At 36.6% G+C, this 121,896-nt stretch overlaps 9 protein-coding genes and 1 long non-coding RNA gene across 23 annotated transcripts in view; 5 read left to right on the top strand and 5 right to left on the bottom strand.

The window, feature by feature from the left end:
• Nucleotides 1–1,218: 1,218 nt before the first annotated feature.
• Nucleotides 1,219–13,942, bottom strand: tgo (Aryl hydrocarbon receptor nuclear translocator homolog tgo). 11 transcript variants are annotated; one of them, XM_028180812.2, is made up of 14 exons: nt 13,701–13,942; nt 13,049–13,097; nt 11,023–11,103; nt 9,556–9,716; nt 9,280–9,452; nt 9,058–9,205; nt 7,982–8,164; nt 7,799–7,887; nt 7,513–7,723; nt 7,258–7,408; nt 6,637–6,797; nt 5,383–5,519; nt 4,111–4,264; nt 1,219–3,798 (listed from the first exon to the last, which is right to left on the bottom strand). In XM_028180812.2, the coding sequence occupies exons 1-14, from the start codon at nt 13,726–13,728 to the stop codon at nt 3,635–3,637; spliced, it is 1,890 nt and encodes a 629-aa protein (XP_028036613.1). In that variant the 5' UTR covers nt 13,729–13,942; the 3' UTR covers nt 1,219–3,634. The 11 variants fall into 11 exon arrangements, with proteins under 11 accessions (XP_028036613.1, XP_089583522.1, XP_028036588.1 ...); XM_089727396.1 differs by having other exon boundaries at nt 5,383–5,546; nt 9,556–9,683; nt 11,023–11,098; XM_028180787.2 differs by having other exon boundaries at nt 5,383–5,546; nt 13,701–13,938.
• A 1,340-nt stretch (nt 13,943–15,282) lies between these two features.
• Parp16 (Poly(ADP-ribose) polymerase 16) lies at nt 15,283–22,448 on the top strand. Its single transcript, XM_028183126.2, has 7 exons — nt 15,283–16,186; nt 16,857–17,001; nt 18,430–18,585; nt 18,716–18,925; nt 19,876–20,056; nt 21,694–21,864; nt 22,285–22,448. The coding sequence occupies exons 1-7, from the start codon at nt 16,059–16,061 to the stop codon at nt 22,446–22,448; spliced, it is 1,155 nt and encodes a 384-aa protein (XP_028038927.2). The 5' UTR covers nt 15,283–16,058.
• Nucleotides 22,449–22,885: 437 nt separating this feature from the next.
• LOC114248261 (carboxylesterase 1C) lies at nt 22,886–33,433 on the top strand. 2 transcript variants are annotated; one of them, XM_028181451.2, is made up of 11 exons: nt 22,886–23,023; nt 23,711–23,803; nt 24,088–24,222; nt 24,343–24,670; nt 26,681–26,874; nt 27,766–27,934; nt 28,039–28,160; nt 29,554–29,779; nt 30,481–30,619; nt 31,837–32,021; nt 33,247–33,433. In XM_028181451.2, exons 1-11 carry the CDS (start codon nt 22,931–22,933, stop codon nt 33,387–33,389), a joined length of 1,827 nt encoding a protein of 608 aa, XP_028037252.2. In that variant the 5' UTR covers nt 22,886–22,930; the 3' UTR covers nt 33,390–33,433. The 2 variants fall into 2 exon arrangements, with proteins under 2 accessions (XP_028037252.2, XP_089583514.1); XM_089727388.1 differs by lacking the exons at nt 22,886–23,023; nt 23,711–23,803 and adding an exon at nt 23,866–23,946.
• Nucleotides 33,434–36,831: 3,398 nt separating this feature from the next.
• On the top strand, nt 36,832–38,943 carry Sf3b6 (splicing factor 3b subunit 6). Its single transcript, XM_028181878.2, is given in 4 exon segments — nt 36,832–36,980; nt 37,079–37,133; nt 37,136–37,196; nt 38,504–38,943. Coding segments are annotated over 4 exon segments (378 nt in total). The 5' UTR covers nt 36,832–36,950; the 3' UTR covers nt 38,736–38,943.
• Nucleotides 38,944–40,687: 1,744 nt separating this feature from the next.
• Nucleotides 40,688–42,031, bottom strand: LOC149502949 (uncharacterized). Its single transcript, XR_016323138.1, has 3 exons — nt 41,533–42,031; nt 41,202–41,449; nt 40,688–41,097 (listed from the first exon to the last, which is right to left on the bottom strand). It is a non-coding gene; the product is annotated as an uncharacterized LOC149502949 (long non-coding RNA).
• Nucleotides 42,032–45,576: 3,545 nt separating this feature from the next.
• tapas (tudor domain-containing protein 7 tapas) lies at nt 45,577–71,143 on the bottom strand. The gene is made up of 20 exons (XM_089727385.1): nt 70,958–71,143; nt 70,251–70,373; nt 68,435–68,652; nt 67,503–67,643; nt 65,857–66,021; nt 64,841–64,990; nt 64,106–64,291; nt 61,835–62,052; nt 61,328–61,442; nt 60,495–60,656; nt 57,763–57,854; nt 56,702–56,864; nt 55,450–55,686; nt 53,933–54,132; nt 52,835–52,982; nt 52,217–52,437; nt 51,631–51,829; nt 50,853–51,004; nt 50,579–50,739; nt 45,577–48,327 (listed from the first exon to the last, which is right to left on the bottom strand). Exons 2-20 carry the CDS (start codon nt 70,333–70,335, stop codon nt 48,098–48,100), a joined length of 3,243 nt encoding a protein of 1,080 aa, XP_089583511.1. The 5' UTR covers nt 70,336–70,373; nt 70,958–71,143; the 3' UTR covers nt 45,577–48,097.
• A 237-nt stretch (nt 71,144–71,380) lies between these two features.
• On the top strand, nt 71,381–73,432 carry Nmt (N-myristoyl transferase). Its single transcript, XM_089727386.1, has one exon. It carries the CDS (start codon nt 71,908–71,910, stop codon nt 73,318–73,320), a length of 1,413 nt encoding a protein of 470 aa, XP_089583512.1. The 5' UTR covers nt 71,381–71,907; the 3' UTR covers nt 73,321–73,432.
• Nucleotides 73,433–81,751: 8,319 nt separating this feature from the next.
• Nucleotides 81,752–86,892, bottom strand: Pabp (poly A binding protein). Its single transcript, XM_028183697.2, has 3 exons — nt 86,423–86,892; nt 84,280–85,064; nt 81,752–83,089 (listed from the first exon to the last, which is right to left on the bottom strand). The coding sequence occupies exons 1-3, from the start codon at nt 86,613–86,615 to the stop codon at nt 82,229–82,231; spliced, it is 1,839 nt and encodes a 612-aa protein (XP_028039498.1). The 5' UTR covers nt 86,616–86,892; the 3' UTR covers nt 81,752–82,228.
• Nucleotides 86,893–95,866: 8,974 nt separating this feature from the next.
• On the top strand, nt 95,867–99,831 carry RpL13 (ribosomal protein L13). The gene is made up of 5 exons (XM_028183727.2): nt 95,867–96,005; nt 96,130–96,391; nt 96,473–96,622; nt 97,844–97,996; nt 99,692–99,831. Exons 2-5 carry the CDS (start codon nt 96,149–96,151, stop codon nt 99,806–99,808), a joined length of 663 nt encoding a protein of 220 aa, XP_028039528.2. The 5' UTR covers nt 95,867–96,005; nt 96,130–96,148; the 3' UTR covers nt 99,809–99,831.
• Nucleotides 99,832–110,877: 11,046 nt separating this feature from the next.
• The window catches only part of LOC114247689 (uncharacterized), an 11,781-nt gene continuing 762 nt past the window's right edge, over nt 110,878–121,896 (bottom strand). For 2 of the 3 annotated variants that reach the window (XM_028180708.2, XM_089727384.1), the window contains exons 2-13: nt 121,149–121,388; nt 121,001–121,078; nt 119,936–120,270; nt 119,340–119,448; nt 114,870–115,025; nt 113,926–114,255; nt 113,728–113,845; nt 113,456–113,559; nt 112,837–113,023; nt 112,487–112,603; nt 112,252–112,360; nt 110,878–111,171 (exon numbers count right to left, since the gene is read on the bottom strand). In XM_028180708.2, coding sequence (XP_028036509.2) covers nt 111,048–111,171; nt 112,252–112,360; nt 112,487–112,603; nt 112,837–113,023; nt 113,456–113,559; nt 113,728–113,845; nt 113,926–114,255; nt 114,870–115,025; nt 119,340–119,448; nt 119,936–120,270; nt 121,001–121,078; nt 121,149–121,388 — 2,007 coding nt within the window. In that variant the 3' untranslated portion in view covers nt 110,878–111,047. Of the gene's footprint in view, nt 111,172–112,251; nt 112,361–112,486; nt 112,604–112,836; nt 113,024–113,455; nt 113,560–113,727; nt 113,846–113,925; nt 114,256–114,869; nt 115,026–119,339; nt 119,449–119,935; nt 120,271–121,000; nt 121,079–121,148; nt 121,389–121,764 lie in introns of all 3 variants that reach the window. The other variant, XM_089727383.1, reaches the window with a different exon arrangement.

Here is a 121,896-nt window from a genome sequence, read left to right as displayed (position 1 = left end):
TTCTTCCCCTGTTTTATAATGAAGCAATATACATCGTACACAATTTTTCTACCCTTTCTTTTAAGTACTACACCAGTTTGTCACGGCATAGTGTATGTTTTATAAAAAATCAACAAACACTCATCAAATAGCAATGGCAACAAAGTCCACAAGCAATTATAACAAATAACTTAACGATTAATAACGATAGACTTTTCACTGTACGCAAGCGTACTTTTGGGAGCAAGCGGAATGAGGGCGCGGTGCGGGACGCAAGGCTCGACTGATCTACCAATAACGCGCTCGATACGATTTCCCCTGCCGTTGCGCCTCACCCTCACCACCAAAATGATCTAAAATTCGGTTCTGCGCAGTCAAGGTCATTTGCTCAAGAAGTTTGCCGATTACTATACCCTTTGTTTATATTGAGTTTTTGTTAAGAGTTGAAATAATTATTTAAATTTAGTTTTGTTAAGTGTTGTTTTAAATTTGTTTGCAATGCCAGGACCAAATACCAATGACCATATGGTCGATTCAGTCACTGAGCGTTTTATTATTTACGCCAGTGATGACGGCGACTCTTCCAGCGACGAGAGTTACGTCGAGGATGAGGAGCCAACTCCTTCCAGCAGCTCAGGTGCTACCATAAATTTAATGCAAGGGGTAGCACTATTAGAAAATTATAGTGACGACGGCGACACATAATTTTTAATATTAAGTAATTTTTTTTAAATACACTTCACGAATTCCTGTCTATTCTTTAACTTTCTTCTAAAGGCACATGTTAAAAATAAATTATGGCAAATAAAAAATTAAATTAAATTAAATTGTATGCGGGCAATAAAAGTGACCATTTTTTTGTTGCAATGTGCACTATGCGCGACATTACCCCCACTACGCCAAAACCTTTCCAACTTACGTGCCGCTTAATATAACATTGTCTATGGGTAAAGGTGTTATGCATACCATTCAAATTCACTGCCACAATCGGAATAGGAAAAAAAAATTATTTCCGTATTTATTATCCTAAATATTGAAACACAGTGTAAATCATATATTAAAAACACAGTATGCCTAGTCCTTTCAAACAGGGTTTTGATTATATATTTTGTAACTAATAAATACGTATTATATATATACACACGTATATAATATTGTAGTTTACAAAATATACAATAAAAACATACATCATACTAAAATATACAAGCAGCCTGAAGCAAAAATTTAAATCAAACAAGGTTAAGGTCAAATTTTATGTTTAATGAAAAATTCATTTTACAAAATTCATTTAATAAAATATCTAACCAACCAATTTCATTAAAATAAAATACAAGTATTATTTGTAACTTATCTCCTAATCGTAAAACATTGATCATTCAATTTTTTACTGTTTTGTAAAATAATATGAACTAAAATTAAATTCTTAACAACTTCAACTGAGTACACTATTTATAAGGACAGTTATGTATATTAAGAAATTAAAAACAGAAACGAAAGTTTCAATTAAATAAAAATCGCAAATTATATTCACACCAACAGGTTCGTTCCAGATATATTCATGTTTCTAGTGCAAAATAATAAATAAGTTATTTCCTGTATGTACTGTTTAGACACATTTTCATTAATATCCCGACCAGAATCATCACCGTGCCAAATATTCTTAAGAAGGTACAACCTTAATCTAACTCAGTAACAGCTATCACTTTTAATACTTACATCTAAAAGGAAGCTCAGGCTCTAGCACAAAAAACAGTAATGTTAGATTATTAGGAAGCAAAGTATTTTTTCTTTCATGTAGGCTAAACAATAGACACAAGAGCAATTTTTTTATGGATTAAATGTCGTCATTGTTTATTATGTCTATTAACTTTGCTTCCTGTCCGAAAACAACTTGATGTGGTCAACTGTAGCAGGTGTTTTAATAATTTATCAATTCAGATGCGGTCTAATCGCGATTGGAAATAAATTTAACACTTGCTTAACGGTCCGTATTATTGAAAATCGCATAATAATATATTTGACAGTGCACCTGGAATGGTATCGATTTTAATTTATTTATTTTATTACTAAATTTAAGTACAAATAAATTCAAAAATATGGTTAAGTCTTGTTGGGGGTATGAACGTCATTCTTAAAAAAGTTATAGTTCTGAAATTAATAAAATATTTGGACTCTGATGCCTCTATTTATTGTAGTGTAACATTTGCTTTTTAAATTATCAAAAACTTCGAAATTTTATTTGGTTCATATTATCAATTCTCTTCCTAACTACACTTTTCTAGCTAAAGTATTTGTTTGCACTTAGATATGTTTGATTCGTAAAGTAGATCTCAGAAATCTGAAATACGCTTTTCTCATTTTTTATTAGACAAAGCCTTAAACAGCAACAAAAAAAATAATAACTAGATTACTTTCAGTCTACATAATATACTTGAATTTATTAGTGTCTTCTTCCAAGACTTATGTTTCACCTCTACACCACCATCTCTATAGAAACCATTGATAAAATTTTATAGGGTAAGCGATACGATAACTGGCACAAGCATACGTTAAATCTTGGTTGAATATAATAGAAAATTTCACAACAAACAATAATTTCCTACTTTTATAATTTCGATGGACTACATCGCAATACATTCGTACATTGGGAAAACACTTACCAAACCATATGCTTGGCCAATAATTAGTATGGTTTACCCTATTCAAATTTATTAGTATTCTACTAAGACAAAAAATTTGATCGGCATCGTAATCTGCATCAAAATCATTAATAAACTGACATATTGGAGAAAAATATATGGCCCCATAATATTCAATAAAAAAAACTCGCACAGCGCGGCTTAACTACTTTGCACTGCAATGAAGCCAAATGTTAATTGGTACACATTCATTAAAAACTATTTTTAGAGATAATACTTTTTTCTTTTGTTTCCTTCAAACCTATAGTTTTAATCAGGATTAAGTCCTTGTTTTTTTTTCCATTATAAGGACACTTATTAAGGCTCTGGCCAGGATATCCTATGTGTACCTAGGAAAAATTGTAAAAGTAAAGGACAGAATACTTAAAATAGTTGCATTAAAATTTTCATAAAGGTGAGCATTCATTGCACAAATTATTATTAAGTTTTATACATTCATCATTTAAGAATCTATACTATAAAGAATTTAACGCATTTGGTAAAAAATAAACTAAGTTTTAATATGAGGTGTTCAATACATATGAAAAGTTGCAGTTAATCTAGAAGAAAAAAAAGCCATTCGTTAACAAAAATATTTTTCCAAGCATATTTGTCATTGAATAAAAATTAATGCTCATTTTCGTGATCAACGCTCTTCTTGTCATTATTGAGGAACACTCAAGCCATATTGGAATGTTACATTTTATTTCAGTAGAACATAACCAAATTAAATCTCAAAATAACTGGCATGCAAGAGTCAGTGTTGCAAAACGCCCGTGTACGTGTAGATTGCAGTCTAGTGCAACCAGTCTCATAGGACTAATATGCTAATGCAATTGAAAATAAATTTTAATATTAATTTCTCTCCGTCTTTTAGATCTCCTGGCTTCCTCGGCCTATTGCGGTTCAACTGACGGCATGGCCGAACAATTCTTCGAAATGTCGTTTGAAATTACCACAACGCATTGGAGAGCAAATTACTCAAAGTTCGAATTAAACATGTTTATGTTGAGGTCTTCAAAGGTTGCAGTCCCGCTTTGGTCGAGGATCTGTAACATGTCCGAGAGTTCGTGCGGCGCGTGCGTACCTTCGGGTGCCGCTGCCCCGCCCCCCGCCGCTCCGCCTTGCCATGTCCACATGCCTATAGAATAAGATTCATTTTATAATTAAACACGTCCTAATTTTCTTGATCGTACAACATTCCAATAGTACTTAATATTGGGGGAAGGAAAACAAAAAAAACCAACAGAAAACAATATAAGTAGTTTGGGATATATTTATTTATTGCATTAGGCACTTCTGAAAAGAGTCGAACTCATAAACTTTATTTTAAGTAGATTATATTGATACCATAATCCACACATATAGTTGTTTCTTATTATCTTCAGAGTCATTGTAGAAGAGTCGTCTTCTTATTAATTTTCATTGCTTAAAAATATATTATAATACTTACCATGCGTGGGATGAGGATGATGGTTGTGGTGGTAATGTGCGGGTGGTAAATAGGGAGGTGCAGGAGGCGAACGTCCTGGACTGGTGTCGGGTGGCGCACCGGCAGTGGTCTCGCCGCTGTAGGCGTAGCTCTCACCGCCGCCGCCACCGCCGCTCTGACCGACACAACAACAAAAATTAAATCAGGATGCTCGCATCCTGCCGTTTCAGGTGAGAAATATTATTACTATAATACGCTCTTTATATTTTAATATTTAAATTATTTGCGAAACGTGTGTATATTGATATTTGTGCTCTGATTATGACAGAAAAGCTACCAGAACTATTAAGCTATTAAAACGTTAATGATAGTTAAAGCTTCAATGTCATATTTTCACAAAAATGAATTACTAATATTATTATATGTAATAATAATAGAAGTTTTTTTTTGAAGTGAAAACTTCTTTAGAATCGTTGTGATCTCAAACCGGATGCAACGGAAAAAACGACAGGTAAGAGACACAAATACAAAGAATGAGACAGAAATATACATACTATTTAATACAGCGCCATCTGTGAGATTTTTTAATACTAACGTGTGTATGAAAGCTCTTGTAGTGAATTTTAATTTAGGATTATACGTGAAATTAAAATATAAATTCACAGAGGGCGCTACCTTACAATTATTTACTAATGACAAAATTTTACATATACTTAAGACGTTTAGGATAATTGTATTTTAATTTTGGAAGGTTTCACTTCTACCACGTGTGAATTGCACACATTTTGTTTTTTTTTCATATATTTTACCATAGAAGGTGATCTTTATAAGATAATTATGAATAAAATAGTAACAATTATATCTTGTTCTAACGCTATTTTATAATCAATTAATGAGAATGTGTGTGGTAAGTAGTAGTTAACCCACACAAGTTTATTCTGGCTTTAATTACAGTGTGAATACACACTAATGAATGCGCAAAAATATTTCCAAACTAATGTATACTTTACTTTATTTTAAAACAAAGTAAATAATTAAGTAGTCAAGGTAGCGGAAATATTATTGTTTCAGCATATTTTATTAGGAGTTCATCAACTATAATATCGCGGCGTGCCTCTACCTCAGACTATAGAGTAACTTGGTGTCTACAGAGCTTCACTTTTAAATATGAAATAATTATTTTGAGTACAGTACGGTGAAGAATTAGCCTCATAATTGTATTATCACAAAAAATAGAAGAAAAGTGGCATCGATCACCATTAGCAATTGAGTGAATATAAACAGTAGACTGACCGGTCGGAGTGTGGTCCAAGTGGTGTGCGGGGGCGTGTTGGCGGGTCGGTGCGGCGAGTAGTTGGGCGCGTAGTGTGCCGGGTATGCGCCGGTGTCTGCGGGGGAGCGCGCGCCCGAGCCCCCACCCCCTCCCCCGCCTGACACATACACTCCACTTACTTCTGCTGAACATTACAATCGAACAATATTCTATACTTCATATTTTTGTTTTTACTAAATACACACACAATTATTATAAATATTTTTAAAAGACCTTACAAGATAATTAAATATTTTTAAGAGACCTTACAAGATAATTCATAATGAGTTTTTGATAGACAGTTTTATATGAAGCAGAAATAAATTTAATTTTAATGGACATTTAATTTTACAATTATTACTATTGCTTTTATTACGTTTTTTTCATGTGACTGATTCATCAATAACTCAATAACATCAAGAGTCTGCTTTCATTTTTTTTAAATCATACGTGGTTTATTATTAGTTTGATCAATGCTATTTTTAATAAGAATTTCTGTCATCTGTTAACTCTGAGGTATTTTTCCTTTTGAAAGTCGCCTATTAAAAGTAGTCCTCTTGCGTATTGAAACCAAATCGATTACCGATAGCGCGGTTATTTTTACAATCTCATAAACCATAAACAAAACCAATTAACGAAAGTAACATTAAAATCAGATAAAATATGGAAATAATAAACGATTTTTTAACATGGTTTTCTTTCAAATCCTACTTTGCAAAGCCTATGGGCATTATTGCAAAATGTGACATTAAGATATTTAAAAACTTTTTTTATGACAAAATTTTTGACAATTTTTTTTATGACAAAACAAAAAAAAAAAATGACGAAAAAGGGTCAAAATTGATGATTCCCAATCCGAGAGAAGGTGAAAAAAATACTATTTAAATGTATATTTTAGTTTTTTATATTGCACATAATTTTTCAGAATTAAATCAGTTGTCAAATGGTGGCCTGTCTGGAGAAACCGTGAGAAAGAGCTCATCCTTGGTGGTGCCTTTGTCTTAGCTTCTTGATTGGCATAATATTAAGTTACTAAAAGGAAGTATTAGCTTAGTCCTGGTGATAAAAATAATTTTATCGATTCGGATATCGTTTTGGCTTCGGGAAAGGTCCCATTGCAACGTCTATGTAGTGATTAAATCATTGTAATGATTGCCTATTTTGTTAAAAATCATCATTATATAGTTACAAGATAGACAGAGCTGGCAGACTTCAAGAATCTGTGTGATAGTTACCGGCGGGCGCGTGGTGATGCTGGTGCAGCGCGGATGGCGCAGCGGGCGCGTGGGGTGCAGGGGGAGCGGGTGGCGCGGCGGGGTACACGTCACGGTGCCGCAGGTGATAGTCATACCCCTCCTCCGGGGTTGCCTCACCGCCTGAACTCGCCAGCGACCGACTAACAAAATAGTATTATGTACAATTGGTCTCATCACATTATATATTATAGTAAAGCTTCTTGGTGGGAATGCAAAGTGAGAAATGATTTAAATTGTTTTTAATTTAGTGTTTCTTCAGGTTTAACCATGTAATTGTGGGTTTATGAAAGTGCACACAAGTGTGGGAGAATAAAATAAAATATCTAGACATGGCATCTTGGGTTCTTTGAAAAATCTATTGAAATTTCAATAGTTTCCAACCATTTTCCTTGATTTCGGATATTTATTCAAAGTGTTTGAAATTCTTATTAACAGGATCTCCATTGGTGTCTTATTTTATAGAAAATAGTTTTAAACAAAAATAACTTCAAATAGTAATGAGAACAGATAGAATACAGTCATAGACCCTATTTATTACTAACATTAACCATATGATATATTCATTTACTAAGTGATGTGATGTTTCAAAAAATTACTAACTTTGCTAAAGTATTGGTGCATACTATATATTCGACATCGTCGTTGTACGGATTTAAGAAAGCGAACGCTGATGTCCTCAGCCAAACCCATTCTCTGCTCTTCGTTCGAAACCGGTACATCAACGATATTATTTGGCCTTTTAGTTTCAATACTGTAATAAAATGAAACATGTGATTATTTTAAATCAAATTAAAAATAATATTTCATATTTTTTTAAGTATTTTATGTTTGTTACTAATTTTCTTTGATCTATACCTTGATCGAAGTTGTCTCTCATGTGTTGTTGGTCCTCGGGATGATAGAATTCGTAACACAATTTTCCTAAGAGATCGGCAGGGGCATATCCTATTACTTGAGTTGCGCGCTGATCGGCGAATGTAAAGCGGCCGTCAACAGAATGACGGGAAACGAATTCAACTCCACCATTGCATAAACTGTTTTCTGAATTATTTGGGGTCGAAGTTACCTACATAGAATAACCAAGATTAAGAAAAATTTATGTGGTTAAGATAGGTGATTGACATAAAAATATTATGGTAACCTGTAATCGTCCAATAGCTACAAGACAACAATGTGACGAATGGAGTTCATCTTCAACTGGCCTGTCCATTTGCATACCTGGAAACAGATCTATGTCCCAAAAAACATAAAATTGTATCTACACAATATTAAGTACATGACACAAAATAAGTGCGATATACTTATGCGTGTTACCATATATTACCTGTCGGAGGCCAGTTTTTAATATATCCTGTACAATGCACGACAGCATAGTTGTGACCGTCGTGCGATGCGCCGAGCGAGTTGCGCGCTCGCAGCCGGCCGAGGTGCGCCCCCTCCGCGGTGCCGCCGACTCGCATCCGACAGATGAATCCACGACGTGAGCCCATTACTTGCCGCATTGAAGCTATAACGATAACATTTTATAATGAAATCATGCAGTTAGGTACAAATTTTTGAAGTGAAACTTCTAATGGGACTCCCAACAAGGTTGCGTTAAACGTTTAACGCTACCATGGAATAGAAAGAGACAGCGAGAGTGAATGCGTGGCACTCGAACGCATGCGCGTAGTATACCTATTACAGGCCAGCGCGAGCGTTAGCATTGAGTAGCGTCCAATATTATAATGAAGTATTTAAAACAATATATATATTTATTTTTCTATCCATAATTTAAAAGATGTATAATATAAATGTTGAGGATGTCGCATTTCTTATACACAGCATTCCCTATTACAAGAGCAATCTGATTTAAGGATGAAAAATGAAGAAAACCACAATACTACAAATCGAAAAAGAAGTTTCACTTCTCACGTGCACCAAGTTGCAGGCGGTCCGTTTTTTTTTAGTAGACTTGTACGAACACAAGTATTCAAGTGAACAAGTTCACGTACGATTCTACAATGAACGAATAACATGGTGTGATGAAAACGGATTCGAAAAATGTATATATTAACGTGTGTTTGAACGAATTGCGAGCCCAGGGTAGACACCACCGTCTGAATATTTTTGTCGCAAATAAATCATGCGTTCTGGTTTGATGTCTGGGATAAGCAGTTTATGGGATATCACTAAAGGCTTAGATCCCATTTATCAGGTTGAGCGCCAACATTCATGTTGATTTTTATGGAGTCCAGTAATCTCTTAACAAACACCAGCCTCATTTGTGCTCGCTTGCATACCCAGGGCAGTAAAAAGCTAAAATATCTATTTTGTAATAATTCGTTATCTCCTTAGTAGCACTAAACTTTTTTTAGTGTTTTTAGTTTCTAGGAAAAAATATCAAAGCTGTGTAGTTACATTGGTGACCTTCCTTTTTCACAGTTCCAGTCTTCAAGTCTAGTATACGACCCGTATTCTGAGGTTCTTGGGTACTTAGCTGCTCTCGTACTTTTTCGACGTCATCCGGATGCACTTGGTCGTATAAACACGACGAGTACCATTCACCCTAAGACAATCAGAAATAATGTAACAAATGAAATAAATTTACTTTCAAATATTGTATAAGTTTATTCATCATACCTGTGAATAATTTAGAACTGGTGCTATACTGTCGCTAACGTAAATAATGCGACCAGTATCGCAGCTTACTACAAACAAGAAACCATCTGCGGCTTCTAAAATTAAATGTTTCAATTCTTGATCAGTTAAAAACGATGGTTTATATGTTCCATCTGTAGAAGTATTGCCAGTGCCTGTAACAATGGTGTTAGAGCAAATTATGTTTGTGCAGTTGAAGACTTATGTTAGATAGTTTTGATGAAGTTTAAATTCAAATATTTTAAGTGATTATAATACCTCTTAATGCTTTCATGTGAGCTACTGCCATACGCAGTATGGTTAGCTTGTCTGGCTTCCGGGCGAGTGCGGAGCATGTTGGAACCATATCAGATAGTTCCGTGATATACGCCGTCATCTTGTTCCTCCTGCGACGTTCAATCTCGCAATGATTTTCACGACTAAAATTAAAAAATATATATATTTATGTCGATGATGTTCGGGAAGCGATCCACGTCGACTGATTTACCATTACTTAGATGCTGTATATATTACTTGTGTTGATATAATTTTGTATGGATTAACGGAACTTTTCTTTGTAATTATAGTAGTACTAGCGACCCGCCTTCGCTTCGCTTCGGAGAGTGTAATTTATTATTGATTGCTCCACTGTTTAATGGATGTTATTATACATATAAACCTTCCTCTTCAATCACTCTATATATTAAAAAAACCGCATCGAAATCCGTTGCGTAGTTTTAAAGATTTAAGCATACATAGGGACAGAGAAAGCGACTTTGTTTTATACTATGTAGTGATAGTGTATTATAGTAGGGCTATATAATTATAGTGACATTGAGACTACACAAAAAAGGACCATAGGACGTGATAGCGTGAATCGTGGTAACGTAGGACGGTGGTACGCTAGTCGGAAATTTTATATATTTTATAGTGTTGAAGATGTTACTGGTGGAGATTTATGATCGTTGATCTCGAAACGTTGCGAGTTTAATGTTTGCTGGGCGTACGGTGAACTTCACATATTCGTACAGTTCTAAGTTTATATTATAGTTACATTAACATGTCAAAATATTATTTTTTACCAAAATTGTAATGAATATTTATATAGTTCCCATATTTATTACGAGTATTTCCACGAGGAAACTAGTAATGGAATTAAGAAGTGACTATTTTTATTTGCACAAAAGGCCTTCGAAATTGCCGAAATTAAAGTATTACAAAAATTCTCAGCCAAAGATTGCATTTGTGGAAGTTGTTTTAAATAAAAATCATCGCTGATAAGACACGTTTTCAATCACCTCTCGGTATAAGTTCGACAATGAATGGCGTGATTACACAAATCGTTTTATATAATGGATATGTTGTGCTGTGATCACGGTAAATCGCACTTATTGTTAATTTCGTATAAGTTAAACACTGCCATGTTCCACTGTACATTTTGGCTAAATGACAACAGTGGCAATTGATAGTTAACGCGTTTAAAATAATTTTACGTAAATGCAAACATCTACAGTTTTAAATCATTCGAATGAATAATACACGAACCCTCAAACAAACATTCTTTATATGTCTATAGATGTATGATTGGAGGGTTCTTGGGTGAAGTATTGAGTTTTGATTAGGTAATGATTTCTATGTATAATAAAAACGCGCATATATGTACAAAGTAGTAAATAAATATATATGTATAAATATGTAGTAAATAAATTTATTATTATTATTAAAAGATACATGACAATATGTCACCTTGCAAAACGCTCCTTGTCTTGAATATTGTCCTCCTCCATCCTTGTGTATTTTCCACCACTTCCGTCGTCTTCATCTGATCTAAAGATAAAGCGTGGGTTAAAATAATGAACATGATAGGTTAAAATAAAATAAGTATTTATCGAGTGCGAGTATATCACGATTTTATTCGTGCTCACTCTGAACTACCAGAATGTACGCCTTCGTTTCCAAGTCAGAAGCCAGAATTATATACAAGCTGTGTCACTGTGACGAGCCCATCACAAAAATGTTAGAAAGTCTATACTGAAGAATTAATCAAAATAAAGTAGGTACATATTTTTCCTACGTTTGTGAGCAGCAATTCCGCTCTTAATAGTCAAATTTCTTATAAATTATTTTACGAATTATTAATGATTTAGAAACGTATAATTAGGACGTTTTTTGTAAACCATCACTCAGTTGGCGAAATTTACTGTTAAGATGATTTAACTGGGCGTTTATTATTTTCATTTCACTATTCATTCCGACATTTCGACTTAATAGGTTTCGTGGTCACGGACGTCTAATGTGTTGTTCGTCGTAATTCGTTGGTAAGATCCTCTTAGTGTAGATCAGAACCAAAGTAAAAAAAATTGTAAGAGCATAAGATAATAAGATACTGGGAAAAAACTCTTTTATAAAAGGCGTGAGGTTAGCAGAGTTTTCGTTTTCTTATAGTCGTCGTTGAGAACACGCAAGAAAAGTTCGAAATCCCGAACTCCGATAAGATCATTAACTTTACCCTCATCTAAACTTTAGTGTAGGGTTAGAGAAGTTCTCGAAAATACTAGTTCCTGTTTAATAAATTATTGTGTGGTAATAGGAAAATTGGCAAGCAAAACTATTCGGACTGGAAAATCACCTAGTTCAATTTACTCTATCATCAGCAATACATTTTCTAATTATATTTAGTTAATTCAAACACACTTTTATTTTTTATTTTATGGCAATCTTCAATTACTTCTGATTGATGAGACTAGAATTGTAGCTTGAATCAATATATTTATCAAGATAACTAAGAATTCACTTCTTGTTTTATTTTATTTTTAAACATTGATTGTTAAATTTTTATGGTTCTTTTTTGTAAGAACTGAACTTATATTACCATAGTAATAAATTGGACTACTAAATATCTCACATATATAACAGCAGTTTAAATTTACACATTTTTTTAATGTATAGAATATAGTGAACCAGCTTTTGATCTGGTTACCAAAACCCATATTAATGCCTCATCTACTTTGAGACATGAGGGTCAGTCTGTACTGTTAATGGCTGTCCCAGTCTCGAAACTGGGAAGCATCACTGTTTTGCATCAGAAATAGATGGGAGTGGTGGTAGGTACCTAGACAGTGCACACTCACAGAGTATCACTTACTCAAGAGACAATTGTCAACAAAAAAGATGCAAATTATTTTTTATGCTTATTATAATAATATGTTATTACATGCTCGTGGAAGACATTTGTGAACATGCCTTAGGAATTCATGCTTGGTGATGGAAAGTACAAAATACAAGCACCAATAACTTATCTGTAAATCCAGGGGCTTTTAAACTATCCAGGTATTAAAAATCTGAACTGCCCTCTTTTATGAACAGATAAATGAAAATAGGCAGTACTAGGGAGCCCAGAACAGATGTGATTTTTTGTCCTAACTAGGTATTTTTATTTTTCATTATCTATTTTCTGTGGATGATTTCAGTATTTTGGTAATGTCATGTCTGTAGCATAGATATCATTAATCTATTGGAATACTTACGCCTTGTGATAAAATTAAATATATGCGAAAAGATATATTTAATTAACTAACAAATTTCATAAGTTTTGAAGTCATTAATAAGTATTGAAAAGTAGTAACCATAAAAAATAAGACAGCCATATATGGTTTCAAATATTTAAATCTTTATTCAATGGCCACAGATGCACATTTAATTTTGTCAATCTAATATTGTTTGCAGTGAAGATACAATAAAAGTAATTATATATAATATATTTGTAACTCACCCAACACTGCCAGCACGGCGTTTTTGTAAATCCTTTGCTGGGTCAGCCCCTATAATAACAACATCTATTAAGCATGTATTTAAATACATTTTTTGTTGTATGTATAGCCTCAACCCTACTTTTTCTTTACTTTTATGGAATAGTATTGTGCTTAATCTAATCACATAACATCAAGTGAATGTTGAACAACACTGTAATATGTAAGAAATAACAATATGATTACTAAAATCAAGGTCAAGAGAGTAAAAGCATTTGAGCACAAATAGTGAATGAACTGAAGTGTGTATAATAAAGTTTTATTTGCTTATTTTTATATGAATTCCCTAGAATATTTTGGGTTTTCATTTTATTAATAATACTAATTTATATACGAAAGCCTTTGAACTGAATTAAAACCTAAAAGAAATCTGTATTTTATTTCAACCTCATTTTTTGCTCACGAAGAAATACTACGTATACGGTTGTGAGAATTTGCTAAGTTTCTCAAACAACGCGTCACGCGGACTTGTCAAATTGAAAAATAGGTCGATCACATACTGTTTAATTTAACGCGTTATTACAACGGAAATTAATAAACAAAATATAAGAAGTCAATAAGAATATTTCCGTATGCATAACAATGGCTAAAAATATGTTTAATTTCAGTACAAACCGGGGATAGTTGGAGCCACGGCAGACATCGGTCAACAGACTCATTACCATTAGTTCAAGTTTTAATTTCTTTAAGGTTAATTGTAATAAAATATTTCATTCACAATTCTTAGATGTTTCCAACAATTACATAAAACAAATATTTACAATACTTCACGCGACACAAACGCCATTTTCCATTACAACAACCAACAACTTTTAAAATCCGTCAAACAGGTAGTGTTGCTATAAATTTTCTGAAGTAACCACTAACTTTGGCGTTTGATCCTTAGACCATGTGCTGCACATTTCAATCTAGAAAAGCTGCTTAATAGTAAAAATAAAAAAAAGGATAAATTAGCATAAAATGAACCTATCTGAGGAGTTCCTCTATTATATATTATTATGAGTCACATTTTAGATATGGATAAAGTATATTTCAATGCACTTGTTTATCACAATTATGTACGAGCGCAAACGATGAACACATTGTCATATATTTTTAACTACATTCCCCTAAATCAACCGAAATTGAAAAAATAAGCTTAAAAATGATACAGTACTGGTACCAGCCCTGGTAACAGGAAACCTACATTGTTGTCGTAAATAGTCGTAATAACAAGTTTAAACGTAAACGACAAAAAATTATGATTATAGAATAATGCTTCTAAATACTAACTACTTCCGTTTCACTCCCTACACAACAAGGCCATTCGGAAGATTGATAATCCCGTTTTAACGGGTTATTTGACTTGGAACATCGGGACTAATGGAGAGGCTTAGGTTATATCTGTGTTTTATACCCTATATTCCATATAAAAGTTCAGAAAATTGCTTGAGATGCATAGCATAGTTCATTCAAGTTTTTAAGTATTACGTTGACTATATTCCTATAGAATTATATTTATATTTTAACTAGACTATTGTATATTTTAACTAGATTAAAGTGATTATTTATTTCTAAAGTTAAAAACCAGCCGACTAAGTTTTGTATTTTAAAATTTAATTACCTCAAAACCATCAATTTCCTTGGAAAACATTTACGATGACAACACTACCACAGAGCTTTCAATCACACAAACTAAAATGATATTCTTCGCATGGAACTTTTACCTAAAAAGTAATGCATGCAATTTTTTTTTAGTAATATCAAGTACAGGTATCAACTTTATTTCACTTTTGAAGTCTCAAAGTAATAAATTGAGATTTTATTAAACTCAACGCTGTTAGTAATGCCATTCCGAGAAAATGATTGCCATACTGAAAAAAGCGAACAAAAAACAAATAGAAGCAAAAATCTGATGGTGATTAGGCATTGAGCAATAAATTTGTTTGCAGAGGAATATACTTTTGCCAGTATTCCAACTTTTTTACAAACAAAAACTCAATTTGAATTACTATAGTTACTACTATTAAGTGTAGGTATTAATTATGGTACTTTATAATTTGTAAATAGTAGTGTAAAGTTGGCGAAATGTTACTAGGTACTTATTTATTATATTAATCTGTGGCGAAATGTACTATGGCTGTGACTACGGCCCATAGAGTTAGTATTTTAACTGGAGTGCTTACTTCGTTTGACATAAAAACTAAAAATATACTTTATTCCTGTGGATTAAAGTTTATTTTTAAATATCAAAAGATGTAAGGAAAAACGGTCTGAAAAGAGAATGATTATTAAGTGGTGGTGTCCCTCTCGCACATATTACAAACAAAAAGCAGTGTTGCTAGCTTAGTGGATCTTCCACAAAATCTTGTGATTTGGACCCCTGTCTTAGTTATCAAAATTTAGTGGTTAGTGGATTTTCTAGTAGTTTGGAAGTTGATTCTGATACATAATTCTTATTTGTTTAGTTTTACAGGATTTCAAACATTTTATGACAATAATATATCTAAATACATAATATTTTAACGGCTATCTTATGAATACGATGTGACTTAAACTTAACTAGAAAATGTTGCGACAATTTAGAATTTCCATCAACGTCAAAAATCTCATCCTCATGCAAAGTGCAAGCAAGGGTCATTTGCTCAAGAAGTTTGCCGGTTACTATATTAAATTAATATAGCACAGACAAACTCGAATTGGGTCTTATTTTAAGTATTTTTGTAAAATAATCAAAGGTTCCAGCTATCAGAATTTTAGGTTTCACTAGACTTTTTAACAAGCGTTCAACATTAAAACTTTTTATTAAATTAAAAACTGGCAGGTAGTGGTTGAGCTACCGTGTCAAAGTAATTTAAGAGGCAATGAAATGTCTTAAATTTTTTATTATATAATTACACTAATCTATTTTTTTTTTATTATTCAAAATTGTCAATTATAAATCCATACAAATTTAAAACTACAAACTGAAGGCAATGTTTGTTTATTCATAAAATGGAGAGAGAGCACGAAGTGTTATCAGAAACGGGTACCAATTGTAATATAGCCTCGGTATCAGAGACAATGTCGGATATCAATCAAACTAAATTGGACACTTTGGAAAAAAAGGCTGTTCATCTGAGGTTCTGTAGCAATAATTGACTTTATTTTATTCAAGCATTTAAGTAGTTTAATGAAAAGTTGTTTAAACAGAACATAAGACAATTATTTAATAGTAAAATTCAACATCAAAAACGAATTGTTAAAACCATCTGGATTTTGGACACCATTTAAAATTCAAGGACCCAGACCTATAATCTGTAAACTGATTAAACTGAAAAAAATTATCGAAAAACCGGCTTCACGTGTAATATTTTTGATAAAAATATGTTTAAAATATGTTTAAGATATGTTTAAAAAAAACAAATCATAAAAACAACACTAAAGCTTTATTCTGATTTATATTATTACTCTCGAAGGAATGTCGAGATATCAAACTGTTGATGATTGATTATCGGAGCCCAAAAAAGAGAAAGGGTCACTCATTACGAGACGTATGGGTTCGAAGCCTCGTTTTTATTGTTCACTAATTTGCGAATAACGCTAGCTAAATACTTATAGATATTTGATGAAACAACATCCATTTGTTGAAACGACTCATATCTACTCATAACTAAGTACTGATTTAATTTAATATTAGAACGAATACAACACACTTCGTGCCCTTCAAACTTAAATGCTGCTTGATTTGCGGTAGAAACATTCACAGATTTAGGCCTTGTAATGATTTTACAAGTTTTAACCATTTTTCAGACTTGTTTTGGAAAAAGACTTCAAAGCCGCTGATTTGAAATGGAGTTTATTCGTAGCAGCCGCTTTTAGTTTTCGTTATGAAAGTTGTCTACGACCTTTTCCTCCGGCTTTTATGAAAAGTGGCATCAAAGACATGGACGAATTGGTATCTAGATTTCTAAAATATTATTTATTTTTCGTTTAAACGTGAAATCCGTCCAGCACCGAAATCCATCCAGCACAGAATATTACCGAAAGGTTACCGTCGGTCATTTAGGCATTGTTTTTATTTGTATGGCGGGGTAAAGAGCTTTCCATCCGATTGTTTACCTTTTATGTTTTAGTTCCTCCTCCTTGCGTCGATAATCCTCAGTGCTGAGGGTCGTGGCCTCCTCTAATTAACTTTCTCCTGTATTATTTTGCGCCATCCCTGCCTGTCCTCGGCTATGTGGATAGCACCCTTTTTTTAGTTATATCACCCTTAAATACCACAAAACGTACCTACCGGCCTTGAGACATGTTCGCATTGTTTTAAAATTTTCAAGATAAATAAAACAAAATACGCGATATATTTTTTTTGAAAATTAAATCTTAGTTAAAATATAGTTTTCGAGCAAAAAAAACTTCGTACCCGTTCTTGACCGCATTTGATAGGATTTGATCATTATAGTCGTAGTCGTAGTCGTCGTGGCCTAAAGGATAAGACGTCCGGTGCATTCGTGTTGAAGCGATGCACCGGTGTTCGAATCCCGCAGGCGGGTACCAATTTTTCTAATGAAATATGTACTCAACAAATGTTCACGATTGACTTCCACGGTGAAGGAATAACATCGTGTAATAAAAATCAAACCCGCAAAATTATAATTTGCGTAATTACTGGTGGTAGGACCTCTTGTGAGTCCGCGCGGATAGGTACCACCGCCCTGCTTATTTCTGCCGTGAAGCAGTAATGCGTTTCGGTTTGAAGGGTGGGGTAGCCGTTGTAACTATACTGAGACTTTAGAACTTGTATCTCAAGGTGGGTGGCGCGTCTACGTTGTAGATGTCTATGGGCTCCAGTAACCACTTAACATCAGGTGGGCTGTGAGCTCGTCCACCCATCTAAGCAATAAAAAAAAAAAAAAAAATTATGGCGTCCAAGGCTTTTACCATCTTGTAATGAAGCCTTAATGCAAAACTTCATTTCTATGATAGATAGCGGTTCAATTTTTTTGTGATTGTATGAAGCGATGTTTCTGATTACTCAGTTTCGAATTTAACCTTTTTTTTCTTTTTTTTATTGCTTAGATGGGTGGACGAGCTCACAGCCCACCTGGTGTTAAGTGGTTACTGGAGCCCATAGACATCAACAACGTAATTGTGCCACCCACCTTGAGATATAAGTTCCAAGGTCTCAAGTATAGTTACAACGGCTGTCCCACCCTTCAAACCGAAACGCATTACTGCTTCACGGCAGAAATAGGCAGGGTGGTGGTACCTACCCGCGCGGACTCACAAGAGGTCCTACCACCAGTAACTTTTAAGTTACGATCGAATACACTTTAAATAAATGTTATGTAAAATTTCACAAGATTTCTCTAAACGCTTGTTTCAGCTTAGTGTAATCACTGACGTGCCAGCTTTGGATTTGGTGCTACAACAATTGGATAATCTGGAAGCGTTGCCAAATATCAGTGATATCATCGACTTATTGTTTTACGTCCTTGTGCGACTTAAAGAACCAACATTAAAAACAGTACCAACGGATGTGGTAATGTATCCCTCCCCCTACCTATTAATGTAGCATAAAATTACAGAATTTTATTAAACACTAAGTTTCCACTTGGTTATAATTAACTAATTTATGTGTATTATCTATGGTTATAATATTATACTTTCAGCACGAACAAATCTTAGCGATGGCAAATACTATGACGACACCATCGAAGCCGCAACACATTTTTCAAGTTATCAGTTCTAACAAATCTACTGTCGAACTAAAGTGGAAAGAACTGTCCAAAAATCATAATGTATTTTATGCGTATCACGGAAATCGTTTGGAGAACTTTTATACGATTCTCAATTTTGGTTTACAACAGCATTTGAACAAGGTTGATATATGAAATAGCCTATTGTTGTGATTAGCCCACTGAGTTTCTCGCCGGATCTTCTCAGTGGGTCGCGCTTCCGATCCGGTGGTAGATTCTGCGAAGCACTGCTCTTGCTAGGGCGGTGTTAGCAATTCTCCGGTTTGAGCCCCGCGAGCTCACCTACACAAGCTAGGGTACGCTGAAATAGCCTCTCAAGGCTATCAGAATAGGTAGGAAAAAAAAAAAAAAAAAAAAATTTGATTAAATAATTACTTAATTATTTATTAGTTGAATTGGAAGTTGGCGTGACGTATAAACTAAACAACTACGTACAAAGTAACAACTTATAAACTAATTTTTTTTTTATTGCTTAGATGGGTGGACGTACTCACAGCCCACCTGGTGTTAAGTGGTTACTGGAACCCATAGACATCTACAACGTAAATGCGCCACCCATCTTGAGATATAAGTTTTAAGGTCTCAAGTATAGTTAAAACGGCTGCCCCACCCTCCAAACCGAAACGCATTACTGCTTCACGGCAGAAATAGGCAGGGTGGTGGTACCTGCCCGCGCGGACTCACAAGAGATCCTACCACCAGTATTGAGCGTTTATTTAAATCATAAAAGTCGTTACATTTTTTCTAAGGAAATACGTTTGTATGTAACACTTGTTCATGAAAGACTTTCACGGTAAATAACATCGTAAAACAAAAAAACAATCCCATTAATTTTCCATTTATTTGGTTTAAAGAAATAAAACACACCTTTACACAGCGAAAACAGCCTTTACACAATAAAATTGAATCTTAGAACTTGTCTCAAGGTGGATGGCAGTGTTCACGTTATGATATCTATGAACTCCGATAACCACTTAACACCAGATAGGTTCTGATCTTATCTACCCCACTAGTGCAATTAAAAAAGTATAGCATGTAAAAATAATTAATGGGCCCGTCAAATGAATTCGTAGAATACTTCGCTGGGTAATGGAGTATACCTGTCGCCAGAACTAAGTGCGACAATACCTCACAGTCATGGAGGCTTCGGATGGGGGGCGAGTTGTATCGGAGGTCACTTATCTTGTGTAGCCTTGTGCGAAGTGGTTGATGCACCCGAAGGGATCAATTACCAAAAGCCAGTCTCCAATGAAGGTTAGTTTAGAACAGAGAATAGTCAGTAAGTTAGTTTTTTAAGTATTTTTTCTGTGGATACTTGCGAAGCACTTGTTTTTATGGCCTTCTATATAAGATGTGCATGTGGGCCATCACTTGATATTTGGTTATTTGCGGTCAAGGATATCTGCAATTTCAAAGGCACATTCCAGAGGTACAGACAAGACCTTACGATGTGTCGTCTCTGGGCTTCGCTCACTACTTAATACCAGTTGTAAATCTACAAATCCCCACCTCTATTAAAAAGAAGCCAAACAATTCGTCTATCGGACGGAAAGCGAACATCCGTCCGTTCACGGTCAAATCTGCAATTTATTGATGACTAGCGACCCGCCCTCGCTTCGCTTCGGAAACATTAAAACACACATGAAACCAAAAAAATAAAAAAATTTTTTTTTAAAAAAAGTAGCCTATGTTCGTCAGGGACAATGTCGGCTTCTAATGGAAAAATAATTTTTCAAATCGGTCCAGTAGTTTCGGAGCCTATTCGAAAACAAACAAACAAATCTTTCCTCTTTATAATATTAGTATAGACTTCGCTCGTTTGATCACGTGACACTTAAATTACGTTAGCGGAGACCCATGCTCACTAATGAGACGAAGGGTAGCCTATGTTCTGTCTCAAAATTCAAACTACATATTATCATATTTAATTTCGTCAAAATCGTTTCATAGCGTGAAAACGTAATAGACAGATATAGTTACTTTCGAATTAATAATATGAATGGAAAATTACAAAAATCTTTATTTTTTAATAAAATAAAATTAAAGTTTTTTTTTGCACCATCCGATTTTCGAGTAGAGTAGCGTATAATATGCTTTTTGTTGTATTTCAATATACCTAGTCTTGCCATAAATACTGAGACAACGGAAAAAAAAATCTATTGCAAATAACATTTATTACTTTTACAGTGTGTTAGTTTAATACATAAATATAAAACAATTTAAAATATAAAAAGCTTATTCGAAGTGGTCTCCATTGGCTGCAATACAGTCCTTTAAACGTTGAGGCCAGTTATCAATAGAAGCACGCACTCTTTCCATTTGAAATTTTTTCACTGCCAATCGTACGGATTATTTTAGTTTAATATTTTGTTTATTTTTAATTGTAACAGTATTTATGGCCAGACTAAGTATAATAATCACAGGTACAAACCTTTTATAAATAAGTAGGTACAATGGGCGTTCTTATGGCTAAGAACGATTTCTTCTAGACAATCATCGGCCTGACAAGAATCATTTAAGCAAAGAAATTAACGATTTTTTTACTATGAACAATAATATTGAATAAAAGATTTATACTTAAAGATAATTACACACAATATGTTCGCGAATGTATTAATAAAACTTAAAGGGCGATAAATATGTACATCTAATTCTAACGCAACAGAACGTCCGATTTATGGCGTGTAAGTCCAAAATCTCAAAGATGGAGCATTTAAATGTAATAATTTTTTTAAATGTTTGACTCCTATATTTAAATGTCAAAGCTAGCTAACAATGACAACATTAAATCTAAGTCTACGTATGTACACTTTTACTATATTATATATTTATTGTATTCACGTGACAACAAAATCATGTATTTTGATTTAAAATGTCTATTAAAATTTAAGGTGATGGACTTTATAAAGATGGAAAGACTGATCATATGCGAGTAAATGGCGAAACACAAGTTACCCAATATATTGTAACTAATTGTGACTTAGTGAGAATCCGTTATCTGTTGGTTTACGCGAAACAACCCGCATCTTTGAGATTTCACGCAAGGAATTCGAATAGAAATGGTAGGTTCCGTAAGTTAAACATTTTTAACACGTTTTTATCATCCTGATATGTACCTACTGTGTGTTTGTATGTATCTTTGAATGTCATTTTCATTGATTTCAAGAAGTCGTAAACTGAAAATTTGCACGTACAGCATGGACCAGTGATAATACTACTTTATATATTCGCTATAATGTCCTCATAAGGTATCAACAGGATAAAATAAATTAAGTGTTTTTTGGTTTGATGTTTATGTGTTTTTTTTTTAATTTTTAAACTGTATTTATTATTACATCAAGTACGCACGTGTCCCTATTCTTGTTAGTAGGTACATTAAAATGTTCAACCTGGTTTTATATTAAAAAAGTTTAATTGGTTCCTGCGACTAAAATATCATTTGTTTTCCGATTATTATTTTTTCATTTTTGAATATATTTCAGGTGGTTTTCGTCATTGGCTAACACGTCACAAATTGCTATCGATTCTTCTAGGTTACGGGTTGTTATTGGCTACCATTGGCTTTGCCAACAATCAACCAATACAATATTACTACAAAATTTTGTTTAAAAAAATTGACATGGCTCTAGCTAGTACTAGGGTATAAAAGTACAATAGAATCATGGACTTGGAATTGGATGCCTTTGATTCATTAACTGGATTGGATTACCTCACGTGCTTAATTCATAGTTTTTACAATAATTATGTATTCACTTTCTAATCATTATTTTACAACTTTTCTGTGTTTAGTTGTTATTTTAAAATTTACCAATAAAATTGATTTTAAAATGTTTTATATCTACCGCAATTTCGTCACCGCAATGTAGCTAGATTTTGATATTTATATACAATAGTGTAAACAAAAGATTGAACTGATTTTGGAACAAAAGGTGGTCAGCCAACGTCACGGTGCCCTCGTCATGGACTGAGGACCAGCCATTGTGTGATCTGATTTCCATTTGTCGATAGACAGAATGGCAAAATATCAGTTTTGTAACACACTGCACACGTTATAACGTAAAATTAAATGTTAGTTAATTATTAACGTGAGTAAATTATATTTAGAAGTACATAGTTTAAGGATTTAAAATGTTTTACATTTTACTTTTCTACTATTTAATGTTATCGTTTTCGTGTGCACAAGATCCGGTGGCAAATTTACGTCAAGGTCGTATCATCGGGGTAAGTCCATAATAATTTTTTTAACTAATACGTTCAGACTCTCGGTTCATTAAAGTCGGGTAACGATTTTTAGTAACTTAAATTTTAGGGAACATTCCCATTTCCCTCGTATTGGTTCGCAGTAGAAAAAAAACTTTATTTTCATTCCTACCGGTTTATCCCATTGGTATTTCCCGTGTAAAAGAGTAACAGCAATCAGCCACGAACCTACTTCTAGTCTACCTACGAAGAAAATAAAACATTCGCTATTAACCGATCAAACATACACAGACTTACAGACAGACAAGTCTGTCAATCAGTTTACAGCGTTAGTTCCGAAACGACAATATAATAATTGTCGGCCAAAAATATAACACTCCGTACCTGAAAATCTTCACGATGAACTTAATAGATAATGCAGGCTCAGAACTTTTCGAAATGTGCCGGTAAGAGTAAGAGTTGCGCATTGAAACCCGATCCTATCGGATTAAGGTACAAACTTGATAAAATGAAAACATCTTGATGAAATACTAAATTTTTATTTAAAAAATCGGATAATTTCGAAATGGGCTAAATCGGAAAATAATATATTTGCACTATGTTTGTGGATGTTCCAAATGTCGTTAGAAATTAAAATAATAGTAATTTTTAACAAGTACTTAAAGATTGAATTGATCTGGAAAAATTCTTGTCTCTTTTTTATTACAGATTAAAGTTTTTACTGAAAGCACTCTTACACCTATCGAAGTTTATTATGGTATACCATACGCAATTCCACCTATTGGACGGCACAGATTTTTGGTAAGAAATGAGTTAAATGGTAAAAGCACTGGGTTTATTAGTTAAGGTACCTAAGTATTTATGATTTATTAAACAGTATGTCTTCGTCAATGTTATCGATGCGCACCACCGTGAAGAACAGAGCAACAACAAACAAACAAAAAGTCATTAAAATTTATAAAAGATAAATAGGAAATACATAAAATGCTTGCGTCCAGATGCTTTCACCATTTCTTCTAACTACTAATTTTTGTTTTATTTTGTGTAAGTAATGTGACGATTTAACATTGTACTTAATTTCAAAGGCACCGGTAAGACACACTGGATGGGAACGTACATTTTTTGCCCGTCGTATACCCCCACATTGCCCTTGTGAAGAAGATCCCGATAATGACAATGCAAGTGAAGATTGTCTATTTTTAAACGTGTGGACTCCGCGGGTACGTACTCAATCCTCCAGAACTTAAAATAACGTGTACCTACTTAGTCTGGGTGAAGAAATTATAAATAATAATATATTATTATGCCCAGATGTCTATGAATAATATTCTTTCAGATAGCCCACCGAAGGTGTCGCGTTACCAGTCGTTGTTTTGCTGTACAGTGAATCATGGACTCGCGGTGGGACAACGTTGCCTTGCCAAGAATTAGCTGGCGAAGGTGTCGTAGTGGTCACAGTGTCCTATCGTTTACATCTTTTAGCATTTTTCACACTGAAATCTAAATCGGAACGTGGCAATCTTGCTCTACTGGACCAATACCTCGCTCTTGTGTGGATACGTGATAACATAGCGGCGTTTGGGGGTAATCCCGCAACGATTACATTATTAGGACATTCTGCGGGTGCCGACAGCATATTGTACCATTTGGTGTCACCTCGATCAACAGGTACATCTACGTCTGTCATATACTATCATATCGTATATTTTTTTAGTAACTAACTATGTAAGTCAGAAATCTTAATCAAGGAAAAATGTTAAGCCACAGCAGCCGAAGGTATATCATGTTTGATGGTTGCCTTTAAGTTTTTACTCAAAATGTGCGCTTCAAAATGTAACAAAGATTAACATGAAAATCAGTATTCATTTGACTTCTATTTATTTATTGTGCATCAGTTTATGTGCACTCGGTGACTTCGCAGCGTAGGATAGCCGTTTTACCATAGCAATTCAGACCTCAATCTTGTTTTAAAATGGCTCCGATTACGTATATAATTACTAAGCTGCACTAAAAGTATCGGGAATGGAATATTTCCACTGTTCCTGTTATGTTAAAATCTTTTTAATTGAAAACTCCTTGGTTTTAAAAATCGAATACCATTTATTTATTTAAAAAAAGATTCTCGGTCTTGTCACGAGGTTTTGTCAAACTTGTTTAGTCGTTGAGAAAATGGAATTGACTCGAGAAAATTCAAGAGCGATGATTTATTATGACTTTCGAATTGGTTTAACACAAAAACAGCGTGTTGACCGGATGATTTCTGCATTTGGTGAGGAAGCCCCATCCAAAACCACAATTTATCGCTGGTTTGCTGAGTTTCAACGTGGACGTGTCAAGCTCAGTGATGATCCCCATCAAGGTCGTCCAAAAACTGCAGTCACCCAAGAAAACGTTGATGCTGTGCGTAAGCTGATTGAGGAAGATCGACATGTGACATACCGCGAAATTCAGGCAACTTTAGACATTGGCATGAGTCAAATACAAATAATCTTGCATGAACAATTAGGTGTAAAAAAGTTGTTTTCCCGATGGATACCGCATTCGCTCTGTGAAGAGCAAAAAGCGGCTCGCGTTACTTGGTGCGTCAGAACTCTCGAAAGATTCCACGCAGGATCCTCAAATGCTGTATACAACATTGTATCAGGTGACGAATCCTGGATATACGCGTACGAACCCGAAACAAAAAACCAGTCACGAGTTTGGGTGTTCGAAAATGAGTTAAAGCCAACAAAAATTGTTCGTTCACGGAGTGTTGCAAAAAAAATGGTGGCCACGTTTGTCTCCAAAACCGGCCATGTTACGACTATTCCTCTTGAGGGACAAAGAACGGTTAATGCAGAATGGTATGCTAGCACTTGTTTGCCACAGGTCGTTTCTGAACTCCGTAAAGAGAACTGCAACCGCCGCATCATCCTCCATCACGACAATGCGAGTTCTCACACCGCGCACAGAACAAAAGAGTTTTTAGAGCAAGAAAACATAGAATTATTAGACCATCCGCCGTACAGCCCCGACCTAAGCCCTAATGATTTCTATACTTTCCCTAAAATAAAGAATAAATTGCGTGGACAGAGATTTTCATCACCTGAAGAAGCTGTGGACGCCTACAAAACAGCCAATTTGGAGACCCCAACTTCCGAATGGAATGGTTGCTTCAATGATTAGTTCCATCGTATGGAAAAATGTGTCAAATTTCGCGGAGAATACTTCGAAAAGCAATAAATACATTTTTAAATAGTAATGTTGTGTCACTTCGTTAATTCCCGAAATTTTCAGTGCCGCCCTCGTATGTAGCTCTAGCTGGGCAATGAGGTCGTCTATGAAGATACAGCAATTAAAAAATTAAGCAATTAACACACACACACACCAGACATTCAACAAATATATTTTACGCCGGTAGAGAACTAGTGTCGTAGGGTGGCGTAGTGGGTTTATAAGGTGGAATAGAAATACACCTTGCGATGACTGAAAAGCTTCCAGTGTCTTTCAACATTTCTATATCTAGGCGGCAACTTAACTACTGTTTTCGTGTCAAATCCCCAAACCAAGTTTCGGTCACCGTAGCAACACTTTGTGATTTAAGAAGAGGAGTGCCTATCCCAGAAAGAACTTTGTGAACGAACACCCGAATTACAGGCTTATCCTGTAATAATAATTTAATAATACAAATTCTTTCAGGTTTATTTCATAGAGCGATTTTAATGTCTCCGCAGTATATTTGGCAAACAATCGATGAGAAATCGACCAATAATCAGACCTATAGAATTTCTCAGGAAATAGTAAGGGTACTCGGATGTAATGACAACGGGGAAAGTGATATTATTAACTGCCTGCAAACTCGCCCGCTCTCTGATATAATAGCACTCTATCCGGTAATGTTACATACATATTATTAGAATACCTAATATACATAACAGAGGTATTGTCTATTAGTGATTCGTTTTGATGTGATTATCGCTAAATATATGACATTTATCGCTGTTATAAATCGCGCACCATCGAAATAATAAACGAACTATTATTAATTTAAACTAATATTAAACGATATATTATTTGTTTGATATTATTTATTAAATATTAACACAAATACAACAGGAACAAGCGATTATGTTCGTTTATTATTTATTCGTCAGACAGCAACTTGACTGTGCATCTGGCATTAGTATGAGTAACAATGCTTTTTCATCATCAGATGGCCTGTAACCTCATATGTTAACAGGACAATAAATAATACGATTTTAGTAAATAAAAAAATGTAGATATTACATTGTTAATTAGTAGCATCATTGTAAATTCTTAACACATTGAGCGCCGTGTAGGTCACCGCTGCCCTACGTGGCGCACTCAAGTTATGATTTCTGTTACTAACCCCCCTAGATTGTCGTAACTTTTTCCTTCTATTGTATTCAATTTATGTTTTAGTGTTTTAAGGTCTCCTAGAAATTGTTTCATTCTCAGTATATTCGGATTCGTCTTTCTCAGAGTCTACTAGATATTTCGGCAACTTAGTCAACTATACTGAGACCTTAGAACTTATTCTCAAGGTGGATGGCGCATTTACGTTGTAGATGTCTATGGGCTCCGGTAACCACCTAACACCAGGTAGGCTGTGAACTCGTCCACCCATCTATGCAATAAAAAATATATACATAAGTCACAGAACAGGTATCCCTGAAGAGTGCGCCACGTAGGGCACCGGTGACCTACATGGCAGTCAAAGGGTTAATTACTAGTGTGTTGTAAACCAATATCGGTGCTTTTAGAACAAAAGCTGGAGTAAATATTTGCACCCGATCCCGGACGACTTCCTGCCAGATTCCGAACAGTTCTTGCCCGTTTCATTAGTAACAGCATTATCGCAGGCGAAAAGAAAACAGAAGCCGATTGATCTACTGTTGGGTACAAACGACATTGATGCCCTTAACTACAATGGTTTGTTTGAATCGCTTTGCTATACACACCTAATGCATTGTAATTCTAATTACATTTTTCTAATATTTAGGTACTAAAAGTCATGATGGTTTTTTTTTCTGCAGATGAAACATACGCGGAGTTAAACAATCTTAGTCCTCTACACATTTCTAAGATTGCGGATTCTCGAATCATACCTAAGCTACTTCAAATGCTGTCGTTGGGAGCGGCTGAAGATTTCCCGGTGGTAAATTTTTATTACTTCAAACATCAAACTAATTTTGGTATGAAATGTCCGTTTTAGTGAACTTGGATTTAGAGTATTGTTTTGATATTTATTCTGGGTTCGGTAATTACGTTTTTCGCTTGAATTAACGTAGAAAATGCACTATCACGATACACATTCGATCCAAAATCTCTTCGTGGAATACGGCCTTATACAATAGAATTGAGATTTTTTTTTATATTTTAAGGTGATGTTTTATTTCAAGTATTCACTAATGACTGTCAGCTCGTCTAGAACAATGAAATTATCATACCAACAAAACTACACTTCAAAGAATAAAGACAAAATTAAAAGGTCTTTGCAATTTAATTCTAATATTTTTAAATCATTATCAAATTTCTGCCATAATTACCGATGCCCTAAGATGTTTTTAATACGCTTTTATTAGCTTCAGACGTTGTATGTATGTTTGTAACGGAATCTTTGAACATGATTTGATTTTGACCCCCTTAAAAACGTCGGATTAACCCGAAATTTGACTTAAGGACCGATGACAAGTCAATACTAAAAAAAAATTGAAATAAATATATTGAAAAAATTGAAATTTTTAGTTGAATTTCAATTTTTTCAAATTTTTTTTAGTGTTGAATAGTGAAATGACAAATAAATAATAGTTTTAAAAAACCAACAAAATACGCTTTTATAGAAAATCCAAGTAAAAATAGAACGCTTTTTTTTACAATAAAATCATTTTTTCTTACACTATTTTTAATTCAAATTTATTAAAATTTATTTTCTATTTTTACTTGGATTTTCTATATAAGCGTATTTTGTTAGTTTTTTAAACTATTATTTATTTTATGTTTAACTGTTACGCTTTTGTTATTGACATTTTAAAGAGAAAGAAACACATTCCATGTTTTTACATTAATAAAACAATCATACATCAATAACTACCAAACAAATAAAAGATTGGCAAATAGACTAGAAATATAATACATAGTACGTAACTGTTTTTTTATTATTGCAGATTTATATCTAGATTTAATCAAGGTGCTGTAATTAAATAAAATACTGGTGGTAGGACCTCTTGTGTACTGGTGGTAGGACCTCTTGTGAGTGCGCACGGGTAGGTACCACCGCCCTGCCTATTTCAGCCGTGAAGCAGTAATGCGTTTCGGTTTGAAGGGTGGGGCAGCCGTTGTAACTATACTGAAACCTTAGAACTCATATCTCAAGGTGGGTGGCAGCATTTACGTTATAGATATCTATGGGATCCGGTAACCACATAACACCAGGTGGTCTGTGGGATCGTCCACACATCATACAAAAAAAAATATTTTTTTTGTATGTATTTAAGTTATAATATTTTATGTATTTAAGCGGTGACCGGTGACAATAAATTCAATTTTAGCTCGTAAAGGCCATCCGTTGGGAATACTGGAATGATGTACCTCAGAGGCTGACTAATACAAATGAAGCCATAGAAAAAGTTGCAAAACTGGAAACGTCGGCTAAATGGGACGCCGGCGGTGCACTCCTGGCCGCTAGAATAGCCCGCATCGCGGCTCGACTATATGTGTACAGGTATTCTCAGCCAGGAGGAGTCGATCTTTACGGGCGATACATGAATTTTAGCGGTAGGTATTTAAAGTTGTTATATATTATTTATTACTGGTGCTAGGACCTCTTGTGAAACCGCACCACCGCCCTGCCTATATCTGCCGTGAAGCAGTAATACGTTTCGGTTTGAAGGTGGGGCAGTCGTTGTAACTATACTGAGACCTTAAAAGTTATATCTCAAGGTGGGTGGCGCATTTACGTTGTAGATGTCTATGGGCTCCAGTAACCACTTAATACCAGGTGGGCTGTGAGCTCGTCCATCCATCTAAGCAATAAATAAGAAATATCCAGTAACATTGCTTTACTTTAAATAAAGAAGGGGCAGCAGCAGAAATATAAATTCTGCAGCCGTAACGGTATAGCTAGGTTCCGGTTGTACCAATCGTGTTGTGCTTTATAAAGTGAACTGTACCTTAAAATTTACACGTGGGTGAAAACAATGATTGAGAGACCGAATTCGTGAAAATAAACGTCCTGTCTGTTGTCGTTTGGATACTTTTATTGAGACAGTGATATGTTTGGTGAGTGAGTAGAGGAGTAAAATGACTTGAAATTGCACAGGACTAGGTAAAGAAGACAGGCGATCTTCATTTCGGAGGTCATGAATCGCTTAGGCGCGATATTCCAAACTTCGGAACTATTGTTTTTAAAAGTAGAAAATATAAATTTAGTTAAAATTAAATGAGGCCAAAATTTACTCGCATATCGTTAATTTCAGGGGCAACGCACGGAACGAATCTAGTATCATTACTAGGAAACCCTATGATAATGCAAATAGCCCGTCGACTCGCAACAGCAGATGAAAAACAGATTTCATCTCTATTTAGAAAAATAATCATCAATTTTATCAAACACGGGTTCGTATTGTCAATATAAATGTTGTTTTCTGTAAATAAATAATTTAAATTAAATACCACTCGAAAGTATGCGTATGTCCGTTAGGTTTTTCTCTACAAGCGATAGTACTAGTCGTTATTGTGTTGCAGCGAGAACCAGGTTTTATAAATTTTATAATGAGACACGCATTGGTCGTGGCAAAGTACTGAAATATAGAAAGACATTTGTATAAAGGATTTCAGGACCGGTACCAATTTTTCAAATGAATTATTGACTGACTACCTCGATTGGCTTCCACGCTGAAGGAATTTCATTGTGTAATAAAAATCAAACCTGCAGAACATATAATTTACGTAATCACTGGCGGTAGGGTGTCTAGTCAGCCCGCATGGGTAGGTACCACCACCCTGCCAATTTCTGTCGTGAAGCAGCAATGCGTTTCGGCTTGGAGGGTGACGCAGCCGATGTGCTGTAATAAACTGAGATTTAGAACTCATGTCTCAAGTTTAGTGGCGACATTAACTGCATGTCTATGGGCTACGGTAACCACTTGACACCACGTGGGCCGTGAGGTCGTTCACCTATATAAGCAAAAAAAACAATTTGTATTTTTTTATATTGTTTAGATGAGTGGACGAGCTCATAGCCCACCTAGTGTTAAGTGGTTACTGGAGCCCATAGACATCCACAACGTAAATGCGCCACCCGCCTTGAGATATATAAGTTCTAAGGTCTCAAGTATAGTTACAATGGTTGCCCCACCCTTCAAACCGAAACGCATTACTGCTTCACGGCAGAAATAGGCAGGGCGGTGGTACCCACCCGCGCGGACTCACAAGAGGTCCTACCACCAGTAATTACGCAAATTATAATTTTGCGGGTTTCATTTTTATTACACGATGTTATTCCTTCTTCAAACGAGGCTTGCGGAGAGTACTTTATGGTAGGCAGCGGCTTGGCTCTGCCCCTGGCATTGCTGACGTCCATGAGCGACGGTGACCGCTTACCATCAGGTGGGCCGTACGCTCGTCTGCCTACAAAGGCAATAAAAAAAAATCCTTCACCGTGGAAGTCAGTCGTGAACATTTGTTGAGTACATATTTCATTAGAAAAATTGGTACCCGCCTGAGATTCGAACACCGGTGCATCGCTCAACACGAATGCACCGGACATCAGAATCTTATCCGTTAGGCCACGACGACTTCAAAATATGCTTGAAAAGCCATGTAAATTCCAGATACCCCGTCGAAGACGGTAAATGGCGACAATATATGGTGGGCGATGCTCATATTTATATTATATCTAATGGAAAGTACTACAAAAGCTATAACAACGATGTCGAATTTTGGTTGAAATATCTGCCGGAATTATCAAACTTAATTTCTAAACCTGATCAAACAGAACAGCTCGCCTTAGAACAAGGTAAACGGCTATTTGCTAAGATTTTAATTTTCAATTGCTGTTGTAAATAGAGAGAAATCGAATTCAATTTCTTTGAATGTCTCGTTAGTTGAGCGATGCTGATTTCTCTCACATGGGGTCCGGCCTTTATTTGATTTCATGTCTTAAACTAATATGTCAGCTTATAAATAACAACAAATAGGGACACTGAATTTGGAACCTTTGAAGAAAAGTATTTCAAAGATACCGATAAGGCTTAGTATTTTGACGGATTTCAACGTTTTGATGATTAGATTCATCTCAGTTATGGAATGGATATAAGTATTTATTATTACAAAATCAGACCCACAAAAAAAAATCGTAATTCTAAATGTTTGAAATAAAATAAATTATTGCTATATTGGAGCTATTTTATAAGAGTTAATTTTATTGTTGATTGTACTGCTTGCACGCGTTATCAATGGTGAGTTAAAATCGGAGCTGTTTCTATGACAAGAATTTAAAAATGTTTGTGGTACTTGTCATCTTGATGATGACTTAGATTATGGAGGGCAGAAGTAAGGAGCACCACCTTATATAGGGGACAAGTTGAAGAAGTATTGTATAAGCATTGTTCGAAAACTCTCCGAAATAGCGCTAGTGTAGGAAATGATATAAATATTTTAGCAGTTTTAATTTAATTAAGCAGTTTTAAACAGAGTGAAGTGTGCTGAATTGAAAAAAATAATATTTTGCGTGACTTACGTCGCTTAAAATTGAATAATACACTATTTAAAATCTCAACACTAATATTTACTTAGATTTTTTTTAATTCCTTCTTAATTTAGTATCCGATTCTAATAGTTCATGGCGTTGTTTTTAAAATCTTTCCACTGGCTACTATGGCGCCCCCTAATTGCATCCCTTTCACAGAACACTTTATAATACACTGCGATGGTCGTCCTTACTTCTACTCGCCATAGTTTAGACTTTTGATGAAATAAAATGTATGGTAAATGATCAACTCAATCGATTCCATGAATATTTCTTTCTTGATCTTGAAAAGTAATGTTTATTTCAGAGCCACAGGCACAACAATTTTCGCTATTGGATAAGTTAAGTTGTTAAAGGCAAATGAGCCGATTATGAGATGTCGATTATTATATAATAGAATAATTTCATTTTATATATTTTGACTTTAAGCTAAGTATTTTAACATGGAAAAATTACTGATGATATCTTACATTTTTCTTTTGTTTTGTTTTAGAAGAAAGCCGGTTACGGGGTGGTGTGCTTGCAATGTGCGGAGTTGCTGTGTTTCTACTTCTTTTACTAAGTGTAAGCGCTATACTTTTGCGCAGGCAACATTCCCGTCGTTATTCAGTTTCCGATGAAACACTTAATAATTAGTTTATCTAGATATTATAAAAATAAATTAATGCGATATGAGACTATTTTTATTGTTATTATTCGATGAGTACCTAGAAATATTTAATATGACTATCTATAGGTAAGGTCTCATAATATATATTATGCTGTTACCCGCAATGTCCGGTCGGTCGGTCGGTCGGAGGACTTCGGTCCGAATTTCGCCAAGCCTGGCGGTAGTTATTCGCACTGTACGGCTAAATTTGAAGCAGAAACATCTTTCTTCAATAAAAATGTTTTTAAATGTTCATTAATTCTTCAAATCTTAGTGAATCCGAAAATCTTATCTTCATTCTGTTTTAGTTCTTTGAAAAGTGTTTCGAAATGGTTGCCCGGATCTCGAGTTTGCAAATAAGGATGCGCCCAGTACCACTTCCTTTTTTCTTTTCGTAGCGTGTGTCAATGTAGTATAAAGCTACAACATTCCACGTCCGTCTATCAATATGACCGCAAATAGAATCGGCTTGGCTCTGCCCCTGGAATTACAGGTGGTATGCTCGTCTATCTACAAAGGCAATAAAAATAAAGGCAAAGAGTAACTGCTTAATTAAGTGTAGTGTACAGTATAATTTTTCAGTTTGCGGCATATAATACCTATACTATATACCGCGAACTGCGTATGAGTTCTTTAAAATTAAAGTAGCAGTTACTAGATTAATTTTTTGGAATATACTGCGACACTAAAATCGGATGGTTTTAAAAATTAAGGGAATAAACTAAATTATGAAAAAGGCAATGTTGACAAAACAAAATTGTTTGAGATGATCCCGTCATCTCCTTTTTATCATCGCACCTCCCGCCATCGGAGCAGAGTTCATCCATATTATCTAGAACCGCTGCGTTCATCGACAGTGCGTTTCCAGAGGTCTTTCTTGCCACGTACCATCCGGCTATGGAATGAGCTCCCCTTCACGGTGTTTCCCGAGCGCTATGACATGTCCTTCTTCAAACGAGGCTTGTGGAGAGTATTAATCGGTAGGCAGGGGCTTGGCTCTGCCCCTGGCATAGCTGAAGTCCATGGGCGATGGTAACCACTCACCGTGGGCCGTACGCTCGTCTACAAGGGCAATAAAAAAAAAAAGATAATACATAGATCAATTATATTGATAATTGATTTGCATATAGTAAAAACACTTGTCATAAATACCGCTTTTTCTAAATGGTGTAATACAAAATAAAATAGTTCGACTTAATCTAGTTTTAAAAATTATAAATTTTGGCGCATTAGAAGAGAAATACTTAGTCTGGCCATAAGTAAATACTGTTACAATTAAAAATTTAAAAAAATCTATTGCAAATAACATTTATTTACTACTTTTACAGTGTGTTAGTTTAATACATAAATATATAACAATTTAAAGTATAAAAAGCTTATTCGAAGTGGTCTCCATTGGCTGCAATACAGTTCTTTAAATGTTGAGGCCAGTTATCAATAGAAGCACGCACTCTTTCCATGGGAAAATTTTTCACTGCCAATCGTACGGATTGTTTTAGGGACTCCAAATTATCATGGCGTCTAGAGCAAGCCGTACTCTCTAAAACTGACTATAAATCATAATCCAGCAGATTAAGATCGGGACTTGACGACGGCCAGTCTTCAGCTCTGATGAAGTCCGAAACGTTCGTTTCCAACCAAGGCTGCATAGACCGAGTTTTATGACCTGGCGCCGAGTCTTGCTGGAAGGACCATTCTTGATTATTAAACATGATGTTGTTAAGGGGCTTCACTACCTTCTCAAGAATGGTATCTTGATATACTTGTGCCGATGTTTTGATACCTTTTTCACAAAAGTATGACTCAGTCACTCCTTCATAGCTAATACCTCACCAAACCATCACTGAAGTCGGATAGTGCCCACGTTGCACTCTGTCGACTAATTGTGAAGCTTCCTTAGAGCTTTAAGCATAAATACGGTCATTTTGTTTGTTAAAATGTTGCTCAATTGTAAAAAAATTCTCATCCGTAAACAAAATTTTTCTCTGACCTCCCTTTGCGTACCGCTTCAGTGGTTGTTTCGATTTTACCACCCTATTCTCTTTTAAATTATCAGTTAAGAAATGACCAGTACGTCTCTTATAGGCTGCAAGTCCTAAGTGATCCTTTAAAATACGCGACATGGTTCTAGGTGCTATCTTCATCTCCCGAGATAAAATCTTTTGCTTTCGGACAGGATTTCTTCGAATTCTTTCCCTTACTGCTTTGACCACCTTTTTCGTACGAACACTACGTGGACGGCCAGATCTTTTTCTGTCACAAACAGAGGAGGTCTCATTGCACCTAATAATAGCCCGGTACACAAACATTTTACTAATTCCAAGCGTATGCAGAGTTTTAAAAATTGCATTTAGCCCCATACCTACTTTGTGTAATGCACTCACAGCGATTCGGTTCTCTTTATCACCCCACTCCATTTTAATATCGCAAAATATTGTACAATGTATTGGCGCCAAAATGAAAAAACTCAATGAGCAATCATAATATTATAAAAATAACAGATTCTAAATTCAAATGTAATATTTGGTTTATTTTTAATTGTAACAGTATTTATGGCCAGACTAAGTATATGGGACAGCAACACAATGTTTAGTAGGATAAAAGTAAATAGTAATAACGAAGAGGTTTGAAAGGCAGGTTTTCAGAAACTTGCTAATCATCTATTTAGTATTCGTAAAAGTGTGTATTGTGAAAGTGTATATTCTTAAAACTTGTGTTATAAAGTGGAACAAGTCGATAGACTTGAATTCATGGGTTCCTCCAAAAAGTCCATTGAAATCTTAGTGAATTCCTATCTCAGTAAATGACCACCATTTTACTGAGATTATATTTCACCCCATATTATCTCATCTCATTTCATTTAATATCATTTCATTTCATTTCATTCCTTAATATCATTGTTCATAAAAATAAGAATATAAATTAAAATAAGACATGAATTAAAGGTCTTAGTTACCAGGTCATAAAATCTCTTAATAAAATATATTTGTTATATGCATGACTTATTGGCGGGAACGCGAGGAGTAAAGTTGCGTGATTTGTTTTATTTTTTCTATTAGTGTTTCTTCAGGCTTAAATGCGTAATAAGGGTGGTTTATTTACTGTTTAGTATCTGTGAAAGTGCACAAATGTGGAAAAATCAAATAAAGCCGCTGAACGTAACTTCTCGGGATCTTCCAAAAAGTCCACTAAAAAGTCTCCGTAAATGACCACCATTTTACTGAGATTATATTTCATACCTTATCATCTCATCTCATTTCAGTTCACTTCACTTCATGCCATGTTTCACATTAATCAACTTCATTTCATTTCACTTCATATTATCATTTTTCATAAAAATTATGGAATATGTATTAAAATAAGACTTGACCTAAAGGTCTATGTTACCAGGTCACAAAAACCTTTAAAAAAATTAGTAGGTATTCACATTTAAGATTGATAAACATATTAAGTGTTTCTATGATTGATAAACATAAACATACCTAAAATTCATACAACTACCTATTTTCATGTTTAACAAGCTGTAAAACTAATTCATCCACACCAAAATGGCATTAGCACTTCAAAGGAGAGCAAATGTAAGTATTGAAAGTTAATTGAAGACAACGCTTTGACAAATGTTTGGTTAGGTAGATCACAGTAAATATTGGAAAGTTACATGTTAAGTACATTTCAGGTACGATTACCTCCAGAAGTCAACAGAATCCTATACATCAGGAACTTGCCCTACAAATATCCGCTGAAGAAATGTATGATATCTTCGGCAAATATGGCGCAATAAGACAAATAAGAGTGTAAGTTTGTTTTTACTAATTGTTTAACGTAGATCCTACGTAGCTAAACAAGTCCACTGACGATAGGATATCAAGCGGTTAATGAAGCTCCTCTACTCACAGGGCATTCCTTTAACACCGCAAAGCCGCAGATATGTTAGGTCTTAGGTCAAGGTCCCTGTAGAACTGGAGTAATCTCCTGTAATACTTTTCTAAACATATTTATGAGTGATTTGATGCAGAAATGGACAGGAAATAGTCGTATATAACCATACAGATGCATAACACAACACACAATAGATTTACATTGATAGCACTAAAGAAAATTCCCCCATTTGTCGAAGTTTGTCGAGTCGAATACTCAATTCTATTGTATAAAATCAGAATGTATCTGATGTGTAATCTGATGTTTAAATTCAGATGCCATTGGTAGTTTCTACTTGTGAGAGCTCACAGCAATAAAGCATATTTATTTATTTTCTGATTTTCTTTTATCACAGTATGTTAATAGTGAATTGTGAAATTTGTTTGTGAGCATAGGCTCTATGTAATTATACTTAGACAAATTGCTAGAATTTTTTGTAAAGCTATGAAAAATCATTTTATGAAATACACTATTATTGAACCCTCTCTATTGATAAAGCACATGATGTACCTTCTATCAAGTGAAGCATTCAATTGGTCTTTGAATACTGCAGACACTTACTACTTTTGTAAGGAAATACATATTTCATACTTGTTAATGAAATAAATTCAATGATGAAAGAATAACATTGTATTTAAAAAGGAAACCTGCAAAATTTATAAATATTCATAATTACTGGTGGTATTGTAGCCTTAACAGGCAGAAAGCGTCCTGCATATTTTTCTGCAACAGATTGTACTTTGAATGGTAAAATTGCTAGTTTTAACAATACAACTAACTTTTCAAGCTTATGTCTGGTGTGTAGCAGCATTGTGAGATTGTTAACTTTGGGCTGTGTTAACCATTTTCCACCAGGTGGATTCCGAGCTCATTTTAAAATCCAAGCAATAGATAATGAGATTTAAAATATTTAGTTGTGAAAGACTGGAACTCTTTTATCAATAATTTTATATTAAATTACCAAAAATATAGTTAAATTTGTCTGGCTATTTAAATTAAGAATAAGTAAGTCATAGTAATGAAGTGTGATTATGTTAATTAATGATATGATTTCTTTCTACTTGTTTGGTGTAGTACTTGTGGTACTTTCTACTAAAAATTCATAAAATTGACATTTGATTTACTTTATATTAACCTAATAAGAAAAATATTTTTAAAGCAATCATTTGATTTTCAATTTCAGAGGGAACACTCCAGAAACAAGAGGCACAGCATTTGTTGTTTATGAAGATATATTTGATGCAAAAAATGCCTGTGACCATCTATCTGGTTTTAATGTTTGTAACAGGTATCTGGTTGTACTCTACTATAGATCCAACAAAGCCTTTAAAGGTATTGATATTGATAAGAAACAAGAAGAAATTGATACATTGAAAAAGAAATATGGAATATCTAGTGAAGATCTGCGTAAATGATAAACTATAAAATATAAGTTTTTTTAAGTACAATTGTTTTTAATTATTTGATTAGTATAGCTGTGTAGATTTTAAGCCAGAGAACCTATAAAAATCTTATCATTAAATAATAATGTACCAACGCGCTTTCGTAATGTCTTCCACGATAAAAACCATAATTTTTTTATTTAGTTTTTAATTCTAATCGAAATAAATCCTGTAGAATTTATTAACTTGCGTATTACTGGTTGGACAGGTTGAAAGACCAGGTACTGGTACCTGGTCTCAACCTGTCTTTTCAGCGCGAGAGTCACGTTCTTCCTTACACTAGGCATCATCCTCAGATGGATGATATTCGATCTCTACATTAACGGCCGTTTTCAATAACCTATCTATCCCTAGTTTCGGTTACTAAAGATAGACAAATCTATATTTTTGTCCTTACTTACGTTCCAATAACCTATCGACGGGCAGCAGTTCCTATCGGATTTATTTATCCATCGTCGGGAGGACGGATAGCCTGCTAAAGATAGAACGCTCATACAAATCGTGCTTACTTCCGTTTCAATATGAGTTTTAAGTAACTCTCCGGTAGGCGGCGCTATCTCTAGTATGGGCATTCGCTTATCTGTCAAAATCGGCCGGTTACATGTTTATCTCTCGAAAGTAAATCGCTATAATTTAATAATTGTTTCTCTTCATATTGGCATATTGTAGCAGTGATGATAGTGATATGGAATTATTTCAAATGATAATGGATTGTGATGCAGATAGTGATAGTGAGGCCGATATCATATGGTTAGGAAAATAAAGATCGTCTGAATTACATGGCGAAGATCAATAATTACGAATTTGACTATAGATTTCTGAGCAAAGGTGTTGTGAATGAATTGATTAATTTAATGAGACCATATTTGAGTGTAACGGCAAAAAGGTAAGATAAATTTTAACCATAAAAGTACTCGTTATTACAACTTATATTTGTTTATAGCAATAGCAAAATTATACCTAATTTTTGTTGTGTTACAAAATCACACTCAACAGGAATTCTATAATACTGCTGGATTCCCATGGTGCCCTAAATGACATTCATATACTAATACAATAACCTGGTAGGCTATTTACCTTCATTCTTATTACACACTGATACCTCTACATTTTATATTTGTGTTACAGATTCAAATATAGGAGAGGAATTTAGAAATAGAAAAAGAGTATTTTGAATGTGTAATTTGTGTGCAATGCATCATTGATGTTTCAAAATGTTGTTGCTTGATGGCCTGGGTCTGCTCATGATACAACTATAATTAACCATTCCGATTGAAAAGGTATTTCTTATTTATATTACCTTATTTATATTATTATTATATATTATTATTATATTTTTATTTATTTATATTATATATTTAGGTGTTTATATGAATTTAATATGACACTATTATAATAAATTATCTACATATCAAGAGAACATTGATAACAAGGTGGACTTGGAAATTGCTATTTGCTTGCCGATAGAGGCTATCCCCACAACCCTATCTTTTAACGTGATTAATTACCCACATACTCAATCGGAACGATTTAAAATGAATCACATATTAAAACAAGAAATACTATAGAGAGGTAATCTTTTTTTTAGTTAAGAGCTTGTTATACTGTATTGTAAAATAATTTAAGCGAATGTATAATTTATAATTTTCAGATGCATTGGTGTTTGTAAAAGAAGACTCCCTGTATATCATTGAAAAGTAGATTAAAACTAGAAAATATGCAAGCTGTTATTATAGCTGCCATGCTGCATAATATCGTCAGAAGTATGAATTTAGAAGAATTAGAATCAGAAATTTCAGTCGCAGATACATTACAGGAAAATAATATAATTGTTCGTAACAATTTTTCAAAACTTACATCTGAAATACAACTATGTACTTATAAATAATTGCTTCCAAAGATAATTTATAAAATAAACTCCAAAGATAATTTGACTATTTTTTATTTTCCAAATGATAATTACATGGTAGTTAGTACATGCAAGATATTTAATTTATAATTTGTACATATACTTAAAAACTATCTAACATAAAATTATTATTGCCTACTTAATTAATGAAATTTAATATTCCTTTTAAGTAATTTTTAATTTTTTAAATTATCTAAATCTAACTTAATTTTTGCTACAACAATCTCCTTTTCTTTATTTTCCAAGTCAAGTCTCTTTTTTGCTATTAGATATTCTGCTAATGCATTGTCCCTATGCTAGCCTTGCATTTCTTTTCTTCCATCTTGTTTCCGCTTGGCTGTAAAAGTGTTAAAAATATTATATGTGACCTACAACAATGTGCATGCTTTATCCAAAATTTCATCTGCAATCCTTACCACCTCCAGCCTGTAACAAAGAGCATAATTATTTCAAATACTACGGCAACCTGAAGAAAAAATCATGTTTATCAATGTGTTATTAGAGACAAACAATCAACTAATTATACTAACCTTACTAAGGTTGTTTCTTATGTTGCCGTAGCGTTCTTTAAGTTTTCCCATTTTAGTCGAAGCTGCGATGGAGTTCGTGGGAAACGACGAATCGACGAATTAAAATCATTTACAAGGGTTCGCCAAGCCTGCTGTTTCAATTTATTGTTTGTGGCATTTGTTGCCTTATTATTGAAATGTTTTTTCGCCGCCACAAGTTCTGCTAGAATCATCGTCTCATCTTTTGTCATGGTTGCTGCGTTTCTTGACTGAAAAAGATATATTTTCTAAACTTGAACTCAAAGTTTTCAAAGTAAAATTATTATTATCAATGTACTTCATAGATACTTACAGAATTCATTTTATTTCACTGTAGCTCTTTAATTATAAACACACTTAGAATTATAAACGAAAGTTTTAAAGCGTTTTGGAGGTAAGTCATCATCTAATATTAGGTAAACAATAGAAAAACAAACAAAAGAAACTGATCACTGCTTATTGGCAAACGGACTGTCAAAACGTTTCGTTTCATAATTTCGACTAGGATAAAAATAGCAATACGTCCAATTTAAAAAAATCTACATATGTTTTTATTACTTTTTGTTATAAACAAATGTGTTTATGATAGTCTACAATATGCTGGTTAAATTATAGTTATAATTTAGAATAAAATAAAATAAGTCTTGATCCTGATGTTGTTTCGTATTTGTAGTAGAACGAAACGTATCAAGAGGCTCGGATAAATCGGAGGGAAGAAGCTATCTACTGTTGGTTAAAGAGAGATAGCACTTATCCGTGATTGTGAAACGCAAACTAAGGATAGTTACGCTCTTGCTGATATTCGGAGATAGCTATCTATCCGAAAACTCAGATACGTTATTGAAAACGGCCGTTAGTCCGATTCTACCCCATGATCTGTAACGAAGTAAATTGTCCTACCGTAACAAGGATACATTAAACGACTTACACCACGCGACTTGCTTGTATATAAACCCTCCAGGTCATCCAATCCCATTTCTGCAGGATAGCTATCGCAGCGTCATGGTACGTGAGGAATCTCGACCTTCACGACGATCTAAATTTAGAATCGGTACGTAAGTAGTAAAGTAGCGTCAGAATGCTACTTTGACAAAGCGGCACGATACAATAACCCTATTATCGTGGCCGCCGCGCATTACATAAGTACCTACCCAGGTCGACGGAGCAAAGCAAATCCGTCGTCGTCAGAAACATTTCTTGTCGGATGCTTCGGATCTACTCTCGGTGCTTTTAGGCACTTCAAGCACCGGTCACCGTCCTCGTCCAAGTCGTCGATTACGAGTGAACTAACCAAAAGACAGCCCATCGAGTTTTTCGCCTGATCTTCTCAGTGAATAGATTCCACGAAGCACTGCTCTTGTTAGGGCTGTTGGCAAATTCTCTCAAGTTAGACCCGTAATCTCACCTACCCGTCCGCGCGAAGCTGGAATAGCCCCTTAGGCTATAAGGCCTTAGGTAGGAAAAAGAATAAAATTTTACAGGATTGGGCAGGCCTATTATTAGAAAAATGAAATTGCCGATTTGTACTGAAAAGTTGAATTTTTTTTTTTCATTGGTTTAATCAAATAAATATCATTATTATCTATACGTTGCTGCCATATAATAGGATAGGTCATTTATGCCTTTACAATAGAGCTCTGGTGATCTAGATTCTACAAACTGTGTGAAAGCATTTTGTACTGCCTCCTAGGAAAAAACTTTTTATCACGTAGAAAATTGTCCAAATCACGAAAAAAAAGGTGGTCCGTTGGAGCAAGGTCTGGCGAATACGGAGGATGACGAATGGTTTCTAATTGCAGTTCCTGTAGAGTCCAAACGGTTTCTCGTACTGTATGAGGTCTCGCGTTATCATGAAGCAATAATGGTGAATATCGATATATGAGTCGGGCCTGTTTCACTGCAAGTTTTGCTATCATTGTTCGGAGTTCGGCACAGAAGACATCTGCTGTTATTGCTTGACCAGATCGGAGAAAGCTATAGTGAATAACACCATGCTGAGACCACCAAACAGTTACCATTACCTTTTTATTGGTAAGCTGTGTTTTAGGGCACTGTTGCGGCGTTTGACCTAGGATCAGCCATTGCATTTTTTGCTTACGGTTATCGTAAAAATCCATTATCGATAAAAACAAATGAGTCATCGAAGGCAGGTATAGTAATCGGCAAACTTCTTGAGCAAATGACCTTGACTGCGCAGAACCGAATTTTAGATCACTTTGGTGGTGAGGGTGAGGCGCGACGGCAGGGGAAATCGTATCGAGCGCGTTATTGGTAGATCAGTCGAACCTTGCGTCCCGCACCGCGCCCTCATTCCGCTTGCTCCCAAAAATACGCTTGCGTACAATGGAAACTCTATCGTTATTAATCGTTAAGTTATTTGTTATAATTGCTTGTGGACTTTGTTGCCATTGCTATTTGATGAGTGTTTGTTGATTTTTTATAAGACATACACTATGCCGTGACAAACTGGTGTAGTACTTAAAAGAAAGGGTAGAAAATTTGTGTACGACGTTTATTGCTTCATTATAAAACAGGGGAAGAATGATATGGAAAAATTAAAACAGACTTCGGAAGCAACAAAAACATCAGTGAGTACTGTTAGGTGCATTACTAACGAAGCTAAAGGCTCTGGCTTGCTCGCCGTGTTTCGAACTCCGGGTAAGAAAAGATCAGGGAAGAAGAAAGTTACCGGAATGGATAGTTTCGTTCAATCTGTAATAAAAAGATGTAATCATAATAACTACGTAACAAGCAGCGAAACTCCGTATCGTAGAAAGGCTTCGAAAAATTTAAAGAAGATATAAATTTTAATGGCCCGGAATGAAGCTTACGACGAATTATGAAAGAGCTAGGCTTCAAATGGAAAAAAAGAACAGAAAATAATCGGAAGCTGGTAAATGAAAAAAGTAACATTCGATTACTCCGAATCGAATATCTTCAAAAAATAATTAATTATAGACAAAAAAGAAGACCGAATCGACCGAGTTGTAAACTACACCGATGATCCCTATGTCGACTCATCACGATGATAGCAACTCGGGTGATAAAAACAGTGATGATGATGGTCAAGATTATGATAACGAAAAAAAATTTACAAATACCAGCTTCGCTTCAACTGAACCAAGACCTGGCAACAGCTCTAGTTTTGACTTAATAGAAGGAATATCTATTTTACCCCAAGATTAAATTATTACAATTATTAACCTATATTTTTTGTTGATGTTCTCATAAATATATAAATAAATACATATGTTGATTTTAATAATTTAATAGCATTATGACGCAAAGTAAATAATGTTTTTGCACGTGAGTGTACCATGCGCAAACTTACCCCCACTACGTCAACAAATGCTCAAGAAGTTTGCCGGTTATTATACACGGCGGCGGGGTGGTATACGAAGGGTGGTGGGACATTGTTATGTTATGAATCATTTGTACTTTGCCGGTTATTATACACGGCGGCGGGGTGGTATACGAAGGGTGGTGGGACATTGTTATGTTATGAATCATTTGTACTTACCTGCAAATTATAGTACATTATGTCGAAGAGAAATGTGTTTTTATGCATTCGTTCTCTGAATTTCTTTAGTGACACAACGGCTACCCCTTTGTTTTGTATCAAAACGGTAGAATTTATTCAAAATAATATTTGCACGTGTTGTTATCAACAATATATTAAATTTTTTCACTGAAATAAGAATAGATAACGAAAAGTTACAAAGTGTTATTTTCTGCCGTTCTCGTTAACTTGCTGCGGCGATATGTGATATAAGTGTTCGATTAGTGATTTTTACTTCCATTTTTATCACTAACCCACAAAATGACAAAACTAAATACACTATCGATAACGCTTATCGACAACAATAATGCGCATCACTATGCCCATCCATAGGCTCGTGAGTCGAAGAGAGAGCGAAATACTCGCTTCACCATTCCGATTTTTTATGACCCAAACTGCACGCACAAAATAATTCTACTATAGCTGAATATATAAAAAAATCTGAAAGGCGACAGTCGAAGGTTGCATATTTAAAAAAAAAAAACCTCACAGGTTACACTTGAAAAAAGTTTCACTCAAAAATCTCAAACCATTAAGGTTCTATGTCAATTCGAAGTACCTATTATAATAAAACTGCAATTTCATACTTTAACCCCTATTATTATCCAATTGAGACTGACCTCATGTAATGAGGTAAGTAGCGATATACATATATGTTACCGTCTATAGGCTATGATGACCACTTAAAATGTATTAGGCCGGAAGGTATATAGTTTGTTCATTTATAGCAATAAAAGGGGGATCGTGAGCTTGTGTGTATTAGTTTTTCAATAGTAAAAATATTAAAACGTCTAAAAGTGCAGGAGTATACTTTATTTTTTAGCTTTTTATAAATAATCGATTGAAACAGCCTATTCAGATGTATGTATATATCCACTAACTTGAATAGCATCTTAATAGCTTAGAAGATCTAGCATATCAACACATATTTTGTTAAAGATAATGTGCATGTTGGAATGATTGAAATTTCAAATTAAACAATCTTTTTGCACAAAGGTAGAGGCCGTCAGCAGTTTTAAAAGAAAACGGGGTTTTGTTTAGTCTATACAAACGTATTCCCAGCTCCCTCCCTTATTATGACACAAAATCCAATATTATAAAATATAATATATCTTATTTTCTATATTTCTAACACTCATGGCCCATTACAGATATCCGCAAGTTTTTCCAGTTAAACTACACATAAGCAAAACATCCAGTAAAATAAATATTTTTTGAAAAAGTATCATTTTGTAACAATTTTAGAGGAGGGAACTGTAGAATAAATATCACACGTCGTGCATAGATATTTTCAGTCTGAGCTCACAGTTGCTCTATTCGCGGTCAATGAGTGGTAATATATCGTAACTGTCAAACCAAAATCTGCTACATGCAAAAACTCTATTTTGAATTAACGAGTAAACACATTTTCGTATAAAATTTTATATGAAAGTAAATTTTTAAGAACTATATCAAATGAAAGCTATAGATAAATATTAAAGCTACCTATACACAATACATACACATATAACAGTTTTTTTTTATACGGTAGATAGGGCTGTGAACTATACGAAAAGGTCAAAAAGTGCACATAGCAGATTTTCGTTTGACAACGACGATATGTAAATATTTAACCCTATTAAAATTTTTCGGCACCCGCGCTTCCTCTTAAAGAAATCTAATGGGGTTGGCAAGTGAAATCTGAACTGTTATGGCCCTTGTTTATAGCTCATCCTTTTAATCTTTAAATCAGTTATAATTATGGCATACGTTTTATATATTTTTTTAATATTTAAATCATAATGTTTTAGGGAACAAGATATGTGCCACATTATCAATTGTTAACCCCATTAAATATGCTCGGACTGAACACATATTTATAATGAACAGCACGGATCTTGAACGTCGACTTCATCCGCACAGAACCCATTTTTACATTTCTGTAACAATAAGGTATGACGCAAGGGTTAAGAAATTGCGCTTTGGATAAAGATGCTTGATTAGATCATCATTTAACTCGGCCGAAACCTATCCACTACATGTTACTCAATAATGAGTATCAATCAACCTTCTCGTACAATGATAACGAGTTTAGAGTTAATATTCATCAGGTTAATTTTAAGTAATTAACTTTATTTTAAACAAAATATGTTGAATGCTATCTGATTTAAAGTTTGAAATTCTAAGGTCGACGTTATTTTCGTCAAAAATTATTTACAAACAAAGTTAGTAAAACGATCTCCAAGAAAATAATAATTAAATCGATAGTTAACAATTTATTTCGATGGAGGCACGATGCGCCAATCGACCTTCACTTTCACCCAAGATCCGTGCCAGTACTTATAACAGTTTGTTTTCTACTTTAATAACTCGCTTATAATCTTTGACTTATGAAACTCATTAACAGACGTCATCTTTCAAAAAAAGTACCCGTTTACCTTTTTTGGAAGAAGTCCGACAAGATATTGTATATGATAAATATTTCCCTAACAAAAGACAAGTTATTAATGGTTATTATGGGCGAGTATGTTGCCTTATATGTAGCTATAATATTAAAAGTACTGAAAAATTATGTTTTGATTAAAATTTGACGATTAAGATAGATAATATTTTTAATCCCACTTTATCAGCAGTTTTTGGTAACATATAACAAAAATGCTCTCAATTGAAAATCCCTACAACTAAGTATTGCTTATATAAAAGGCAGTTAATACAATTCTCTAAACAGTTTTATCGTAGTTAAAAAATACCAACCGAGATGATACTTCATTATTAATGGCATTATCTTAATCACGGAATGTAATCAAACGAATGTAACAAATATATCTACATCTACGATAAAATCTGTTGAAAATATTGTATTCAATTTCGACATCAGATTCATCTGTATCCACATTTTATATTTGAGCAAAAACAATCTTGATATATCGCCTTTACGTCTGTTCTAGACTACGAGTACAATATTGAAATTTTGTGGTCGACAAAATTAAATTATTTATAATGTTCTTAACTCAGTACAGCATGAATGCAATTGTCTCGTTTTAAATAAAGATCAATGTCATGTACAAAATTATTAAAAAATATTAAATATCAGATTATATCACAAAGTCTTTCGTTTATATAAAACACAACAGCAATAAACAACACAACAACCATTTTTATAACAGAATGTAACAGGATTGATGAATTGTGCAAAACTATGGTTATTTTAATATAATTTTTGTGCAAAAGAAAGTTTGTTTTTAATACTTGTTAAGTACGTTCAAATCATGCAATTGACTGAAAGTTACATTCTGAAAATTTCGGTTAATAATGTTATTAGCACTAGGAACATTCACAACTAGGTTGCTGACGCCAGTCTAGCCCTTCCTTCGGACACTAATTGTTTGTTTAAATAAACATCCTCATCGGTGGACGTATCAATAAGTTCTAAAGTTAACAAGGGCTCGTTTGTGTTTAATGGATCTTTGCCTACATCTTTGCAGATACCTACGTATTGCTGATCTACGCACAGTTCCTGAAATCTAATGCAATCTTCTACTGCCCAGTCTTGGTGTAGTGGCAATACGTCTGAAAACATAATAATTAGTTGTTAACTAAAGTTGTGTGTTGTTGTAGAGACGCGCCTTGATGGCCTGCGGGGGCAGCGTGCGGGCTAGCGGCGCGGGACGTGCGGTGTGTAGTGTGGGCGTGTGTGCGACTCACCGTAGAGACGCGCCTTGATGGCCTGCGGGGGCAGCGTGCGGGCTAGCGGCGCGGGACGTGCGGTGTGTAGTGTGGGCGTGTGTGCGACTCACCGTAGAGACGCGCCTTGATGGCCTGCGGGGGCAGCGTGCGGGCTAGCGGCGCGGGACGTGCGGTGTGTAGTGTGGGCGTGTGTGCGACTCACCGTAGAGACGCGCCTTGATGGCCTGCGGGGGCAGCGTGCGGGCTAGCGGCGCGGGACGTGCGGTGTGTAGTGTGGGCGTGTGTGCGACTCACCGTAGAGACGCGCCTTGATGGCCTGCGGGGGCAGCGTGCGGGCTAGCGGCGCGGGACGTGCGGTGTGTAGTGTGGGCGTGTGTGCGACTCACCGTAGAGACGCGCCTTGATGGCCTGCGGGGGCAGCGTGCGGGCTAGCGGCGCGGGACGTGCGGTGTGTAGTGTGGGCGTGTGTGCGACTCACCGTAGAGACGCGCCTTGATGGCCTGCGGGGGCAGCGTGCGGGCTAGCGGCGCGGGACGTGCGGTGTGTAGTGTGGGCGTGTGTGCGACTCACCGTAGAGACGCGCCTTGATGGCCTGCGGGGGCAGCGTGCGGGCTAGCGGCGCGGGACGTGCGGTGTGTAGTGTGGGCGTGTGTGCGACTCACCGTAGAGACGCGCCTTGATGGCCTGCGGGGGCAGCGTGCGGGCTAGCGGCGCGGGACGTGCGGTGTGTAGTGTGGGCGTGTGTGCGACTCACCGTAGAGACGCGCCTTGATGGCCTGCGGGGGCAGCGTGCGGGCTAGCGGCGCGGGACGTGCGGTGTGTAGTGTGGGCGTGTGTGCGACTCACCGTAGAGACGCGCCTTGATGGCCTGCGGGGGCAGCGTGCGGGCTAGCGGCGCGGGACGTGCGGTGTGTAGTGTGGGCGTGTGTGCGACTCACCGTAGAGACGCGCCTTGATGGCCTGCGGGGGCAGCGTGCGGGCTAGCGGCGCGGGACGTGCGGTGTGTAGTGTGGGCGTGTGTGCGACTCACCGTAGAGACGCGCCTTGATGGCCTGCGGGGGCAGCGTGCGGGCTAGCGGCGCGGGACGTGCGGTGTGTAGTGTGGGCGTGTGTGCGACTCACCGTAGAGACGCGCCTTGATGGCCTGCGGGGGCAGCGTGCGGGCTAGCGGCACGGGACGTGCGGTGTGTAGTGTGGGCGTGTGTGCGACTCACCGTAGAGACGCGCCTTGATGGCCTGCGGGGGCAGCGTGCGGGCTAGCGGCGCGGGACGTGCGGTGTGTAGTGTGGGCGTGTGTGCGACTCACCGTAGAGACGCGCCTTGATGGCCTGCGGGGGCAGCGTGCGGGCTAGCGGCGCGGGACGTGCGGTGTGTAGTGTGGGCGTGTGTGCGACTCACCGTAGAGACGCGCCTTGATGGCCTGCGGGGGCAGCGTGCGGGCTAGCGGCGCGGGACGTGCGGTGTGTAGTGTGGGCGTGTGTGCGACTCACCGTAGAGACGCGCCTTGATGGCCTGCGGGGGCAGCGTGCGGGCTAGCGGCGCGGGACGTGCGGTGTGTAGTGTGGGCGTGTGTGCGACTCACCGTAGAGACGCGCCTTGATGGCCTGCGGGGGCAGCGTGCGGGCTAGCGGCGCGGGACGTGCGGTGTGTAGTGTGGGCGTGTGTGCGACTCACCGTAGAGACGCGCCTTGATGGCCTGCGGGGGCAGCGTGCGGGCTAGCGGCACGGGACGTGCGGTGTGTAGTGTGGGCGTGTGTGCGACTCACCGTAGAGACGCGCCTTGATGGCCTGCGGGGGCAGCGTGCGGGCTAGCGGCGCGGGACGTGCGGTGTGTAGTGTGGGCGTGTGTGCGACTCACCGTAGAGACGCGCCTTGATGGCCTGCGGGGGCAGCGTGCGGGCTAGCGGCGCGGGACGTGCGGTGTGTAGTGTGGGCGTGTGTGCGACTCACCGTAGAGACGCGCCTTGATGGCCTGCGGGGGCAGCGTGCGGGCTAGCGGCGCGGGACGTGCGGTGTGTAGTGTGGGCGTGTGTGCGACTCACCGTAGAGACGCGCCTTGATGGCCTGCGGGGGCAGCGTGCGGGCTAGCGGCGCGGGACGTGCGGTGTGTAGTGTGGGCGTGTGTGCGACTCACCGTAGAGACGCGCCTTGATGGCCTGCGGGGGCAGCGTGCGGGCTAGCGGCACGGTAGGAGGCACCGGACGCAGCGCTTGAATTTCGAATAGCGCCAGGTCACCGTAGTCGCAAAAATACACTGACACTATCTCCGACGACACAGATCCCGCCACTGTCACTCTGAATGTTGAAATAATTATGTTATATTACTAAAATAAAATACAAACAATTCAGTGCAAAGACAACAAATAAATGTTTTGTTAGTAATAAAAAGTTAAATGCCAAGTTATTACCTGTACCACGATAAATCTTTTGCATAATACACCGTGTACAGCTCCCCATTGGCCGGTTTAAGGGGCGCGTCTGTCTGCGATAGCTTCGGACATTCAATTTGCAATGAAGACATCATAGTTTGTAGCATGTGTCTCGTACTGTTCGGTTGAACCTGAACAAATCGTTCACAAATGAGCAAAAGATTATAATGCAATAAAGACCAGGCCTCTTGGCCGTTTGAAGAAAGCTGTTCGTGAACGCGACTCACGTTACGGTACGTAACAAAATACCTACAACAAAAATATTTCCTACTTTAATTAGTAAAAGCATTTTTTTATCACTGTTACTTGGCAAGGAATAATTAATGAAACATATATTTTATAGATGTACATATCGAGGAGTGAAAAGCTATTTGGTTTAATCGAAATTTTGATACATTTAATACATACTATTACTTAATATGAGACATTTATCTTTGTAATTAAAGGTGCGTTTTTTGGTATTAGCATCAACGGTTCGGTGTTTTTAATTGAACTTAAATTAAGCTTCTCCACTCCGTTCATAATCGTTATCTCGAACAGAAGCTAGCGCTTTCTATTGTCATTATGTTACTTCCGATATTTCGAATGCTTTATAGTTTTCGATGATCCGTCGTGGTCCTTCTGATTATATCTACGACCAACGATAATCGAACCGAAGAAATCGCTAAAATATGTAGAATAGTAGTATAGTTTTTAAAACCAAAAATACTGTAAATATCTGAATGGGTCAGAGCAAGGATTAAATAAAAATAGTTACCACAAAATTCCAGGGATTGGCGGCCATCGCCACGTAGACGTCGAAGCACTGTCCGGGGGAGGGCAGGGTGGGGGGCGGCAGGGCGGCGCGCTCCGGCCGCTCGTCCGCACCACTAGCGGTCCGGTATAAGCGCTCCTTCTTTTTATTTAACGCCTCTACGGGATTCGGGGTGTCCTTCTTCTGCTCTTTCACCTTGTCCCTGTTGGTCATTTCAATATTTAAAGCCAACAATGCCAAGAAGTCGAATCAAGCCGCCCGAGCAACTTTTTTTTTATTCAACATAAATGAAAGTACATACTTGTTGAACGTCAAAAAGAACTACCGCCAATTCACAAAAAGTAGCCTCCGTCCTGAGAAGAACTGGCAAGAAACTCAGCGGGCATGTCTTTTTTTTTATATTAGAGTTTTTTTAGCCCAATTGCCAAAACCGACAACCCAGGACAGATCAGCCTGGCGCCGAAGAGTGAGGAGACCCTACCCTCGATAACAGGAACAGGGACGGATAGTAGTAGTAGTAGTAGTAGTAGTATTAGAGTTTTTTTTTAAATATTAGTTTTTATTTATTTTAGAATTCGAGACCACTGACTGGTTTAGGTACTCGTGCTCCATAAATATGTCGTTGTTGACGGAGGCGAGCATATTCTGCGGCTCCGTGCGGACGAACAGTTCGACGTGCGGCGCGGACGACGCGGCGCCCGTGCCGGGGAGCGCTCGGCACAGCACGCGCTGGTCCAGCACCAGCTCGCGCAGCCGGCTCACCATGGCGGCCGCCGCGCGCTCGGCGTGGCCCAGGCGGACCAACATCGCCTGCCAACATCGCGCGCAAACTAACTAAACAGTCTAGGTTTTTCAGTACGATTCTTAGACAAGTAGCTGTTGTTAAAAACAATCCAATTATTCATTCGATATCACGATAAGAGTCGATCTTAGCCTATTTTTTAATGTTTTTTATAGTAAAGGGCAACACCATATGCAAGAGAAATAATAGCTTTGCGGACCGGCGCGTAACAGACTAGATGTTTCCATTGTTTTATTTTATCACCTATTAGTTTTATGTGCAATGCTCACTTTATGAAATGAACTTAAAAAGCACACACAGTAATGTGACATCTTTATTTTTAAACTGATGCTAAAAAAGAGCATTAAGGGGAGATATTGTGAGGGTGTTTATGTACATCAATATAATTGGCATCTTCGCTTCTACCTGAAATGGGTAGGCGTTGAGAGCCGGCGAAAAGGTCTGCAAGGGAACCAACGACGACAGGGGAGCCCGCAGGATAAGGCCGCTGTCGACGAGTTGCGTTCGCACTGTGCCCTCGCCGTCCAGGCCGCTTATAATAGTGCAGCGAACCCTGGTGGTATAACAACATGCATACGATTAATAAGTCGTTCAGTTGCACGTGTGGGTGACTCACATGTATTTATTTATTTTATTATAATTACACTACACAACAATACATACATACTTTATTTTATATCAACACATTCATTTATCACACTATCATACAAAACCTTACTTACCCTAAAAAAAATTAATTCACAAGCAAAGTCAGGCGATAACTGCAGTATAGCAGCGGCGATAATATTTCGCTAGTACATCGGTGCATAGACGAACCGGTCGTCGCATTTTTACCGATCCACCGCCACCAGTCGAAATATGACTTGCGAGCGTGCATCCCGTATTATACACCTACCTGTGCTACGCCTTTTCAAATTATTGCTTTTTGTTTTGTGTACCTGCTTGTGTTGCTTGGACTATCATATATTTCTTGTTACTTTCTCCTTCTTTCTATATTTTGTGTTCGTCTTAAATAAAAACTTTCTTTATGTCCTTTTGTGTTTGCAAAGACATTATATTACAACTAGAGATGAAACGGATATCCGTCAACTATAGTAATTCAGTATTTGTATTTGTTTTTCTTGATCGCGAAAGTCACTACTATTATCCTTTGCCACTTCATTGAAACAGTCCCAAAAAGTGTCATGAGCTTCACGTGTGAAGTTAGATCCAGTTTCATCTTCTTTCATTCAAAACCACAACGACACGCATAAACAAAAACAAACTGACACGCGCGAGCACTTGAACGCCCCCGAGTCGTCGCGATCTCCGCTCAGGTGCGACAACACCCGAACTCGCACGAATATTTCCGAAAGGGCCGAATATCCGGCGCTCCGGCCTCGCAGCTTGCCGAATATTCGGTATCCGGTATATGGCCAAACCACTATCCGTTTCATCTCTAATTACAACCCAAGACGACTAAACACGAAAATCAGAAGTATGAAAATGTAGAGGTCGACATACCAGTCGCCGGCGAGCGTGCGCACGATGTAGAGCGTGGCGGCGTTGGGCGAGGGCGCGAAGGGCGCGGCGGGCAGCTGGCGGCGGTACGGGCCCGCCGTGAGCAGCGCCAGCGCGGCCCGCACCGTGTCCGCGCCGCCCGCCGCCGACACCCACACGCGCCCCTCCTCCGTCACGCACTTCACCTCCACCTCGCACGGCTTCTGCGGGTAAAACGTCATCCGCGCGTCAGACTGAAGATCTTTCAACCTAGACTCAGGGGATTTGCCAGATGTGTGAGAGATATCCTATTTAACAATGGATAGTTATCAATATTTGTAATTTCAATTTGTGTAGAGCGTGGACTGTAATTTGTCCTGGTCGCTTCAATAATTAGATATCTTCAGAGAGAAGGTTATTTTTATTTTAGATATTTTAACGTAGTTACAACACGTGTACGTACGACCTGAACTTTTGATTGACTTACAATGACTGTGTTGCCAAAATTATTATTCTGTTTCAAAATTCGAAAAACAGTCATACAAACTTCATGTTTAGAATTGCTCTAAACACAATTGTGTTTTCAATAGCCAAAGCTATGCACATTAATATGGTTTTGCTGAGTGCACATACTATTTAGATTGCAATCCAGATTGGATCTAGGTACTACTTGTACGATTTAGCTAATATGTACTGTAATCACTGTAATTTGTTTTGTGCAACAATAAATAAAAAAGAATAAAAAAAGATGCGAGATGCGCACGCCGCGCAAAACGTGACGAGTCGTTTATATTTTACTAACAGCACACTTGCATTAGAGGGATATAAATAATATTTTTAATACAGACATATTCATCGAGTAGTACAAAGTAGTGTAACTATAAGACCAATCAATAAGATAGCAAATGTTGCATCAAAACAACAACATCTGTACCAAGCGTTTCAGTTCAACGAACTACTTTCTCCACATGACCACATAAACTTGTTGTTTTGTGACATATTCACTTGCGAAAGTTTTTCAGTTCTTGCAATTTTAAAATCCAGACAATCCATTTCGTTGGTAAGTTTTTTTCTTCCTATATTTTTTTTAAATTACTAATAAATTTGTCTTATGGAAAATTTATCTAATGCCATACAATAAATAATGTATATACAAAACGTACTTTACTGCTCTTTTATTATTTATATTGTGTGCATATTTGCGGTTGCTTGCTTATTTACCGGAAAAAAAGATTAAAATTTCCTTAGAAGTCTCACTCTACTGACACAAAACAATGAATGAATGAAATTTAAAGCATATGATGGGAAATTTTGTATTATTCTTCTCAGTCGTATGCACTCTTGGCAGAGTGGTAGTGATGATCACTTCGGGTGGTGGTGCGCTTCACCAAACGTCACGATTCCTCGCGTACCGCGGCCCTTCTTGTGCACTCTTTTGTATTATAATCCTAGAGAAAATTGGTCTTAACTATACAGTATTCAAATCGTGAGACCACCCAGACCTAATGTGAAAGCGAGTGTCGCGCGCCGCACAAGCTTACCTGCGTGATTGAAAAGGCGCCGGAAATGCAGAAGTCGTGCACGATCTCCTTGTTGAGGTTGAGGTCGCGCTGCGTGGAGGTGTCGTAGAGCACGAGCGCGATGGAGGGGTCGGTGGGGTCGGTGCGGGCGCCGGGCGCCGCCACGAGCACCTCCCCGGGCAGTCGCCGCCGCACCAGCTCCGCCGCCGCCGCGCTCGCCGCCAGCTCCTCCACGCCTTCCAGTCGGCAAAGGATCGCCTGCCCTCACGAAACTCTTACATATTACACTCTCGTAATTAACATTTCAGGTGATTATAAAGAACTACAAGGAGAACGGATACCATTAAAAAAATTGGGCTATCCTTCATTAGAAAACCTTTTTTTGGATGTGTCAGGTTTTAAAGTATCCCAAGTTAACGGGGAATGGTATGTAGATGCAATAGCTAGTCAAGAGACCCAACATATTGCTGCTATGATAGCTCTTCAAAAACCAAGCAAAAAGTCAGGCTCCAAAGTAAATTACTTGGTAAGTCTCACTAGGATTAATTTAGGATTTTTTTTAAACATTGGGTTTGAAATTTAGAAAACTAGGATAGAGGATGCTGCTACATATTTTGCAGGAACAGCTATCTTACATTAAACACTCGGTTTGGGAAATATTCTGGACAGTTGCATGAATATACATACATATACTAACCGACAAACCTCGAATGCACTGTGGTGTTATCTACGGTATACTGATTCTGAACGCATTATAATCCTACAAAAGTCAATGTTATTTTAAAACTAAAACAGTACATTTAAATAGCAAGCCAAAAATAAAATGATCAACATTACTATCCTGATGATATTGGGCAGGACATCAGACCAAAGTAATATAATTATACTATTATCATCAGCCCTTGGCCATGTTCAAAATTTCAACTTAATGGGATTTCTAAGGTTAGTGAAAAATACATTCAGAGATTCCGTTACACAGACACAGGTTACGCTAGTGACGTCGTCGTCTATAATACTGAATTCTTAAACAAATTTAAAATACAAATTGATTGTAAGACTCTGACGACGTCCACCGGCACGCGTACTATCTCAACGTGAACAATACAGCTCAAGTGTCTACAACTTTTCTGAATGATTTCTGTAGCCTATCATTATCTCATGCTTGTCGGTTGTAAATTCCGACTGCATTTTCAATGACTATTAGATCGTTTATATTTCCATTCGACAACAATTAACTAAATCATTATTTCTATCGTTATAATATATCAAATACCTGCGGAGGTAATTTCCTGAATTTAGAATCTAGAATTCTAATTTTATTTAAAGCCACGACGTCGTCGTCTCCGTGGTCTCCTAAAAATACGGAGGCTGTTTCTTCATCGAAGTCCATGATTTTGGCTCGTTGCCAGCCGCCGTCGTCCAAATTGACCGCATACCTGCAATGACATCAAAATTAACCATACATATTCTCATTTCGGTTGTCATCTTCATGGAAGGTACAAATTAAATATGGGCGTAGTAACTGAGCGTGCTGTGCTTCTCTCTATACTTACAAGTTTGAAATCATCTTAAGGAGTCGTGAACGCACAAATGACGGATCTATAGTAGAATTATTTTGTCCGTGCAGTTTGGGTCATAAATAATAGGAGCGGTGAAGAGAATATTTCGCTCTCTCTTCCACTCACGAGCCTTATAGACGGGCATAGTGATGCGCATTATTGTTTTCGATAATCGTTATCGATAGTGTATTTAGTTTTGTCATTTTGTAAGTTAGTGATAAAAATGAAAGTAAAAATCATTAATCGAACACTTACACCACATATCACCGCAGCAAGTTAACGAGAACGGCAGAAATTAACACTTTGTAACTTTTCGGGATCTATTTTCATTTCAGTGAAATTTTTTAACACATTGTTGATAACAACACGTGCAAATATTATTTTGAATAAATTCTGCCGTTTTGGTACAAAAAAAGGAGTAGCCATTGTGTCACTAAAGAAATACAGAGCGAATGCATAAAAACGAATTTCTCTTCGACGTATGTACTATAATTTGCAGGTAAGTACAACAAACTACTCATAACATAACAATGTCTCACCACCCTTCGTATACCGCCCCGCCGCCGTGTACCTGCCTTCGATGACTCATTTGTTTTTATCGATAATGACGTTGCGCCAGCGCAACATGCTCACCGCCTAAGCCGGGCTATGATTTATGACCCAAACTGCACCGACAAAATAATGCTACTATAGCTAATAATTTAATAACTTGTATTTATTATATTATGGAAATAAGAAATTTAACCAATTATAATTTAAATAGAATTATTCTTACCAAGCGTCTCTTATAATCATAGACTTGTCAACTGCAGTGCCAGAGCTATCGTAGTATTTTGCCATATCTGCTAGGAGTGTTTCAAAAGCATCCTATAAAGAAGAGATATTATTAGTTTTTCTTCCGTTCTCTGTGATTATGTTTGATCATTCTACAAATTCCTATTCATACCTAGTCAGGTCATAAATTCTGTCACATGTTTAATGTAAAATAATTGAAACAAGTTTATTCATTATGTAACCATTCATATACCAAAATGAACTTAACAAAACATAGATTCTTATGACACTAAAATTTATTCAAAATTACCTCCGTGATTTTGAATACAGGCCTTCAATCTGCGCGGCTATTCGCCTATCGCAGCACGAACGAGGTCCATGTCAATATCGGCGGCTGCCTTAATCAAGGATGTCTTGAGTGACTCCAAATTGGGATGAGGCTTTGAGCACGCCTTTTCCTCCAAGTGTTGCCATATCTTGTAATCTAACGGATTCAAATCTGGACTGGAGGAGGGCCAGTCTTCGTGCCGGATGAAGTCGATTTCACGCGCCGCCTACCAGTTTTGTGTGCTCTTCGCTCTATGAGCTGGCGCCGAATCTTGTTGGAATACGCAGTGCCTGTTATTGAACATGGTATGAGAAACAGGTTCCACAAGGTTCGCCAGGACTGTATTTTGATACACAACTGCGTTCGTTTTTACACCTTTCTCACAAAAATGTACCTCTGTTAAGCCCCAATAAGAAACTCCCAACCATACCATGAGCGAGGATGGAAAATGACCTCGTTGGACATGCGGAATACGGTTGCTCGCTTCTTCACTACTGTTTGCGTACACCTTATCATTTTGTTTGTTGTACCTCTCTTCTACGGTAAAAATTTTTTCATCCGAAAAAAGAATTTCCCGATATTTTTTTCCCGCGTACCGCTTCAACAAAGCGCGGCATCTCTTCAGTCTCAGGTCCATTAGACGAGCATTCAAACGATGTCCTGTTTTTCTTCGATATGCCCGAAGCCCTAAGTCTTCATTTAACACCCTTTTCACCGTGGTTCTGCTTAACCCCATCTGAAGGGCCAACAGTTTCTGCTTACATTTGGGATTTCTTTGAATTCGCGCCTTCACAGCTTTTATCACTGCTGGAGTCCTAACAGACCGAGGGCGACCACTTCTTGACCTGTCATCTACACTAGAGTCTTCATTGTATCGTTTGATGGTACGATAAACGAATCTTTTGGTTATATTCAAATTTTTCAGTGTGTTAAAAATTTGAATTGGCGCGTAACCGCAACGATGCAACGCAATAACTGCAACACGGTCTTCTTTAAGCGTCCACTCCATATTTAAAAATGAGTAAAATTCTAAAAGTATACATTTTTATTTTCATGAACAATTCGAAATTCGAATTCAATAAACTTTTTTGTAGCCAGCATTCTAAAAGAAAAGTTTTTACTGTGTGACAATACTTATGACCTGACTAGTTATATATGTCCCTCTAGTGCAGCGGTCGGGGAACCGGGGTAAATTACCCCAAATGGGGTATAATGAAATTTTGGGGGGTAAAAATGAAACTTCTGTGAGTAAAAAGTATATATTGTAGTGAAACTTCTTTAGAATCTTTGTGATTTCAAACTCGATGAAACGAAATGAAACCAAACGAAAAAATATTTCCATAGAGACAAACACATATATGTATAGGATTCAGCCGGCGAGAGAATGAGATAGAACACATTAATTAATAATTATTGAATAAATGATGTTTTAATAAAAATTTTAGTATTGTTTTCTTCTAAAAATTATCATTGGGGCTATAATATGAAAGATGCTAAAAAGAAGCGATTTCGTTTTTTTTTGTGCTTCGCCATGGGGTAATATCAACTAAAACAAAAATATTTTGGGGTAATAATTAAAAAAGATCCCCGACCGCTGCTCTAGTGCTTCAATGGAATGGAAATTATCGCTCTATCACGCACGCCTGCTGGGAAAGTATTGATTAATATCTTCTTCAATAATGGTTTACTGGGGGTAGGACCTCTTGTGAGTCCGCACGGGTAAGTACTACCACCCTGCCTATTTCTGCCGTGAAGCAGTAATGCGTTTCGGATGGAAGGGCGGGGCAGTCGTTGTAACTATACTGAGACCTTAGATCTCATGTCTCAAGGTGGGTGGCGCATTTAGGTTGTAGATGTCTATAGGCTCCAGTAACCAACCACTTAACACCAGGTGGACTGTGAGCTCGTCCACCCATGTACGCAATAAAAAAAAGACTTTTTGAAATCGATTCGCGCGACATTTCTATCAAAATTAGTGCCGTATTCGTTTTCCACTTTCCATTAAATAGTGGATACAACCATCTGTCAATTGTCAGCATTCATCTGTCAACATCTGTCAACATTCAAGCTCTATCGCATTGCCTATTTTTGATTGACATATTAATTGAATTGATGCAAATTATGGACAGTTATTGTGGCCCGACCGCTCGATATCCCGTTAAGAGAATGGTTCGTCGCTAATTTGTTTGTTAAATTGGAGCACGCGCTCTAAGATTTTATTTAGCCTGTGGCGGTAGCCATCACAGAACAGAAGATATTTGACAGATGCCTGAATCTCGCTTACAACATTTTCAAGATAATCTAAAATATGTATGTCTGATTTATGTATGATATGTCTAAAAGTTCCGAACAAACAACATTTGGACTCTCGGTCTTCCAAACAATTTTGTTTAAAGTCCACTTACACTATATTGAGGTCCTATTATTCGTAACCAAATTTCTAACGTAGAATTAGCGACCGTGATGAAAACGTTCCAAAAATCGTCCTCAGGAAATTGTAACGGAGGCAGGTCACTTTCAATGGCTTCATCGAACACACTCGTGTCCACGGGCAATGGTAATGATCCCTGTGTTTGAAAAACTATACTGAATAAAAAATACACATAAAAAGAGCATGTAATGGATTCGTCAAATAGGTTTAATGTCTTATTACCAGATAAAAATAGACAGACTTCAAATTATAAGAATACAGTCAATGTAAAATGTATGTATAAAATATTTAATATATGTAATAAATAATATAATAATATATGTTTACATCAGGTGAGTTCTCGGTTGTTGGTAATCCATGACACTAGTTTTACTGATGCTATAACCATCAGTATTATGAGCTCGCCTAAATAGGTAGCACCGTACTGCCTGTTTTATAAGGCATACTCATCACCAGGTGGGCCATGAGTTCGTTAAGCCACTAAAGCAATCAAAAATAAAACTATTGGAAAATCCATCTAAAAACTATTTGGTGTATATTGCCAATAAAATGGTTAATTGCAACAAGATATTTTCTAACAGCTTTCTCTCTCTCCGCTGGAGCCCATGGAAATCACAATGTGAATGTCTTTACCAACGTTTAGACATAAAGTATATTTGTTAGTCTGGTGAAAGATTAAATAGACATTGCTAAAATTAGCAACCTCTTCTCTCATTGCTTTTTATTGACATGAACTCTAGGCTAACTTAGTTTAAATCTTAAATTAAAACCATGAATATATATAAAACATTTTACATTTAAACATACCTCTTTGGCGAGAAGAAGAACTGAGAGTCCGTTAGCAACCCTATCTATAACGATGAAAGGACAATTTTCCACAAGATCTTGCCAGTCAGTAGGCAAATTTTCGCCATATTTTTTTCTGAAAAAATTGCTTTTATTAAATGTTCTGTTATTTTAACTCATTATAAATTGAGAATAAATAAAACGATTGTATTCGAGAAGCCACTCAGTTCTGAAACAAACTATATTGCTTTCAGGTCTGCGTATTTTCTCTTTCATTCGCTGTTGCAGCAAACTGTCCGTCCAAAGAACTCTAATAATAAGGCTTCTATTAAAGTTTCGTAGACATCGGTTCAGTGATATTTGGGTGATACCCAAACGAAAAAACGGATTAATAAATATGTAAAAATCGGTCATCAGTCGAACTAACATACTCGATACTTTTAGCAAAATGTAAGAGTTTAAAAGGCGTAAAGGTAATTAAAAAAAAACGTTTTTTAACGCTATATGTCAACCAACATTTTTTCTTACCTGTAAAGAAAAGGTACAGTACTAGCCCAAAGTCCAGCTTCATGTTCCGACACAAGGTCCACGAGGGATGACATAGCTTTGGTTGGTGACGAAGTGGGTACTCCTTCAGTTTCAGAGCTTTCCAATAGTTCAAGTAATTTTACGGCTGCCACTTCTTTTGCCAGTTCTTCGGAAGGCGAAGAATTCGGATAAGACATCGCGACGTATGACGCGCCGACCTTTCGAATGGTTTTATAAATGAATGCAACTAAACAAAATATCTATATATTAATATGTGAAGCTGAAACTTTGTACCCCTTGTTACGAAAATTGCGCGGACGGAGGAGTATGAAATTTCTCACACTTATAGAGAATATAGAAAAGGAGTGCAGAATGTTTTTTTTAATTTTAATTTTACTAGCATATTTATAAGTATTACTCTACTTACAACATATGGACTTAAGATGGTCTGAATTAAATATATTTTTTTTATTGTGCATAATACATTAAATCATTAAAAAAACATTACACACCCTACCATGTATTTGACACACACACACGCGTGGATACTATTTGTTTATTGTCCAACTTTTCTTATTGCTTATATTCTGTGGTCAAATTGAGAATAGGTTAATATTGTTTATCTTGTTTGTCTATAGTGTAGTCTTGGCGAAATCTGTGATTATCTAATATGTAAAATTCTCGTGTCACAATGTTCGTTCCCATACTCCTCCGAAACCGCTTGACCGATTCTCATGAAATTTTTTATGCATATTCAGTAAGCCTGAGAATCGGCTACTATCTATTTTTTATACCCCTAAGTGATTAGGGTTGTCCACCCCTAACATATATTTTTTTATTTGGACATATTTTTTTTTATAATGAGGTATTATGTGGTTGAATGAGGTTTTGTTATTTTTATTATATAATCCCTCATCGTTCACAGCACTACATACCTCTTTCACTCATTTACCACATCCTTACACACTTACAATAAGTTAGTTTTTTTTTCTACACTAGAAATTCCCTAGAAATCTTATATATGGCAAAACAATGTTTGCTGGGTCAGCTAGTAAAAGTATAATAGTCTTTGACAATAGAACCATAATAATGTCCAAACTAAAGGCTTTGTCAAACAGAACGCGTACTTAAGCCTTGTTCGGACTAGGCGAGTATTTTAGTCGAGTACCGAGTAATTTAGTAGCTAAATGTGTCTGAACACCAAAAATTTAGTCGAGTAGGTTAGTAAATAATTTAGTCAAGCCAATCCATTTTGTTCTATTTTGAACGGGCGAGTAGCGCCTCCCACCACGCGTCCTTGCTCACTGGTTCACTGACTAAACAAGTCCGAACCTGTTGATTAGTAGAGTTCATTAGTGCCACTTCTCAAATGGGTATCTTTGCGCTGAATTTCAGAGTGTATTTTTGTTAACAGAAAATTTACACAACTTTCGGACATTCTCAAATTATCGAAGTGTTCTTTGGGATCTCTTCCAATGCTAATTCCTTCAGAAGACATTTAGTAGCTCCTAGTTTATCTCTTCTATCGATCCATTTTCGTACCCATAACTTATTTTTCTTAATCTAAGAAATTTCCTCAACCACCTCTTCTAAAATAGCCATTACGATTAGCTTAATCAGTTTATTCACTCTATTGCGTTGCAGCCTGTTCATATTGCAAATCACCACTCACTTGTGTACTCTACTGGACCGTAATGCGAACGATTTCTGTGCAGTAGCGAGTAGTTTAGCCACTAAATTACTCGGTACTCGACTAAAATACTCGCCTAGCGCGAACAAGGCTTTAGCGCTTGTACTACTATGGTAATAAACTGACAAACAGAGCGCCAGGGCTATAAGTACGCAACGCCCTGTGGCGGCGTTAGGACGCTTTGACGTCAGGCATTGTAATTTTTTACAAATGTTATTTTAGCGTCCGAGTGAATCTGTATTAAAATACTGGATAATGCCCGAAAAATTGATATAATTAGTTACAAAATACCCATGCTTATGCAATGCCACAAATGAATCACGCGACATCTTAATACTTTTAAATTTTCAAACTGCTACAAAAAGGCACTATGATTTGGCGAATGTTACGTTGCGTCAAAGAGCGTTTGGCTCATCTAGTCAATTTGTGTGACATGAAAAGAGCGCAATGTTAGAACGCAGCGCTAAGTACGCGTTCTGTTTGACGAAGCCTTTATAATTTCAAATAATTATAGTCGAATTGCGACTACCGGGGGACCACTAGTTAAAATAAAAACAATCAATTCTAAAAGCAGTACTAACTTTCACCGTGCTGTCGTAGCTGGCAGGGCCCCGTTTCGGTCCAATATTCTGCACTTTGTACACGGGAGACGGGAGGCCTAGCTTTCTACATGTCCACTCAAGTTTCGCTACTGAGGACGTACAGTCTGGGGGAGCCTCCAATTTATGGGCCGGCACCACATTCGTTACCGGGTCACTGTTGTCCTGCTGCAGTAATAATCAATACATACAATACTTTCAATTACATGCACAAATTATTATAATTTTTTTTATTTCTTTTTTTTTTACTACCTAATCTGATGGTCTAGGGCAGCGGTCGGGGAACTTTTTTAATTATTACCCCAAAATATTTTTGTGTAAGTTGATATTACCCCATGGCGAAGAAAAAAAAAAACGAAATCGCTTCTTTTTAGTATCTTTCATATATTATAGCCCCCATGATAATAAAAAAAAAAGAAAACAATAACTAAAATTTTAACGATTCTAAAGAAGTTTCACTTCAATATATACTTTTTACTCACAAGTTTCATTTTTACCCCCCAAAATTTCATTTTACCCCATTTGGGGTAATTTATCCCGGTTCCCCGACCGCTGGTCTAGGGAGACCAGCGGTATCAGCGTCATCGGGCTAGATTCATTTGTGGAAATAACGACAAAGGGAAGATCGTCCACTAAGCGGGTGAGATTGCTCGAAAGACCGACGGTCCACAAATCATATTAAACTATACACAATATTGTTTTTACTGTTATACTCACAACAATTTCATTATTCGCTGCTGGCAATTGTAGAGGTATCAGATCAACAGTGCTAAGACGATCCCGTAAATTCGAGAGCCTCTGTGACGCAGAAACTTTTCCGCTACTTTTATTTTCAATGTCTTTGCCTGTTCGTGCAGATTGTTTATGCTGAAACATTACGATTCATCAAAAATCTGTTGAAACTAAACCCGTAAGTCTACAGTTTCACTATGTTGCAATCCGTATATGAATGAATTATTATTTCACACACCTCGTTCGACATCGCTTTTCATATAAGTAGTTACTAAAAAATTACTGTAATATTATAATTTATAATTCACAGTAACGGTCATTAATAGCGTTATCATTTGCACGAGAAGTCAAGTTAGTATTTCAATCAAAATGTCATCCACTGTGTTGCCTATCAAAATATACGAAATAAGCTAGCAGGTGCTATAGTACTACCAATGCATTTTGATCCGTACGAGTTGGCGTTTTATGAAATATTTATATTTAAGGCGTCTTGCGGCAATAATCTTGTTATCTACATATTATACATTAATTAATTAGATAACTTAGAGTATTATTCTTAGTTCAGAAAACAAATTATATAATGATAAAACCAATATAATCCTAAAAAGAAGGACAAACATAGGTAAGATAAATAGAATTACGAAACTGGGTATCTAAGTAATTAAATCATAATGTAATTAATGAATTATAATTTTTAGCCTATTGAAATGAAAAACGAGTTTAGAATGGGCTGTAATTTTTTTCTACACCAAATAGGGACCGTGGTTGCAACCACATTGAAATTTGAATTAAAAACGTTACCTATTTTACACATAAGCGCAGCCAAGCCAATGGCTACTTCAAACTAGAACTGTCAATCGCACGATATGATATGTGTAGGTTCCTGCTTGGGAACTAAAAATATAGAACCATACATATATTATGAGAAGTTGTAGACACAGTGGTGTGTAGTGGTGCACACACAATGTTCGTGCATATCATATTTGCGTCGGACAATATACCTCTTCAGAAACAGAGCTATGACTTCGTAATTGTGGAAGCTGAGCAGAACTTTTCGTTGCGGTATTTTCTGAGTATTCAGTCGTTGCTGTTTTCGTTGGCTGTTTCGGAATTGTACTATTATTTTTCGTTTCGATCGTTTTATGTGTGTTGTTAGGTTTGACATTCTGAAACAAATTAATAAAAAATAACGGTCCTAATTTACCTTAATGCTTGTGAAAATATTACACTAATGTAATAGAATCGTCGTGTCAAAATTATCACAAAGTTAAGACGATAATGGTATTAAGTATAATTTGTAAAGGGGAATGCCCACTCTCCATAGTGTGCTGGGCCCGAGATGGACACCAAATATTACTAAAAAATGGACTGTTTCAAATTCTTAAATGTATTGGATATCTAAAAAATATATTGAAATTGACGCCACTATTATAAAAAAATAATAAAAGTAAAAATTCGTTTTGAGGTAAATTTTCTATATAAAAATATGTATGTGTCGGATTGTGAGATACTTCAAGAACTTTTCTTAATGTTTAACTTATTAAATATGATAAGAGAGATGTACCTAATGTATTTTTATCCAATTGTAGTTATTAGGGTATAAAAAAACACACCTACTTCTTTAAATATCTATATTTTCTTTATCTTCATACACAATTAGTAAATCATCTAAAAATAGCATAGGAGGGCATATACACGGTTTTGAATCTCGGTCAGGTTAAAACCACAATTCACACAATGTTTTTCAGCCGCAGTGTGAAACGTTATTGATCGGTATCCATAGTCGAATGCAGCTGTGATCCTTAACTCCTGAGCCAAAGTCGTCGTTGAAGGGAGGTTAAAATCCATAAAACAAAGCCAGTAAAATAAATCGAAGAAAAATAAAAACACATCCATTTTGAATGTAAGCACAAGTTTTTACTGGTGGTTGGACCTCTTGTGAGTCCGTGCGGGTGGGTACCATTGCTTAGATAGGTGGACGAGCTCACAGCCAACCTGGTGATAAGTGGTTACCGGAGCCCACAGACATCCACAACGTAAATGCGCCACCCACATTGAGATATAAGTTCTAAGGTCTCAAGTATAGCTACAAGTTAAAGTCCAATGGGTATGTCTTTGATGTTATTTTATGTACTTATAATCGATTAAAATCGATTGATTAATGATAATACTTAAAATGTTTTATTTATATACTTAAAATGTTTACTTAATACGTAAAAGGTTTTGATGCTGGCAATATTATTCCCGCAAAAATCAAAAACCTTGTTTTTTCAATAGAGTTACTTTTTTTAAACTACTTATTGTAAACTGTAGTGGCGCTCATTTGGAAGAAAGTAAATGCATATTTATTTATGACAAAATTAATACACTAAGTATTTTTTCTCTGATCTATTGTCCGCTTTGGGCCTGAAATGGGCATTCCCCTCTCGTTTCTACTGGCGGCAAAGCAGTACAGTGGCCTGCACGGGTAGGCACTACCACCCAAATCCTACTGCGAAGTGGGTTTAAACGATAGGATAACCGTTATGAAATACAATTAAGACTTTCATTTCTGGTCATAGCGGCGGCTCCACACCAGATGAACCGTGATCTCGTCTTACTGTTTAATGCAATAAAAAACATAATTTTATGATTTAGTTGAACTTACCTTGTAGTTGTTGTAAGAATTGTTATTAAGTGGTGCTCCACTTTTTGCTCTATAGTACTGATTGGAATACTGACTTCCATAATTTAATGTATTATTTGAAGCTGGCTTCCTCCATATTCCTTGCTTTTTTGGTAATCGATTCTGAAAATATTTCAAATTTCAATTAAAGTTTTTTTAGTTGCAATATCAATTTCACATATTGTCAGGTTCTATAGAAAATCTCATTGATAAAGTTATGTAATGTGACAGGAAATAGAACACTTCCACAATGTAGAAGTTGTACCAATTTTATTTTATAATTATTGGTGTTCGGGTTTATTCTAAGGAATTAATTGAAAGGTCACAAGTTTGGCTCTCTGTTTTATCTCGATATTCCTCAGGTGCGCTCTGATATTGATATTTTTTTCTTAATGGATACATCATTTATTGTCTACCATTAAACAAACGGTAGTTGGGCGGGCGTTCAGAATCAACTAGAACCACTGTACTCATCAACAACAACTCAACAACAATAAAATATTTGGTATAGGATAGGTTTTCTTTCATTTCATTGGTCGATTAAGCAAGACCAAATCATTTTCTTACACAAACAGAAGAATTTCTTTGTACCTAACAATTTCTTTGAACAAAACCTTGTCATTGAAATGACAAAATAAAATGCAAATGAACGGGAAGATGTCCTTTGTTGTTCCAAAGTTAAAGTCCAAACAATTATTTTTTATGGCCTGATTGTGTGTACCTCGTTCTGAAGGTTTGTCGGGTAGTATATGTATGTATATTCATGCAACTGTCCTGAATATTTCCCAAACCGAGTGTTTAATGTAAGATAGCTTAAGTTCCTGGAAAATATGATGCAGCATTCTCTATCCTAGTTTTCAAAATTTCAAACCCAATGTTTAAAAAAAAATCAAATTAATCCTAGTAAGACTTACAAAGTAATTTACTTTAGAGCCTGACTTTTTGCTTGGTTTTTGACGAGCTACCATAGCAGCAATATGTTGGGTCTCTTGACTAGCTATTGCATCTACATACCATTCCCCGTTAACTTGGGATACTTTAAAACCTGACACATCCAAAAAAAGCTTTTCTAATGACGGATAGCCCAATTTTTTGAATGGTATCCATTCTCCTTGTAGTTCTTTATAATCACCTGAAATATAAATTAATTGGGTTTATTGCATTTAGGAAAAATACTGAATACGGAAAATTATTTTTATTGATGAACTTTTTCATATAAGGAAGAGATTTTCTTTAATTTATAGCGTGGTCGAACGAGCTTCAGGCCTACTTGGTATTAGGTGGCTATCATAGCTCATAGGTATCGCAACATGAGTACGACCAACCAAGACTCAATTATAAACAGCTTTCCAACTCTACCCACCGAAACGCATTACCGCTTATTTGAACACCAGCAAAGGCGTACCGCTTTTTTTTATTTATTTTTTTTGCTTAGATGGGTGGACGAGCTCACAGCCCACCTCGTGTTAAGTGGTTACTAGAGCCCATGGACATCCACAACGTAAATGCGCCACCCACCTTGATAAGTTAGAAGTTCTAAGGTCTCAAGTATAGTTACAACTGCTGCCCCACCCTTCAAACCAAAACGTATTACTGCTTCACGGCAGAAATAGGCAGGGTGGTGGGACCGACCCGCGCGGACTTACAAGACGTCCTACCATCAGTATTTACGCAAATTATAATTTTGTGGGTTTGATTTTTATTATACGATGTTATTCCTTCTGTGTGGCAGTCAATTGTGAACATTTGACAAGAACGTATTTCATTTAAAAAATTGGTATCTGCCTGCGGGATTTAAACACTGGTTCATCGGTAGATATGAACACACCAGAAGTCTTATCCTTTCCCCCACAATGATCATAACAAGTTCAAAATACAAATTTGAGTTCACTTTTATGCTATCAAGAACATTAAAAAACTCACACACCGATGATCTGCTTTACAGATACTATCTATGGGCAAATAAGCTTACAGTCCAACTTGTCATAATGGTTACTAGGGCTTATCAACATCACAATGTAATTTTCTTTAAACTGTCAACTTCAAACTTCAAAGAGATAACTGCTTCATCCAAAAAATAGTGGATAGGGCATCTGAGGCTCATAATATGCTGCTCTACTGTCACCAATATTTTACATTAAAAAAAAATGGACATTAAAAATACCAATAGCTACCTACCCTCTTGATTAGAAATTATTTCCAGCTAATGTGTTCTAGGGATTTTGAGACATTTCTGTCTATTTCAAGTCCTGCTAATTATTTGTAAAACAATGAAAGGAGGAAACATTTTAATGAAATTAAAATTAACAACTTACTAAACATATTAACGATCTTATTTTGTAATTTTTCTCTACCATTGGTTGGGTTGTAAGCTCATCTGCCTTCAGAAGTAATAGAGAAAAGCTACAATAAAAGCTTGATAGTTGTCCTTAACTTCAGTATTGTAAGTATATTCAGATTTCAGTAATCTGTTTTTATAAATAATTAAAAACTATAGCTTTATATAATCAGCATTCAGTGGATAGGAAAATAATTGCAGTTTCTGAAGCCAAATTTTGTAAGAAATAAACATAGTTTTTGTTTTTGCTATATATTATTCCCCTTTTAGCTTCACAAATGGTAACTGTAAACCCTATTTTCTCTGGAAAGTTTGAGATATTTCAAATTTATAAGTGGTAACTGCTTAAATGGTAAATTAATTTACTTTCAAAATAAAATCATGGTACTTACGATTACACTGTTTCAGAGTTAGTGCACCTTTGACTGATAGTAATGTTGCACGTAGGGCTTGAATTACTTGTTCTTTTTCCGCCATTTTGTCACTGCATTAATAATAAAAATATACAAACAACCCTGAAACAGAAAATTACACAATGTTATACATCTTTATATCATTTAAATAACTTTTTTTATTGCTTTGTAGCCAGATGAGTAACACAGCCTAACAGACGGTAAGTATTCACCATCGCTTATGGACATTAGTAATGCCAGAGGCACAGCCAAACTGCTGCCTACTGCTAAGAACCCTCCTAAAGCCTTGTTTGAAGAAATTTAATAGTTTACACACAACATTTTATTTTGATTTATTATTTTGTTCAATGTAATAAACAACGCTTAATAAATATAATACGTTTAATAAATGAAAATGTAAATATAGGTTTAATGATTTAATGATGATCAGATTTAATATAAAACCATAAAAGTAACTTTTATTAACATGAAACATTCCATGAAAGTACTGAAATCTGTGAAATGTTACATGAAACAGCTAGTGACGCGTAAGCGACGTGTACAATATCAGCAACAGAAACCAATTCACTAACATACATATAACTTGAGGACTTTCTATTTCTTTTTACAATATCGTTTTCTTCGATCTAATTCATTCCGATATTTGGTGATTATGATACTTAATGATTTATTACGATATTACTTACTAAAATTATTCCAATAAGCAGACACAAATACTCAGACAAATCAGTTTATTTCCCTTACATCAACAACTACAACATTTAAGTTTGTTGGGTACAAAATTTCAACAGGTTTGAAGCAGGTATCCCAATAAATTATTGTGATTCGAGCATAGATGGCTAAGTTCGGCTTTGTTCGTCCATTGGAAAGGCAAACGGATTACATCCCATACAGTATTTTTTAGCTTTCTTAGAAGTGGGTGAGCATGGGTTCAGCCGAGACGGTTGGGATATTACCCAGGATGCCTTATCCTTACAAAGAGTAAAAGGAAAACACAAATTACATTAGATACCTTCGTTTTAAAAAGGCAAAAAATACTGGAAATACTGAAGAGCCTGAATGATCTATAGTGTATACACATATTGATTTAAAATTTTATTTAGTTGTGTATGTAAATTCGTTTATTACAGTTTTGTATTTGTAAGAATATTGATATAATTTAAAGTTCTTGGGTAGCAAAGTCCAATCTTTAAGTCGCAGAGTGCGAAATAATATACTAACACACTTTTATAAATTAGAATAAATTACGTGGATGTTTTAGAATTTTTCATCGAAATTACAGTTTCGTTATTTTGTTTTACTTCACAAACCGACAGATATATTTTTTCTCACTTTTTTACACACTTAAAGTCACTGCTATCTACACGAAAAAATAATAAAATAATTCACATAGCTTCAAAATAATGCGATTGTTCTGTAACTGGTACAAATTGTGGCTGCAGTATATTCTTAGTATCTGTGAAAGAACGCTACACACATATTTTTTCTCAAGTTCTAATAAAAATCCATAGAATAATAGTCATTGAATATTACCATAAAATAACCATGATTGGCTAAAAGGTGAAATGGCCAGTAGCCGTATAAATATTAAAAACCTACCTAAAAAACTAACCTCAGGTTTTCTGAATCGTTCGAAATGGAAGAAACGAAAACGGGCGTATCTTGTGATTTTAGTAAAGAAAACGATGAGAAACCTCAGAAAAAGAAAAATAAAAACAAGAAAAAACGTGGTGGAGACGGAGATCATGGTATATCTACGGCAAATGAGAGTTCGTCATCAATGCCAGATCCAACTGAAGGTCATCAAAACATTTCATTAAAAGACTTAAAAATGGCAATGGAGGTACTAAATTTACAGCAAAAGCCTGCAAAAACTACAGAGGAGGCATTACATAAAGCATACCAATTCTGGTCAACCCAACCGGTGCCAAAAATGGATGAAAAAATTATTGCCAACGAGCCTATAGAACTACCAAAATCACCGGAAGAAATAAGGGCAGAACCCTATACTTTACCTGACGGATTCCAATGGGATACTTTGAATTTGAACGAACCTTTAGTATTGAAAGAACTGTACACTTTACTTAATGAAAATTATGTGGAAGATGATGATTGTATGTTTCGTTTTGATTACCAAACTGATTTTTTGAAATGGGCTCTACAACCACCTGGTTGGAAAATGGAATGGCATTGTGGTGTTCGTGTGGTGAAATCTGGACGGCTTGTTGGTTTCATTTCAGCAACTCCTGCTGATTTAAGAATATATAACCATGTTCAAACTGTTGTTGAAATAAATTTTCTTTGTGTGCACAAAAAATTGCGTTCTAAGCGAGTAGCTCCTGTCTTAATAAGGGAAATAACAAGAAGAGTTAACTTAACTGGTATATTCCAGGGTGTGTATACAGCTGGAATTGTGTTGCCTAAGCCTATTGCCACATGTCGCTATTGGCATAGGTCTCTTAATCCAAAGAAATTAATTGACATAAAATTCAGTCATTTGTCACGTAATATGACAATGCAAAGAACGCTTAAACTCTTTAAGTTACCAGACATGCCAAAAACACCAGGTTTCCGCAAAATGGAGATTCAAGACTGTGAAGCAGTAGTAAAATTACTCAATGATTACTTAAAAAAATTTGATTTGGCACCTATATTTTCTGATGAAGATTTTAAACATTGGTTTACACCACAAGTGGGAATAATTGATAGTTTTGTTGTGGAAGGTCCTAATTCTACAATAACTGATTTCGTCAGTTATTATACATTGCCCTCAACTGTTGTTTACCATCCAGTGCACAAAACACTAAAAGCAGCTTATTCATTCTATAATGTGTCAACAAAGACACCTTGGGTGGATTTGATGATGGATGCATTAATAACAGCAAAAAATTCAGGATTTGATGTGTTTAATGCACTAGATTTGATGGATAACAAAGAATTTCTTGAACCTCTGAAGTTTGGGATTGGTGATGGAAATTTGCAATATTATTTGTATAATTGGAGATGTCCTAGTATGGCCCCGAATAAAATTGGTCTGGTACTTCAATAACAGTAGTAATTTACTACTTGCTATATTTGTAACCAATGGTGTCTTTTGTTTTGTGGAATTTTGTGTAAAATATTGTCATTTATCAACAAATAAATAAATTTAGATCTATAAAGTGCCTTCTTTTTAGGTATCTTGGTGCCTTCTTTTTAGATATGTGTTTGGTTATACTTCATGTTTGACCTGCATTACATCCCAAAAAGCTATTTTCATTTTATAAGGTACACAAGTACGTAAAAACTATTAAAAAAATGAAAGATCAAAATAATAATAATATTAAAACAATAACGATATTGGTTTTAAAAAACAACAGAAGTTTGAATCAATAAATATTTTAATGAAATATAAATACTGAGTATTATAAATAGAAATTTGCTGCATCTGGAACATATAAGGCCTGTTGGATACATGAGGTGAGCTGACATTTTGATCAATTTAATCAACCCTTTACAGTCGAATTAGTTATAACCACGGAATAGATAAATAATGTTGGAAAGGCCTTTGCTCTAATTTTGTATTAGAACCAGTGTCGCCGCTTCATCCCCACTATTTTAATTTCTACACATACACATACTGTGATTACAAGTATTTCGCACACAACAAAAACACCCACACATAAATCTCAGGACAGATATTCGTTCGCAAACTAGCACAAAACACCCGTAGGCATACACACTCACACACGTAAAAAGGCAATAAAAATGTTCATACACGCTAGTGCTTGATAAAATCGATATTCTTTATCGATAAATTATCTAATGAATGAATGGAGAAAATGAAACATGAAATAAATATTGAAAAAAAAAAACTATTTTACTTTTATTAATTACAAATAGTCACTGTCCCTGGAATAAAACGTATTTGTTAAGCAGTTGGCGCTTGCTATTAATTGCGAATGAATTTTTCAAAACTAAGTGTATTCTGATTTTTTTATGGTAAAATCATTTTCAGTATAATGTTTAGAGCAAATAGTACTCGTCTTTGTCTCCAGTTTCCTCTACCTGTCACGTCAATTCATTGTTCCCTGGCGTTAGGTTCTTTATGAAACCTACAATTTTTAATTTACTGCATAAGTCAAATAGCATTTTACTTAGATTTTAATACGTCTTAGACAATATAGTAAATACCCGTAAATGAGAGGTCTACATGTCCCTTTATATTATACCTTCACATTAATTCAATGATAATAATTCAATAATAATAATACATATTTATTTTACTCAAAATACGTCTCACTAAGAATATACTAGGTATCATTAATTAAAAATAAAATAATGCAAAAATTATCCATGTCAAATGTAAATATTGTTGAGAATTCTGACGATTATTTTACATGACCACATGGTCACCTCACTATCGACAAACTGCACCACGGCCAATCAGGGCAAATTTCAAAGATTGAAGTGTAGAGAACGCAATGCATATAGTACATTGGAAGCTGACTTGGTCATTGCGTTCATTGGGCGAGTACACATCGCGCTATGTATGCTATTTATAACTTGCTGCAATAATATTGTTAATGTTTGGAATTTCATAATGCTCAGTATATTTTTATGTTTTAGACAAATAATATTGTAATTAAATGGTAATTTCGACTTACCGTTCGAAAGATATACCTCCTTGCTCTATACTTGAGGTCTGATTTTTTTGTTTTACAAGTTATAATTGCACAACACGGCACTATAAAGAGGAGATCTGTTCGCCAAAGTATTCCGAAACGCACTAAACGCGGTAAATGAAAGAATCGGTCGAGTTATGATTGTAGAAACATAACTGTGGCACGCTTGCCCCGCCTACATTACCATTCCAACCTTATTTATCTATTCCGTGGTTATAACCTTCGAAATGTGTGATATTGATGACACAATCCCTTTTGGATTTTATTTGATAATAGAGGTGGGGCGCCGGACGGGGTTATGTCATGGTTAGGTCATATTAAGTGTTTATGCTATGGTTTGTAATGCCGGCCACTGACATGCGTGCAAATATTCGTACATTGTACAAATGTTTATGCGCATGTGAAGGGCCGTCAGACATTCATTCGCAAACTTAGCGGCTGTGCAAATGGGTTCGGTTCTCAATTTGCGAACCCGTTTGCGCTTCCTCCCACACTTGTTTACGAATGTCTCCTCCTTTTTAATTCGTCAATAGAACATTGAAGAGAAAAAGAGTTTTGAATTATTTCCCAGACATCATTAACAGCCATGCTGTTTTTATGGGATTTCTTTTGATGAAGATACGCTACACAGTAGACGTCACGAACTATTTAAATGGCGATACGTCCGTTACCTTCGCAATCGTCGGCGCAACTGGGTAAACGAATGTGTGGGAGACTACGCGAAGGTTCGCGGTTCGCGCGCTTTGATGTCTGTTAAAAAACCGACACACCTTGGAAAACCACGAATGCAGCGAAAACTTTGCATAATCATTTGCAAATGTCGTCCCACACTTGCGGGTTTGCGTATTCGTGCGCATGTGAGTGACCCGTGTGAGAATGCGAATCCGATAGGTAAATGTGATCTAGACATGATCTAGATCACATTTTCTTTTCGTGTCCCCTATACGACCGCTCCTCATTCATGAATGATCTAATAGCTACTATGAAGCTATTACTTTGAAGTTGGTTTACAACGCCGCTACTAGAAGTATTTTAGATTTTGGTACTTTCTTTTTAGATCTTGGGAATGTGACAGGTTTTAAGAAATTGGACCTGATTCATTCTAAGGCATTAAGACTCATTGCAGGTGCAATGAAATTCATTCTCGTTAATGCACTACAATTAGAATGTTGCGACCCCCCCTTTAAGATTTAGGCGCCAGTATCTCCCTGACAGATTTATTTTCCGGCTTGCTCAATTTTCTAATCATCTTTTAGATTCCAAACTTGAATTATTGTCAGAGAAATTATCTCTCAGTAATAAGCCCTTTTCATGCCTAGTAAAAAGTTTACAGATATATAAATCGTTACTCCTACACCTTCCTTTAGACTCCGTTCTTTATTTAAAACTTCATATGATTCCCTTCTTTTCTCTCCTACTATTTGTTTTTCTCTCAACATAGATAAGTCCGATTGTAATGTAAAAACTACTTTTAACCATATTGTAAATACTAAGTGGCCAAATTGGCATCACATAATGATATATACTGATGCATCCAAACATCCCATAGGGTGTGTTGGAGTAGGTGTATTTCATAACCAATATAATATAGTCATCCACTTCTTGCCGGCCACCGTGCGGAGGTCATCGCACCATCTAGCCAGGGGGCGTCCCACGTTACGTCTTCCGCTGCGCGGACTCCACTCGAGAACCCGTCTGCTCCAGCGATCGTCAGTCCTACGGCATATATGGCCAGCTCACTGCCACTTCAGCTTGCTGACTTTGAGCTATGTCGATATGGATGAGGAGAGCCGCAGACCGGGCTCAGTGGTGTAGATTGGTAGAGGCCTATGTCCAGCAGTGGACGACTGTGGGCTGTTGATGATGATGATGATGATAATATAGTCCAAAAAATAAAATTACCACCAGAAACGGGAAAATGCTTCGGTCTTCTGAAAACAATAGAATATTTATATGTTTTAAGCTCAACAAAAGTGTTATATTTACAGATTCACTCAGTTCTTTACAAAGCTTAGAATTTTTTTCAAAACTGAATCCTTTTTTCCACATAGCATTTGAACGTAAGAGAATGTTGTTGCATTGCCAATTAAACAACTACACAGTCACTTTCTGCTGGATACCTAGCCATTGTGGCATCATAGGAAATGTGAGAGCTGACAGTTTGGTTAACGAGGCAACTGTGATTGGCGATTTATACCCATACACGATTTTCGGACACGACCTAAATGCTTTACCTAGCACATATCTCCGTGATACGTGGAATTTGAGCTGAAGAGAGAGCGATCAGGTCAAGGGTCGCTTACTCTACTCTGTACAGCCTTTAGTCCAAAGAAAACCATGATTTGCCAAACTGTGTTTTAATAAAACTGCCACTTCGTCTTTAATCCGCATGCGTCTTGGACTTATGCGGACTTAACTTGGTATAGTAGTCTAGTGCTGCCTGTGAACGTGGTGAGAGTTATTGCGATATGAACTATATTTTCTTTTCCTGTCCTTTATATGACTACTCTTCCCTATACGAATCTCTAATATCTCTCTGTATTCCTCTTTCTTCTAATATTTATTTACTTCTTAGAGATAATAGACCCTGTGTATATAGTGCATTAATAAATTTATTGTAAATAATAAAATTAAATTTTGTTTAATTCTCGGTACGGTTTAATTATTTTAATTCGCGTTATAGGTACTTTTCCCTCGCTTTGTTGACAGTAAAATACCTGACACTGGCCCAATGCACGTATGGTGCCGAGCCGAGTATTATGTTGTCCAGCTGGAGCACTGGGTATGAATACTCCAGAGGGTCCCACAAACAAGTTCGAAAAGGAATGGTAGCGAGCGAGGTGCGGACGTATTCTCGTGTGTATGCTTCGGTGGTTGGGGGTGAAGTGAACTGTCGGCGCCAGTAAAGGCGCACGCGCGGCTTGCCAAAAGGAAAGCCCCTCGGTCGCTACTCTTTGAATCGCGCCGGGAACCGACAACGAGAGTCCCTGATTGGTCGCGGCGCGCGATCAGACGCGGCTGCCGACGCGGCAGGCCTTAGGGTTGCTATAGAAGAAGAATATAACAGTGGCGTAACGAGGGGAAGAGGGTTCATTATGGACGGAGCAACATTAAAGGGGCACCAAATGGTCCACAAAACAAAGAATTTCTGGATAATTTACTTTTCTATATTTGATTTCAGAAAAACATTTTTTAATTTTATTGCCTGTGTAATATAATGTTAATTCGTAACTAAAAAGGAAAGAAGGGGGTGTCTAAAAAGGTATTGAGCCTTGTTAGCCCACCTACTAGTTAAGGTTACGCTGAATATGCCTCTCAAGGCTCTCAGCATAGGTAGGAAAAAAAAGGTGCGAATTTAGATTGTTACGCCACTGATACGAATCTTTCGTTTTCATGCCCAAACCACTAATACCATTCTGAGAAAATTCATTTGAAAATAATTAAGCCCTGCAAAAGGCTACTATTTTTCCACTGCCAAGCACGGGTCCCCGACCACGCGACATTGTGATACAGCAAACTTGTAACTAACAAATTACACATTATAAAATTATAAAAGGTTTTATTTAAAGCGTTCCTATACGAGTACTTGCTCGCTAGCGCCCAACTTAGGCTTTTAACAATAGTCCCAGACATTTTGTTTTACTCAATTAACAAGAAATGTAAAAACTGAAATTAAAACATTATTACTCAATAGGTTTTTTTTTTATTGCCCTTGTAGGCAGACGACCTTACGGCCCACCTGATGAATGCCAGGGGCAGAGCCGCTGCCTACCGCTTATTACTCTCCACAAGCCTCGTTTGAAGAAGGACATGTCATAGCGCTTGGGAAACACCGTGGAAGGGAGCTCATTCATAGCCGGATGGTACGTGGTAAAAAAGACCTCTGGAAACGCACTGTGGATGACCGCAGTGGCTCCAGGTAGTATGGATGAACTCTACTCCGGTGGCGGGCGGTGCGATGATAAAAACGAGATGCCGGTATCGTCTCGAACAATTCCTCAGAGCACTCCCCATGGAACATACGGTACAAAATACAGAGGGAACCGAAGTCCCTCCGCAGACCCAGAGGTTCCAAGCGATCCGTGAGAATGGGATTATCGACAATCCGAACAGCCCTCCTCTCTGTGGAGTCAAATGGAAGAAGCTGGTATTTGGGAGCCCCGGCCCAGAGATGGGAGCAGTACTCCACGCGAGGCCGGACTTGGGCTTTATAAAGCAAAAGCCTTTGTCCATGCGTGAAGTACCGCTTCGCTCTGTTGAGGACTCGCAGCATTTTGGACGCCAACTTGGCTTAGCCTTCCAAATTACTCCGAAGCTGGACATCGCTCGAAATGTCGACCCCAAGTATCCCGATACTCTCGGAAGGTTGTAGGGATACTCCTTGGAATTGCGGCGCCATGACAAAGGGGTCCTTTTTCGCAGTGAACGCGCAAACTTGTGTCTTCAACGGGTTGAATTGACCCAAGTTCAATTTACCCCATTCGGAGACTCGCCCCAGAGAGTTCTCCACTTCAGACACAAGTTTTGATCGTCTTTCTTGCACCACGCTCCGAGAGAAACTCTGATGGCCGATAAATCGCGCATACCCCGTGCTGTCATCCGCATAGCAATGCATGCCATCAATAGACAGCATGTCATTGATATACAGGATGAAAAGCGTGGGGGAGAGCACCGAACCTTGTGGAACGCCAGCGTTAATGGTCATGGTATCAGAACAGTCACCGTCTACAACGACCGTGATGCTCCGCCCATCCAAAAAGCTAGCGATCCACTTGCAGAGACCCTCGGGGATTCCGTAAGATGGTAGCTTCGACAGAAGTGCCCTATGCCAGACCCTGTCGAAGGCCTTCGCGATATCAAGGCTCACAGCAAGAGCCTCGCCCTTGCTCTCCAAGGCTTCAGCCCACCTGTGAGTAAGGTATACAAGAAGATCGCCAGCTGAGCGACCGTGACGGAAACCGTACTGTCGGTCACTGATCAGCTGGCGATCTTCAAGATACTTCAGATGTTGTATATTTATTATTCGCTCCATCACCTTGGAAAGCAAGGAAGTTATCGCGATATAGCTCGATGGGTCCGACCGGTCACCCTTCTTGGGGATAGGGTGGACGTGGGCGATCTTTCATGAAGACGGAACCCTGTTAGCGCAATAAGAGAGGTGATACAAACGCCTTAGCGCAGGCGCCAGCTCAGGGGCGCACGTTTTCAGAACCACTGCAGGAATGCCGTCTGGCCCACTCGACTTATGGACGTCCAGGAGTCGGAGTTCCCGCCTGACTGCACACTGTGTAAAGCAGATCTCCAGCAGGGAACTATCACACAGGGGGATGTTCGGTGGTGTGGCATCCCCGTCTTCCACAGTCAAGTTCGAGGCTAAGAGTTTGACCAGAAGGTCAGCCTTCTCTTTCGCACTATGGGCCAGACTGACATCGGACTTGCGTAGTGGTGGGAGACTAGACCTGCAAAAGTTTCCTTCTGCAGCTTTGGCGAGCGACCAAAAAGCACGGCTCCCAGAGGGATAGCTCTTCAGTCACTCGCCAATTCTAGCAACGTGCACCGATTTCACCCTGGTAATAACCTTCTTGTAGGACCTGGAAGCGGCGTCATATGAAACACATTATTCAAAAGAAATAAAACATTTTATTGGAAGGCGTCGGTCCTGATGACTAAACTTAAAAGTTCTACTAAATAAATCTGGCCGTAATTAAGGCCAAGGGACTCATAAATTGTGATTTTTTGTTCTAATGTGACGATAAATAATTCAAATATTTCCAAGACATTTTATCGCTGGCCTCGATACGCAGCTGCACCAAAAAGCAGTCACCTTGGGAATTCTACTGTGTTTTTTCTCATTGTTCTCCTTTTCAATATCTTAAGCCCTCCTACTTCGACAAAGCGACGCGACACGAAAACCCTTTTATCGTGGCCGCGCTAATTACCTATGCGACCGCGACGAGGCAACGCAAAGCCGCCGTTGCCCAAAATATGTTGATCTTCTTTTTTTTCTGTTTTTATTGCTTAGATGGGTGGACGAGCTCACAGCCCACCTGGTGTTAGTGGTTACTGGAGCCCATAGACATCCACAACGTAGACACGCCACCCACCTTGAGATACAAGTTCTAAAGCCTCAGTATAGTTACAACGGCTGCCCCACCCTTCAAACCGAAACGCATTACTGCTTCACGGCAGAAACAGGCAGGGCGGTGGTACCTATCCGCGCGGACTCACAAGTGTTCCTACCAGCAGTAATTACGTAAATTATAATTTTGTGGGTTTGATTTTTATTACACAATGTTATTCCTTCACCGTGGAAGTCAATCGTGAACATTTGTTGAGTACGTATTTCATTAGAAAAATTGGTACCCGCCTGCGGGATTCGAACACCGTTGCATCGCTTCAACACGAATGCACCGGACGTTTTATTCTTTAGGCCACGATCCCCTGGATTCACTCTCGGTGGGTTTAGAACTCTTATGTAGGTACCGGTCACTAGCGAGCGGAATAACTCATACACAACCGAGCTTCTCTTTTCAGTAGGTAGCGATTACGTAGTCACGGGTGTTGTAGATTCTGCGAAGAAGCACTGCTCTTGCAGTTTTAGCAAATTCTCTAAGGTTGAGTCCGTGAGCCCATCCGGGGATATTGCAACTACTACGCCCGGACGGGCGTAAATGGAATAGCCTCTAAGGCTACCAGTGTAGGTAGAAAAAAAAACAAGCCAAATACTATCTACTACCAACGTCTAACGGTAGCTTCTGTATTTATGACTAGTAATTTTAAGACATTTTGATCAGTATTTCAAATAAAACACCAGACTTATAAATATTCCAAAGAATATAATTTTAACCAAACATGTAGCATCAGTAAATTACTAGAGACCAAGTTTTCAATCCATGGTATCAGTCAAAAACTGATGTGAAAGTAATAATAAATGAAAGAACTAAAGCCAACTCCCATATCTTGAGATAATAAATCAAACTGAAATGAATGTATCTAAAGTTCTCAAACAACTTTAACTTAAAATAAACTTCTTAGTCAATGTAAAAGTCAAAGAGTTCATTAACTCGCAACGTAGAAATGTTGACAGTTACGTATTTTTGTTTGTGAACTTGCACTCTTTAAAGTTACATAAGAGTGCATAACCCACTTTTAATTTTTTTACGATTTTTATATGTATTTTTTTTTAATGAATTTGATTATATTTTATCAAAGAATATAAAGCAAATTGATAAAAGCGTTACAGAATTAAAGCAGCTGACCACTTCTTGATATGCCAGCTAGCTTTTCTGATATTTATTCTTTTTTAGTTGCTTGTTGTTTAGCTTGATGAGCCTGCAGTACAGCAACAGCTTCATCTACTTTAGCTTTCAGAGACTCTGCATGTTCTAACATATGAAGAAGTTCTGAATTATCAATTTCCAAAAGCATACCAGTTATTTTCCCAGCCAAATCAGGGTGCATTCTCTGAATAAGTGGAAACAGTCGTTCCCCAAGCATCTGTTTCTGTTCCTGGAGTGGTGCTGCTGCAAGCATAGTAGAGGTCAGAGGTTCTTGTCCTTGGATATGCACTGCTGGTTGTGGAGCTGGTGGGTTGCGCATGTTTGGTGTATATTTATAATTGGCTGGGCGACTGCTTTGAGATACTAAAGGTGGACGAATAGATGCAGCAGCAGCAGCAACTCCTTGCTGTCCAGTTATGGGTCTTGCACCTAGCGATGTTCTTATTGTAGATTGGGCCGGAGCTCTCGGTGCTGGTCTGTAAGTGGGTTGCATATTTGCATATGCAGATGCTGCTTGTGTGCTAGGCCTTACAGGGGGCTGTGCATTCCACCTTGGAGTTGTAGGTCTTATTTGAGTCATTTGAGCTGGTCCATAGTAACGTGGTGCTGGAGGGAGCGACGGTACAAAAAATCCACTTGCACCACTAGGCTGGAATATTTGACCCATTTGCTGCATGCGCATACTAGCCATTCTCTGCATGTACTGAGATGTTAAGTGCGCTTTACGGTCCTCCTTGCGTTGAGCTAGTGCAACATACAATGGTTTAGTTCCTACAATACGTCCATTCATCTCAGTAACTGCTTTGGTAGCTTCTTCAGGAGAAGAAAAACAGACAAACCCGAAGCCTTTACTACGTCCATCTTCTAGCATTACCTGTTGAAAGAGACAATTTTTTCAATTCCATTTCACTATTATTCGTACATTATGCAGGTAAAATGAGTGTGACATAGAAAAATAATTGACATAGCTTCAATAGTTATAATGACAACTAGAATTTAATTAAATTAAGATGTCTATTAGAAAATTAATTTCTTCTTCTTCTTTGTCGTTTCCTCTTTACTGAGGGTCGTGACCACCTTGGTCCAGTTTTTGCACCAGCTTCCTCCAATGTCATTTAATTTGTAGGATAATTACATACTAGAAAGTTAAAAAGTGGTCTGACATTGGTGATGTTGCTATATGCTGCATTGTATATGTATATGTTCCATTGATGATAGATAAATGCTCAGGCTTCTCTGATATCTTGTAACAGAGACATTACTCTATTTCTAAGCTATAATCACAGACAACAGGACCTTATGTATGATGGGTGAAGTGCTTTATGTTTCACAGATATTTTCAATACCAGAAGTATAATCAAGCTACTGTGCTACAATAATATATCATTTTGAGAAAGATAAAGAACATTCAAAATTCACTGTGAACATAATTTGGCTTTGACCTTCTGATCAATTTGAAGTTGTGACAATAATTGAGCCAATGGTATGTGTAACCACATTCATATTATGTAGGTGTCTGGTTAATAAGGTATGAAATAAAATTGATGTGAAATGTAATAATGTGATAAGAATATTAATATAATACCATATTGATGGATGTATTAATATGTTCTTATTAAGTTATATTTTAACACAATAAGGATTTTGCACATCCTTTGGAACCCTCACGTGGCTCACAGGTGAATCTCATGACCTAAATGGTTCAGTGAGAAAAGGGTCACTAGTTAGCGCAGTGGCCTGTATGCTTAGTGAGTTTTTTAACGTTCTCGATAGCGTAAAAGTTAAAAAACTCACACTAAGCACACTCAGATGAATGAATGAAAACACTCGATTTTTCATATGGAGTTCAACTTCTTAAGCTTCCAGTAATGCTTGTAAACCTTCGATTTTTACATATTTAAATCGTGTATATAACTAAAACTACAAATCTGAACTTAAAAAATTACTTACCTAATTTTTATGTAGGATATAATATAATTTTTGTAATTAAAATGAAGTTAAATTTTAATTTTGTAATAACCTAAAACATGCAATCCAAAAAATATAAAATCCAAAAACTCATACCTTCGCAGACGTAATAGTCCCAAATGGTGCAAATTCTTTGCGCAGACGTTCATCATCAATTGTATCATCCAAGTTCTTAACATACAAATTAACACCTTGATAACGAGTTAGGCGTTCAGATTTCAGTTGTTCAAACTTACGCTTCAACTCCTTTTGACGTTCAGCTTTCTTTTGTGCACGTCCAACATAGAGAGGCTTACCCTCAACTAGCTCTTTGCCATTCAATTCAATGCAAGCTCTTTCAGCAGCATCTGGGTCTTCAAAAGCAACAAAACCAAAGCCTCTAGAATTGCCATCATCTTTGTACATAACTTTGTGACTTGTAATGCGACCATATTTCTCAAACATATCTTTTAACATTTCATCAGAAAAGTCTTCTCCAAAGTTCTTTACATACACATTGGTAAACAGTTTAGCCTTCTCACCAAGTTCCTTTTCGCGCTCTTTGCGTGGAATGAATCTGCCTACATAAACCATTTTACCATTTAACAACATCCCATTTACCTTTTCAATAGATTTATTTGCAGCTTCTTCAGTTTCAAAATGAACAAAACCATACCCTTTTGAAGCACCAGTCTCATCTTGAGCTACTTTACAACTCAAAATATTCCCAAACGCTGAGAATGTATCAAATAAAGCCTTGTTGTCAATAGATTTATCAAGGTTTTTTATAAAAACATTCCCAACTCCGGATTTGCGCAGGGAAGGATCACGTTGGGACCACATGATTCTAATGGGTCTTCCTTTGATAATATCAAAGTTCATGGTGTCTAAAGCTCTTTCAGCTGAAATAAATAAACATTACTATTAATATTGTTTTCATTTCTGGTTCCATATTCTATATTTTTTATCATAATAGATTCACTGCTCATATCATGTTAATTACTGAAATCCTGCATAAATGAATGCAACAACCTACCCTGGCACATTATATTAGGAGTGTGTTTCTTTGTATTAATGGCTATTAGATCAAAACACAAGTTTGAGTGGTGACAAATATAGTTTGTGACTTATGGGAGATAGCATTCTACCAACATACAGAGCACTGGAGTCATCCAAATCTAGTTCAAAGCAAAATCATGTATTACTGTGCTGAGGCGAATTTTCAATGGTGGACTTTGATATACTCCTGACATTGCTGTATTTTTAAGTTTGAGGTCATTGCCTAAGGGTAAGATGGTTGTGTAATTGTATTAAACAATGAGACTATTCCGATTTATCAAATTGACTATGAACTGATTCATTTCTCTACACAGAAAAACATATTACACAATACAAAATCACAAAGTTTTTTATGGGCTCATGGCCTACTTTTAAGTAAGTGGTGACTGTTACTAATGGATATCAAGTAGAGCTGCCTACTACTGGATGACAAAAACAATTTAACATTAGGCAGGCTGAGCCATATGCTTTCATATGGAATAAGAAATAAAGCAAGGTGGTTTAAGCATTTTAAGAGACTTCAAAACTATTTACACTCATAAGAAAATGAATATTAAAATATACCTTAAACATAACCAGACTTTATTTAAGGTTTTTAAAGATAAATTAGAATTGTTAGGTGGATGGATAATTTAAAAGTGACTGCAAGAAGTTTCTAAGATTTCCTTAGGAAACCTATACAGGGTTTCATCATATTAAAGCAACTTTAAAACTTTTTGGAACTAATCTTGTCAATTGAAAGTTTTGTGCCTCCTGAAAGTCATATATTTTGAGACCAGTAAAATCAAGCAGTATACTTGCTAATTTCTGTAATATGATCTAATAACGAAATCTTACTAGAAGGTAAATATACATAAGAAACACTGAGGAAGTTTAGTTACGACAAAAATGATTACCGCTGCAATTAGTAATTTAATAGCAATTACACTAGAAACAGATTGCAAAACCACACAACAGCATTAGGCAACTGGGGCACCTGTAATGTGCGTGATTAAATTGAAAATTATAACGGATAATGAACAAAGTTTGTTTCAAGTTGAAATAAAACTAATTTTATGCAGTACATTACCTACTCAGAGCAACTACTATTTAAACAAAAATAATTTTTAGATTTGTATATTGGTTAGAAAAACACCACGCTTATTTGATAAAGACAATTGAAGGCACATATGAATACTATTTAACAAATTTATGAACTTACCATCCGTAGGTTGCTGAAAATTAACATAAGCGTAGCCTAAGGATCTACGGGTAATCATATCGCGACAAACACGTATAGATAGGACGGGCCCAGCAGTCGAAAATTTTTCAAACAACATGGCCTCGGTTATATCAGAGTGTAAATCTCCAACATACAGAGATGCCATCGGATAACTTGGTGGACCAGGATTCATTTTGATGCTATTTAATACAATTTCACAGGAACATTAACAGACTGCAAATGCAAAACTTCACTTTCTCTTTATATGACTATCGCATTCCAATGACCACGTTGCACGCTTATGTCCACTATCTTAAAATCAAATGATTCCCTTTTCGTTTTTGTTATTTTGCTATTTTTTTGGGTTTTTTTAAATTTTATGTTTTTTTTTTTGTTTTACAAGAATATTTTCACGAAATCCTGAGGATTGTGTGACCCACACGAGGAAACACAACCTCACGTGAACACACCTTGCTCACCAAAGGAAAAAGTGATGTGACGTTCGTGCGAAATGCGAATTATTCAAATTTCAAGATGGCGTAGTGTTGCTAGATTTAAATAAATAACAACGCTTGGCTAGTGTGATCCTTCTCCCTTTTCATCATATCTAGCGGCTTGTAATGCACTTTAGCTCTCTTAATATTCTCCGGCTGACATGGTTCATCGCGACAGTTGAAACCGCATACAAAATTAAATCCAATGAAATAAATTGAATTCTTCTATTTAGGTAAGCATCGATTCTTTAGTCGATTAACTTAACATTATATTTATAAACTGAGGACTATTTAAACTAAAATTAGGGATTCAATATCACATTTTGTGACTAGCTTTTGCCCGCGACTTCGTCCGCGTGGAATAGTTACTTTGGCATAACGCTAAATTTTACCCGCCACTTCATTTATGTAGAAAGTGAAAATATTTTGAATAATAAAATGTTAAGGAGGTATTTTAGGTACCAAAATCACGCTTTTAAGCCGTCTTCAAAAGTGAAGGCTATCGATTCGACCACCATTTTTTATCTATGTATGTTCGCCGATTTCTCGAGAATGCTTGAACCGATTCTGTTAATTATCTTTTCTAGCTTTTTTTCGAAAGAGTAGACTTCCCGAATTGTCCTGTAATTATCAAGACCTGATGATGTGATCCTGGAGAAATCCACAAAAATCTATAACTTTCAAAGCCTGTCTTGAAGTGATTTGGGTGTTTCTTGTTATTGTTCTTATTCGGTGCCACCGCGCACCGGCCGGCTGATGCCTTGTGTATCAATATTACGCGCTTGATCATTATTTTGCTGCGATGTTATTTTAAAACTGCGATATCTTCTCATACTCATTAAAATACTTAAAGCGAGATACTCATTAAAATCATGTGTGTGTTCTTTTAAATTAAATAATTGTAATGAACAACGTATTTATTTTGATAGGCATCTTTATAAAAACACCTTCACAAATAATGCTTTATTTTAGAACAAATTTGGTTGGCATAAAAAACGTTATAGACCTTACCATATAGACATACGCTGTCCCGGACTTTTCAAAGGGGTACAATACTGTCATACATTATTTTAGCGAAACTTTAACCGTTTGTGCAGCGCACACATCGGAAGCTCTCAAAAGGGAAAAAAACCCGATTTTGAAACATTATTTATTGGTGCTCTTATCTTGGCGTGATGATGTAGCCTATAACCTTCCTCAATAAATGGTCTATCTAAAACTGAAAGAATTTTTAAAATCGGATCAGTAGTTCCTGAGATTAGCGCGTTCAAACAAACAAACTCTTCAGCTTTGTAACATTAGTATAGATGTTCAGTACCTAATGTAAAGAGTACCTAGTATTTTTTATTGTTCTAAAAGTCCATAGACCTATGTAGTAAGGTCACGACATATTGTTCTATACGTACAATTGCTTATATAAATAGCACCCATTTTGAAGGCACACACATAAATATACCTAGTCAGGTCATAAGTATTGTCACACAGTAAAAACTTTTCTTTTAGAATGCTGGCCACAAAAAAGTTTATTGAATTCGAATTTCGAATCGTTCATGAAAATAAAAATGTATACTTTTAGAATTTTACTCATTTTTAAATATGGAGTGGACGCTTAAAGAAGACCGTGTTGCAGTTATTGCGTTGCATCGTTGCGGTTACGCGCCAATTCAAATTTTTAACATACTGAAAAATTTGAATATAGCCAAAAGATTCGTTTATCGTACCATCAAACGATACAATGAAGACTCTAGTGTAGATGACAGGTCAAGAAGTGGTCGCCCTCGGTCTGTTAGGACTCCAGCAGTGATAAAAGCTGTGAGGGCGCGAATTCAAAAAAATCCCAAACGTAAGCAGAAACTGTTGGCCCTTCAGATGGGGTTAAGCAGAACCACGGTGAAAGGGTGTTAAATGAAGACTTAGGGCTTCGGGCATATCGAAGAAAAACAGGGCATCGTTTGAATGTTCGTCTAATGGACCTGAGACTGAAGAGATGCCGCGCTTTGTTGAAGCGGTATGCGGGAAAAAAATATCGGGCAATTCTTTTTTCGGATGAAAAATTTTTTACCGTAGAAGAGAGCTACAACAAACAAAATGATAAGGTGTACGCACACAGTAGTGAAGAAGCGAGCATCCGTATTCCGCGTGTCCAACGAGGTCATTTTCCATCCTCGCTCATGGTATGGTTGGGAGTTTCTTATTGGGGCTTAACAGAGGTACATTTTTGTGAGAAAGGTGTAAAAACGAATGCAGTTGTGTATCAAAATACAGTCCTGACGAACCTTGTGGAACCTGTTTCTCATACCATGTTCAATAACAGGCACTGGGTATTCCAACAAGATTCAGCGCCAGCTCATAGAGCGAAGAGCACACAAGACTGGCTGGCGGCGCGTGAAATCGACTTCATCCGGCACGAAGACTGGCCCTCCTCCAGTGCAGATTTGAATCCGTTAGATTACAAGATATGGCAACACTTGGAGGAAAAGGCGTGCTCAGACTTTTTGGCGGGAACGCGAGGAGTGCAGTTGTGTGATTTGTTTTATTTTGTCTATTTAGTGTTTCTTCGGGTTTAAATGTATAATAATGGTGGTTTATTAACTGTTTAATATCTGTGAAAGTGCACAAATGTGGGAAAATGAAACAAAGCTGCTGGACGTAACTTCTCGGGTTCCTCCAAAAAGTCCACTGAAAAAATCTCAGTAAATGACCACCATTTTACTGCGATTATATTTCATCCCATATCATCTCATTTCATTAAATTTCATCCCAGTTGATTAATGTCTCAAATTAATCATCTTCATTTCATTTCACTCCATATTATCATTTTTCATAAAATTAAGAATATAAAGTAAAATAAGACATGACTTAAAGGTCTTAGTTACCAGGTCATAAAATCTCTTAAAAAAAAAAAAAAAGGCGTGCTCAAAGCCTCATCCCAATTTGGAGTCACTCAAGACATCCTTGATTAAGGCAGCCGCCGATATTGACATGGACCTCGTTCGTGCTGCGATAGACGACTGGCCGCGCAGATTGAAGGCCTGTATTCAAATCACGGAGGTCATTTTGAATAAAATTTAGTGTCATAAGAATCTATGTTTTGTTAAGTTCATTTTGGTATATGAATGGTTACATAATGAATAAACTTTTTTCAATTATTTTACATTAAACATGTGACAGAATTTATGACCTGACTAGGTATATCTATCTCGTTCTTACTCAGCACTTTAACTCGCAGGAAAACAATATAACAGTATTTCAGTGCGTACATAAAATGAAACATGAATATACGTAAATGTCTAATGAGGCCAAAAATCGTGTCGTAATAATTAGATTAAGTTTTAATAAGTATTTCAGTGAAGAGTATCCCCAAACGCTCAGACACAAACCAGTGAGTTTCTCGCCGGATCTTCTCAGAGGGTCGCATTTCAGATTCGGTGGTAGATTCTAGAAGGCAATGCTCTTCCGCAATGCTATGTTATTAGCGATGTCGTCAGGTTAGTCTCATGAGCTCACCTATTCACTCGGTTGCCGGCATAATTCCTAAAGGTTACCATTATAGCTAGGAAAAAAATTGTTGCCACCTTCTCACGATAACGTCGCTTTTCACAATAAATCTTGTAATTTTGATCTATAACGGAGCTTTTTAATATACTGAAACATGTAGCGATCACTAAACAACAAATTGTGCATTAACAAAAAACAAAATTTTAAATTATGTAATAATTTTTCATACAAATTGGGAATTTCATTGTTTTTATGATCGAACAATCACCAATAATCATCGAACAAACGATAATTGATCGTAATTAAGTAATCTGAGCGATAAAAATAAAGATATCTAGTAAAGAGGGGCAACTTAAGGGTGATCATTTGCTTATTAAGTAATTAATTTAAATAAATAAAAGAGGAACAAACTATTTTACATTCGAGCATTAACGAACAAACGACGAACAAATAATAAAAAATCAAAAATCCGAAAATCAAAAAAAAAGGGGGCCAAATTCATTGAGCCAGTCGGAGGTTGGAGCTGGGCATGTTCTTTAGGAAAGACTAGCCGACTCCATAGACTATAGACACATATGAGTAATCATTATAGAATATCGCTAAAATGGGGCGATTAGGAACAAATTCCAACTTCATGAACAATTTTAAGGTAGTTGTTGATGTTTAAAATGCTATATCAGGATCAAAATGATCGAGTCTTGGGGGTATCTTTGTTATCCAATTTAAAGCTATGCAATTAGCATTCCAGTTTAAGAAAAAAAGCAAAAATAGGTGCTATCCCTATTTACCCTGAAATTGTGGTTATTGGGGACGAAATTAGTGTTAATAGAGAAATTTGCTAGGGCTGGCACTCCTTGGTTTTAATTAATTTATTTATTTAGTTGCACCAACAAAACGATCATCAATAAAAAACATTGAAAAACTGACAAAAGTACATGGCAGATGTCACCTCAATTATAGGTGCAATCGACAGTGCATTTACAACAAAAATAAAAAATATATAACTAAAACTTGATTACATTTAATTACTTATGATTAATTTATATTTACTTGGGAATTTATCCGCGACAGATTTTTCCTGTAAGCTGTGAGACAATTAGAAAAAACATCTATTTCATCACTTAAAATTAGTTCAGCGCAATCGGACAACTCCGAATGAACATTGACGAAGACCGCGCTACCGTGGACATTATTGTAGGCCCAAAGGATTCTGTTTAAGGGAAAATAAGCATCTAAATTCAAACGAGGGGGCTTTCTTATAAGCGGTTTATATTTCTTCGTGCTTAGTAAGTACTTAGGGGCTGATAGTTTTATCTGGGTTAAGAGATTAGGTGTGTCCGTTATTCCATGGATTAATCACGTGGATACCCCTACTCTGAACAAATATTAATATGTTTTATTATGTATTACTTAGACATTTTTGTCCACCTTGAGATTTCATTGTTCTTGTTAAATGTCTGTGCAAAACCGACTTACTTATGTTAAATTGCTTAGATATTTCAACTAACGACTTATTCCTAATTTCATCATCTCTTATAAGGATTTGCACTCTTTGATACGTACACGCGAGGCATATCTAAAAATAGAAAACAATACGTAACTGATAATATAAATATTTGCCAAACAATAAAATATCACTGCATTGATAATTTTGAATAAAAGTTCTAGACAAAAACATCATGAATAAACCACTCTTACCAACAAATTTAAAAAATATTGTTATAACTACGTAGACAACCCTGCAAACCTATACTTATTTTGTATTTGTAGTCGTCGTGGCCTAACGGATAAGACGTCCGGTGCTTTCGTGTTGAAGCGATGCACCGGTGTTGAATCCCGCAGGCGGGTACCAATTTTTCAAATGAAATACGTACTCAACAAATGTTCACGATTGACTTCCACGATGAAGGAATAACATCGTGTAATAAAAATGAAACCCGCAAAATTATAATTTGCGTAATTATTGGTGGTAGGACCTCTTGTGAGTCTGCGCGGGTGGGTACCACCGCCCTGCCTATTTCTGCCGTGAAGCAGTAATGCGTTTCGGTTTGAAGGGTGGGGCAGCCGTCGTAACTATACTTGAGACCTTAGAACTTGTATCTCAAGGTGGGTGGCGCATTTACGTTGTGGATGTCTATGGGCTCCAGTAACTACTTAACATCAGGTGGGCTGTGAGCTCGCCCAACCATCTAAGCAATTCTTCTTCTTCTTCTCAGTCGTGTCACTCTTGACAAAGTGGTCGTGATCGTCATGTAGTGTTGGAAGGGGCAGACTTGATGCGTCTCACGATGTCGCGCCATCTCTCCCTGCTCGAGGCCATTCTACTGCACTCATTTAGGGAACCTCCCACTGCAGTTTTAATTTGGTCGGTCCACCGCATTGGTGGCCTCCCGCGCGGTCTTGTACCATCAACGCTTCCCTGTACAACGAGGCGTTCTATGGACCGGCCATCTCGTCGCGAAACGTGTCCGAAGAAATTCACCATTCGAGACTGTACTATACCAAATAGACGCTGCTTGATACCGAGTTCCTGAAGTATCGAGACATTTGTACGAAAGTCGGTCCACGAAACTCCAAGCATTCTTCTCCAGTACCACATTTCCAGAGCGTCTATTTTCTTCCTTTCCACGTCTAATCTAAGCAATAAAAAAAGAAAAAAAAAACATAAACTTAGGTCGTTTCCATTTCTGTAGGTAGCGGCCTCCCCCCGGTGAAGGTCAAGGGGCGACCTGAGGGGGTGAGGCCGCACGGCGCGCTACCAGCACTCTAGCGCGCTGCCGTGGAGTGAATAGAGCGACCGGTCGACGGTGTATCGCGTCCCGACCCGGCAGGCTGGTTCTGGTCCAGCGGGGTATTCCGGGACACCAGCGACACCGTCTGGGCGGCCCGTCGGGCTGCCATACCGAGACGGCCGACGTTTCAGAGCCTTCGATTCGCCTCGAAGGCTCCGTCGGCTGGGCGTCCTTGGGGTGAGCCGCGCCGTCTGGTTGTAAGTGTTGACCGTGGTAGCCTCCCTATCTCATCTGGGTTCTGACCTCGGAGGGGATCGGACGTTGGGTGTAAGAGTGCAGAGGAGTCGCTTAGTGGGTGGGTCCTAAAATCCTTGGGCCCGCGGTCTGCTCACAACACCATGCAGACCGTTGAGTCTCACATACCACGCGCGCCCCTTTTGCGCGGGGACCTCGTAGGAGGTACGGCCCTCTACACGAAAAAAAAAAAAAGGTCGTTTCCATTTAACTTATTCTCATTCCAATTGACCCCTTTTTCGTTGTTATTTGTTTTTTTTTATTTGTACCTGACACGTCCCCAATATCCCCAAAAACAACAGATTTTTACATATATTCTATATTATCAAATACATTAAAACAATAACAACTGATACTTACATTTGATAAATATGATAGTTCAAACACTAAATAACGTTTATAAATCACATTCATCTTCTATTATTATCAAATAAATAAAAGAGAGCAGAAGTTAATTTGAAATGCGTTTTTTCTAAGTTATCAGCTATTATCATGCATATTCAGAGTTGTTTTGTGTACTTTCAACATTCTACTATTAAACTAAAAAAAAATGGAAGATTTTGCAACGAATATAAAACTAATATTGAGCGTCGAAAGATTTTCCTGGTTTTTTTCCCCAATTACCTCTCAATCCCTAATCACCCCATTTTAGGTTTCTAATACCAAATACTCAGAATACAGAATAACCATAGAGTTAGTATTTTAAGTAGGTAGTTGTAGGTACTTATTAACTCCATGAGAATAACCTATTCGGTTTTCTGAGGCCAAATCACAGATTAACGTATTAGCTACGGCCATGGAGTTATTAAGTACTTTACTAATTCTATGGCTACGGCCATGAAGTTATTATGTACCCATGGAGTTAATAAGTACCTACAGTAACTCTATGTATGTACCTTAGTAACTCTATGGCTACGGCCAAATACAGAGAGCTAGATAAAACAAGTTCTGGTCAACGCCGTCTTTAAGCCCACTGAGTTTCTCGCCGGATCTTCTCAGTGGGTCGCGTTTCCGATCCGGTGGTAGATTCTGCGAAGCACTGCTCCTGCTAGGGTCAGTGTTAGCAACACTAGTTAGAAATAGCCTCTCGAGGCTATCAACATAGATAGGAAAAAAAACCGTCTTTATCAGCTTAGAGAGAAGAGAGACTATAAAAGCTAAAAAATTATACATGTTTTAAAATTGTTTTTAATTCATCAAAGGGGCTAACTTGGAATGTCTGGTATTTTTAAATTCGAAAATCCAAAGCACTGTTTTTTTTTCTTTTTGGACCCAAACCAAGAGTTGTTGCCACTTTCAAAATAATGGTTAGGAAGCAAAAAGCAAATCAGAAAATAAAGTTAGATAAAGGTTACGCAGGAAAGTTTGATTAGGATTTTAGGAAAAAAATAATATATACAATTATTATTTTAGGTTAATACTGTTGAGGAATAAGATAAGATAAAGATAAAAGATAATTTTCTAAATAACTGGGTCTACTGTATGTAATAAATAAAGTATACATATAGGTAAATGAATAATAAGTGATGATAAAGAAATAAATAGAAGTGAATGATCAAAAAGAGGACATGATAGAATAATGTGATTTAGTTCGCCAATGTCCGTGCCGCATTCACACTTACTGCTATCCAGCACTCCGATCGTCGCTAGATGTGCCGGTAAGGTTTTTATCCATACATTTAATAAACAGGTTTCTGCAGTCTAAGAGAATAAGATAAATTAGTTGATATTTAAAAGGAAATTTTGCTAGATCCTGTAAAGCACTCTTTGAATCGGTTAGTATTATGGTTTCTTTTAATTTAAATATCAAAATGTATTCAATGGCCTTGTATATTCCAAAACATTCACCAGTGAACACTGATGTTTCAGATGGTAATTTTATCTTTTTAACTATTTTTGATTGCGAATGATAGATTCCTATACCAATACAATATTTATAGTCATAATACAATGGTTATAGTCATTCCAATCTTGGTCTATTACAAAATTAAAGTTAGTATTTGGTTGGGGCTGATACTTAGAAACACCGATGTCAACATAAAGCACTGTTATGAGAGTGCAGGGACTGTTAAAAGGGCAGTGTTGCAATTCTAATCTAATTCAAAATTAAAAGATTATTTAATTCCTGCTTTGCTTAAGTATGTCATGCAATGACAATTAAAGATAGATATATAATTTAAAATTTTTTTTGTATTACAACTATTTGAAATCATCGAATTGAATCGCTGTGACGAGAGTAAAATCAATGATTTCGATACATCGAACAACTGTAAAAAGATCATAACACTACCACTAATACCATTGCTAGAGGCATACAAGAGCGTTTTCTTCTTTAAAAAATTAAAGAAGTGGTATTATTTTAAGGTTTTATTTTGAATGAAGTTTAAAAAAAATTCATTGTTCCCTATTTACATAATAAATAATAATAAAATTAATAATAATAATAAAAATTACATTATATTTTTTTATGTTTTATGCAGTAAATTTAGCAAAATTGTTTCTGTACAGCTGGTAACACTGTTTGTGTACTTCAATGAGTTCTTTTACGTTATTTTCTTTGCCGTGGTTAGTGATGAGATAATCTTTAAAATTCTTAGCCATCAATTATTGAAATAACAAGCTATTGTTTTCTAGGAATAAAGTGCACGGTGTAGTGAGAACATCTATTTCTATTTTTGTGCTGTTTTAGGTAAAACTCCGACGTCAAAATGGGCAAGGGGAATAATATGATACCTAATGGACATTTCCACAAGGATTGGCAAAGATTTGTTAAAACTTGGTTTAACCAGCCAGCTCGACGATACCGCAGAAAGCAAAATAGAATAAAGAAAGCTAAGGCCGTAGCTCCACGTCCTGCAGCTGGGCCGTTACGTCCTATAGTGCGATGCCCAACTGTTCGGTACCATACTAAAGTACGCGCCGGTAGAGGATTCACTCTTCGTGAAATTAGGGTAAAACATGGCTATTGCACCTTGTCAAAAGTCTAAATATGCCCATCGGTAATCATATTTCATAGTCCTTGTGTTTTATAGGCCGCAGGATTGAACCCAGCATTTGCCCGAACGATTGGAATTGCTGTAGATCCCCGTAGACGCAACAAGTCTGTTGAATCATTGCAAATCAATGTTCAAAGAATAAAGGAATACAGAGCGCGTCTTATACTGTTCCCGAAAGGCAAAAAGGTAGGTACAATTTAATAAACACTACTTGTTTATTAGTAACGTTTAACACAATATTTAATATTTGTTGCACATTATTTATTTTCGCACTAGTCTTATATAAAAAGTAAACAGATCTAGGCACAGAATGAAACAAAATTTAACAATATCTTATGGAAAAACAATAACTGCACCTGTGTAAGTTGCTGTATCTTCCCTGTAATAATGATAAAAGAATCAGTTTCCCATGTTATTATGTAACTATGTTAATGGAATATCTTTAAATAAAAACCATTTACTTGCAAGGAGACTTACATTTACAGTACATGATTTTTAAAGAAAAAAATCATACTTTTCAACCTTAACTTTTCTGTGGCAGCCAAACTGGAAGAAAATGATGATATAAATTTTCTGATAGTACAAACATTGTTGGCTCTGAACTGAGTGGTTTTACAACTAATTAAAGAATGGTTTCCATTTTATATAAATAATCTTTGGTCTACCCTTCTCTTCAAAGTATGTTATTTTCACTATGATTTTCATAACTTTTTGAATTTCCTTCATCGTTTCCTCCAAGGAAGGGTCCTTGGCTTAGTATCTTGCTTTAGTTGAGAATTTTACGATAGTCAGCATGCATGTCATTGTAATGAAGTGACATACATTCAATGAATACTAGAAATAAAAGATAAGCTTGCTATTAAGCTTATATAAATAGGCTGCAAATTTCTCGATTGGTGCCTGCATACTGGAAGACATAGTAGACCTCCCACAAGGTGGACAGACAACTTATTAAAATTTGTAGGTATGTGCTGGATGCTAGCAGCGTGGGACCAATCATTGTGGTGAGGCCTATGTCCAGCAGTGGACTTCTGTGAGCTGAAAGATAGATAGATAAATAGTTTATAGAAAAATTAAGTCTCATAATTTATGACAACAAAAGCAAAAAATCTTTAGGTCTTAGCTCTTACAACTTTAAAATGCCTTAACAGTGAAAACCCATATAGCTAGCAACTATGAGAATCACAAAACTGAATGTTTGAAACTGCACTCCACACAGAACAGCACTACACAGATCTATTATATAGACATAACCTCACTGAAAATTGTAAAAAAAATGTTTTAATCCATTCTAAAAAATTCAGACAGTGCCATTAGAGTCAAGCCCACTCTGTAATTTTTATGTTATGGTACAATAAATATGCAAAAGGTTACCATTTAATGACAGCCCGTTTCATGAATTCAAAGGTGCTGAAGGGTGAGGCCAATGAAGAAGAACGTAAGCTGGCTACACAGCTACGTGGTCCATTAATGCCAGTTCAACAGCCTGCTCCTAAATCAGTTGCAAGACCTATCACTGAAGATGAAAAGAACTTCAAAGCTTATCAATACCTGAGAGGAGTAAGTAGTTTTCAGCAAGTAATGTAATGTATTATGTCATCATTAACAACCAAATTAAAAATTCACAAGTCCTTAAAATACATAAGTAAAAAGGGCTAAGGGATTATGATAATAACAAATGTTTTTTTTTATTATGTTCAGAACTTGAAAACTTTAGACATCTCTTGTCTCATTAATAACATCTCAAAAAATTCAATTAATATTATAAATTGAATTTGGATGCTCTATATGATGAAAGTATATATATTTACATTCTTCATAGATGTATGTCTCAATATGAAGGTTCTCTCGCTATAAACTGCAAACCTGCATCCACATGTTTTTTTTACATTAAATAGTTGCAATTTTCATGTTATTGATACTGCCAGTATCCATAACAAGAATAAGAAAATTCCAACACAGCCAAACAGTAAACTCAGACTTCAAATACCACAAATATTTCCCAAAGATCCAGGGTATTTATATAATTTTGTGTTTGACATAAACAGGATTGGATTTTAATTTAACTGTAACAAGCTCATTCTTAATTGGTGTTGAGCACTAAACATACTTTCCCTCTTACCTCTTCTAGACATCACAACGTAAATGCAGGCAGTGATATTGAGATAGTTGACATTGATAAATATCTTTTACTGCTCATAAAATAGTACAATAATTTATCTCATAGCTTTTTTGTCAAAATATGTAGAAAATACAAGTAGCCCTCCTATAAGATGGTATTTTACAACACAGTTCCACTTTAACATGAAAAGAATAATTTCCTGAAACCCTCTTATTCATAACTTAAAATTGTTTAATATTATTTAGAAAATTACATTATGTATTATGTACACACAATACAAGCCCCGGTGCAAAATAGTTTGTCTAATATGGAAAGTAGTACAAAGAGTAAAATATAGAAAGTAAATATTGGTAAAATAATACTGAAGTTTTAATAAAAAGTAAACCACAATTTGAGGAACATTTTAAAGTTTATCTTAACTGAAAGTCTTTCATGACTTTGCCTAACATAAAAAATAAAAAAAATATTCTAAAAAACATAACGCAAAGGTATTTGTCAACCCTTGTCACTCACACAAAATTGTTCGTCTACTACTTAGTTCTGTCGCCTTTGCTCTCAATGACAGCTTTAATGCGAAGAAGCATGGTTGCAACCAACACTTCACACTCCTGAGGCGTAATTGACTCCCAGACAGCCAAGAGTTTAGCCTTTAAGTCGCTCTTCGATCTTGATGGATTTTTTATATATGGTTTTGATACCTCATAGCATTGATAGAATCATCCACAAACAGTATACCACCAATACCTTGTGCAGACATGCAGCCCCATATCATAAGAGACACGGAAACTTCACTTCGCGCTTGAGACAATCAGTATGAGATGCCTTATTTTTGTTCAGTCACTTTTTTCCTTTCATCGCCGACTGTCGTTTGAAATTTTGGACCCGTCACTCCAAATGATACTACGGCTACGGATACTGATCTGAAGTCCAATTTAAATGATCACGAGCAAACTTCAACCTCTTTTTCTTTTGTACAGCATTGAACAGTGGTTTCTCCTTAGCGTAAAAATAGGTGTAAAATCCGTAACCCATTCTTTTTAGGACTCTGCAAGTATCAACTGAGACATCTTTGTGAATCACATGAATTGTAAACAATTTAAATATCACATTAATAAACTAATATTATCAAACAGGCTCGCTCCATTGCCAAACTCGTCGGTATCCGGGCTAAGAGATTGAAGGATGCTGCTGAGAATCCGGATGATGTTACAAAAGCACCAACCGCTAAAGAAGTGAAGCCTAAAAAGTGAATGAATAAAAAAAATACATTTTATGCAATGTTTTATTTACCTTGATTAAATTATTACAACGATTTAAGTCGTCGTGGCCTAAAGGATGTCCGGTGCATTCTTATCTAGCGATGCACCGGTGTTCTAATCTCAGGCGGGTACCAATTTTTGTAATGAAATACGTACTCAACAAATGTTCACGATTGACTTCCACAGTGAAGGAATAACATAACATCGTGTAATAAAAATCAAACCCGCAAAATTATAATTTGCACAATTACTGGTGGTAGGACTTCTTTTCAGTCCGCGCGGCTAGGTACTATCGCCCTGCTTATTTCTACCGTGAAGCAGTAATGCGTTTCGGATTGAAGGGTGGGGCAGGCATTGACACTATACTTGAGACTAGAACTTATATCTAAGTTGGGTGGCGCATTTACGTTGTACATGTCTATGGGCTCCAGTAACCACTTAACACCAGGTGGGCTGTGAGCTCGTCCACCCATCTAAGCAATAAAAAAAATTGACTTTCATGACTGATTTTTTTGATTTTGAGTATTATTAAAATAAATGAGTGATTGACTTTATTATGATAACTTCACCTATAATCCATAATTAAAATTCACTTCAAGAGGTTTCATACACACGTTAGTATTAAAAAATATAGATGGCGCTGTATTAAAAAACACTAAACTGAGAACGCCTGTGTTCGATCTCATTCTTTCGCCGGCTGAATCCTATACATATAAGTGTTTGTCTCTATGGACTTATTTTTTCGTTTCATCGAGTTTGAAATCAACGATTCTAAAGAAGTTTCACTTCAAATGAAAATTAGAGAACGTTTAAATTCAGGAAATCGTTACTTTTTTGGCCGCAAAATTGACCCAATTCACTTCTGCGGCAACCGTCTTGCAATCATGTATTGACTTTTATGGACTCGTTCACATGAACTGGTGCATGTTATGTTTTTAAGTAAGTATTCACTTCAACTTCAGTGTGCCAATAAACGGTGAACGCAACGTACGTGTCTAATATTTACTAGTGGCGAACGCGGGAAAAAAAATCAATTTGTGGCTTGTTTGTCTTTGTTTGGACTAATTAAAATCATATGAACATAATGTCGGTGGGACAGTTGAAAGAATTCGCGGTAAACAGTGGAAACTGGTCCTCATAATATGTTGAGAGATTGGAAATGTACTTTTTGGTGAATAAAGTGACTGACGATTTAAAATTACCCACATTAATTTCCGTTATGGGTGAGGAAGCGTACGAATTTATTATCGACATTAGCCAGCCCTTCGAAGCCGTCATAGTTAACATATGCTAATGCCGTGGCGATGTTGGCAGCTCACCTGCAACCGAAGCCCCCAATCTTGGCGGAAAGGTACAAGTTTCGACAACGTCGGCAGCTGAATGAGTCAATAGCTGACTACGTCACAGAATAAAAAAAAATATCAAAAAATTGTGAGTTCGGCTCCTTGCTGGATGAAAATCTGCGCGATCAGTTCGGGACTTATATTTTTACGAATCGACGCAAAGGTATCAACTTTCTCTATATTTTTTGTAATCCTTAATTTTAGCTGATCGATGTGCCTATGATTCCTAGATCGTACACAGTAATCACGACTACCTAATTGCTTGAGGATCGTCCCAGGTACCCATTTATTCAGACCTCGATAATCCCGATACCACACCTTAGTACCCGGCTCGAGTTGTCGCTGCACACCCCCTGGTTTTGCTCGCTCCGCTCTTGTTGCGCGATAACTCAAGATTGCCTTACTGGTTTTAAATTATCTACTCTCATACGGAGACTTCGACCCTGTAATATATTGGCTGGACTATCGCCGGTAGTTGCATGTTCTGTATTTCTGTAGGCTAATAAAAATCTACACAAAGCTGTATCTACGTTTAAATTAATGCCTTTTTGATCGCACACGATGACCCCATATTATACATCCTAATTCAATGTAAAGTTCGTTTTTCCTTTTTTTTTCTTTTTTTTATTGCTTAGCTGTGTGGACGAGCTCACAGCCCACCTGGTGTTAAGCGGTTACTGGAGCCCATAGACATCTACAACGTAAATGCGCCACACACCTTGAGATATAGTTCTGGCTGCCCCACCCTTCAAACCGAAACGCATTACTGCTTCACGGCAGAAATAGGCGGGGCGGTGGTACCTACCCGTGCGGACTCACAAGAGGTCCTACCACCAGTAATTACGCAAATTATAATTTTGCGGGTTTCATTTTTATTACACGATGTTATTCCTTCACCGTGGAAGTCAATCGTGAACATTTGTTGAGTACGTATTTCATTAGAAAAATTGGTACCCGCCTGCGGGATTCGAACACCGGTGCATCGCTTCAACACGAATGCACCGGCCGTCTTATCCGTTAGGCCACGACGACGTTTGATAGCCCAGCTCTGCAAGCGGCTAGCTGCCGCGCTCGGGATACCTATGTTAGGCCCGAAAATGCTCACCAGAGGTTTGTGATCGGTCCGTGGTATGAACTTTCTCCCATATAAGTATTGATGGAATTTTTCCACCTCGAAAACAATCGCCAATGCTTCCGTATGAATCTGACTGTAATGTAATTCATGAGTGGTGAGTGCGCGTGAAGCGTATGCAACGACGCGCTCCTCACATCCTGGCCCGCGCTGCGCCAACACAGCACCCAGAGCACGCGCGCTCGCATCCACAGTCAACACCGACTCCAAAGACATATCAAAATATGCGAGTGCTTTTATACTACACAAAAACTTTTTAACATTCAGGAAAGCAGCATTCTGTTCATTTCCCCACATCCAGTGCTTACCTTTTTTTAAAAGGGCATATAAAAGTGATAAAATGTACACTCAAATCTTGTATGAACTTCGAATAGAAGTTTACCATACCGATGAAAGATTTTAATTCTGTCACATTATTTGGGTGTGGCATTGTTGCTATTGATTTGACTTTCTCTGGGTCTACACGAACCCCATTTTGATCTATTATGAACCCTAAGTACCTCACTTCTGTTACCATGAACTCGCACTTACTCCTTTTAATTTTTAAGCCATACCTTTCTAATATATCTAATACTTCTTTTATAGACTTTAAATGACTGTCTAGGTCCTGATTTGTCATCATAGAAAACTACTACATTCGGGACATTTTTAAACATATGTATTTACCATTAGTTTTTGAAAAATGCCTAGGCTCGAAGCTAACCCGTAGACGAGGCGGGAATATTTAAATAATCCTCTATGTGTATTGATAACCGTGTACTCGCTAGAACGTTCTGATAAGACTATATGATTATAAGCTTGAGATAAATCAAGCTTAGTAAAAAAATTATTTCCGCTGAGATTACTGAATAAGTCCTTCATTTTTGGAACCGGAAATCTGTCGATTGCTAATACTTTGTTAAGGGTTACAAAAAATATAGATAAAGTTGATACCTTTGCGTCGATTCGTAAAAATATAAGTCCCGAACGGATCGCGCAAAATTTAGACTTAAGAACACAATCACGTAAGTCGCTATCATTTCCCATGACAAGTGGGGAGGAACCAGTGGCGGTGGTCAACGATTCGGGGAAGAGTAGTTCACCACCAAAAAATAGCACACTGGCACAGGATGCTGTATCGCCTATTCGTGGCAGCCCTATGAGACCCGCTGTGCCGATAGACAAGGGAGCATGTAGTATTGTATGAGTATCAATGAAAATGTGACACCCAAACCTGAACGTCCTGTAAGAATACGCAAGCCACCAGTTAGATATGGATTCGAGGAAATAGATCAAGTATATACATAATTCAAATTCAAATTCAAATTCAAAATTATTTATTTCAACTTAGATGTCAGTATGACACACTTGTTGAATGTCAAAATACAAATAACAATGTTAACTCTACCACCGGTTCCAAACAAAGCCACAGTCCTGAGAAGAACCGGCGAAACAAACTCAGCGGGCTTTTTTTTCTTTTTGTTTTTTCTCAAATATATTCTTTTTTTTAAATAAATAGAAATATTCACAATAAAAGAAAAAACAAGTCTAAAAAAATAATAATAATAATGAAAAATGAAAAGGCCAGGAGCGAGCGCCTCATTCCCACGTAGTGCCATCTAGTAAATAATCCTTAACTTTATAATATGCCTTGTTGCACAAACGTTCCTTAACAGTTTTCTTAAATCTATGAACAGGTAGTAGTTGAACGTTTAGTGGGATCTTGTTGAAAAGCTGTACACCCAGCCCCCTAAAAGAGTTGCTTATTTTCTTAATTCGAGCCGCCGGCAACGCAAGCCTATGTTTGTTCCTAGTGTTCACATTGTGCCAATCGCAGACTCTGGGGAATTCTTCAATGTTTTTACGCACGTACAATAAATTTTCAAAAATGTATTGGGACGCTAAAGTTAGAATTTTGATTTCCTTAAACTTGTCCCTCAAGGATTCCCTCGGGTGCATATTATAAATAGCACGAATAGCCCTCTTCTGCAGGATGAAAATCGTTTCGACATCGGCAGCATTGCCCCATAGCAAAATGCCATAGGACATAACACTATGAAAATAACTAAAATAAACCAAGCGTGCCGTATCTTCATTAATATACATTCGTATTTTTTTTACCGCAAACGCTGCAGAACTAAGCCTACTCGCTAACTTGCATATGTGAGGACCCCACTGCAGCTTAGAATCAACTGTTATACCAAGAAAAACTGTCGAATCCACAAGCTCCAGTGTCTCTCCACTTACAGTAATATTAGTGTCAACTTGTCTAACATTAGGTGTAGTAAATTTTATACATTTTGTTTTTTTGTTATTTAATAACAGATTATTAACACTAAACCAATGTACCACGCGCGAGATAGCATCATTCACATCGTCATAATCTTCCAAATGTCGTTTAATTTTAAACAATAATGATGTATCATCAGCGAATAATACGACCTCGTGACGGGTTTCAATAAACTTAGGTAAATCATTGATATATACAAGAAATAGGAAGGGACCCAATATGGAACCCTGAGGAACACCCATATTAAGTAAGACACCGGAAGATCTCGTTCCTTTAACGTCTACCTTTTGGATTCTTCCGGATAAATAAGATTTAATAAGTTCTAATGAAACGCCCCTAATACCATAATGGTGTAATTTCCTCAACAATGTATTATGCTCAACACAATCAAAAGCTTTAGATAAGTCGCAGAAAACCCCAAGGGCATTATGCGACTCTTCCCAAGCCTGAAAAATATTTTTAATGAGATCTACACCTGCATCAATAGTTGACCGACCTCTAGTGAATCCATATTGTTTGTTATGAAGCAGGTTATTGGAATTGAAGTGGTTCAAAAGTTGTTCCAGAATAATTTTTTCAAAAATTTTACTCAATGTAGGTAGTACTGAAATGGGCCTAAAGTTAGAGGGGTCAAAAGTACTACCAGATTTAAATAACGGTATTATTTTACTATATTTCATTAGATCAGGAAACACACCACCATCAATACAGTCATTAAATATTGTAGCAAGGTAAGGTGCAATTATATCAATAATGGATTTTATAACATTAATTGAAATTCCCCATAAATCACCAGTTTTCTTAATATTAATGAGCTTGAAATTATCAATTATGTCCTTTATATCAATATTTGTGAACTTAAAGTTAACACTGCATTTATCAACATGATTTTGCAGTAATGATTCGGCGACGGTAGGAGATGAAATTAAAGATTTTGTGGTAGAAGCTGGGATATCAGCAAAGTAGTGCTCAAAGGCACTGGCCACTTCTTGATGAGAAGTTATTATTCGATTATTGATTTTTAAAGTTAATTCAGCATTGCTGTTTCTGACATTCCCAGTCTCCCTATTAATGATATTCCAAGTCATTTTAATTTTGTCAGGTGCATTTTTTATAAGATTGCCTAAGTGCAATGACTTGGTGCAATGAATTATAACCTCTCTTTGTTTTTTTTTACTTTAGTTTGTTAGGTACGCTTAGTTAAGATACATAATATATATATATATATATTAATTATGCTTATAATGTGTAGTAAATAAGGGTGGAGGTGTTATGTTTGTAAGTAAGTATTCACTTCAGTGTGCCAATAAACGGTGAACGCAACGTACGTGTCTATTATTTACTAGCGCAAAGAGGCACGGCGGCGAACGCAGAGGGTCATTCGTCCGCTAACATTAATATTACTCCTCGCCGCCACCGCCGAGCGAACGAGCGTAAACCGTGTACATGTGAAAGAGCTTGCACGACACGGCGCGGCGCCGTGTCGTTTAGACGGCAACCGTGTGTATGTGAAGGCTCCCATGGTGATCCGTACGTAGTCGGCATCATTCGAAGCAAATAAACACTAACGGTGCTTTTAGGTACCTCAAGCACCGGTCATCGTTCTCGTCGAACCCGTCACTTGCGAGGAGTAAATTAACCCTCAGGTACAGCCCACCAAGTTTCTCGCCGGATCTTCTCAGTGGGTCATGTTTCCGATCCGGTGGTAGATTCTGCGAAGCACGGCTCTTGCTATGGTTCGTGTTAGCAACGTCATCAAGTTTGAGCCCCGGGAGCTCACCTACTAGTTAAGGCGACGCTGATATAGCCTCTCAAGGCTATCAGCTTAGGTAGGAAAAAAAATTACCTTTGCAGTTCGAAGTTAAAAGGGCACTGATACAGTTTGTGGCTTGTTTTTTTCCGAAAATCGTGAAAGTTTCCGTGTAATCATGGTGAACACTTGTATGGTTGTAAGCGAGAATCCTATCCAGGTTGTGGAATATCCTTCCATATGTAAGATTCATTGATAAATGTTTACCAGTGTGAGCATATATTTTTGAAATATTTTTTCTCATTATAATATTTAATACCATTTGTCTTGTAAATTGTACTTAATCTATGTCATATACTAAATTTGAAAAATCAATTGTGAAAAACTAATTTTGCAATGTATTTTTCATATTTTAAGAGCCATCTCGTTTACTAACGACAACATTCAATAAGTTTGTAAATCTATTTCGTTCAGTATCTCATAATAACAAAAATCAATAAATTCTAAATCGATAAAAATCGATTGGTATATTTGATTGAATAAAGGGACGATTGTGTTTACACATAGTCAATCCCTAGTCTAGACCTCCGCCCTGCACACGTCGGTCATGCCACCATTTGGTTCCTAAAAAAGTTTGTGCGCAGCGTTCTGCGCGAAGTTCGGACTCGCCAAGATACATCGGTCGTATTGTAAGTTGAGGAAAAAATGCTGCCAACAAAACAGAAATGGAACCTCTGTTAGTGGCGCATGTTAGCACGCACGCCACGCCGCTTCTGTTCCCTGTGTTTTTTTTTTTTTTTTTTATTGCTTAGCTGTGTGGACGAGCTCACAGCCCACCTGATGTTAAGTGGTTACTGGAGCCCATAGACATCTACAACGTAAATGCGCCACACACCTTGAGATATAGTTCTAAGGTCTCAGTATAGTCACAACGGCTGCCCCACCCTTCAAACCGAAACGCATTACTGCTTCACGGCAGAAATAGGCGGGGCGGTGGTACCTACCCGTGCGGACTCACAAGAGGTCCTACCACCAGTAATTACGCAAATTATAATTTTGCGGGTTTCATTTTTATTACACGATGTTATTCCTTCACCGTGGAAGTCAATCATGAACAATTGTTGAGTACGTATTTCATTAGAAAAATTGGTACCCACCTGCGGGATTCGAACACCGGTGCATCGCTTCAACACGAATGCACCGGACGTCTTATCCGTTAGGCCACGACGACCACAAAATATTAGTATTTATATTTATAATATTTATCCATATGCTTTGAGTTTCTACATTTAAAACACGTGTTTTAATTTTTTTTTATTGCCCTTGTAGGCAGACGAGCATACGGCCCACCTGATGGTGAGTGGTTACCGTCGCCCATGGACTTCAGCAATGCTAGGGGCAGAGCCAAGCCGCTGCCTAAATACTTGCATGCCCTGTCATTGCCTTGTCTAGCATGACTTGTCATTTAAGAATTATCTAATTGTCTACATAATACCTAGTCAGGTCATAAATTCTGTCACATGTTTATTGTAAAATAATTGAAACAAGTTTATTCATTATGTAACCATTCATATACCAAAATGAACTTAACAAAACATAGATTCTTATGACACTAAAGTTTATTCAAAATGACCTCCGTGATTTTGAATACAGGCCTTCAATCCGCGCGGCCAGTCGTCTATCGCAGCACGAACGAGGTCCATGTCAATATCGGCGGCTGCCTTAATCAAGGATGTATTGAGTGACTCCAAATTGGGATGAGGCTTTGAGCACGCCTTTTCCTCCAAGTGTTGCCATATCTTGTAATCTAACGGATTCAAATCTGGACTGGAGGAGGGCCAGTCTTCGTGCCGGATGAAGTCGATTTCACGCGCCGCCAGCCAGTCTTGTGTGCTCTTCGCTCTATGAGCTGGCGCCGAATCTTGTTGGAATACCCAGTGCCTGTTATTGAACATGGTATGAGAAACAGGTTCCACAAGGTTCGTCAGGACTGTATTTTGATACACAACTGTATTCGTTTTTACACCTTTCTCACAAAAATGTACCTCTGTTAAGCCCCAATAAGAAACTCCCAACCATACCATGAGCGAGGATGGAAAATGACCTCGTTGGACACGCGGAATACGGTTGCTCGCTTCTTCACTACTGTGTGCGTACCTTATCATTTTGTTTGTTGTAGCTCTCTTCTACGGCAAAAATTTTTTCATCCGAAAAAAGAATTTCCCGATATTTTTTTCCCGCGTACCGCTTCAACAAAGCGCGGCATCTCTTCAGTCTCAGGTCCATTAGACGAGCATTCAAACGATGTCCTGTTTTTCTTCGATATACCCGAAGCCCTAAGTCTTCATTTAACACCCTGTTCACCGTGATTCTGCTTAACCCCATCTGAAGGGCCAACAGTTTCTGCTTACGTTTGGGATTTCTTTGAATTCGCGCCTTCACAGCTTTTATCACTGCTGGAGTCCTAACAGACCGAGGGCGACCACTTCTTGACCTGTCATCTACACTAGAGTCTTCATTGTATCGTTTGATGGTACGATAAACGAATCTTTTGGTTATATTCTAATTTTTCAATATGTTAAAAATTTGAATTGGCGCGTAACCGCAACGATGCAACGCAATAATTGCAACACGGTCTTCTTTAAGCGTCCACTCCATATTTAAAAATGAGTAAAATTCTAAAAGTATACATTTTTATTTTCATGAACAATTCCAAATTCGAATTCAATAAACTTTTTTGTGGCCAGCATTCTAAAAGAAAAGTTTTTACTGTGTGACAAATTGACAATACTTATGACCTGACTAGGTATAACAAATAAACGAATTTCAGTTCATTTCATTACCCATTGTTTTATTTCCTAAAATGTAACTAGTAGACCTAATCTGCACATGTCATGAAAATAGCACAGAAGTAAAAACACAAGCAATTTTAAATCAATTGAACATGTGAATGCAGGAAAAGAGCACCCGATACGCACATACCATGTGTGCTGCAGTGTCTCACTCAGTGTGCCAGATATTAATTTGCTTTTAACTGTGCACGGCCCACTTAGCCAGTACATTTAAGGAGGAATTGCGTAGTTAAGCGCAACATAATATTGAAGTCGCGGTTGAGTATTCGGACGTTAAGCATGAGTTTGAGGGAGTTTAAGAAATAGAACTGTGGTAAGGATGTTTGTAATAAAACTCAGATCTAGATTTTCGACGATGCAATTCCCAAAAAAAACCGTCGAAAAAAGTCACCATGACGACGAAGCAATGTTTGGAATTGAATTTACATAAATAAACTTTTGCAAGCACGTGTTTTGTATTTACATAGGGCTACACAGAATTACTTGAGGTAAACACTGATGCTTCTGTATAATTTTGTCCTTTAAATAAATTTTATATGGTCACCACATTAGACAAGGACACCACGACCAAAAACACCAAAAAGCTTTCTCTTTCAAGACCGGTTTCTCGGCATTAGACAGCACTCTAGTTGTAGGTACGTATTAACTCCATGGGGATAACCATCGGAGCACAGAGTTAAGTAAGGAATGTAGATCTGCCAAAGAGCAAAGAATGAATCTTTGATTTCTCCTTTTACATAATGCCACCAAGACGCTGCAATTAATTACCTATAATATGTTAATAACGAACTCATCATTTAATACCAAGATTATTAGAGCGCATTGTTTTTCTATTTAATGATTAATTACATGTAAATTCTCTATTATCAAATCGCCAACTTGGGTCAAGAGTAGGAAAATCTGCCGAAGCTGTTACTGAACTCACTACACACTTAAATTGGTTGTGGATAAGGTCGGCAGATAGTTCGTATTCCTATGGTTTTTAATTATATTTAGAGGTCCTTGGTTTACAAATGTATTCAATCATTAATAATCTTGTATGCTGATAATACTGCGTGTCATATGTAGGTATAAAGCTGATTTTTTTTTTAATGATTGAAGGATTACTGAGAAGGACGTGTCTAGGGCGTCGACGGTGACTGGCTCCTGCATGATCAGGATTCGGGGAGTAGTTAGCGGCGGCAACGATAAGGCGATTATCATGACGCATAGCCTTATTGAAGTACCGTTCCGACGCTGACTTCATGTATTTCTGGATAGATTCGAGGCCCAAGTCGTCGTGTAGTTCAACGTGGTTCTCTGTGGCTCCGTGGTTCTCACGAACCACGGAGCTCCGACGGCTAACCTGCAAAAGCGGGATTGTAGAGATTGGAGGGTGTCTATGTGTGTGCGGGCCGCGTGATAATAATACGTAGCGTTGATGCAGCTCATGAAAAATATAGGTGTGTTAAAACTGATTTATATGTGAATAAGGCGTTATTTTTCACCATCCAAATCACACGCATACACTTTCAGCATAATACTCAAAAGAGGAAAAAGAAACATTTTAGATTTTTTTATGTATTTTATACCATAATTTAATTATTTTGTTTAGACTGACGATCTTGTAGATTGTTTTGTATGTAGCACACAATTACATTCTTATAAGTAATAGTGAATTATTATTTTTCACAAATATGCTGTGAAGTGTGTGTAGGAAGTTAAAAAACCTGAATATTCATAGTATTTTATAACGTGACTAAAACGTGACAAATTATGGTTTGCAATATTATAAGCGGAGACATTTTTTGTATTAACCTGAGTTTATTTCTTTCTCAGGTGATTTGAAGACACATTGCACTCTTATGTTATTTTAGTATTAGTTTTATAGTGACCCCTCCCTTATTAAGCAGAAGTATTAACTTCAACAGATTTCTTTTCACCCGATGAATTCAAGACAATGGATTCATTATTTTCACTCTCAATATTCTTAGCTTTTTTGGTATCGGTTTTTCGGAACTTTTCATATCTGTGAACATAAATAAGAGATAAGAATAAAATTAGCTATATTTTTACTACATTGTGAGCTTTCTATGATTCATATCTTATTGTTTGTATTTGTCGCTAATAATAAACATTATAATTATAGTCGGATTTTTAATTAGACGAAGCCAGCTGACAGTAGCTAATGTCACTTTGTGAAATAATGTTGCTATATTTAAAGTAATAGTGATGCGTTCAGTTCTCGTTCAATCACATAAATGAACAATGAGTGTGAAGAGTTAATCATTAATTTCAAACTATAAAAGAATATTATTTATATTTTACAATAAAATTGTATTAAAGTGATCCAATATAATAATATGTTACTAGTAGTATGTAACTACAATCAGTTTTTTTTATTTTCATTACCTATGTACCTATAATTGTTATATTTTATACATCTATAGTTTCAACTATATGATGCATTGGAAATAGGACAGTCTTACAAACTTCCTCGCAATGTTTTTCTTAATGTTTAAAACACTCGGTATTTAGTACAGGTAGATACCATAGGAACATAATGTTTCGTCGAAAACTCGTTGGTATGTACAAAACACGGCTAAAATTCGAACCCCGTGCCCGATATCGGCAGTTCGGCACACTAACTATTCACTAGACAATCGAGGCAATTTCATTAATTCAGGAGTTTTTTCAATCGTTCACTTTGTCACAACACTATTTTTATTTCATCAAAAACTGACAACACAGTAAACGTCAGTTTACTTCGTCTAATAAAAAATCCGACTATAGATTATTGTGACCGGTGTTGTGGGATACAATTATTATTATTATTATTTTAATTGATACAAATATATACACCATTATAACACCAATGGACAGGAATGGGCAACTGTCACCAATTTACTATCCTGTGGGTTAATATAATTATATGTTAATATATTTATGAATAAAAAAGTGACCTGTTTTAGTTTATGCCATCAACTGCTAATAATTTATGTTTATATGTTTACAATCACACTAAGAACATGGTTTATTATAGAAGCTTAAGAGAGGTTCATCTGTTAACATTCATTTCTTTTTTCTAAGATTTTTTAACTTGCATTACCTGTCTAGGTCCTCTTCATCATCAGTTCCTTCATTTCCTTGTGGGTCCACTTCTCGAAGAAGTTCTCCAATGTCTTTATCAACATCAGCCCATAATTTGTCTTCATTTGCTGAAACCGCAATATTATTAAAGTCAAATAATTTTATATTCATCTTTACAAATTTAGTATTTGCATTCTCATCTTTACAAAATCAGATTATTTTAGTTATGTATTCGTAAAGCAATAAGACCTCACCCGACATATTTGAAGTTTCAGTAGTATTGTCCGGTTTTTTCTTAACTTCATCAATAGTTTCCTCCTTTTCTTCTTTACCTTTAGCAACAACATCATTTGCAGATTCTTCCACATCTTCTATTTTTGAAAAATCAACATATGGTTATTATATTTCAAAACTTTATAGCTTTATACATATTATTAATAAATCATATATAAAATGTACAGCATTAACACCCTGAGACTAATAGAGGTTTTTATGAAAAATTTTAATGTTGAAATCTGTAATTGCGAGGAACTACTTTGTGCTACTTTTTATTGTATGTATATATTTTATTGTAACAAATTAAAATTGAACATTCTCAACATACGTTTCTGCTGATGAAGCTGTCGATGAATGCGCTCAGCATGCTTCCGAAGCGTGCGAGTGTCACGGTACTGCACGTATCGCCCGAGATGGAGACGAAGTCGACAGTGGCGCCGTACAACCTCTGTCAGTTCGGCACCACCGGTCTCGGCGCGCGTTAGATATGTGCGGCAAAGCTCACACCACCACACCTAAATAATGTAACAGAACACAATATTTGAATATTTTAAAACTCATTTTATTTGAAAACTTAATCTGCATTATAATATTGACAAATTCATGTAGAGTTAATACTAGGAGCGAAATTGACATTCTGATGGCTCGAAATAAGGAAATATGTAAGATATGTGCGCGTTTTCAACAATATACTACCTGTTCATAGATTTAAAAAAGTAAGTATTATATACGTTTACTGTATATTCGTTCTTATTTAAAAGGAGTAATATTATTTTTTAGGACTTAATTACATTATAATTATTTGGAACTCAAACATAAAAGTTAAACTCAAAATATAAGCTCTTAAGCATTCTAAAAACTTGCAATAAGAACATTCTGAATTTCGAATCAAGGATTATTGTCTGGCCATATTTCGAAATAAATAATAACAGAAACAAAAATCTTACCTCCAACTTCTTAATGTGTTCACTTCCAATGTTAATTTCTGCTTTTGTTTTTTTTGGACTACCTTCATCTTTTTTTTCTGTTCCTGAGTCATCATCCTCGACTTCTACAAATAAAGTATGTTTCACAAAAATAAAATAAGACAACTTTAATGAAGTTGAAAATTAAGACTAAGACGTTAATTAATTTTATTTCGCTAAAATGAGTCATACTTGTTACGAAATTTTTTGTTTTATTTTCCAAATATACCCAACATAACATTAAATGAACTCACCATCAACATCACCAACAGAATCAAGTGTCATGAAATTATCCAAATCAACATTCATGCCCTCATCACCACTACCCTCAGCTTTTGGACTCGCACGGCGTAAAGACTTGTTTGCTTTTTTCTTTAAAAATTAATTCTAAGATTAAAAAAAACACAAATCAGCTCAAATAGTTTGTTAATAAAGCGAAAATTCAAGCATACCTTAAGATGTTCTAGCGAACATATATGATGTTCATAGATCATAGGCGAACGATATGTAGTGCGACAAATTCGACAGAAGGGCATAAGGAAGCGCTTCATAGCTCGATGAGTATCGGTGAGGTTGTGAGCCTCGCGCGTGGTGCGATGGTTGAGGCGACATACGGGACAGAATGTCGTGCGCTCGGCGAGATCAGCGCCTGCTGCTGCTTCCAGTTCACGTTGAGCCACGCGTTGGGCCACGCGCATGCGGAGTAGCTGAGTCTTGTGGCGCCGTGCCACCACACCCATCGCTGCGCGGTGTCTCACTGACACCAAATGTTTTGTGTACCTCTGTAATAATTGCAGATTTTAGATATAAGAGGTGTCTTAATAAGAGTGTACCGTTTTATCTAAAATTTAACGACTCGTTTTTGAGCAAGATGTGATTTTTATTGCATTGTAAAGTAGAAGTGTTCCCATTAAGTAGATATGAAATAAAATATTGCAAATGACCACCATGGCTCTGATAACAGCTTGACATAAAATTGACATTGCTTTGGACATAAAATTTTCGGATCCCTACAAATCGTTCGATTTATAATGGAAGTGAAGTGAATGCCTATTATTGAAGAAAGTCGTTTTCGCCTATGAGGTGCATTTCCATCCGAATAGCTTCGTGAACAAAATTATCAGATAGAGAAACATGCGTCCAAAGCGGGAAACGGTTTTATATGAATTTTTTTCCAGCGGCGTGAAGCCCTCTTATTTGAGTTCAGTTTGTATTGGGTGCGAACGACATTATTTATGGGAAAATGCTAACAGTTATTGTGGCCTGTGGGAAAGTCTATCATAAAGATCTTGTTTTTTTTTTTAAATAGTAACTGATATATTGCATAATAATTAAGACAACTGTTATGAATAATTCAAAACTATAATAACTCACTGCAACTTCGACGAATACCTACCGCAAAAGTGGGGCATTTTTCTTTGCAGTGAACACACATAAGATTAACAAAGGGCCGCGTCGCAGTATCGGAGGCGGCATCGGGCTCCTTATCTGTGTCATCACCAGCAACTCCACCGACAACAGCAGCTTCAGCATCAGAATCTTCTGCCTCTACCTGTATATAATTAAAAAGTTGCACTCATACAAAGCATCAGTTATTGATGCTGTTTAATGAAGGGGTTCCTTGAATGATCAATGCATAAATAAAGCTTTAATAATTATTATACTGAATCTGTTTTTACACATATGAGTGTAGGATGAGGTGTGAATATATAAGTAATGTTTTAAATTAATAAATGCTTTCAAGAAATCCTCACAAGTCCCACCATAAGCTTTATAATTTTTAACAATTCCCGTATGCAGTAAATTTAGATTAGTTTACATTATTTTGTTTTGAATACAATTGAATCATACTCAGTTTTGTAATTTTGTGTTTATGAAATTATATTTTTTATTATTATTCTGACTGACTCGATGGTCCTGTAGTTAGCGCCCCTGACTGTTGCCCCACATCATCCATGTAATGAACAGCTTTATTAGGACTATATACATATCGCTCATTTGGAGCGACTGTGACACAACTGTAAATTTGTAAATTTTACACTATGCCAGTTTTCGTAATACTAATGAAGTTTCTAAATATTTCTCACAGTTAATGACTATCTCTATTATTTTACTCTTGTAGTTTGAAGTCTAGGCTTGAAAGGAGACGAATTTTTTAATAAAATAATAAAACCATATCTAAGTGGAAAAAAAATATCATTGTGGTATAATTAAATCAATTTTACATTTTTTTAGTAATTAGGTCACTGTCGCTCCAAATGAGCGATATATATATATATATATATTTAATCGTATACGAGTATGTATCTAGGTTAGTCTCTGGTATGCATAACACAAGGAATCGTAATTTAAGGCCGGATGACCATGCCTTTTGTTCCTAGTTTTATTATTATTATTATTTCTGTACTTAATATTGATATAGATTTAAACAAATTATAATATCTTACAATAATCAAAATATTATTTATACTATTACTATTTATACTATATACTAATATTTTTTTATCCTAACCCCTTGTGGTCATAAGACTAATGGAAGACTAAATAAACTATATGTTCAATACACATTGACCCTAGATCTCAGGGTTAACAATTTTATAAGTTGAACTTTTAAAATTGGATTAAAAAAAATTTATAACCTTTAATGTTACTATTCTTTTAAAGAGGCCCCAGTAGAACAATTCCATGGGTAACTACAAAATTTAACGTTTACATAAGAGTGAACGGTAATCTCATTGTGGCGACGATCGAAATGTCGTTAGTATTTAAAGTCAAAGGTACGACTATTCATCATCTCGGACTTGTGAGCTTCCAACAATCAACTCTCGATGCAAGTTCCCTTACTCACACCCCAAAAACGCAACGATTGCCAGCAATTTGCATAACCTACCACTTTTAGTGGAAAGAATGATACTATGACACTACAACAAGATAGAAATTTGAGAGCGAGAGCAAGGCATAATTGCTTTAGATGGGCAGACAACATTACAATCTTTTAAAAGATTACAAAGTGAGTGTTACATAATATTGAGATATAATCTAGAAGTCACAATTGTAATATATAATACGCTTTTGACTAGAACGCACTATTTCGCAACAGAAATTAATAAAATTGTGGTATCCACCCTTACAGATTTTTACGCATACTTTACTGTTATCCCTTGAAGAAATGGCTACTGTCACGAATATAATAATATATATGAAGATAGTTTGTACTACTACCAGAAAGAGATGATGTGGACAAAAGTAGCAGTAACTTGATATGGTTGATGACAGTCTTCTAATGGATATCCACAAACCACGAAAGACTTGGCTGACAAGTATGATAGATTTGATACATCCCTATTGTCTACAAATAATAAAACTATAGAAAAGTAATTACGCTTCAAAAATGGTTCCACGTAAATAGCCACCGCGGAGGGCGGGGCTTAAAATAGCTACAGAACGGTGCGCCAGTTCGCTGTGGCACTCGTGTCGTGCGGTCGTGTTGCATCAGTTTTCGGTTAACCAGATAATTATTATTTTGCGCTTTTTAATTTTGCAAGTATGCAATCGTGTGTCGTGCAATGGTTTTAAAGCCATACAGATATGAAAAATAGTGGAATTATCTTTCATTAGTAAGTATACAAACACCGAAAAATTTTATACTATTTATGATGGATAGTGTTATGCGATATTGTTACGTACGATTACGTTTTCTATGCAGTAGTAGTTCTTTATACTGCTCAGATAAAACATAGGTTTTATTTAAGTAACAATTATGATATTATGCAGCGATAACAAATGATTTTATTACTGCAGATTACCGACAAATGAAATTCGACTTAAAAAAAAAGAAAATTGTGTGTGCAAGTCACACACGGTAGAAGTGAAAAAATAAGAATAATCGCAAGGGTCAACCACCAACCACTCCGCAGCGCAATGGAGTAGCCTCACCCTGGGGGAACCGCCTGCATGACCACGGTATCATGGGTAAGCATGATTTAGCAAGAGAAATACGAGAACCTCTATCAAATGTGTAACATCTCGTCATCGCGATTCAGGAATTGTTGAATTTACGTGCAGCGACATTTGTTGATAGCAAACTAAATAGAAATAATTGTAAATCATCTTTTATAGTATGAGGTAGCGCCCTCTGTGAATTGATATTTTAACTTCACGTTTAATTTTTTCGTTTCATCGAGTTTGAAATCACTACAACGATTCTACAGAAGTTTCACTTCAAAAATGCCGCTTGTGATAGAAAGCTAGCTTGGAAAGAAATGAAATAAATTGGACACATTGCAAAAATAGCACAATGTAAAGCATACTTTCAAAAAGAAGCCATGTACATACTTGAAAGTGGAAGTCGTGTGCCTTACACCTTATATACTAGTAGTAGTAGTCGTATTGATTTTAAGTTTATCATATTTTCATCTTATGTACTAACTCATAAACTGCATTTATTTTTATTGCAGTAATAAAGTCATTTAATAAAAAAACGAGAAAATATTTCATGAATTCATTACTACTGCATAACGTCATCGTCATAAGGGTGCGCTGGGTGGCGCTTGCGAACCGTGACCTTGGCGTGACTAATCGCGTGCAAGCGTTTTTTCATGAAAGAGTGTGAGTGTTCGTTGTATTTGCTTTTATTTGTGTGCGTAAATGGCACCATAATTTAAAGTGCAATTGAAAGCGATTTACTGTTCTATAGTTTTATTATTCGTAGCCTATTGTAATCGCCAGTTTTTTTCCCTGTAAATAATGAAGGAAGAAAGTTGTGTAATAAATTGTCTGCCGAATTTACAGTAAATTTGGGTAAATCTTAACTCAATGTGGGCTATAAACATTCTACATCTACCCGTCAACATAAATAAAAAGGAAACATGCTCACTATATTAATTTTTAGCAAACCATTGATGTGTCAACTAGACAATTTGTTGATTGTTTGAGAAATGATATGGCGATACAAGTAACGCAATGTCGTCAGATAACCGAAAGGGATATTCAAACAACTAAAAACACCCCTCGATTACCCTAAAAAATCTCGAGAGGGAGCGCGTTCCATAGCAGAACAGACTGCACGACGAAAGAGCTATGAACCATAAGTAGAGCTATGTATGGGACAACAAATTAATAGGCTATGGAGGGAACGTAGGGCTCGCTCACGGGTGGAGTAAAGACATTGAAAATAGGGAATTATATAGGAATGAGGTTAGGGAGACATAAGGAAGGAATGTAAAGTCATCAGTGCAAGTAAATTACGACGCTGGCGTAAGATACTTGAGCTCTCCAGTCGAGTCGAGTCCTATGTAAAGGTGTAGGTTCTTAACCACCGAACTTAGGAGAATCGCTGTACCATTATAGATTACTGATGAGAGTAGTAGTTAAGCGGTGGACAATACGAAGACTACCCAAAATAATGGCTTGGCATTTATTGATCTTTAATGATGATAAAGTCAATCAAAATAATAAAAAGAACATTATTTTAAGTTTTTTAGCATTGTGCAACCTCCTACATTAGCTTAGCTTAATGAATCGGTAATTTCAATAAAAATTCATAACTTTTTGTTATTACGGTAGTTAGTAAAGGGCTGCGCGAGTTTGGCGCTTAAGCGACATTTGACCCGAGCGTTGGCCTTTTTTTATTTTGTTGCAAATTTATTGTGACAAATTTTTTAGGAAATTATTGTTTCATACAGCTATATTAACAAGGTGGAGCATGAATTGTGTCTAATAAATCTAACTTTTTTCCATCATGTACCTATGGTATTTTTTTACCTATCATTAAATGTGTTATAAGTATACTATCATCTGTCTGTCCATCTGTGTATAAATATCATGATAATTATCATTAAAACGTGGGTTTTAAAAAAAATCTTACCTTTGGCGACTTATTTTTTGGTTCTTTCTTTTCTTCAGTTATTTCTTCCTTGTCGTCAGCATCCCAATCTTCTTCAGTTGAGGATGCTTCTTCTTTGGATTTGATGGAACTGTTTGATGTTTTGATGACACATTGATGAATTTGTATTTAACATGTACAGAGAAAATATTTAAAAATATTTCACACTTCAATAAATAAATAACTTCTTGAAGTCTATTTGAAGAGAGGAAAAATAATATTTACTTTGAGTATGTATATCTGGTTTATAAATCTCATACATGAAGCTATTTGAATTGGAGGATCAAGTAGAGAGTATCTTTGTTTAAAATTCAGTTACAAATCTCTTTTATTCCTAATGGTAAAATTTTATATATGGTAGATGAAAAATTTATGCACATTCGCTATTTTTCAGATGTGATGTTTGCATTTTAATATTTATCACCCATTAATGATGGTATTACATCCGTTACCAATCATCATCATCCAGCCGCTAAGCACTCATCTCATTCACGAGTTCATCGATGAGCTCATAGATCATTATCAGATCATCATTATTGTTCTAAATAAATATATTTTTTATCATCTTTTCAATTTACCTGCGTCCCTTGACGCTTCTAAAGGCACGGTTGTAATTGAGGGTTCTATCAGCGAACCGCCTCGTAAAGGAGGCACGCGAGCGCGGTGTGCCGCGATAGGATGCTCGCGAGCGCAGAGTGCGGCCACGGAAGGGGCGGCGCGGGCGGGTGCCGATGCGCGGCTCTCGCGGGGGGCCCATACCGCTTGGTTTGCGGTAGCTTTCTCTGGCGGGCGATCGTCTTCGTTCATCCCCACCGAAGGACCTCCTTTCGCCTCCGTAATTTTCCTGCCTTGAGCTGTAGGACCCGCCGTAATGACCGCCGCCGCCGTCATGGCTACGTCTTTCGGCTGGTCCCTGTACATAACTCTCTATGGTTCCCTTCATCTTTCTTTTATTGTGAACAAACTAAATTTAGTATTAAAATGTGAAAAATTTAAAGTCTTCTCATGATGACTTTTTTAAGATCCTTCTACTGGCCCCTGTTCAAAATGAAACTATTTTTCACTAGTCATTGTAGTTGATGTATTGCCAAAATTTCATTATTATTTTTGACAATTTCTTTAAATTAGATTGAATTAAGTTTGCAATAAAAAGGCATTTTGGCATATTACACATTTCATTTGAATACCGTTACTTATTTAAAACCTCCAATAAAACAATTTGTGAATTTTTGGTGTTTGCTATATTCCTGAACCGCCAGTGGCTATTATGTTTTATTTTTCCTATAAGTAGAAAACAGTCCAGATACATGAATTCTTAAAATTTGAAAACTCTATTTCATCTACATATTTTAGAAACTTATAATATTCTTTATTCCTTACTTCTGGTCTATAGTTTGTCTTTTACAACAATCTTGTTTCTAACATTTAAACTTCAATGGTTATCTCCACTTGTTACATGATAGATATTCTTTTCTCAACATGCTTTCAGTGTTTCAAATATACTCATGGAATACAGCTGCTGGCTGATAATTTATTAAGTTTTGCAATTCATTTGGGCTTCATATTGCAGCTAGCAAACAGGCTTTTAAAATGAGTAAAAATATGTGATCAATTTTACAATTTTAATCTTTACTAAAATTTACCTCCATCCTCATTCTTTTTCTTTCTGGTGATCCTCCTCTACCTCCATACTCTCTGTTTGAATAGTTAACAGAGCTTTCCTATTAAAACAGACATTCATTATGATATGTTCCCATTGGCATTTAAATAAGTTTTTTTTAGAAAACTTACATTTCGATATGTTTTTTTGTAAGACTCATCTACTCTGTCACGACTGGTGTTGTAACTCCTTCCACCGCTATTATAACGAGTATCATTATTGTATGATGAATAGCTTGCGCCACCACCACGGCCTCCACGGCTTTCATAACTGCCTCGATTGCTACTGCCTCTATAAGAACCTCTGTATCCGCTACCTCTACCACCACTGTAGCTCACTCGTCCATAATAACCACGACCTCGGGACGACATCTAAAAATTTAAAGATCCAACATTTAAATAATTTCTAGTACATTTATGGTACCTGGCTGTACTGTGAATATTTTGAATGTATGAAATGTATGAAACAAATCATCTGTTAAACTGTGCATCATCTGCGGATAGCAGTACTATGACCAAGAAATTATCTGAAGGGGTAACACCAACTGTAAAGTTTCAAATTAATGAGTGCCACTTAATCGTTTTACATTAACTATTTGTTAATCATATATGTCAATGCAAGGTTAGTTTGGTATTACGATCTATTCTTCTCTGAGAGACAAGCCCTTTGCCAAAAAATATAAGAAATATTTAGATTAGAAAAAAAAAAATGCTATTTGTTCTGAAGAAACTAAAATGAACTATATACCAAATTTTTCAATTTTCTTTTGCTCTTTCCTCATTTAAAAGTTCATAGTTTCATTTAGTCTACTTATAAGCTGGTAATAAGTAGCTGGTAGTAATATATGTGATAACCGATGACGCTACATACAGCAAAATA

Source organism: Bombyx mandarina, chromosome 05 (genome assembly GCF_030267445.1).
Source record: "Bombyx mandarina strain Sakado chromosome 05, ASM3026744v2".
Taxonomy (NCBI): Eukaryota; Metazoa; Arthropoda; class Insecta; order Lepidoptera; family Bombycidae; genus Bombyx; species Bombyx mandarina.
This window is presented reverse-complemented; position numbering and strand designations above follow the sequence as displayed.

Excerpts from the sequence above, each read along its gene's own strand:
- Nmt (XM_089727386.1), top strand. The coding sequence starts at position 71,908 with ATGGAAGAAACGAAAACGGGCGTATCTTGTGATTTTAGTAAAGAAAAC.
- RpL13 (XM_028183727.2), top strand. The coding sequence starts at position 96,149 with ATGGGCAAGGGGAATAATATGATACCTAATGGACATTTCCACAAGGAT. Across the intron at positions 96,392-96,472 it reads TCACTCTTCGTGAAATTAGG|GCCGCAGGATTGAACCCAGC; the intron begins GTAAAACATGGC and ends TGTGTTTTATAG. Across the intron at positions 97,997-99,691 it reads CTTATCAATACCTGAGAGGA|GCTCGCTCCATTGCCAAACT; the intron begins GTAAGTAGTTTT and ends ATTATCAAACAG.
- tapas (XM_089727385.1), bottom strand. The coding sequence starts at position 70,335 with ATGGCGGAAAAAGAACAAGTAATTCAAGCCCTACGTGCAACATTACTA. Across the intron at positions 66,022-67,502 it reads ATTCTTACAACAACTACAAG|AATGTCAAACCTAACAACAC; the intron begins GTAAGTTCAACT and ends AATTTGTTTCAG. Across the intron at positions 56,865-57,762 it reads ATGATTATAAGAGACGCTTG|GTATGCGGTCAATTTGGACG; the intron begins GTAAGAATAATT and ends ATGTCATTGCAG.
- tgo (XM_028180787.2), bottom strand. The coding sequence starts at position 13,728 with ATGTCTGCCGTGGCTCCAACTATCCCCG. Across the intron at positions 13,098-13,700 it reads CGTGGCTCCAACTATCCCCG|GGGCTGACCCAGCAAAGGAT; the intron begins GTTTGTACTGAA and ends TTGTTATTATAG. Across the intron at positions 6,798-7,257 it reads TGCACCAATACTTTAGCAAA|TCGGTCGCTGGCGAGTTCAG; the intron begins GTTAGTAATTTT and ends CTATTTTGTTAG.
- Parp16 (XM_028183126.2), top strand. The coding sequence starts at position 16,059 with ATGGAGAGAGAGCACGAAGTGTTATCAGAAACGGGTACCAATTGTAAT. Across the intron at positions 18,926-19,875 it reads TACAACAGCATTTGAACAAG|AATACTTCGCTGGGTAATGG; the intron begins GTTGATATATGA and ends ATGAATTCGTAG. Across the intron at positions 20,057-21,693 it reads AAAGCCAGTCTCCAATGAAG|GTGATGGACTTTATAAAGAT; the intron begins GTTAGTTTAGAA and ends TTAAAATTTAAG.
- LOC114248261 (XM_028181451.2), top strand. The coding sequence starts at position 22,931 with ATGTTTTACATTTTACTTTTCTACTATTTAATGTTATCGTTTTCGTGT. Across the intron at positions 23,024-23,710 it reads GTCAAGGTCGTATCATCGGG|ATTAAAGTTTTTACTGAAAG; the intron begins GTAAGTCCATAA and ends TTTTTATTACAG. Across the intron at positions 30,620-31,836 it reads ATCAATTTTATCAAACACGG|ATACCCCGTCGAAGACGGTA; the intron begins GTTCGTATTGTC and ends TGTAAATTCCAG.
- Pabp (XM_028183697.2), bottom strand. The coding sequence starts at position 86,615 with ATGAATCCTGGTCCACCAAGTTATCCGATGGCATCTCTGTATGTTGGA. Across the intron at positions 85,065-86,422 it reads TTTTCAGCAACCTACGGATG|CTGAAAGAGCTTTAGACACC; the intron begins GTAAGTTCATAA and ends TATTTATTTCAG. Across the intron at positions 83,090-84,279 it reads GGACTATTACGTCTGCGAAG|GTAATGCTAGAAGATGGACG; the intron begins GTATGAGTTTTT and ends CTCTTTCAACAG.